General features: G+C 60.7%; 2 protein-coding genes and 1 long non-coding RNA gene across 4 annotated transcripts; 1 reads left to right on the top strand and 2 right to left on the bottom strand.

Moving 5' to 3' along the window:
• Positions 1-11,289: 11,289 nt before the first annotated feature.
• Positions 11,290-12,303, bottom strand: MAFA (MAF bZIP transcription factor A). The gene has a single exon (XM_012523127.2). The coding sequence runs from the start codon at positions 12,292-12,294 to the stop codon at positions 11,290-11,292; it is 1,005 nt and encodes a 334-aa protein (XP_012378581.2). The 5' UTR covers positions 12,295-12,303.
• Positions 12,304-16,652: 4,349 nt separating this feature from the next.
• ZC3H3 (zinc finger CCCH-type containing 3) lies at positions 16,653-93,824 on the bottom strand. The gene is made up of 12 exons (XM_058276116.2): positions 93,729-93,824; positions 91,377-92,664; positions 89,806-90,002; positions 59,927-60,080; positions 44,334-44,512; positions 39,267-39,309; positions 39,012-39,173; positions 38,862-38,931; positions 37,061-37,192; positions 18,858-19,042; positions 18,278-18,630; positions 16,653-17,028 (listed from the first exon to the last, which is right to left on the bottom strand). Exons 1-12 carry the CDS (start codon positions 93,814-93,816, stop codon positions 16,997-16,999), a joined length of 2,883 nt encoding a protein of 960 aa, XP_058132099.1. The 5' UTR covers positions 93,817-93,824; the 3' UTR covers positions 16,653-16,996.
• Positions 93,825-93,998: 174 nt separating this feature from the next.
• LOC111761035 (uncharacterized) lies at positions 93,999-101,379 on the top strand. Of its 2 annotated transcripts, XR_011645729.1 has the most exons (5): positions 94,018-94,085; positions 94,642-95,084; positions 96,930-97,176; positions 99,275-99,399; positions 99,532-101,379. It is a non-coding gene; the product is annotated as an uncharacterized lncRNA (long non-coding RNA). The 2 variants fall into 2 exon arrangements; XR_011645728.1 differs by having other exon boundaries at positions 93,999-95,084.
• Positions 101,380-109,334: the final 7,955 nt, after the last annotated feature.

Here is a 109,334-nt window from a genome sequence, read left to right on the forward strand (position 1 = left end):
AAAAGATTTATTATATTTTTTATTTATTTATCTCTCCTTCCTCCCCCCTGCCCCACCCCCATTGTCTGCTCTCTGTGTCCATTCACTGTGTGTTCTTTTTTCCACTTATGTTCTTGTCAGCGGCACTGGGAATCTGTGTCTCTTTTTGTTGCATCATCTTGCTGCGTCAGCTCTCTGGCAGGCTGCACTTCTTTTGCACAGGGCGGCTCTCCTTGAGGGCGCGCTCCTCGTGCATGGGGCTCCCCTACACGGGGGTCACCCCTGCATGGCACGGCACTCCGTGAACATATCAGCGCTCTGCATGGGCCAGCTCCACACGGGTCAGGAGGCCCTGGGTTTGAGCCCTGGACCTCCCACGTGGTAGGCGGACGCCTGATCAGTTGAGCCAAATCTGCTTCCCTATTGTTGAGTTTCATGATCTCTTTGTATAGCATGGAAATCAAACCCTTGTCAGATATGTGGTTTCCAAATATTTTCTCCCATCGAGAGGGCTGCCTTTCACCTTGTCCAAGTCCTTTCAAGCACAAGTGTTCATTTCGAGGCGGGCCCTTTGCCCATGTTTTCTTTCACTGCTCGTGCTTTTGTGTAAGGCTAAGAAACCTCCACCCACCACCAGGTCTTGAGCATGAGCCCCTGCCTTTCCTTCCAGGGGGTTTATGGTTCTAGCCTTTATATTTAGGTCTTTGATTCATTTTGAGTTAATCTTCGTATATGGTCTTTCTTTCCTTTGGCTGTGGATATCCAGTTCTCCCAGCACCATTTGTCAAAGAGACTATTTTTCTCCGTGGGGTGGACTTGGCAGCCTAGTCAAATATCAGCTGGGGGAAGCAGATGTGGCTCAAGCACCTGGGCACCTGCCTACCGTACGGGAGGCCCGGGTTTGGTTCCCGGGGCCTCCTGGAAAAAGAAGAGGTGCATACAACGAGCAGACAGCAAGTGCAAACAGCAGGCTGGGGGGAGAAATAAATAAAATAAATCTTTTAAAAAAGTGAGGGTCTGTTTCTGAACTCTCAATCCAATTCCACGGGTCTTTGTATCGGTCCCTGTGCCAGCTACCACTGTAGGTTTGTGAAAAAGTTTTAAAGTCAGGAGTTGAGAGTCTTCCAACTTTGTTCTTTTTAAAGTCGGTTTTGGGTCTTCAGGGCCCTTTCCCTTCCAAATAAATTTGATGATTGGCTTTTCCATTTCTGCAAAGAAGGCTGTTGGAATTTTGATTGGGATACAATGAATCTGTAAATCATTTTGGGTAGAATTAATATCTTGACAATATTTAGTCTTCCAATCCATAAACAGGGAATGTGCTTCCACTTATTTAGATCTTTGATTTCTTTTAGAAATGTTTTGTCGTTTTCCACGTGTGAGTCCTTTACATCCTTGGTTAAACTTATTCCTAGATATTTGATACTTGTAACCGCAGTTGTAAATGGGACTTTCTTTTAAAATTTCCTCCTCAGATGGTTCAGCACTAGCGTGTAGGAACACCACCAATTTTTGCCTGCTGATCTCCTACCCCGCCACTTTGCTGCCTTCATTTATTAGCACCAGTAACTAGATTTTTCAGGACTTTCTATCTATAGAATCATGTTGTCTACAAGGAGTGAAGATTATGGGGTCGGGGGCAGGAGATTTCTGAGTTTCCTTATAAGCTCCTCAGCACATTGGATTTTTAAAAATATGTGCATAGATCACTTTGAATCTGTGTTTCTTTTTGTTGCGTCATCTTGCCGTGTCAGCTCTCCGTGTGTGCGGCGCCATTCCTGGGCAGGCTGCACTTTGTCTTTTGCGCTGGGCGCCTCTCCTTGTGGGGCGCACTCCTTGCGCGTGGGGCTCCCCTACACAGGGGACACCCCTGCGTGGCATGGCACTCCCTGCGCGCATCAGCACTGCTCATGGGCCAGCTCCACACGGGTCAAGGAGGCCCGGGGTTTGAACCGCGGACCTCCCATGTGGTAGACGGACGCCCTAACCACTGGGCCAAGTCCGTTTCCCTGCATGTATCACTTTGAGAAAAAAAAAGTGGGCAGAGCTGATGCCACAGTGAACCTCCCAAGCATGTTAACAGATAAATGTCCCAGGGGCTTTGCAGGGGCCAAAAACCTCGTGCAGACCTGCCGTGGGGACCACCTGGCACTTGACTGATGAAACACCCCGAGTCCGGGCACAGGACATGGGAGGGGTGGTCAGCCCCTGCCGAGCCGCCCCTGTGTGTGCCCCGCCCTGGACTGGCGCAGAATCTGGTGGCAGCAGGTGGAACAGACTTCGCTCTTGGGGAGATGGCAGCCCACGGAGTGCAGAGGGGAGCCCTCTTAGCTCTGCTTGGAAGCAGTCAGGGAGGCTTCCTGGAGGCGGAGGCTGCAGCCCCGATCTGTAGGAAGTGGCACCCTCAAGGGGACAGGCAAGGGCAGGGCCAGAAGAGGGAGGGTCTTGGAGACTGGCCGAGCAACGTGGGCTTCTCCGGAGGGAAATGGGGAGCCAGGGAAGGATTTAGGGAGGAGCGGGTGACCTGCCACGAGGGCACACGCGTGACAGCTGTGTTTGGAAAGATGCTTCTGCAGTGCAGAGAATGGGCCCAGGAGAGACGGGCAGGGGCCGGGCAGGGGCGACCCACCTCGCTGTCCCTCCTCCTTTGTAAAATCTACCCATCACCCCCAGGCCAGCCCGCATCTTCCCGTCGTCCCGCGCTTCTCCCCTTCCACCCTTCTCCCCTCTGCCCATCTGGCCGGTTGAGTCACACCCCAGAAAACAGGGCCCCGGCCTCAGCCCTCGCTCAGCGGCCGCGGGCGCAGGCCTCGGGGGGCTTTTCTCGTGGAGCGCGGCTGGGACAGGAGGCCCCCCACCTGCAGCGCCGCGGCCTTGGGGAGCGGAGGCCTCTCAGCAAGAAGAGGGGCGCGGGGGCAGGGAGGGTCCGGAGGCCGAGGACCCCGAGAGGAAGGAGAGCGGGTGGGGGGGGAGGCCCGGCGGCTACGGGCAGGGAGGCTGAGGACACGCGGGGCGGCGCCGTCGCGGGACGCACGCCTGGCGGAGCCTCGTGGACGTGCCCTGTCCCAGCGCGAGAGCCGGGCCTTGGGAGTCGGCTCGTCCCCTCCCGGGTGTCCACAGCAGCCCCCTGCTGCCCCCGCCCCGCGCCGGCCCCCCCGCGGCTCCCGGGCTGCCTCGCGCCGGCCTGCGTGCGGGGAGGCGTCGCGGGCCGGCTGTGACCCCGGAGCGGAGGGCCGGCCGTGGGCCCGCTTGGGCGCTGGAGGCGGGGAGCTGCGGCCCCGCGCCCGAGGGCGTCTTGCGTGGCGCGAGCCGCAGGCCCCTCTCGCCTGCGCTGCTCCCCCGCCTGTCCTCCCAGCCGGGAGCCGGGTCACTCCTGACCACCCTGCCTCCTTCCTGGGTGCCGCCCCTGGAGGCTCAGCGGTCTCCCTGTAGGTGAGGCCACGTGGCTGCGTGGTCCTGCGACAGGGGTGGGCGGGGCGTGGACGGGGCGTGGATGGCATCCCAAGTCTTTCTTAAAAGACAGGGGCTCCCTCACTGCACTCTTCTTTACCCCTTCCTACAGCCTGGAATGCAGATGTGGTGGCTGGAGCTCGAGCAACCACCTTGGGCCATAAGACCTTGGGAATGGAGTCCAAGATAGAAGGATCCCGAATCCCAGAGGACACTGTGGAAGCCAAACCTTGACCGCTCTGGACCATCTGTTTCTGTACTTTTGCAAGACACAGATTAAATTTCCGTTTTGTTTGGGCCACTATGATTTTGGGTCTCTGTTACCCACCTTTCCAGAGTTTATTTCTCTGTGAGCTGCAGGGTCTTCAGGTCGAGGTATTGTTGATTCTCCAGGCAACTCAGGCCAGATGTTCCAGAGGCGGGAGAGAGCCGGGTGGAGACGCGACCTCATTGCCTCCTTCTCTGGGGGAGGGGGACAGGTGTGCGTGGCCTTTCACCCCACCGGCTCCGTCTGGGCTCGGGCAGCCTTGCCCGTGGCCAGGGGTTCAGCCTGCTCTGGAGTTTCCCGTAAAGGCCTTTCCAGATAACAATGATTAGAAATGTCTTCTCGGGATTTTCTTTCATGTTTGTGTAACGTGCTTTAAGTGTTATTCAGCGTGTGTGGCCGAGTTCCTGACAAAAAAGTGTGGATGGTGGAGTCGGCCCCATGCCTGGACTTCCCACGCTAATGCTCAGAGAAGGCGTTTCCCTTCTGTGCCACGAGCCACGCTCCCGGCACGTCCTCCCAGCACGGCCCTCGGTCTCCTGCCCAGGGCCCTGGCCGGTTTCTGGAGTCAGCGTAATCCAGCTCTGCAAACTTGGCACAAGAGCAGGGAGGCGGGAGAGGGGGCAGGGGTGGGGGGCAGGGTGGTCTGGGTTTGCAGGGCAGGGGCTGGGGGGAGGTGATGGGAGGAGGGGGGCTGGAGGGCCGTGAGCTGAGGGGCGGCTCTGTGCCCCCCCATGCCTCCTCCTTCCCTGCCCCCCCGGAGCCTTGGCACAGCCCCCCCGGTGATGACACTGCTCTCCCACCCCTCTGGCAAGCAAGCGCCACAAACTTGGCCAAGACGCCCGTCTGCTGATGTCCCTGTCCCTGGAAAGGGGACACCCATGCCCTCAAACCCTGCCCCAGTGGCCCTAGAGAGGCCAGCCCTGCTCGGCGCCCTCTCCTCCATACAAAGCCTCCTCTTCCGGGAAGCCTTCCCAGACTGACTATGGACTTGCTCGTTTATTCATCACAAGGACCCTGTGTGTGTTGGGGGGAAGGATGGTGGGTGTGAGTGTGGGGGGCTCACTGTCTCTTCTACAGAGGAAGCCACTGAGCCAGCTGGAGGGGGCGGAGCTGGGAACAGGGTCAGGCCTTGGTGCCCCGTCCACTGCCCTGGGGGCAGCTGGGGATGGTGACCGCCCAGCCAGCCAGGCTCTGCTGCGCACCCCGCGCCCCTCCCTCCCCCCGCGATGCCCCCACCCTGCATCCCTCCACCCCCCAGGCCCCTTCTCCTTCCCGGTTCTCCGTTCCCTCGGGGCTCCCCTCACCTCTGCCTCCGCCTTCCCTGGCCTGCCGGGGTCACTCCCAGCAGAGCTGAGCGCCGCGGGGTTTCGTCCACTTTGGTCACCGCTGCCACGGCAGCGAGCTGGGCCATGCAGCGCCACGCGCGTCTGGACGTGTCCCCTTCCACACCCTCTGCCCCTTGCGTCACACTCATGCCCCCAAATCCCCGCAGCAGGAGCGGGTGGGTCGGTGGGTGTAGCAACCCCCACTGTGCGCCCCCCGCCCGGCCACGCCCTGGCCCCCAGCCCCCCACTGCGCGCCCCCCGCCCGGCCACGCCCTGGCCCCCAGCCCCCCACTGCGCGCCCCCCGCCCGGCCACGCCCTGGCCCCCAGCCCCCCACTGCGCGCCCCCGCCCGGCCACGCCCTGGCCCCCAGCCCCCCACTGCGCGCCCCCGCCCGGCCATGCCCTGGCCCCCAGCCCCCCTCAGCAGTGTGGGGGCCCGGAGCACCCCACGAGCTCCCCTCCGCCGCGCCCTCCTTTCTTCTCTGCGTGACCCCACCCCAGGGCGTCCCAGCTGCCCGCAGAGGCCCTGGGCGGTGGGGGCGCCAGGCCAGGGGGGCAGAGAAGCCACCCGGAAGGGGTGGGGGGGGAGGGAGTGAGCGGAGCAGGGAGAGGAACGGCCGGCCAGGGGCAGCGGTGCAGGCTGAGGGTCCAGCCGCAGGAGCGGGCTCGAGGGCACCGGGGGCCACGGTGGCCGAAGGGGAGAGCCCAGGGGCTGGGGGGCCAGTGGCGGAGCCCTCCTGCCTCAGGCCTGGGGGTGTGGGTCCTCGGGCCCCGGCCCAGCGAGGGAGCAGGGTGGCGGTTGGGGGGACACTGGCCCCTCTTGCTGGTGGGAGCCCCACCCGGAGGCGGCTGCCGTCTGCAGGTGACCTTGGCAAAGTCCTTGGCCTCTCGGTGGCCCAGGGCCCTCTGTCAAGTGGGTCATTCCAGGCAGGCCATCAGGTCCCGTGGTCTGGCATCTGGCACGTTCTGGACACCCCACCATGACGGTCCCCAGAGACTCCTGGAGGACAGGGGAGGGGGGAGGCAGGACGGACAGCCGGGGGTCCCAGGGATGGGAGGAGGAGGGAGGAGAGGGAGAGGAGGGAGCGGGGCCCAGGCCAGGGTGACACAGACGAGGCAAGGCAGGGGCAGGGTGGGGAGGGGTGTGGCGTCCAGGGCAGGAGGCGGCTCCGGGCGGCTGGGCAGGGTGACAGGGAGCGCTGCTGCCTTCCCTGGGTGCCTGCACTGGGCGCTCAGACCCGCCCTCGTCACGCACCCGGGGACTGTCCCCCAGGCTTAGATGGGAAGACCCCACCTGGTGGCGCCCTCAGGTCCCCTCCCCGAGGGGCCCCAGCTGCGCCCCAGGACAGGTGGCAGCGTGGGCCGGCCCGGAGCCCCCGGGGCTGAGTGAGGGTCCACCTCCCCGCCCCCCAAGGCCCGTCAGACGCGCCGGAACCGCACCCGACCACCTCCCAGCCCAAAGGCCAGAGAGTGACACACCCAGAGAAGACCGCCGCCGCCTCTCTTGCTCTGCCCCCGCCCTCCCCGCAGCGCCCCTGCCGCCCGGGCCAGGCTCGAGGCCAGAGGCCGCCAGGGGGACGCGGGGGCAGCGGGAAAGGGGGCCCCGAGGAGTGCGGGATGCCGAGGCCCGCAGCCCCGCGCGCCCCCACCCGAATTAGGTGGGCACAGAGGCCACCGACAGCACGTTGCTGTCGCTGCTCCGCGGGCGCTGGGCCGGCGAGTGCACACGCGTGTGAAGGCGGGTTCGCGCGTGAAGGCAGGTGCGCACAAGAGTGGGGGCACATGGGTGTGTCAATGAGGGAACAACGTGCGCGGTGCACGTGGCGGGCAGGGGAGTGAGCCCGTGCGAACGAGGGCGCTCCGCTCCCCAAGTTAGCAGGCGCGCCCTCGGGCTCCCGGCGTGGGCCCCCCCCCCCCCCCCCCCCGGCGCCCACGCCCACCGCCCACCCCGCACCTTCTCCCCGGCCAGCCCACCCCGCACCCCCGGCTCCGCCTGCCGCGCTGCACGCACCCCGCGCCCGCCTCTGCAGCCCTGCCCCCTCTAATGCGAGGCGACCCCGGGCGCAGCCCGCGCCCCTCCTCCCCTCGCCCTCCTGGGGGCTCACCGCCCCAAACACCTGCCCGGGGTGGAGACCTGGGTCACCAGCCCGCACCCCGCCCGCACTCCCTGCACGGCCACCGCAGTGCAGTGCCTCCATCCCCGGGGCTGCTGCGGCGCTCACCCCCACATCCCACCGGTCCCACCCAGGGCTCCCCACCAAAGTGCAGCCCGACGCTGGCCCCTCCCCTCCCCTCCCCCCACGGTGGGGGCGTCACAGCCTGCCCGCCCCTCGCTGCTCCTGCACCACCAGCCCGGCTGGGGCCCCATCTGTGCCCACTGCCCCCCAGGCCTGTCCAGGGGGCCTGAAGCTGAGGCCCCACTGGCCACCCGGCCTGGGAGGGGCAGGTGGGCCGCCCTTCCCCGATGGGGGCTGGGGCGGTGCATGCGGGCGTCGCGGGAGGCGCGATGACAGCCCGGCCTGTCCCTCAGTGAGCAGCCCCCCAGATGCTGTGTGGCAAGGCGGGTTGGGGAGCAGGGAGGGGCTGCTGTCCTGGACACGTGGGGCCGCCACTGCGGCGAGGGGGGCTGTGTGAGCATGTGAGGATGAGTGTGAGCGTGTGAGCACCTGTGTGTGCAAGCACGCCTGTGCGTGCGGAGCCGGCCGGGTTGAGTGAGCATGTAAAGGGTGTGTGCGTGTGTCGAGTCTGAGCGTGTGCAGTGTGCACAAACTGCACGTGTGTGGTGTCCAGCGTGTGCAGGCTGAGTGTGTGTCAGTGGTGCCGTGTGCTGCCTGCGCATGCAGCCCAGTGGCCGTGGGGGCTGTGGCAGCCCTGTGCCCCGGGGCCTCCTGCTCACAGAACAGCCCCGGGCCCTTTGCTGTCCCTTCCCGCCCAGGGCCAGCTGGCCGGAGCCGGGGTGGGGCTCCCAGCAGCTGGGCCCCCCCACCTCGGCCAGAGAGGCCCCTGCCCCCGCTGACCGCGCACTCCAAACCCCACCCGGCTGGCGGTCTCCGGCTGGCGGTCTCCGGGGCGCTCAGCACAGGCCCCTCTGACCCGTCTCTGGCCTCCCTGTGTGGTCCCCACAGCGCTCCAGAGACTGGCGGCTCCTCAGCCCCCTGCCTGGCCCACGCCGTGCCCGGCACCCGGGGGCTGAACGGCCTTCGGGCAGGAGGGACGCTCCCACCAGCTGAGACAGGAGAAGGGGGCCAGAGTCACACCGTGCAGGCCCGAGGCTCCCGGGCAGCCACGTCCAAGGACCGTTCCTGGGCCACCTCCTCAGGGGGAAGCGTGGGACGGGGTGACCTGGAGAGAGGACGGAGGCCGGGGCTGCCTGCCTGATGGTGGGGGCTGGGGCAGCCATCGCGAGCCCCCTAGGGGAGGGGGCCCTCACGTCCCGGGGGCAACACCCCTCCTGGGCTGGCTCCAGGCCCGGGGTCCCAGGTGCAAGCCTCAGGCTCCCGCCACCAGGACGCACGGCCAGCCCTGCCCAGGCCAGCCTCTGTGGCCGCTGCACCAGGTCCCTCTCCGTCCCTGCGGTCCACGCAGCTCCAGGCCCGGGCCCACGGTGCCAACGCTGCCCTGAGTGACCACAGGCACACACGCGCGTGCACGCGATGACATGCGCGTGCACACGATGACATGCAGATACAAGCAGGTGCGCGCACAGGCACCCCCAGGCACCCCCGCACATTTGCACACCCCCCGGGTGTGTAAACACACACGGATACACACAGGCCGCTGCGCTGGTCACGGCAGGGCACCCGCCGCTCCCCCCTGCCCCCACCCGCCCAACTGGGCTGGGAGAACCGGCCCCGGGCAGGGTGGGGCTGTCCCCGAGGGGCCGTCAGAGGTCCCCAGCCAGTGCCCAAGAAGCAGCAGGGACCCGGCGACCCGGCTGCCATCTCGAGGGCGGCGCAGGCGGAACCAAGGAGGAGGCCGGGCGGCCCGCGTGGCTGCACCTCCGCGGCACTAGGGGGCCGGAGTGGCGCTGCGCAGGCGGCTGGGTGTGCAGTCGGCGTTATGCGCCCCAAACTGCCGCTCAGCCCCGACCTGGCTCGGCGCAGAACCGCCCCCCCCACCACCACGCCCGGCCCTCCGCGGCTGCTTCATTCATCTGCCCCTCGCGTCAAGGGGGAGATCGGCAGCGAAAGGAGAAGAGAAAAGGAAAAGAAAAAGCAAGTGTGGCCGCCCCGCTGCGACTGCCCGATGCTGCGGCCACCCAGGACCCCCGCCCCCTGTCCTGTCTGGCCTGGTGCTCGGGCACCAGAAGGGACCAGGGAAGGCCCAGCTCCCTGCCAGCCCCTCCCGGCCCAGCTCTGTTGGGGGGCTCGGCTGGGGGCGGTGAGCAAGCAGGGCCCTGCGGGCTCAGCCCTGAGCGCCCCGGAAGCCCCTGCTCCAGAGAGAGCGGCGCCCCAGTGCAGCCCCCTGCATCCCGTGCGCCCCGACCCCGGTTCCTCTCCTGTGTCCTCCAGCATCTTCGAGGAGATGGATCTGGGCTGGCTCTCCTCCCAAGGTGAGGGGGACAGGACAGGACCCAGCCACTGGATTTGGGGGCTTTGCTCACCCCCTCCCCGCTGCAGACCCCCATTCTTCCCGCTCCACAGCAAGAGAGGCACGGGACGAGCTCGAGGGTGGCCCCAGCTGTTCCTCGGGGGCTCTGCTCCGCAGGGCCGAGCGCACAGGGCACCCCCTTCCCATGGCCCCACCGGCCGGGCCAGGGCTCTCTCCAAGCCGGCAAACCGGGGGCCCTGGCCCGGCTCCCTCCTGTTGTTGGGGGGGGCGGGGGCAGGGGCTGGTCCACGCAATGTCCTGCCAGGGACCCCAGGCCGCTGGCAGTTTCCAGAGGGGCCCTCGGGCCGCTCTCGGACACGGAGGGGCAGAGGCCGGGCGGCGGGAGTGCGCAGGCAGGGGGCCGGCACCCGGGGCACCCCCGCCCATGGCCTCGGCAGGTCGCGGTCACCAGTGCTGCCAGCGTCCGAGCTGCGCGTCCCAGCCGGGGCGGCGGGGCTGGGCTGCCTGCGCGCCGCTCCCCGTCCCTCCTCCGCGCGAAAGGCTCGGGGCGCCCTGGCCAGGCGCGCCCTGGGCCTCCCTTTCCTCCTCCTCCTTAGGGAGAAACTGGCCAAGACGAAGCCCCGGACAAACCAGCCAGGCGCCAGCCGCTTTGGATCTAAACGGGTTTATTTTGTTTGCATTTTCCCATCTTAGTTTCGTAGCAAATTTTAAAAAAGAAAACTCCACCAAAGCCAACAACAACAAAACGTTTGCGGAGCGGGAGTGTCTCCCACGCGCCGGGTGGGCGCGTTCGGCGCGGGCAGCATGGGAGCCCCACAGAGCGGGGGCACCCCCAGGCACAGCACCAGGAGGGCCAGAGCACCCGGCTAGGCCAAAAGGAGAGCGAACTTGAAAGAAAGGAGGAAAGAGACAGACAGAACCCCCCAAACATAATGGAGCAGTTTAAATGAAAATGCAAAACCTCCGCCCCCACACCTGGCTCCGTGGAGCCTCCTCCTAGAAGTTCCTCTTTTTCCTGCTGGAATTACTGTGCATTATTTTGTCACTTTTTCCCTCTCGCTTGAAGGTTAAAGGTAGGTTTCCCCGGGACGCACAACTACGATCTGGTGCACAGAGAACTAGCAGCGCGGGTCCTGCTGCGCCCCCGCCCCCCAGCACGGCGGGGCCGCAGGGCGGGACCGGGAGCTGCTCCTCCAGGAGCGGCCGGGGGCAGGGTAGGGGCAGGCGGGCAGGCGAGGGGCCGGGCCCCTCCGAGCGAGCGACACATGCGGGGACAGGCGGAGCTCGGGGGAGACCCCGGGCGGGGGCAGGAGGGGACTTCCTCCCGGCTTTTCTGTTCTAGTCACAGAGCCCAGTAAGTAGAAACCGTGGAAAACCAGCGCGCACTGTAAAGGGGAGGGGCACACACGGGCAAGGCCGGGGCGCGAGCGCGGGCGGCGGCGGGCGGCGGGCGGCAGGCAGGGGCGCGCGGGCAGGGGCGGCGGCCCGGGCGGGCAGGGCGCGGCTGCAGGTCCTGGAAGTCGGCGCTCCCCGGGCGCGGCGGCATTGCGGCCCCGTCGCGCCGGCCACCCGGGCGGGGGCGCTTGGGCAGGAGCCTCCGGGGCGCCGCGGGGCGCGAGGGCGCAGCGGCGGGGCCGGGCCGGCCGGCGGCGGCCTGGCGTCCACGGCCCGGGCCGTGGGGTCCGAGTCGAGGCCCCGGGCGGCGGCGGCGGGCGCTCACAGGAAGAAGTCGGGCGCGCCCTTGGGCCCGGCCTGCGGCGGCGAGGCGGCGCGCGCGAAGCCGCCCGCGCCCCCGGGGCCGGCGCGGCCCGCCAGCTTCTCGTACTTCTCCTTGTACAGGTCCCGCTCCTTGGCCAGGCGGCCCAGCTCCAGCTTCAGCTGCTCCACCTGGCTCTGCAGCTGGCACTTCTCGCTCTCCAGGATGTGCCGCTGCTGCACCCGCTTGAAGCGGCACGACTGCGCGTAGCCGCGGTTCTTGAGCGTGCGCCGCTTCTGCTTCAGCCGGATCACCTCCTCCTTGCTGAAGCCGCGCAGCTGCCGGTTGAGCTCGCGCACCGACATGGACACCAGCTGGTCGTCGGAGAAGCGCTCCTCCAGCCGCACGTGGGGGCCCGCGCCGCCGTGGTGGTGGTGGTGGAGCGCGCCGTGGTGCGCGCCGTGGTGCGCCGCGTGGTGGTGGTGCGCGCCGTGCGGGGGGCCCGCGCCCACGTCGTCCGCGCCGCCGCCCGCGAAGCCGGGGCCCCGGAAGGCCTCGTAGGCCGCGGCGGCCGCCGGGGGGTGCGCGCCGTGGTGGCCGCTGCCGAGGAGCGCCTCCACCGCGTCCTCCGGCGTCAGGTGGAGCGCCTCGGGGTGGAGCGGGTGCTGGTAGCCGCCCATCCAGTACAGGTCCTCCAGCGCCGGCTTCCCCGGGGCGCCCCCGACGGCGCCGGGGCCCCCGCCTGGCGGCGCGGGGGGCCCCCCGGCCTGCGGCGCCCCTCCGCCCCCCGCGCCGCCGCCGGCGCCCGGGCTGGGCGCGCAGAAGCTGGGCGAGGAGGGCACGGAGGAGCAGGGCGTGCTGAGCGGCGTCGAGGACAGCGAGCCGGGCGGCGGGCGGTGGCACAGGCGCTCGGCCTCGGGCGGCTCCTTCTTCACCTCGAACTTCATCAGGTCGAAGTCGTTGACGTACTCGATGGCCAGCGGGCTGCTGGGCAGCTCGGCGCCCATCGCCAGCTCCGCGGCCATCGCCCGGGGCCCGGCCCCCGCGCCCCCGGCTGCGCCCCGACGGGCGGCGGGGGGCGAGCCCCGGGCCTCCCCCCGCTGGCCGCCCGCGGACGGCGGGCCCCGGCGGGCGCGGGGGGCGCGGGCCCGAGTTCGGCGCCGGCCAGCCCCGGCCCCGCGCCCCCTCCCGCGCGGCGCGCCCCGGCTCGGCCCCCGCCCGCCGCCTCCCCGCCCGCCGCCTCCCGCGCCGCCTCCCGCCGGCCCCGCCTCCCGCGACTGGCGGCCCCGCCGCGCGCGCCCCTTTATAGAGCCGGGCGCCCGGGCCCGCCTCTGCGCGGGGGACGCCGCCCCCGGGCCAATCGCAGCCCGGGCCCCGCCGCCCTCATTTGCCTATCCCCATGGCAACCCCGCAGCCCAGCTGTCAATCTCTTGCGCGAAGCGCGGTGGGGAAGGGGCGGGGAAGGGCCGGCCGCCGAGGAGGGGCAGGGCCCTCTGGTGGCCGCCGCGGGGGACTGCACGGGCCGGGGCCGGGCGCGGGGCGCGGGGCCGGCCCACGACGGGGCGGCGGGAGAGGCCCGGGAGAGGCCAGGACTCGTCGGTGCCTCCGCCCCGCGGCCGCCGGGCTCCCCCCGGGCTCCCCCCGGCCAGCGGGGAGGCTGCTCGCAGACCTTCTCGGTGCCCTCCCCGGGTGCCCACGCGCGGCCGGGTTCCGGGATGCGGTCAACGACGGGCCCCTGCGCCGGGGGCTCCACCGTCGGGCGGCCCGGGTCCAGCAGGATGTGCACACGGGCCCGGGGACAGGGGCGCAGTGGCTGCGGGGTCCCGAGCCGCAAGGGCCCAAGGGAGCTGGAGGGTGGGGGCGCGGGGCGCAGGCCGGGGAGCTGCCCAGGACGCCACGTGACCCTGCGGTCATCAGATGGTCACGGCCAGCAGCCTGAGGGCCCGGCTTGCAGCGGCCGCTGTCCGGCGACCAGGAGTGCTTTCTTTCGCCTTCTTCCGGGCCCCTGTCCTGCAGCCCTGCAGCTTGATGACCGCCAACTAAGCAATTAAATCTGCAGTGTGACCATCTGTGCCCAGGGAGAAAAGGTGGGAATGACCCGTGCGGGAAGGCCACCGCCGGGAAAGTGGGAAGTCACCGGGACGGGCGGAGCGCTGGCCGCGGGCGCTGGCCGTCCAGCACCTGCACGTTGCTCTGGCCACGGACGTCTGTTATTTCCTAAGAAAACCGTCCCACGTTTGGGCGGAACACCCACCCTCCACGCCCAGGCTGTGGGCGCCCGTGCCCTCCGCCGTGCCCCCCGTGCCCCTCCGCAGGCCGTCCCAGGGAGGGCAGGTGTCGCTGGCCGCCAGGCCCGGGCCCCACAGCAGCGGCGAGGCGCTGGGGCCGAGCCTCTGAGGCCCCGTCCGGCCGCGAAGGCAGAGGCTCTGCACCGTTCCCCACACCGCACCGGTGGACCCTGGGCCCAGCCTGGCTCCAGCGGAGCTGACCTCGCGCAGGCCTTCTGGGCCCGGGGCCGCAGCCCCACCCCTCCCGAGAGCCGGGACCCACATGCCGCCTTAGAGGCACAAACTGCCCCCCTGAACCGTCCCCTGACCCTGCCACCAGCCCGCTGTCCCCGCCGCCCTCCCACCCAGGCAGCCAGGCCCAGGGAAGCGGCAGCGCTTGCCCAGAGGCCACCCTCAGCAGCGCAGGGCCTGGGTGCTGACCACTGCCCCAGGGCCCGTGGGTGGGAGGCCCAGGCAGCGCCCACGTTGTGGCGGGACCCTGCGTGGGCTGTGGAAGGCCCAGGCCCTGGCACTGCCCCTTGGGACCAGGGGCTCCTCTGGGCACTGCACCCAGCGTGCCTTCCCAGGCATAGGGGGAAGGGCGTCGAGGAGAAAAGGAGCGAGCGCCCCGGCCCCACCTGGCCCCACCTGGCCCCAGCTCCAGCCGGCTTCGGGCCTGCCCCGGGTCCCACAGCCAGCCCGGGGTGTCGGGGAGCCTGGGTGGAGGCAGGAGGCTCCTGGGGCTGCAGCCGGGGGCCCACCAGGGGCCCCCACCCTGAGGGGCGCAGGACGGCGGGCGTGGCTGAGGGGGGCGGCCCGCGGGGAAGCCCCGAGCCCCCGCCCTCGCCTCCCGAGCCCTCCTTGTGCTCGGCCTCCCCCAAGCCGGGGGGTCGGGTCCCGAGTCTGTCCTGGGCCGGCAGAGGCAGCCCGCCCCCTCCCCCCCTCCCCCCACGCCCGCGGCCCCCACGGAGGGGCTGTGCCGGCACCTGTCACCCGTTCGCTCACTCCGCTGGGGGCTGCGGGGCGAGGGCGCTGAGGCAGACCAGCAGCCAGGCCGCGGGCGCAGCGGGCGGCGCAAGGGGGCGAGGCCGGGCGCGCCTCCCCGGGGCCACGGGGCAGGTGGTCACGTCCCCAGCGCCGTGGACCGGCCTCAGGGGCGCCTGGCCGTGGCTGCACGTTCCCGGCACCCGGGGGTCTGTCCTTGCTGGCGCAGGAGCCCCTCGCAGCGGGCTGGTTCCTCCAGGGCTCCGCCGCCTCTCTCGCCTCCAGGCCCGCGAGCCCCTCCCTGTCCCCCACGGCCCTGGGGGGTCCCGGCCAGGCTGGATGGGGGCTGGGTCCCGGGTCAGACGCCTGGGGGAACCCACTCCCTCCAGCTGGCCGCCGGGCCCCTCCCCCTCAGAAGCCCCGTGTCCCGGGCCAGGCTCAGTGCTGGCGCTGTGGGGGTCAGGGAATGACCTGGGGCAGGGGTCCAGACACCCGAGAGGAAACAGGCCCCCCCGCCAGCGTGGCCCTCCTGAGCCGCCCTACGGTGTCTGTGGGCCGAGACAGGCGCCTGCCCACCCCAGGGCGGGTCGTGCTGTGGGAAGGCGTTGTGGGCAGGGCCGGGGGGACTGAGGACGGGTGGCTTGGCTCACGGGGGTGCTCTGGGCAGGGACCCCGCTGCTGTGGGGGAGTCCCGGGCACGGCCTCACCTGGGGGCTCGGCTGGGGAGAACCCGCCCCCAAGCCCACTGGGTGGGATTCGCCTTCTGGGGTTGGGGTGACCGCTCTGGCTTCGGGGGAGGCGCCCAGGCCAGCAGGAGGGCCTCCAGGTGGTGAGCCAACACGTGCGCGCGACGCCCACCGTCCAGCGACACTCAAGGGGAGGGGCCCCCAAGCTGTGAACCAGGAGGCAGGTGCGGGCGGGTGGGGGGTGAGGGGTGAGGAGGGAGGGCGCAGGGGAGGGGGCCCTGGCGTAGCAGCCGAGGCCAGGGCGAGGCAGGTGCCCGGGGTCCGTGGCGCTGCGTGGGGTCGAGGGGTCGCGGGGGTCAAGGGGCCGCGCAGTCGTGCCGGCCTCTGCACCGCCCACCTGGCAGGGGCCCTTCGCCCAATGCAGGGCCGCCTCCCGGGAACCGGCCGCAGCAAGGCCGTGGAGGCTGCGTTCCCTGTCCTGTGAGGGGCGGGGGGCAGTCAAGCAGGTACAGATGCCCGGGCTCCACGGCCCCCTCAGCCCTGTGCCCGGGGTTCTCCTGGGTGGGCTCAGCTGAGCTCCAGCCCGTCCCGGGGGCGCCCAGCAGGCGGCAGGGCAGGACAGGGCGGCGGGAGGGCTCAGCCCATGGGGGACGGGGGACGTGTCCCCGGTCGCCCGCTCTGGCCAAGCCCACTGCTCGTGGGCCTGCGGGGCCAAGGCCGATGGCCCCAGGTGGAGGGGGCACAGGCCCACCAAGGCTGCAGGACCACTGAGCAGAGGGCAGGTGGGCAGGCTGCCCCCAGGGCCCAGGCAGAGGGGAGCAGGCCCCGGGCTCTGCCCGCGCCCCGACACCCCAGAGCACACAGGGTCGCAGGTGCGGGCGGGGATGGCAGCCGGGCCTGATGGGGTCAGCGAGTTTCCGGGTGTGGCTTGTGGCCTGAGTCCTCGGGGCGAGCCTTCACTTCCTGCCCCTGCGTGGCCAGCAGCGTGTCCACTCCCCTACGAGCACGGCAGCCTCCCGCCAACAGCCTCTGGGCACGAGGGAGGCGGCGGCCGTCACCGGCAGTGCTGCCCCTTCTCCTGGGGAACAGGCGGGGGGAAGGGAGCCATGGGCCCGGAAGCCACCGTGCCAGGAGGACAAGGGCCCTGGCAGAAGACCCGACTGGAGCCCGAGGTGCTGGCACTGAGTAGGGCAGGGCTGGGCTGGAGGCCCGAGAGCACAGGCACGCTGGGGCGCCTTGTTATGCGGCATTACCGGGGCACTAGCTAACTGACACAAGGTGGAGGCAGAGGCAGCCCAGGAGAGGGGGCTCCGGAAGTCGCGAGTTCCACCGCCCGCCCCTGGCCTTCCCAGAGGCACCCTTCGGCCTCGGGCCCCCAGGCCACCCCATGGCAGGCAGAGGCCCTGGGGCGTGGGAGCGCGTTTCCAGGCAGCGGCAGTCAGGAGATGAGACCAGACGCGGGCAGAGCCTTTATTGCTGAACACACGGTGCCCGCCCGGGGGCAGGGCCGGTGCCTCTCACTGGACCGGAGCCCTGGGGGCAGGCCTGGGGGGAGCCTGGCCCGGGACAGCCGGGACAGGGGGGCAGGGGCTTGTCCTGCTGAGGACCTGGGTCGGGGGGCCCAGCGGCAGGGAGGAGGGGAAGGCCCTGGCGCCCACCTGGCACGGGGGGCCGAGGGCCCAGTGGGCAGGGCGGGGACCCTCCTGGCCCCGCGGGGCAGAGCGGCGGGCAGTGCCTCCTTCCACTCCAGGGACGCGGTCCAAGGGGGTGTGGGCTGCTCCCCGCGGCCCTCACAGGCGAGGCTTGATGTGCAGAGGCTTCCCTGGCAGAGAGGAGCAAAGGTCGGAGGTCAGGCCCCGCTCAGGGGGCCAGGGGGCCACCCCCAGCAGCTCAGGGCCTGTAGCTCAGGCTGGGGCAGCCCCTGGGGCGAAGACCGCACCTGCCCACCGCTGTCCCTCCAGAAGCCCCACCCATGGGCGGGTGGGGGGGCGGCGGGCCCAGCCTCCCCTGGGAGCCGCCACAGCTGCAGGCGGAGCTATAAATACCCAGCGCAGCCGCGCGCACACGTGCACAGCACACTCACACCTGCGAACTAGGCGCCAGACGTGCGCGCAGTGGCGCTGAGCTGCAGCCCAGGGCGCCGGAGCGGCCGGCGGGCGGCGCGGGCTCTGACCCGGCGGGAGCAGCGGGCCCAGCTGCCGGCCTGAGGACGGGGGCGCCTGCGTGCCCCGCTGCCCTGACAGCCCCCGGGCTGTGCACGGGCCTCCTGCCGGACCACCCACCCTCCTTCCCCCAGCGCCCTGGGCCCCTCAGGACCCGCGTCCCCACCCCTCTGGCAGGTGCAGCCTGGGCAAGGCGTGAAGGAGGCCCTGGAGGGGCCCCGGGGTGGGAGGCCGGCAGGGCAGGCCTGGGCCCCGCACCTCGCCCGCCCTCCGGGGCCCCTAGCCCAGGGGCCTGCGGCCCGAGCCGGTTGCTGTGTCCCTGACCTCGCGGGCCCCACCGGAGAGGGCGCGGTGCCCCGGCCAAGCAGGCCTGCCGCTGGCTCTCGCCCCTGCAGCGAGGCCCCTCGCCTGCACCCACCCAAGCGCGCGTTTGAGCGTGCTCAGCGGAGCTGTTGGAGAAGGCTGTAGCCAGCATCTTCCATTAACGTTATGACCGTGAAATATGACAATAAAATGATAGCCGTATGGTCGCAAATTTGCAGCCCGCCGAGCTGCTTGGGGTTTATCGTCACTCAAACGCGCGGAGAGCTGTAAAATGTTTACAGAAAGGGTCGTTTGCAGCCATAAAATCCTCTTTTCTCTCCTAAACAAGGCTGAGTGGAGCCATTTGCCGAGCCCCGAATGTGCGTCGGGGGGGAGAACATCTGTTCTCTGCAGGAGCCCGCAGTGATCTTCTCGAACAAATTAACAAAAATGGGTGCTTTCTAATTAAAACAGTCCTCGGCGGGGGCGGGCGGCGCGGGCGAGGCCGTGGCTGCCTGTGGGCGCAGGTGTGCACACCTGCCCGCCCGGCCCGCGGCCCCTGCAGGCCCCGCCCGGAGCTCCCGTCTGGTGGGCCTGGGCTGCTACCTGAGTCCTTGGCGGGGGGGCTCCTGGGGGCGCGGGCGCGGGGCTGGCCGCGTGGGCTCGGCGAGGACTGCAGGGAGATGAAGGAGGGCAGCTTGGAGAGGCCGCTGCAGCCTGGCCCGGCCGCGGCCTCCTCCTCCGGGAGGGCCAGCTCCTCACGGTGCGAGGCGGCCACAGGGGGGGATGGGCAGGGGGAGGGGGAGGGGGAGGAGGGGCAGGAGGAGAGGGAGCGGGACGGGGCCGTGGACGACAGGGGGGAGGCGGAGGCCGAGGCCGAAGGGGCGCGGGCGGGGGAGGCGGGGGCGGCGGGGGAGCCAGGCGTCGGCCTGCTGGGGCGCTGGGTGGCCGAGGACTTCCTGCGGGGGAGGGAGCAGAGCGTGAGTCGCAGGCTGCGGGGGGCCGGGCGGGTCCTGGGGCCGCCCTGGACAGCAGGGCCCGCTCCAGCAGCCACGGCCCTTCCCGCCCACTCGGGGGCTCGCACACTCAGGGCGCCGCACGGGGGAGCCCACCCGCCCCCGCTGCCCGGGAGCAGCCCCTGGCCCTCTGCCCTGGGCTCGCCCTGCAGCTCCCCCGTCCCCGTCACCTGGGCCCGTGGCCGGTGGAGGCTCTGCTCCTGGGGGAGGAGTCGCTGGGCTCCGGGGCTGGTGGGGTGGCCACCCGCCGTGCTGGGCGCTTCTTGCTGCGGTGGAGCAGCTGGCACCGGGTGCCGCGGGGGCAGACGCCCCTGCGCGAGAAGTCAGGACACAGCAGCGTGTGCTTCTTCTTGCACTGTGGGGAGAGGACAAGGTTGGTGAGCGGGCAGCGCCCTCCTGCTCCCCCCAGGGGGTGGGTCTGACCTGGACCCCTGCCCCGCCCACCTCTAGGGTGCTCTCAAGGCCTGGCCCCCACAGGCCCCTTGCCCGTGCCCCCAGCAACCTGCAGAGCCTGTGGCTCCCCAAGGGTGCCAGGGCCTGGCTCTGCCCGCCGACGCTGCCGGCCCCCCAGCGCCCCCCACCACGCTCTGCCCACAGCGGCAGGTGGGGGAGTCCTGGTGCGGGTCGGCTGAGGCCAGCACAGCCCGGCGCTCCCCGTCCACGCCACCTGTCACTGGCTAATTATACCCGGGGGCACACCAGCCGGCCGGGGCTCCACGAAGAGCAGCCTGCAGCTCCGCGCCGTGGGGACACGGGGACACGGGGAGGGGACATGGGGAGAGGCCCGGGCAGGGGCCTGGCATGACCTCGCCCGATGCCCTTCAGGCTCCCAGGTGGCCTGCTCTCCCCCGCCGCCCCCTGCAGCTGGTCTGGGGTGGCCTTGGATGGCTGCCACACTCCTGGCCGAACTGCCCACCAAGTTAGAAGGAAGCCACAGGGCCAGGGGCCGGGGCATCAGCACGGCCTTGAAACCCCTTGCTCGCGGCCAGCAGCCTCTCCGGGGAGCCTCTCCTGAGCCGGGGGTCTCGCTCTGTCCCCGCACCCTCCTAGTCTGGAGAAGGCCTGGGTCCCATTCTCGCCCCCGTGCCTGGCCGCTGGCCGCAGCGCTGGGAGCCGGCCGCAGGGTCGTGACAGGCTGGGGCTGCGGCCGAGCACTGGGGGAGCACCCAGAGCACGCCCACCAGTGGCCGCCCACTCCTCCCCTCGTCCCTCTTGGGGTCTGTGAGCCCCTCCGCGCTGGCCGAGGCGGGGGCCTGAGAGCCCAGTGGTCCCCATGGGTGGGGCCTCCTGCTGGGGCCTGAGTGTGTAGGGCGCGCACACGAGCCACGGCGGGGGTGGCCCAGCACAGCCCTCAGGGCAGGCGGGCAGCAGTGGGCGCAGAAAGCCCGGCTTGGAGCTGCCCCCAATGGGAGCGCGAGGCCCCGGTGGCTGCTGCGCGTGCAGCTGGCCAGCACGGGGACGCAGGGCCGCCCTCGCCACTCCAGAGCCGCGCCGTGAGGAAAGGTGCGGCAGCGCGTCCTCCGTCGCGTGCTGCCGTTTCTCTCTGCTGGGTTAGATAAAGCACGTTACTGGACTCTTCCCCTGCTCCGTGGCTTTCCTCGGGACGCTCCTGGGCTGGTCGGCACCCGCCACCCTCCTCACCTGCGCTAGTCTGGACTTAGCTCTCCAAGGAACAAACCGCCCGTCTCGAACCACTCAAGAGCCAGGGGAAAGTCAAAAGACGGAAGGAAGTGTTCCAGGGGACACCGGACCAACAGAAACTTGGTTGGGCGAGTTAATATTACACAAAACAGACTTTAAGCAAAAAAGTAAATGGACTGTCACTTCCTAGTGATAAAAAGGTAAAGGACAATGCTTCCACACCTGTGCGCAATAACAACGTACCTTCAATATGTAAAGTAAAAACCGCAGAACCTCAAGGAGAAACAGACACATCGGTTGCCACGGTGGGAAATTTTAACCAGCGTCTTTCAATAATTGATGGATCAAGTTGGCCAAAAAGTCAGCAGGGGTGCCGCCTTCTTGAACACGTTAACGCTGTAAACCAGCGGAACCCAACAACGCTTAAATTGCCAAGCTGGGTTGCATGGGCACACGCAACCAACAGCTGCAGAACGTACATTCTTTCAAGCACATGCAGAACAGTTACTAAGATGGAGCCCTGCCAGACCTAGTGAGTCTCAATGAATTTCAAAGGAATGACGCTCATCTAGACCGTGTTCACTGATAAAAAACACAGACCACCCAAATCTCCAGAAACCCTCCGCATATTCGGAAATTAAGAAAGTCACTACTAAATAATTTGTGGGCCGAAGAAGTAATAGAAATTAAATATTGTTTAAAACCAAATAATAATGGCAAAATAACCTATTAAACTTGTGGAATGCAGCTAAAGCAGTAGTTGGAGGGAAACACATAGCTTTTAGTGCTTACATTGGGAAGGAGGACCTATCAAGAACACGGGGGTGGGGGGGAGAGAAGCAGAATGAAGCCAAAGAAAACAGAGGGAACAAAATAATAAAGAGAAATTTATGAAATGCCAAACGTGCAAAACAAACCAAGAGAGCCAAAAGTTGGTTCTTTGAAACTACTAGTAAATTTGACTAATAAGATTAAGAAATGGAACATAAAAACAACATTAGGGATGACAAAGGGGTCATAGTTGTAGATGCTGCAGATATCAAAATGATATTTAGTAATATCAGGGGATATCCTGAACAAACTTTGTCTATAAATTTGAAAACATGAAATTTAACATATTCTAGAAAAACTGACAAGAAGGAAAATAAAACTTGAGTGTTCACGTAAGGATAAAAGGAACATGAGTCAGTAATTGAAAAACAAGGAAAGGAGGAGTGGACGTAGCTCAGTGGCCGAGTGCCTGCTCCGCATGTAAGAGGTCCGGGTTTCAATCACCTGCACCACCTAAAGTAAATAAATGTTTAAAAATAAGGAAAGCTCCAGCCAAGAGGGTTTACGACATGCATGATCCAGCATTCCCAGAACTATCCAACAGAAGAGAAAAAGAGAACCCTGAAAGCAGGACGGCCTAGGGGCGCGTGAGGAAAGAACACGGAGGCGACGCTCACTTGCGGACAAGGAGGCCGGAAGCCGGGGCAGAGTGCAGACAGGCCCGGGGGTCGGACCGCGAGGCACCAGGAGCGCTGGGCGGGCCTTGCCCGCAGCCTCTGTGCAGAGCGCAGCACCTTCAGGCTGGAGGCAGCGGCTACAGCGTCAGCTCAACAGGCAGGGAAGGACGTTGACCAGCCCCACATCCAGGCCGGACGCACACCCCAGCCCAGCTCTTAGCGCCTGGGTGGAAGGCGCCGCCCAGAGCTTCAGGAACCTGCCAGCTGGCGTCACACACCCAGGCCCAGGCTGCAGCGTGGAAAAACGCCAAAGAAGGGAACTGCGTGGACGCAGATGACCCGTACGCGGAGAGAAGCAGCTAAACTCCCAGGGGATCACGGTCACCCTTCAACCCTCTCCCAGCCGCCCCAGCTCAAGCCCTCCCTCCAAGCCTGACCACCACGTGCCACGTGGGTGCTGGGCCTGCGCTCAGGGTCGGGACCCCGCGGCCTCCGACGGCTCTGGGTGCGGCTGCTCAGTACGCTGCGCGGTGCTGGAGTTGGCGGAAGCTGGGTGAAGGGCGTATGGGACTCTGCACTATTTTCACAGCTTTTCTGTGAATGTAAAATTTCTACAAATAAGCATCTTATTAGGAACAGTAAGGGAAGAGGCCCCAGTGCCGCACAGAGCAGCGAGCGAGCAGGAGCAGGAGCAGGAGCAGGAGCAGGCAGGAGCCCGCACGGCTGGAGGCCAGGGCAGGGGCACAGCAGAAAGAGGGGGCAGGGGCTGCGGTGGGCCAGGGAGAGGGGCAGGAGCTGTGAGTGGCAGAAGGAAGACAGCGGGGGGCTCCCCGGGGAACAGGCTGGCGGCGGATGGGGGGCAGGGAGGAGGCAGAGGGACGCCAGGCTCCTGCCCAGGCCAGTGGAGAGCTCCGCCCACCCGGGGACAGAAGCCAGGAGCACCGGGTGAGGACCCACCTCCAACCTGATGGGGCGGGGCTGAGTCAGCACCAGACACGCCGCGCGGAGCCCACCCGGGGCGGGGGAGGCCCGGCAGCGGCCCCGGAGGACGGGGGGAGGGTCCTGGCAGGCTTCCTGTGCTGGAGGAACAGGGCCAATGGGCAGGCGTGGGGAGCTGGGCACGGGGAGAGGGGCAGCCCCGGGGCCAGGAGGCGGGGGGCCCGCAGCAGGGAGGGGAGGCCAGGCGCAGGGCAGCAGGGCCGCGGAGGGGGCAGGGAGCCAGGGGTCAGGGCAGTCCACGGAGGGCGCAACCTGCGGGAGGGACGCTGACAGGGCATGACCCACGGAGAGGACGACCCACGGGAGGGACACATGGGGGCGGAGCCGACAGAGGGTGGCCCACGAGCTTGTGCTGGGCTGGGGTCCTCCGTCTCAGGATCTGGAGGAAGGGGCCTGTGACGGTGCAGGAGGGTGGGAAGGCCCCGCGCTGCACCCTGAGCACCGCCTGCTGGGAGAGCCCAGCTCAAGGGCCTGGCAGGGGCAGCACCGACCACGCCAGGCGCGTCTGGAAAGGGAGAAGACGGGACGCACCGAGCATGGGCCAGAGGGCGAGAGAGGGAGAACCAGAGGTCAGGCGGGGCGGCCGCCGAGCTGAGCGCGGGGTGGGGGGGACGCGCCCACCCGACCAGGGGACCACGGGAGGAGGGAGCGGGGAGGGCACAGCCGGCCTCCCGGCCCCGCCACAGGGGAAACGCGGAGGAAGGGCCCCGAGGCAAGCCAGGACGCTGCTGGCACCTGCACGCCAAGACATGGGAACCCTTGGCGCGACAGACCCATTCCTGGGGAAAAACAAGCCAAGATGGCATGAAAAAGAAACAGAAGCGACTCCTGTTCCCAGGGAGACGGGGCAGACGCACTTTCCCCCTTCCTCCTGCTAAGTGTAACAAAAACGCCCACCTGTCATGTCGAGCAAACAGAGCGGCAGAGCGGGCAGGGCCCTTGTGTGGCCCTCGGCCCGGCCTGAGCTGGAGGGCCTGACCACCTGACACGCCAAAGGCCACCGCCAAGAGGCGGCCCGGAGAGAGAGCACTTTCAGACGACGGCAGCCACGCCCACGCCCCAGCGGGGAGCCCGCGCGTGGCCCAGGCTGGGAGCGCCCGCGCTGAGCCGCTGCTCGAGGAGGCTGGGGGAAGGCGGGCTTTCCCCGCCGCCAGCACGCGGGCCCTGTGGGGCCACGGGGGCCTGGACCCCCGCCCCGAGGACACAGAAACTCCACGCGCAGGGGTCAGCAGGGCCGACGGGACCTGGGCGGGAGGCGTGGCAGAGGAGGCGGCTTCAGACAGCCCGAGGAGCACGGGGCTCGGCACGGCCAGGTTCCAGGTAAAACGCACTCGTTGACTCCGAGACTGCTCTCTCATGAACTGTAACAAACGCACAACAACGACACGTGGGGTTGAGAACAGGAGCCGTGAGGAAAAACGCATCAGGTGTAAGGTACGACCACACTAGGAACGTTTTGAAGGGGTTCTTTTGTAATCTGTAACAAATGTTCCCGACCACTGCCAGGCATGGTGGAGGGATGATGTAGAGGATGATGACGTGCGCATGGTTGTTCCGTAAACTCACAGCTTCTCTAATAAAAATACCGGGAAGCGGATGTGGCTCAACCAGTTGGGTGCCCCACCCGCCACGTGGGAGGTCCCAGGTTCAGGTCCCCCGTGCCTTCTAAATAAATGTTTAAGAAAAATACACATATGTCCTCAGGCCAGTGATGGGCACAAAACTTCCTATATATATATATACACACACACATATATATAAAATTAAAAACCACTTGTCCTACCAAGAACCAGGACAATCCCAAACAGAGGGAAAAAAGGCATTCAAGTCATGCCCACTTGGAGATGACAGAAAGGTGGGCACCTGCCTCCCACATGGGAGGTCCCATGTGCCTCCTAAACAAAAAGAAAGCAACGAGCAAGCAAATGAAAACACCAACTCAGGGGAGGCACTGGGCTCGGTGGTTCAGCACCAGCTTCCCACACACGAGGTCTCGGGTTCAATGCCCAGCCTCAGTATCGCAAAAAATACCCCAAACAAACAAACAGAACATTATAGGAAAGCTTGTTAAGGAAAGTAAAAGGATGAAGATTTATCATGCAAACTTTCATTAAAAGCAAGCAAGAATACTCTATGATTGCATTACTATGAACCAAACATATTGTGTAATATACTGTGTGATTAAAAAAAATTTTAGGTATCTAGAAAATTTTATTGAAAAATGTATGTTTTTTAATTCAAATACGTTTTCTTTTTAGTTTTTAAGTGTTTATATTCCCAATTATAAAATGTACAAAATAAAGTTAAAAAAATAAAGAAAAAGAAAGCAAGAGCAGGACTGGCCTTATTAGTGTCAGTTAAAGTAAACTTTGGGGAAACGGATGTGGCCCAACCAATCGGGCTCCCACCTACCATACAGGAGGTCCAGGGTTCGATGCCCAGGGCAAGCTGGCCCACGTGGAGTGCCAGCCTATGCTGGAATGCCACCCTGTGCCTCCCTGCATGGGAAAGCTGCCCAGCACAGAAAAGCCACCCCGCACAGGAGTGCCGGCCGATGCTGAGAGCTGGCACAGCAAGATGACGCAACAAGAGACACAGAGGAAAGAAAAAAAGAAGACACAGCAGAACAGGGAGCTGAGGTGGCACAAGAGAGTAATTGCCTCTCTCCCACTCCAGAAGGTCCCAGGATCGGTTCTCAGAGCTGCCTAATGAGAATACAAGCAGACACAGAAGAACACACAGCAGATGGACACAGAGAGCAGACAATGGGGGGAATGGGGTATATAAATAAATAATCTTAAAAAAAAAAAGAAGAAGAAAGCAAAAGGGTAAAATCTTCATGACCTCGGATTTGGCAACAGATCCTTAAGATTTTGACATAAAAAAACGTAAGCAACAAAAGAAAAAAAACAGATAAATTAGACGTCAAAATTTAAAAAAAACTTGTGTATTATAAGACATTTTCAAGAAATATTTGCAAATCATTTATTTGATAAGGGTTTTATATTCAGGATGTATAAAGACACTTACAACTCAACAAGAAAAAGACATAAAACCCAATTTAAATTCGGGACTTGGAATTGTCCTAAATGATATTACAGGGACAGATGCAGGACATTGGGTTATCCTGCTATAACCCACTGGATGGACTGGGGGAGAGTGTGAACTACAATGTAAACTGCTGTCCATGTGGTGCAGCAGTGCTCCAGAATGCATTCACCAAATGCAGTGAGAGTGCCACGGTGATGGGGGAGGTTGTTGGTGTGGGAGGAGAGGGGGTGGGGGGTGGGGTATATGGGAACCTCATATTTCTTAATGTAACATTTTTTGTGATCTATGTATCTTCAAAAAATACAATATATTAATTAATGATAAAATTCTAAAAAAAAACAATTAAAAAATGAGCAAAGGACTTGAATATACATTTCTCCAAATAACCAATAAGCACAAGAAAAGATGTTCAACATTACTGGACATTAAGGAAATGCAAATCAAAACCACAATGAGAAGCCACCTCATAACCAAAGGGATGGCTATAATTGAAATAGCAGGAAATAAGTGTGGGGAGGATGCTGAGAAACTGGAATCCTCATACATTGCTGGTGGGAAGGTAAACGGTGCAGCCACAGTGAAGTCTGGCAGTTCTACAAAAAGCTATGCATGCACTAGCACTTCTACTCCTGGGTACACACCCAAGAGAAATGGAAACATGTGCTCCAAAAGAATGTTACACATGAATGTTTACAGCAACAGTATTCCTAACAGCCAAAATGTAGAAACAACGGACATGTCCATTAACAAAGGAATGGACAAAGAAATAGCAGTCCCTACATATGAAAGGGTATTATGCAGCCATGAAAAGCCATGGAGTAGTGATACACACTGCAACTCGAATGAACCCTGGAAACATTATGCTGGGTAGATGGTCACTGGTAGGATTCCCGTTACACGAAACATCCAGAAGAGGTACATCTAGAGACAGAAAGCACACGGGGCAGGGCGAGGGAAGAATGGGGAGTGATTACTTAACGAGTACAGAATTTTTCTGGGGTAATGAAAATGTTTTGAAACTAGAGAGAGGTGGTCGTTGCATAACACTGTGACTACACAAAATGCCATTTAAAAAGGCTAATTGTATGTTAGCCTTTTCATGTTAGCTAATTGTATGTTATGTGTAGTTCACCTCAACAACAACAAAAGAAACCGACAGAACTGAAAGGAGAAATGGACAAGTCCACAATTACGGTTGGAGACTCCAACATGCCTCTCTCAATAATCGACAGAATAACTGGACAATCAGCGCAGATACAGAGGACCCACATGGTCCACCCAGCATCGACGGAGACCTCCCCAGCGAGGGCCCACGGAACACGCCCCCAAACAGACCACGAGCGGGGCCATCACACAAACCTCGAGAAACTCCAAAGGACAGAAACCATGCCGGCTGCTCCTCACCACGATGGACTCAAACTAGAAGCCAATAAAGAAAGATAACAGAAAACTCTCCAAACACTTGGAAACTAAACAACATACTTCTAAATAATCCATGGGTTAAAGAGCACATGCCATGGAAAAACAAAAACAAAAAACAGAACTGAATAAAAATGAAAACATACCATCGCAAATCTTGTGGGACACAGCTAACTAAATTCATGCATTGGAAAAGAGGAAAACTTTCTTGAATCAATAATCTAAGCTCTCACATTAAGAACCTAGGGGGAAAAAAAAAAGCAAACCCAAAGCAAGCAAGAAAGAAAACCAGTAAGAGCAGAAATCATGAAACTGAAAATAGAAAAATTATAGAAGACCAGTGAAACAAAGAGCTGGGTTCTTTGAAAAGATCAATAAAGTTGACAGACCTTTAGCAAGACTGACAAAGAAAAAAAAGAGAAAAGATACAAATTATCAATACTGAGAATAAAACGGGTCACTACAGACCATGCAAACATCAAAAAAATAATTAGGGAATACCTAGAACAATTTCACACACATGAATTTGACAAGTTAGATGAAACGGATAATTCCTTAAAAAACACAAACTAGTGGAACTTACCCAATATAAAATACATAATTTAAATAGCTCTGTAACTATTAAGGAAATTAAATTTGTAGTTAAGAACTCCCAAAAATAAATTTCCTGGCTCAAATGGTCTCACTGGAAAATACTACCAAATATTTAAAGTAGAATAACATCAATTCTACACAGTCTCTTACAGAAAATGCAAGAGGAGGGAATACTTCTCGATTAATTCTATGAAGTTAGTTATTACCCAGATAACAAAACCATATCATGTCAGTGCAAAAAACTTAAAAACAGCAACCAAAAAACCCTACACACCAGTGTCCCTCATGAATATGATGCAAAAAGCCTTGACAAAATATTAGCACGCAGGGTTCTGCGAGACATTTTTAAAAAGCTACGTCATGGCCAAGCGGGGTGCACTCCAAGGGGCAGGGCTTGTTCAGCATCAAATAATCAACCAGGCGAATCCACCACATTAACAAGCTAAAAAGGAAAAACACAGGATCAGGCAATGGGTACAGAAAAGGCACCCGACAAGTTGAATACACATTCATGGTAAATCCTGTCAGAAAAATAGAAATAGATGGGAACTTTGAGAAAGAGCACCTGCAAAAAACCACAGCTAACAATATACTTCATGGCGAAAGACTAAATACTTGGTCTGCCAAGAGGAGGAAAAAGGCAAGGATGCCTGCTCCTGATCTATGTGGTGTTGGGAGCTTCCACCGTGGAGGAAAGCAAGAGAAGGAACTAAAGGCACAGAGGTTGGAAAGAGGAAATAAAACTGCCCCGGTTTGCAGATGACGTGGTATTTTATGCAGAAAATCCCAAAGGATCTACCAAAAGAACTACCAGGACTAACAAGTAATTTCAAAAGGGTTGCAGGATACGAGAATAAACATAAAAAAATCAATTGTATTTCTATACACTAGCAATGAAAATGGGAGTTCCCAAATTACAGTATAATACTGTTGACAATAGTTAAATAAAAGTCAAGTACTAATAGTGTTGACAATAGTTAAATAAAAGTCAAGTACTGAGCTGTAAATCTAACAAAACCGTACAGGGCTCATATGCTGAAAATGACAAAATGCTGATGAAAGAAATCAAAGGAAATCTAATAACAAGAGACACATTGTGTTCATGGACCGGAAGCCTCAGCCTAGGAAGGATGTCACATCTCCCCAAATTGAGATACTGGTTTAACGCGATTCCTATCAAAACCCCAGCAAGGAGGAGTCCCGCTTCCAGGATGCCAGCATGAGGATTCCTGTGGCCCCCTCTCCAGAGAAATAAGCAGAGCTGGAGGAGCCTGTGAGAACCGGTCCCTGAAAGCACCTGGAGGCCGCACCACGCGAGCAGCACCTTTAGAAACACTCCAGGACTCAGGACAACGACCTGACAGCCCTGGAGCGGCTCGTGTCTGCTGCTAAAGTTTCCACTACAGACCCAAGGAAAAGAAGGTCCTCGTGCTTCTGTCTGTCTGGGTGTGGAAGCCAAGACTGAATGAGGGATACAGGAAATTCTAAAAACACGGGGAAGCGGAAATAATCTTTGCAACTCAGAAATACACTTAAAAACAGAAAAAGCCACAAAAACGACTCAGTCAGAACAGGCGCTATCCCCTCCATCCCGCCCCGGCTCAGCCTGGCGATTCTCCGAGGGGGTGGGGTAGGGTGGACTGTGGGGTCGCTTCCCCCGGCTGCAGTCCAGGGTTACCTGCTCTCGCCAGCATGGCTCATCCCGGCCTGCTCCGGGCTGAAGAGGCAGAGTTCCTGGTGAGTGTGGCTCGAGGTTGGGGCTGCCTGCCTGCACCCTGCCTCCACCATAGGCCACCAACCCACCGTCACCCAGAGAAGCGGCTCAGAGGGCCCAGGGCAGAGCCGTCCATAAAAACAGAGCTCTGCAGCGACAGGGGAAACGCAAACCAAAACCACTCTTCTTGCTCTCCTCTTCTCAGCTTCTTTAATAAACATAGAGTATATAAAGCAGTAATCATGCTAATGTATTATTGGGTTTATAATGCATATAGATATAATACGCATACCAAGAGCACCAAAAGGCAGAAGAAGGAATAGAGATATATGAGTAACAGTTCTAAATCTCACTAAAATTAAGACAATATAACTTTGAGGTAGATTCTGGTAACTTAAGATATATATGGTAAGCCACAGGGCATCCACTAAGAAAGTAACTTAAAAAAAAAGTAGAAAAAAAATCATTAAAGGGTTTAAAATGGTATACTAGGAAGTATTTACTCTTTGCAAAAGCAAGCAGTAAAGGAGGAATAGAGGAACAAAAAAAGACATGAGATGTAGAAAACAAGTAAAAAGGTAGATGTAAATCCAACTATATGACTATCATTAAACATGAACGGAACAAACAATACAACCAAAAACGAGAGGTGATTAGACTGTATTTAAAAAACAAAACACAACACCCAAAACAGTATACAACCATACGCTATACACAGAAGACATGCTTTAGATTTAAAGGTACAAATAGGTTGAAAAGTGAGAGGATGAAAAGATATGTCATGCAAACAATAACTCTAAGTAAATGGAGTAACTGTACAGATAGAAGACAAAAGAGACACTGTAACAAAAAACTATTGCTAGAGATAAAGAGGGACATTTTATAACGATAAAAGAATCACTCTGTGAAGAAATTACACCAATTTTAAACATGCATGCACTAACAGCAGAACTCCAAAACACATGAAGGAATTTTGCCTTGACAGAATTAAGGGAAGAAATAAACAATTCAACAATAATAGCTGGAGACTTCTATACCTCTCTTTCAATAAAAGAGTAAAATACTTAAAAAATAAAAGACTTGACCGAAATACACCAACTGGACCTAAAAGGCATCTGCAGAAGCCTCTGCCCACAGCAGCAGCTCACGCTTCTTTTCAAGGGCGCTGGGACATTCTGCAGGACAGACTGCCTCCACGCTAGGCCTCCAGGAACCACTGAAATCACGAGTGGAAGTGGAAGTGGGAAGCTGTAAGAACACTGGGAAATTCATGAATATGTGAATTTCTACTACTAAATAACTAATGGGTCAAAGAAAAATATCACAAGAAAATTAGCAAATACTATGAAGTGAATGAAAGATGAAACAACAAACCCAAAATATGAAATACAGTAAAAGGAGAGCTGAGAGGAAAAGGTATAGCTACAAACGCCTAAGTGAGGGAAACTGGTTCAATAGAAACACCAGTATCACTGCATTTTTGGTTTGTAACTCTACTTTTTACTTCCTACAGGACCTAAAAGGTAAAACGTAATGATAAATCAGTGGTTATGGACTTGAACATATAATTGTGATGAGAACAGCATACAGGCGGAGGAATGGAGGGGTATAGGAGCATGGTTTGTGTATACTACTGATGCTAAGTTGGTAGCAAAGCAAATGAGGGCGCGGACGTGGCTCGAGCGGCTGAGCTCCCGCCTCCCACACGCGAGGTCCCCGGTTTGGTTCCTAGTGCCTCCTGAAAAAAACAAAGGCAACAAGCGAAACAAAGGAAGGAGCCACTCAGGGGAGCCGATGTGGCTCAGCGGCTGTGTGCCGGCTTCCCACACACAAGCCCAGGCTCAATCCCCGGCCCCCGGGACCCCCACAAAAAAGAAGCAAATGAGATTGTTATAGACTTAGAGTGTTAACCACAAACCACAGAGAAAACAGCAGAGCGTATGCAAGCCCATACAGGCAGAAAGCGGAGTGCAGGCTGCGGGGGGCAGGAACGGGAGTTAATGCCCACGGGTGTGGCGTTTCTCTCTGGGGTACGGGGAAGTTATAACGGTGGCTAGCAGGGGCAGTGCCGCAGCACTGTGACTGTGATCAATCCCACTGGACGCTACGTTTGGAACTGGGAGGTTTATGTTCTAACATTTATATATATATATATGTTTCACAACTTAAAAAAAGGAGATAAAGAGAAACTAAAGAGACAATGACAATTAAATGCAATACATGATTCTGGACTGGATCTAAGAATAAAAGAGAAAAGGTTCAAAAGGCCATTACTGGAACATAAAAAAAACTAGAATATAAAGTGTAAGATTTTTATCGACGTTAAATTTCTTGAACTTGATAACTGCACTTAAGGTGATGACACAAGTGAACGTTGTTTGTAGGAAATGTACGTGGAAGTATCACGTGTATAAGAATTATGCTGTTGTATGTTCTCAAAGAGAGGAGCAAGAGTCAAGTATGTAGGCAGTGCCTAATTTGAAAGAAAAAAAAGAATTATGATGTGTGCAACCCGCTCTCAAACATTCAGAAGATAGACAGATGGAGGGAGGGAGGGAGGAAGGAACGGGGGAGGGAGGAGCAAAGGTTAACGGTGGGTCTGGGACCTGGGGGTAGGTGATGCTGGAGTTCTCTGTATGGGGTTTGTATTATTTTTTTGCAACTGTTCTGTAAGTTTGAAATTATTTCAAAATAAAAAGGGAAAAATCAACTGTATTTCTAAATTCTAGCAACAAACAGTCTGAAAATGAAATTAAGAAAATAATTCCATTCACAATAGTATTCAAAAGAATGAAATATTTAGGAATAAATTTAACAAAAGACGTATTGGTAGTTTGGAGCTGTATGCAGCCCAGAAAAATCACGTTCTTAATCTACTTCTCTGGGAGTAAGCCCACTGTAAGTAGGACTTTACTTTTTGGAAGTCCCGGGGATTAAACCTGGGACCTTGGACGTGTGAGGCAGATGCTCAACCACCGAACACACCTGCTCCGCCAGGTTCCTGAAGAGGTTGCTTCTCCTAAGCCGGTCCTCCTCAGTCAGGACGCGTCTTCACTCTGGCCCTGCAGTCCTTGGTGGGAGGAGTGAAATTCAGGCACAGAAAGAGGAAGCTACGGCAGGAGCAGCTCGGAGGACAAGGAGGGCCGGCCAGGCCCCACGGGCCGCGGGAGCCCAGGATCAAGGGTTGCTGCGGCCGCCGCAGAGCGCCAGGACAGCACCTGCACTTGGACTTTTTTAGCTTGAAAACTGTGAGCCAATAAATCCCCTTTGTTTAAGCAGGCCCACTGCATGGTGTTTGCTTGAGCAGCCAAAGTGCGAGATTTGTTCACTGAAAATTACAAAGTACAAATGAGAGAGGCTGAAGACGGACGCCCCGGCCTATTGGCCGGGCTGGGCTGGGGCTGAGGCCAGCTCTCCTCAAGTGGCCCTGGAGGGCCCACCCCATCCCTACGAAATCCCCAATCTGACCCGCCGATCCTAGTATTTATACAGAAATGCATAAGGCCTAGAAAGACTAAATAACTTCAGGAAGAAGAAAGCTGGAGAACTCACGACCTGACCAGTCCTGTTCAGGCAAGAAAACACGCTTTTAAGAAGTGTGGTAACGGGCTGTCACCGTGAGCACGCCGACGGAAGCACAGACGAGCGGCACGTGGAAGGTGGCGTGGACCAAGGGGCGCAGGGGGCACCCCAGGGTTGTGACCTGCAGTGAGGGGCTCACGGCCTCAGGCGCCCCACGGACCCCTCCCGAGTGCGCAGGCCGTGCGTGCGCAGGCCTTGCGGGGAGCCCTGCAGCCCGCGGGGTCCTGGCGGCAGAGCAGCCCAGGCCGGGCTCTTCCCGAATCGCAGGCACCAGGGCCGGGGCGGGGGCAGGAGGCCCTGGCTGGAGGAGGCGAGGGAGAGGGGCTCGGGCCGGGCCTGAGGACAAGGGTGGCCCCGAATGGGGCTTCTGGGGAGAGCACCGGGTGTCGTCCGTCCTATTTGTCTAGTTTCCCTCACATTCCAGACTTTCAAAATTAGATGCAACGCGCCGGGGCGGGGGGTGGGCAGGAAGGTGAGCGGTGCTGACTGAGGGGCGCAGAGTGGATGGGGCTCAGAGGGACCTGGGGGACACCTGCGCTGCTGGGGGGACCGGGAGCGGGGAGGCAAACATCTACGTGGAGCCGAGCTCCCCAGTGCGGCCGAGGCTGTGAGCCGGGGGCTGCCCTCCGGGTGCCAGTGAAGAGCCGCCCGCGCCGCCGCAGGGCACACGCCTGTGCAGGGGCGCCGGGTCTCGCCCCGCCCAGGAGGACAGAGCTCCAGCCGGCCCCGCCCTGCCCCACGGGCACAGACGCTGCGGGCAGCTCCTGGGAGCCCCCGCACCCCGCCTCCTGGGAGCCCTCCCGTGCGATGCCCTCCCCGAGTGGGGGCCGGACCTGGTGGCCCCCTGCCGAGGCCGCACAGGGCAGGCGCAGCGGGCGGTCCCTTCCGAGGCCGGGTGGTGGGCGCTGCTGCCGCCCTGCCCACTGGCTGAGCGCTCACCTGCGCTGAGGGAGGCCGGCCGCCCCAGGAGAGGCCCAGGTGGCAGGGAGCCGAGCGGAGGGCCGGGCCCCTGCGCTCCTGGCCCCAAGAGGGCACGCGGGGGCCGCTCTACGCTGAGCCTGGGTAGTTGGCTGCGCAGCAGCGGGCAGCCTGCAGGGCGGCTGCTGGGCCACTCGGCTCACGACGGCCGCCACGTGTCCCCGCTCCCCAGGGGCGCCGGCCGAGGCTAGGGGAGAGTGGAGGAGGTGGGGGCTCTGTCAGGGCCTTGCCCCGCTCAGGCGGGGAGCCCTTGGGCAGCCCCCAGCGCCCGCTGCGCCCCAGCCCTGTCCTTCCTAAGCGCTCGGCAAGGGGGTCTCCAGGGCCCAGGAGAGCTCGGAGGGGCACGGCAGGACAGCGTGGGCCGGCGTCGAGGGGGCCCCGGCGGGGGCCAGGAGGCCCGCCCGGCGGAGGCAGCAGCTGGAGCAGCCTCGGCCGCCCCGGAGGGGAGGGGCGGGGAGCTGAGATTTCCCGGGGCCTGAATTATTCACAAGGAGAGGGGGCGCGCCTCCTTAACGAGCCGCGGCTTTATGAAGGGAGGTTAACAATTTCACTTGATTCAGTGGAATATTATAAACTCTCTGGGGCCCGTTTCAGGGCTTCGACTTGGGCGCAAGGTGACGACTCAGCGCTTTTTACATTATTTAGAGAATACGATTAACCCTCCAAGGCCCAGGCGGCTGCTCCTCTGCCCAGTTCAATCCGGGCTGCTCAGCGCTTTCCGCCTGTAATTACGAGGCGCCTGGCACGGGGCGGTGGGCGCGGCCTGGCATGCACGGGGGGCAGCGCTCCCGCCCGCGATCCGTGGCCTCACGAGAGCGCTCGTGTTTCCATTACACGGGAACGTTTTAGAGTAACTGCCTGTGGCCCGAGGGGCCTTGCGCCCCCACCAGAGGCTCCGTGGCCCCTCAGGCCCCGTCCTCCCCCCTCCCCGGGCTGGTGGTGGAGCGCCAGGCCACGCTGCGGCCCTGTCTGGAGCCGTCTGCTGGGGCTCCGGGACCTGTGGCCGCTACCTGTCCCCGGGGAGCACATCCTGCAGCAGGCCTGAGGACACGTGGCTCTGGGCAGGGGCCAGGGATGTGGCTGTGGAGACGAGCGCGGGCTGCTCGCTGGCCAGGACGGGCAGCCCCGAGGCAGGAGCCAGGAGCCAGGAGCCGGCCGCGGCTCTCCCATGCAGCAGGCTGCCGACAGGCGGCGGCTGCAGGAAGGGGCTCGGGTCGCAGGCACGCAGCGCGCCTGGCAGCGGCCCCGGCACAGCCCCTTGCCCCTGCAGGACCCGCCCCGGCCCCGGCACAGCCCCTTGCCCCTGCAGGACCCGCCCCGGCCCCGGCACAGCCCCTTGCCCCTGCAGGACCCGCCCCGGCCCCGGCACAGCCCCTTGCCCCTGCAGGACCCGCCCCGGCCCCGGCACAGCCCCTTGCCCCTGCAGGACCCGCCCCCGCCCCGGCACAGCCCCTTGCCCCTGCAGGACCCGCCCCGGCCCCGGCACAGCCCCTTGCCCCTGCAGGACCCGCCCCGGCCCCCACACAGCCCCTTGCCCCTGCAGGACCCGCCCCGGCCCCGGCGACAGCCCCTTGCCCCTACAGGACCCGCCCCCCGCCCCAGCACAGCCCCTTGCCCCTGCAGGACCCGCCCCCCGCCCCAGCACAGCCCCTTGCCCCTACAGGACCCGCCCCCCGCCCCAGCACAGCCCCTTGCCCCTGCAGGACCCGCCCCCGCCCCAGCACAGCCCCTTGCCCCTGCAGGACCCGCCCCGGCCCCGGCACAGCCCCTTGCCCCTGCAGGACCCGCCCCGACCCCCGCACAGCCCCTTGCCCCTACAGGACCCGCCCCCCGCCCCAGCACAGCCCCTTGCCCCTGCAGGACCCGCCCCGGCCCCGCACAGCCCCATGCCCCTGCAGGACCCGCCCCGGCACAGCCCCTTGCCCCTGCAGGACCCACCCCCGCCCCGGGGACAGCCCCTCGCCCCTGCAGGACCCGCCCCGGCCCCCACACAGCCCCTTGCCCCTGCAGGACCCGCCCCGGCACAGCCCCTTGCCCCTGCAGGACCCACCCCCGCCCCGGGGACAGCCCCTTGCCCCTGCAGGACCCGCCCTGGCCCCCACACAGCCCCTTGCCCCTGCAGGACCCGCCCCGGCCCCGGCACAGCCCCTTGCCCCTGCAGGACCCGCCCCGGCCCCCACACAGCCCCTTGCCCCTGCAGGACCCGCCCCGGCCCCGGCGACAGCCCCTTGCCCCTACAGGACCCGCCCCCCGCCCCGGCACAGCCCCTTGCCCCTGCAGGACCCGCCCCCGCCCCAGCACAGCCCCTTGCCCCTGCAGGACCCGCCCCGGCCCCACACAGCCCCTTGCCCCTGCAGGACCCGCCCCGGCACAGCCCCTTGCCCCTGCAGGACCCACCCCCGCCCCGGGGACAGCCCCTCGCCCCTGCAGGACCCGCCCCGGCCCCAGCGACAGCCCCTTGCCCCTGCAGGACCCGCCCCGGCCCGGGGGACAGCCCCTCGCCCCTGCAGGACCCGCCCCGGCCCCGGGGAAGCCTGCTGGCACCTAGCCCTGCGCCCAGCCCCTCAGGCTCCCCGGCAGGCCTGGTCTGCGTCCACCCACGCCGCACCCACTCCCAGGCCCGGAGCCCTGGCCTTGCCCCTGGGCCACCCCAGCTCCTCCCCCCCACCCCCACACGGGCTGCGGGCTGCGGGAGGCCCCGCGGGGTGCCCTGCCACTCAGGCTCGCCCCGCGCCCTCCGGGGTCAGCGCCCGCCTGCCTCGCCCCACCGCGCGGCCTTTTCCGCTCGGTCTCCCCTCTCAGATGGGTGTGGCGGGGTGAGTCCTGGGCTCCCGGGCGCTCGGCTGCGCGACGACGCGGGGCTGGCGACCCCACGGAGAGCCTCGGGGCGGACGCGGGACGCGCAGGGCGGGCGCTGGACGCGGGCTGATCCGGCGCTGCTCCTCACCTTGGCGCCCAGCGGGCAGTAGCCCTTGAGGAAGTCGCTGCAGACCTCAGCCTTGCGGGACACGTAGACGTGGCTGTAGGGGCACTCGCTGTTGCTGCACGTCCCCTTCAGGAAGTAGGAGCACACGGGCATCTGCGGGACACGGGAAGTGAGGCCGCGCCCCACAGGCCTCCCCAAAGCGCGGGCTGCGCCCCAGCCAGGAGGGGCCATGGCGAGACCCCAGCCGCCTGGCGCCAGGGCCCCACGTGGACCCCGCCACGGCCCTGCCCCACGGACACGCGGATGCCAGCGCCTGCAGGCCGAGGACAGGCCCTGCCCCCTGCCCCCGGGGGGTGGCCGCAGGTGGAGCTGGGCCGCAAGCTGCGCGGGTGGCCCCGTCCCCACCTGCCAGGCCCACCCAGTGTCCAGGCGGGGGGCCTGGGTGAGGGGACGTCCTCGGGTCCCGGCAGCCCTGTGGGCACCAGGGATGGGCCTGGGCCAGAAGGGCAGTGCCAGATTCAGGCTGGAGGCCGAGGCGGGCAGGGTCGGCCGGCCAGCAGAGCCCGGGGCTGGCAGGGTGGGGCCTGGGAAGGGGCTGGGGGCAGGCGGGAGAGCGAGGAGATGGCCCAGTCCTCCCGGAGAGGGGGACTCCCGCCTGCCCCCCCAGCCCACCCACCGCGCCGCCCTCTGCAGCCGCTCCCCTCCGCCTGCCCCGCACGGGCCGGCCGGCCCTCGTCCTGCAGCCCGCTGGCACGAGCCCACCTGAGGGGACCCGCACCGCGCCACCCCTGGCTGAGGACGCGGGCCCCGAGGCCGCTCTTCCGGGGAGGGGGGGTGGGCTAAGGGGGCAGGAGCAAAGGGCGAGTGCGGGCAGGGTGGGCTCTTAATTGTCTTCTAACTGCAGCCGTGGAGGGGAGAGGGGAGCGGGCGCTCGCTCGGGGCTGGCGTGGAGCCGCTGTAGACGATTCCCTTAATGCGCTTTTTGATATAGAGCCCAAATTAGTCTAATAAAAAGGATAATAAAGGCAACTCTCACACCAAACGGAACTCCTCCCGGCTGTCAGATCGGGGCCATTACCGAGAGGAAGCTGCGTTCTCGTTTCAATTAACCTTGTTTGCCCCCCACCACGTCCACACAAATAACAACAGCATTAGCGCAGGGGCCGGGGCGGGCGCCGCGTCAGACAGCGCCGCGCTGGCTCCGGAGCCAGGGCTAATGAACCCGAAACTCGACGTGAATTTCCAAATTGCTCACAACAGAGTTCTGAAGCTCTATTAGGGAGAAAAATGCTGATTCTTCCCGAGTTCCTCAAGAGGAAAAGCTGTTGTAGCAGCACGCCCGAGCCTGCGCCATCCTGCGCTGACCCCACAACCCTCGCAGCCCTCAGCACAGCGGCCCCCGCCCCTGGCCCCAACCTGTCCCAGGTGCTCTCAGGGCCAGCCAACGGGGGGCCGGGACGGTGGGCAGGGGCTCCTGGCCCAGGCGCTCCCCGGAGCACAGCTGTCTCCCCTGCCCCTGCCGGTGGTGACCCAACCTCCAGGCTCTGCAGCCTCCCTGGCCGGTGGCCGGCCCCCGGCTTGCCAGGCGGCTCTCGGGACATCCCGCCCTGTCTCAGGCAGCTCTGAGGTCCAGGGAGGCCGTGGGGTCCGCCCTAGGCCCAAGTGGGGTGAGGAGGGGAGTGGACCGGCCAGGAGACCCCACGCTGGCCGGTGAGAGGCGGCGGAAGCCGGCGCGGGGAGGGCGCGGGCGCTTGGCTCCTCCTCTCCGGGGTCAGCGGCCTGCGCGTCCCAAGCCAGCTGAGGCCCTGCCGCCCGCACTGACCTTGTCCTTGGAGACGTGGTGGGAAAAGGGGCAGGTCCCGTCTGTCTTCTTGCACGTGCCCCGGAGGAACCTGAGGGAGGAGGCAGAGAGGGCGGTGGAGGCGGGCGGGGGCCGGGACCCACCCCCCTGGAGCGGGCGCCCGCGCAGCACCTGGTGCACACGGCCACCTTCTCGGGGTCGTGGATGTAGGGGCAGCGCTCGCCGCGGCTGCACCGGCCGAAGCGGTTGTAGTACATGCAGTACTCCTCGCGCCGGCGCTCCTTCTTCTGCTTGGCCTGGCGCACGATGGCCAGGCTGCGCTGCACCGCCCGGCTGTGGGGAGAGGGGCTCACAGCCAGCCCCGACTCAGCGCCCAGGCCCCCACGCCCACCCAGCTGCATCCCCTCCCAGCCCCAAGCAACACACCTGGCCAGGGAGCGGCTGCCGCTGCTGGCTGGGTCCAACCGGCCTGTGGGGAGAGGCCAGGGGAGCCCAGGTGAGTCCAGGGAGCCCAGGTGAGCCCAGGGGAGTCCAGGGGGAGCCCAGGTAAGTCCAGGGGAGCCCAGGGGAGGCCAGGTAAGTCCAGGGGAGCCCAGGGGGAGCCAAGGGGAGCCCAGGTGAGCACAGGTAAGTCCAGGGGAGCCCAGGCCCACCCCTATCCCCCACCAGCTGCCCGCTTCCACCTGGCTGGGCCCTGGGCTCTGGCCACCCCCCGCCCCACTTGGCTGAAGCTCTCAAAGGCCCCCTCCTCGGGGACGCAGCCCTGGCAGGTGGAAGGCGGCCCGAGGGGCGGGGTCGCCCGCCTACCCCTGCAGCGTCACGCGGCAGCCCTGGGGCTCGGCTGCCAGGCAAGGGGTCCCAGCCATGCTGGGTGAGGGGCGTCCTGCACCCCAGGCCCCGGCCCCACAGCTAGCTGGCCTCTCTCGTCAGTCCTGCCAGCCCGGGACTGGGCAGAGTGGACCTCGGGCCTGGAGTCAGGGCGTTTTCATTACGCTTTTCAGGAGTGGAAAACAAAACGCAGGACGGGGTGTGGTGGCAACCCGGGAGCCTGCCTGCCCCGCGCCCTGAGATCCTGCCCGGTGCGTGAGGGCCGGCGCCACAGCAGGCGTGGTGGGCCTGGAGGCAGCTCTCCTGCACAACTGTCTGCGCAGGCCTCCATGCCTGGCCTGCTCTTCAGGGCACAGGGCAGGGCCAGAGAGAGCCTGCCCGGGACGGTCCTCAGATGCACTCCCGGCCCCGCGCCCAGCTGGTGTTGTCCAGGGCACCTGCTGACACGCGCGCAGAGGCGTGGGAGGCGGCCGCGGGACGGCTCCGGGCTGGGCCTGCGTCTCTGCCCAGGGGGCCACTGCGCAGGCCCAGTCTGGGGCCTGTCTGCTGCCGGGCCCCGCGCCCCTCGCACTCCGGTCCCTGGGCCGGCTCCGGCTTGTGCCCTCCCGAGCGCCAGCCCAGGCTGGACGACCCTGTCAGGACCTGGCTGCCCGTCCAGGCCCGAGCGCGGCGCCTCCTTCCCTCCCCGCCAGCTCCAGACCCCGCACGTGCAGCAGCCCTGCTGCTCCCGCCAACAGCGTGGGGACGCGCCCACCCCCGTAGCCCCTGAGTGCGGGGCCTGGGGCTTCTCTGAGCCCTTGAGCCTCCGTCTCCGCGTTGGAACAGCGGCTGCAGGGCTGAGGGGGAGGGGAGCCCGGGGCGGGCGGGGCCGGCGGCTGGGTGGGCGGGGACGGCTGCTGCCGGGGGCGCATGCTCCCCTGCCCCGCGCCTGCGGGGGTGGCCAGTGGCCGAGCCCTGAGGCCTGTCCTGAGCGCGGCTCCCAGGCAGTCCCCAGGCTGTGGGGACACCAAGGCACCGTGTGCCTGTGGCCGGCGACCCCGCCGGCATCCCGTGGGACCCACCGCCACTTCCCACCACCCGAGTGCGCGGCTCAGCGGGGGCTGACAGGAGGCACAGCGCGCCGCAGTGTGAAGCGCGCACGTGCGGCGGCACCCGCGAGGTGCTAAGAGGCTCACGGAGGAGCCCGGCAGCCTCGAGAGCAGAAGGCGCCGGCGCTTCCGAGCCGCGCTTCCCGGGAACTGCCGGAAATAGACGCCGCCTCGCCCCAGCCCCAGCCCCAGCCCCAGCCCCCGAGCTCACCGCCTGCCACTAGGCAGGGGAGGGGGCTGCCAGGAGGGCTGTGGGGAGGGGCCGGCCCGACAGGCGGGCCTGGGGGCCGTGTCCGGGTGGTCCCTGACCCCGCTGTCAGCAAGGCCGCCTTGCTTCAAGCCCCCAGCCCGGCCAGAGATAGAGAGAGGGCTGTGCCCTTGGGGAAGGGCCCAAGAGCACGGGGCTGGGCAGGCAGGAGGAGCCTGGTGGGGCGGAGCGGGGGTCTCAGGAGCACAGGGACCAAGCCCGAGGCCTCAGTGGCCCCAGCAGACCGAGGCACCTATACCCAACTCGCCCTGGGTGAGGCTGCAGTCGAGGCAGGGGACGTCGGCTGCCTCCCTTGGACCTGAGGCGCTGGGGACTTGGGGCAGGCCTGGACAAGGGGGGGGCTCTGCCCGGAGCAGCCCCCAGCAGGCGGGGGAAGGCAGCCCCCGCAAGGAGTCGGCACTTTCTTGCCGAAGTCAGAGTTTTGCTGACGCCAAAAGGGAAAATTTATTTCTTTAATTACTCTTGGTGTACGTGGAAGCCCTGGTCAGCAGGCCGGGAGCAGCCGCCTCCCCTCGGCCCTTGGCCCTGGGCGGGAAGCGGCAGTGCCTGCAGCCAGGCCGCCCCAGGGCCTGAGGGCTGCCGGCTGGACCCCGGGCATCAGAAGGTCCCCCAGGCTCCCCGCTGCTCCCCGAGGGGGGAGGGCTGAGCCCCAGGGTGGCCCAGGGCGGGTCAGCAGGGCGGGGAGGGGGCTGCAGGCAGGGGCCGGGGAGGGCTGGGTGGAGGAAGAGGCTCCGGGCTCTGGCTGGGGCCAGGGAGCAGCGGAGGACAGGACGACGGGACAGGCTACACCTGCAGTGACCTCCCGCCTCGCGGCACCGAGCCCGGGCTGCGGCAGGACCCTGCGGCGAGCAGGGCGGGGAGGGAGGGAGCGGTGCCCCCCCGTGAGGAGCGTGGCCCCTCTGGCCTGACCCCTGTGTTCAGACGGGAAGGGTGTGTGGCAGAGGGGATGTGGCGGCAGTGGCCGTGCCTGGTGGGCTCGGACCCCGCCCCGACAACCAGGGCCAGGGCAAACAGGAAGAGCGAGGAGGGAAGGAGATGGCCAGGAGGGGCCGCCTCTAGCAGCGGCCGCTGCCATCTGACAGGAGTGCCTGCTCAGCACCCGTGGGCCCCCCTAGAACCTTCGCCCCCTCCTCACCCCAGCCGTGCCACCCCCGACTCCGGCCGTGCTGTGGGGCACAGGCTGCAGAGGGGGTGCATATGGGGGTTGCTCTCCGGTGCTGGAGCCCACGTCCTGGCACGTGCGTGAGCCCGGCCAGCCTGCTGGAGGCTGAGAGCCCAGCTGACCCCAAGCCAAACACCAGGAGGTAGACAGGCAGCAGCTGTCGAGCCCTGACCACCCAGCAGCACCCCAGACAGGCCCCGCACCCCTAGAGAGCGAATCTCGGATGTCTGGAGCCACTAAGCTTTGGATGCTTTGTTACACAGCAGGAGCTGACTGATGGCACTCAGGAGGGGGGGAGGGTGTTTGGGGATGGATGCTCTGACGATGGAGCTGAGCCGAGCTCCTGGGGGGGACCCCTCCACCCTGCCCCGCTGAGGCCCAGAGAGGCAGCCCGTCTGGTCTGTCCCTGGCCCTGGGGACCGCGAGTGCATGCAGGGCGGGCGTGGGGAGCCAGGGCCTGGGGAGCCTGGCCCTCCTGGGAGCCCCCCAGCTTGCTGTCAGGGTCCCACCCTGCTGGCCTCAGGGCGGACTGGGGACAGCGTGGTCAGCACAGCTGCCCGCGTCGGCGCACCCGGCCCAGGACCTGCACGTGCCAGTGCTGCCTGACCCCGCGGGGCTAAGGAGGAGGTGGTCCCTCACACGGACTCCGACTCTCGCACCCAGAGCAGTGGGCGGGCAGCGCTCCTCTCTCCTGGGCAGCAGCTCCCTCACGGCGCCCCGAGGCCAACTGGCATCCCTGCCGTGGGGACAGCGGCCTTGGGGTCCCGAGGAGCAGGGCTGGGGGAAGAGGAGAGCTGTGCAGGGGGCCTCACGGGCCCGCCCTGGCAGCCCAGCTGCGGGGGCTGTGCACGAGGGGCCTCGGGCAGCACCGCCCCTGGGATGTGGGCGAGGAGCAAGGCGCCCAAAAGCCGGCCTCTGGGCTGCCAGGAGCCAAGTGAGCTGCACAGCCCCAGGGCCAAGGCCACAAGGGCCAAGGGTCAGCGCCCCGAAGGCCCTGCCACGAGCAGCGGGAGTGCACGTCCCTGACTGGGCAGAGGGCTGCCAGGGGTACGGGGGTGCTGGGGGTATTGGAGTGTGGGGGGAGCGGGGATGCAGGGGGTGCAGGGGTTGCTGCGGGTGCTGGGGTGCTGGAGGGTGCAGAGGCGCTGGGGGTAGAGAGTGCAGGGGTTGCTGCGGGTGCTGGAGGGTACAGGTACTGGGGGTGCAGGGGAGGTAGGGGTACTGGGGGAGGGGGGGAGGGGGGTACTGGGGTGCCGGGGGTACTGGAGGGTGCAGGGGGGTGGGGGGGCAGGGGGAGCGGGAATGCAGGGGTTGCTGCAGGTGCTGGGGTGCTGGGGTGCTGGAGGGTGCAGGATGCTGGGGGTGCAGGGGAGGTAGGGGTATTGGGGGAGGGGGAGGGGGTACTGGAGGGTGCTGGGGTGCCGGGGGTACTGGAGGGTGCAGGATGCTGGGGGTGCAGGGGAGGTAGGGGTACTGGGGGAGGGGGAGGGGGTACTGGGGTGCTGGGGGTACTGGAGGGTGCAGGGGGGTGGGGGGGCAGGGGGAGCGGGGATGCAGGGGTTGCTGCAGGTGCTGGGGTGCTGGGGTGCTGGAGGGTGCAGGTGCTGGGGGTGCAGGGGAGGTGGGGATGCTGGGGTACGGGGTGCTGGGGGTGCTGGTGGAAGGGGCGTGCTGTGCCCTGCCTGCCTGGACAAGAGGGGCGGGGGCAGCGGGAGCCCTGCGGCCCAGCTCGCCTCTCGGAATCTGGCGTTTCCGTTTTGGGTGAACACAAGAGCGGTGAAATCAGCCAGACGCTGGAAGGCTCTCAGTTAATCCGAGCAGCAGCCAAGCCCAGAGCATTTCCTCCTCCTGCGCTCCCGCCTGCGTGTGCAGTGGCAGAGCCGCCTCCAGCGCAGGTGGCGAGGCATTACCAACGGATTCCGGATTCCAGAGCCCCAGGGGCTCTCAGCCCGGCCTCGCTCACTGCACCCGGCTCTTCCCCGGTGTTCCAAGGAAACGTGCGCACACGGCCCCGGGCCATCGGGCCGGCACAGCCCTGCAGTCCCGGGCGACCCCCGGCCGCGCTCAGGAGCAGACGTCGTGACCGCCCCGCGCCGGGGCGCCTGTCAGCTGTGGGGCCCTCGCGCCTGGCCAGCCCCCGTGCCCACCTGTGCGGGGGGGCGCCCTGCTGGCCCCGTCGCTGGAGGTCCTGGAGAGCTTGTTGGCCGACACCCGGTAGAGGACCCCTCCGATGCAGCGGTAGCCGCGGCTCCGCCACTGCGGGGGCCCGGGCTGGGCTCTCGCGGCGCTGCTGGTGGCCGGGCGCGGGCGGTTCAGCACCAGGGACCTGTGGAGGGCGACAGAGAGCTCTGGGCGGCGGCTAGGGCCGCGGCAGGGCGCGTGCCCCTGCCCACCGCGATGCCCGCACACGCCGGCCTGGGTGTGGCGGTGCCCCGCCGGGAGCCTGGGGCGGCGTGGGCGGCGCTTGGGTGGGGGCTGCCTCCTCAGCCGGGGCAGCTCCTGTGCCAGGAAGCCCGAGTGTGCGGCTGCGGCCCTTGCCCTCCGCCCGAGCAGGAACTTCTCAGTCGGACACCTCACGGCCACCTTCCCAGGCCACGGGAGGCCCCACCAGCTGACTGGGTCTGGGGACAGGTGGGAAACAGGAGGGGACAGGCGGGGGCAGGAGGGGACAGGTGGTGGGCAGGCAGGGATAGGAGGAGATGGGGGGGCCAGCCCCTGGCCCTGTCCACGGGTGCACGGCGGAGGGAGGGGCTAGGGTGCCCGGGGCTGGGTTCCCTGCCTGCTTGGGAGGCCGGAAGCACTGCGCTGCCCGCTGCCAGGACGCTGGCCACACCACTGCCACCCAAGAGGAGGGTTCTGAGTGTGAGGGGAGGCAGACGTGGTCCCGAGGCGCCGGACGGGGGCCAGTAGGGAGACGGGGCACTCAGCCCGGCAGCCTGTGGGGGCAAGCCCCCAGACACGCGTGGCGCACGTGGGGCAGGAGAAGTAGGCAGGTCCTTGCAGGTCAGCGGGAGCTGGACGCTTCCAGGAAAGCAAGCGCTCCAGGCAGGGTGGGCCCCAACGGGACACCCCTCCCCAGCCCCCGGCCCCTTGGTCTGGGGCTGCTCCCAGGACGGACCCCCTGCACTTGCCCGCCTGTCCGTCCCTGCGGGCCACCTCCTGCCACCGGCCCGTTAGCTCCCGCGCCTCAGTGCCGTCCTGTCCTGCCAAGGATGCGTGTGAGTGTGCCCTGGACGCTAATGTGGGCACCTCGCCGGGCAGTGCAGCAGCAGGTCCTCGATGGCAGCTCTGGGCAGTGCCCTGGGCCTGTGCACACCTGGCGCCACTGTGGGCCTCTGCTCGGAGCGGGCCACGGGACGGCGACACGCGCTGCGGGGCCTGCCCCTGCCTGCGGCCAGGAGGGTGCGGGGGCTGGGGGCAGGGGCAGCTTTCGGTCGCCCCGGTGTCGCAGTGCATCAGTAAACTGCTGGCCTCGTGGACAGCAGCACCCGAGGGCGAGGGCGAAGCCAGCGAGGGGCAGGGCCAAGGGCCGCGGCGCCCCCCGCGGGAGCCCCGATTCCCTTCCGCGGCCAGAGCCTCGACCTGAAGGGGCCCCCGGCCGGCCGCTGGCCCACGCCACCGGGAGATTTCATTAGCGCTGGAAAATGGGAAGGTATTAAGCGGGAATAACGAAGGCCGGGGCGGGCAGAGCGCGCGGACCGGTTCCTCGCTCGCCTTTGTAATGGGAGGCATGAACTTCCCCTCAAATCCATTTCTAATCCATTTGAAATACTACAGCAAATTATCTCTCCCTCAGCCCGAAAGCGGCCAGCCAATTTACTCCGAATAGAAGTGACAATGCGCCAGGATTTATCGCCCTCACCTTGACTACATGGGGCGAGGCTGGTCCCCCCCGGGGGGCAGGAGGACGGGCAGGGGGCACAGCACTTCAGGCGGAAGGAGGACGGCGAGAGGCAGACACCGCGGGGACGGCGAGGCCACCTGGCCGTGCCCACCACCCCATGCGCCCGGAGCACACGCGCGTGTAAGGCCAGGCCAGGGTTGCACACTCGGGGGCACAGGGGCGAGTGGACTGGCCCGTGAGCACAGTCCACACACAGCACAGCGTGACGGGAACTGCAGCCCCAGACCCTGGCAGCTCAACCGGCCCCGCCCGCGGGCCCCTGCACCCCGGGCTGTGCTGGGGCCACAGGCGCAGGCCACCCACACCCTGTGCGGCAGGCATGAGGCGAGGGGCCCACGCCCCCAGGCCCATCATGCAGCCCCCTCCAGGTCTACCCCGCAGCCCACAGCTGCCCCAGCCGCCAGCCCCTGCCCATCAGGGTCACTGCTCGGGGGGCTCGAGACGCCAAACCCTGTGCCCGTGCCTCGTGGACCCGAGGGCAGCGCTGGGCCGGCAGAGGCAGACGGCTCAGGAGCAGGGCCCGGTCCCCGGCCGGCGCCCACCCAGGCCCCCAGCCCCCACCTGACCCCCCAGGCCCCGGCCCCCTGCCCGCGCCCACCCCAGGCCCCCAGGCCCCCCCTGCCCCCCCAGGCCCGCTCTTCCTGAGCTGACTGACCCGCTGCCCGGACAAGGCCCTTCCTAGACAGCGGCACGTGCAGAAGGAAGCACAGCGGGTTCCCCGCCCGCCGTCCGCCTCCCGCCTCCCGTCTCCCGCCTCCCGTCTCCCACCTCCCGCCCGACACCCCGGAGCTGAGCACCCACCCCTTCCCTTCCCTTCGCAGCCAGCCTCCAGGAGGGTCTGTGAGACCCCTGGCGCAGCCCTGGCCCCCTTCTGGCACCACCGGCGGGAGGCAACCGTCAGCCCCGGCAGGCCGGGCGGGGGAGGCACCCTCCGTGGCCCCGCTCCGGAGGTGGGTGGGGTCCGCCTGCCGGGGGCCCCCATCCTGGACGGCACGCGCTCCCCGGCCGGGGCCCCGGAGCAGGCGAGCCGGTCCCTGCAGGACACGGCAGGCGGGAGGGGCCGGGTCAGCACTCGGCCAGACACCAGCCGGCGCGGGGCCTGGGATGGGGGTCCTGGGGGACGCGGCGTCCCCAGCGCAGCCCACGCCCTCCCCTGCCGTCCCCGCACCCCCTGGCTGGGCTCGGAACGCCATCCGCACCGGCTGCGCCCACAGCAAGGCCTGCGCCGGCCCGCCCGTCTCCTCGTGCCGCCCCCCTCGGGGTCCTTCACAGCTCCCCTCCCCCTTCAGGCTTGGCCTGCGGCCCCGTGAGCTCCGCTTCCCCTGGGCCCTCCCCACTCCCTCCTCTGGACCCCGCAGGCTCCTGGTGCCCCACGTGGGCTGGACCCCGGCCCTGGCCGCCCGCTCAGCCCCCGCTGGTTCGCCAGTGCAGGCTGGACAGGGCCCCAGGCTTCGAGCCATGGGGCGCCCCGTGGACGCCGCTGCTGGGGCGGTGGGAGGCCGGGCTGGCTCAGGATGGCGCTCCGGGGGCGGTGACAGGCGGGCAGGGGCCTCGGAAGGGAGTGGGCCACAGGCTGGGCGGGCGCCGGTGCGGGCAGAGGCCGAGGGCGGAGGCCGCGGGACAGACGTGGGGCCCCTCGGCTGCGGCAGCCCGGGCAGGCGTGCAGGGGGCCGGAGCAGGGAAAACGCCGGGCGCAGCGTTTTTCCAGAAATGGAGCAGCGTTCCGCGCAGCTCCGAGCCCCGCCAGGAGTGCGGACTCAGCAGAAGAGGGGCGCCCGAGGGGCGCGCGGCGCGGCGAATCCCCAAGTAGGTCAGGCCGCGCAGCGTGACGGCCGTAAACTGCTTAAGCGGGGCTTTCGGCGCACACGCTGACGGGGGCGCCGGCTCAGCGCGAGGGCGCGTGTCCGCACGCGTGTGCAGGCCCGCCCTGGCTGCCCCCCGCCACCCCGGAGGCTTCCCAGGGCCACCCCGCCCTGCCGCAGGGGCGCTGAGCACCCGCCGACCGCACCCCTGGAGGCCCTGCTTGCCCCGGGGACCAGTGGCCGCAGACTGCCGGGCCCGGCCGACACAACCGTCGGGCGACGGGCGGCTACAGGTCGCCTGGTGCTGTCCCCGTGCAGCGTGCCTTGGCCGGCTGCGCCGTGCCCCCAGCGGCCCCCAGCGGCGAGAGGCTGGGGGCATGGGGCGCTGGGCCGACCTGCGGGGGTCTGAGACAGCCCCCTCGGCCCTCAGGGCCCCGCCTCCCCCTCCCTGCAGGCCCCACCCAGCCCCCGCCCCCAGGGCCTCGTGCAGACCAGGGCGGGGTGAGGCCCCGTGCAGAGTGCCCCGCGCCTCCTGGGGGGTTACCGCGGCAGGCGGGGAGAGGAGCGGCATGGCGGGTGTCCTGCCCCATCTCACGGGCACCCCACACCTTCTCTGCGCACCTGGCACCCTCCTGGCCAGCAGGCCCCCTGCCGGGGCCGCGGGGTCACCTCTGAGGACCTCCCCGCGGGCGCCTGGGCCCCTCTCTTGCCGTCTCCTGGGCGCTGAATGAACACGATTCTGAGGCGCCCGCCCGGCGCGAGCTGGTGGGGACACAGCGCTGCTCCGTCCCGGGTTGCGGCTGTCTCCGGGCTCCCACCTCCTCCACTGCATTCCTGCTGATGGGCGCGTCACGAGCGTCCCCTTGAGGGGAAAGCAGAGGTCTCGTGAGGCGAGCTGGCAACAGCCCCTTCAGCTGCAGCCACGGGGGACCAGGTGTTGGCGGCAGATCACAGTGCTTCCGGGGCGCCGAGGCCGTGCTCGGGGTCGGGGTTCCAGCCTGTCGGGCAGGGGGCTGCCACCCCTGAGTGCGCGGCCCGTGGCCTCCTGCGTGGCAGTGCGGGGAGCAGCAGCCTCTCCCGCTGCCCAGGCCCTGTGGGCACCGCGGCCCCTTGGGGAGGTGGCTCGGCCCGGGCAGGCCAAGCGTGGGCCAGCGGGCGGCTGGCTGGGGACGCACCCAGGATGCCAGCAGCTCCGGGCCCCAGCAAGACGAGCTGGAGAACTCGGGAGGCGGACGTCGACACCGCACCATGGAGCAGACCCGGAGGGCGGACGTGCGCAGCCAGCGGGTGCTCCAGGCATTCCTGGAGCCAGAGAGGGCGGCCTCTCCACGGGCGGCAGTGCTGGGGGCTGGGGGCCGTCAGGAGGGCTGAGAACTTGACCTGACGTGACCAGGTTTCTCCTGGAAGGAATTCGGAACAACCAGAAAGACAGGCCACGAGCCACAACAGGTGTCCAGAGCCACGAGCGCGTCCCTGCACTCCATGGCGCGGGGAGAAGGCTCTCCAGGTGGAGCCCAGGAACCTCGGCCCTCCTTCAGGAAGGCTCGAGGGAGGCTTCAGCGCAGGAGCCAGGACCGTCCCTTCAGGAAAGTGTAGGACCTCGGAATACCGGCTATTTCTCAAGGACACCGAGCATGACCAGACTGATGAACTAGGTATTGTGGAGAAGCATGCCCCGGGCCACGGCAGAGGAGAGCATCCACAATAAACAAAGAGCCCCAGCAAGTCAAGAAGAGAGGCAACCCAACACAAAAACGCGTGGAGACTTGAAACAGCACCTCCCAGGAGGGCACAGCTGGGGCGTGCCGGGGGACGCCTTCGGGATCTACTGATCTACAGACAAGCTGGGATCTACTAAGCTCCTAAATCCACATCCAGCTCTACGTGCAGCCGACCAAGGTGAGAAGGAACCCCAGCGCCCATGGACAGTGAGGTGGAGACGCCCGTACCAGACCATCGCGGCAATGAACAAGGGGGCGCTCCAGCCCCACGGCGACAGGGGCGGCGCTGGGCGCACAGGGCATGACGTTCAAGACCAGGTCTAGGGGACCTGCACTGACCTCTGGGGCGGGGCCGTGGGCAAGGGAGCCTCCGGGCCGTGGGGGACGGGAGCTGCCGTTCCAGGCGCCGTGGTTAGGCAGGACGGGAGCCCTCGGACCCGAGAGCGAGACGTGCGCGTCACCCTAAGTCCTGTCTCGGAATAAAACGAGACAAACCAGGAACCCCGGGAAGTTCTGAACATCAGGGGAAGCTGCGCAGGGCCCAGCCAGGTCCCGGAGCACGTGCGCATGGTACCGGCGGCGTTTTTGAAGGACAGGATGGCTCCGTGTTGGATGACCGGCTCTGAGACCCCCAGCTGACCGTCAAGCCAAGTTCACTGGAGTCTTGTCTCCCACCGTGGCCCCAAATGCAGGATGGGGTCGAGCTTTCCTCGTAAGACGTGGAGCCACGGTACTAGAAGAAGGCAACTTTATACGGCTAAGAGCGGACCGACGAGCAAAGCCTCTGCTGGAAACCGCTGCGTCAGAGCTGGACGTGGAGGAGCACACAAACGACGGCGGGGGCAGCGCGAGTCCCTGGGACCCAGCCAGGGCGCCTGGCGCTGCGGGAGACCAGCAAGGGACAGACAGGGGCGGAGGCCCTTGGCCAGCCGGGGCTGGGGCCAAGGGGGCACGGAGGGGCACAGGGGGCTGCGGGGGAGCGCGCAGGGGGAATGGAGGGGTGCAGGGGGCCGCAGGGGAGCACGCAGAGGCACGGAGGGGTGTGGGGGGCCGTGGGGAGGCACGGAAGGGCGCAGGGGGCTGTGGAGGGGTGCAGGGATCGCGGGGGAGCATGCAGGGGGTGCACGGAGGGGCGTGGGGGGCCACGGGGGGGCATGGAGGGGCGCGGGGGGCCATGGGGGGCACGGAGGGCTGCAGGGGAACACACGGGGGGACACAGAAGGGTGTGGGGGGGCCAGTAGGGGGGCACAGTAGGTCGTGGGAGGCCATGGGGGGACACAGAGGGGCGCGAGGGGGCATGGAGGGTTGCAGAGCCCGCCCTTGCTGAGCCTCCGGGCTCCCTGGGTCAAGGGCCGGCGGCCGGGCTGGACCAACAGCTGCCACGAGCCCAGCCCTGCCTCACCCTCGCAGGAAGGCTGCCCAGTGAGTGCACCACTCCCGGGGCCAGGCGGGCTGGGGGCACCTGGGGGGCCGCAGCCGCAGGGAGGAGCTCCCGGGGCAGAGTCGCCTGCCCACGGGCCACTCAGGGCGGCCTGAGCCACGGGGCTGCGCTGGGCAGGGCTCCCCCTGCCCAGGGAGAGGGTGCCGACCACAGGACGGGGCACGGCAGTGCCTGGCCGGCCCCCAGCCCGCTGACCCTGGGCGGGGCAGCCTGCCCCAGCCCGGCAGCGCAGCAGCGGGCAGCACCGGCCGTAATTGATGCTCCCCGCCTGTACTTTATGGCTTTCTTAATTCGGCTCCTGCTACTATTAATGTAGTTAATGCTGAGATTATATCTATTTTCTGGCGTCGGCCCGTGATTTATCCCGGCCGCTGTTCCGGTGTCGGCTCCCATGCCGTTAAATCAAGTGCCCTGCCAATTAAGTGCTGACTGGGGAAGTGGACGCAGCTCAACGGACACCGGCCGCAAATTAAAGCGGGGAGTGGGCGCGGCCGGCCGGGGAAGCTTGCTGACTTCGAGGAAAGCCAGCAGAAGCAGGCAGGGCAGCCCTCCGCGCACGGGCGGCCAGGGGTCCCGGTGGCACCCCTGGCCCTCCCACAGGGACCGTTGGTGAGAGCGAGGTGGGAAGGGGGAGGGCTGCGAGGTGGACGCGGGGGCGCCCCAGGGAGGGGGCTGGGCAGCGCCCGCCATGGGACGGGGGAGGAGCGACGCCCACCAACCCGCCTGCCAGGTCGGCCCCTGCGGCTGCCGGGAGCCCGGGCCAAGCGCTATCCCAGACGGCCCCGCGGCGAGCAGGACTCTTCAGCCGGCTTGTCGGGCGGCTGTCCCGGCCCCCGAACCTCGTTCCCAGGACGGGCCAGGTCGTGGGTGGGCGCCCACCCGCAGGGCCCGCGCCGCCCCAGCCTCACCCCCAGAGAAGCTCCCCGCGGGCTCGCGCGGCAGCTCCGGCTCCAGGCCCACCGCCCCGACAGGCCAGGTCCTTCCCCCAGCCCCTCGGGCTCACCCCTGGGGTGGCTGCGGCACCTGACGGGGTCCATGCGCGCCCACCCCTCAGGCCTCGACGCGCAGGGCCGCGGAGCCTGGGGGCCAGGCCCTCGTGTGGGAGGCGGCTCTCCGTGTCCCCGAAGGCGGCTGGATGCCCACCCCAGGGAAGAGTCGCCATCCGCCCTCGAGGCCCCGCGCGGGGTCAGAGCTCCACGGGCTGCGTTCGGCCTGGGGGCAGCGGGGGCGCTGCCTGGGGGGCCTGCCGAGGGTCCCGGAACCGCAGCCTGCCCCTGCCTCCGTAAGCCTGCTGGCAGGGGACGGCGTGGGCGCAGGGGCCGCAGGGCCGCGGCGAGGCTCCAGGCAGGCGGGCACTCCTGCGCAGCAGCACTTGCAGGCATGGGCCCCGGGGCTGCCCACCACAGCCACCCCCTAGAGAGAACGAGTGGGCCCCTGAGGGACACGGACACCCCAGGGGAGAGCGGGGGGCGGAGGCAGGGACAAGTGGCACCCCGAGACTCAGCCGGAGGGCCGGGAGGGTGCAGCTAGGAGGTCCCACGAGGACGGTGGCAGGTGCCCTCTGTCCTGCGCAGGGGAGGGCAGCTCCAGCGGGCGCCGCGCACCGTCTCCTCCGGGCTCCCCTCGGGGACGCCCTGCCCTAGAGGGGCCCCAAGCTGCACCGCTGCACCCCTGCCTCCCCAGCTGCATGCCCTGGGGGCCTCCTGGCTGCCCCCACCTCACCACGCCACCCTGGCGGCACCGTGGCAGGGAGGCAGCCTCAGCCCCTGCCGCTGCCGTGGGCGTCCACCCAGCGCTCCCGGCTGTCACGAGGGGCGGCGGCGGGGCCATCCGCCCAGCGCTCTCGGCCCAGACCCCAGGCCTCTTCTTCCAGCGGGGGCCACACCCGGGCCCTCCCCACGCCCGCCCCGGCCCTGCAGCCGGGCCACCCGCTCTTGCCCTTAAGGGCCGCACCTGCCTGCCGTCCACGGGCGCACGGGGCAGGCCTGAGCGGGCGCGCGGCGCAGGGCAGAAGCCCCGGGCCAGCCCCCGCCCGCCGAGGCCTGCACCGGGGCGTGCCGGGGGCGCCAGCCCCAGCCGGGAGGACCTGCGGCGGCGTGAGGGGCTGCGTGCCAGAAGGCCCGCCCGCTGGAGTGGGCAGGTAAACAAGGACGCCGGCGCTGTCGGGCGGCTTCCAAACTGAGAGCTGCAGCCGCGCAGTCGGCCCCGCCAGCAGCTTCTGCGGCACCTTCCACGCAAAAACCTATCTCAGCCCATTTATTAGAATGATGAAGGCAAAGGGATCTAAAAATTGCACTCCTTCCTTAATGAGCAGCCAAAGGGATCGGTAAGCATAATTTCAGAGACCAGTAATATTTTATATAATCGCCGAGTGGTTCAAATTGAAAACCCCCAGCTGAATCAATATTTACTGCATTGAAACGAAATGAATAGTAATAAGTCACTAGCTCCCTGTCCTGTTTCATAAAATAAAAGATTATAAAAATGAGCAGAGGCGCGGGGAGGCCGTCACGTTAACTTTCACAGCACTTGGGGAGCCGTAACCGCCTGTTCTCATGAAGTAAAATTCTAAGCAACCTGCTGGAGAAGGCTGCCTCGGCGCCATGCCCGGGCTCGAGCGGGCCAGGCTGGGCCCCCCGCTGCGGCCCCAGGAGAGGACGCTCTGGGCAGGGGGTCCACATGGAGGCCCCCCTGCCCAGCCCAGCCATCCCACCGCTGATTTCCTACGACTGCAGGGAGCCCCCACGGGCCGGGAGCGCAAGCCAGGAGCCGGCAGCGGGGTGAGGGGAGGGAAGGCCGTCCTCTGACGGGCCCCGGGCGGGCAAGGGGCAGGCAGGCGGGTGACCCGGGATGGGGAGGGGCACTGGCCAGGGCTCCAGGCAGTGAAGGGTGCCCCAGGGAGGAGCGGGGGCTCGCAGCGGGCAAAGGGCCTGTGGGGGAGGGGCGGGCTCCAGGACATATTCCCTCAGGCTCAAGGAGGGTCCGCCCCCTGGCAGGTGCCAGAGGCGCCCCCCGCTCGGGCTGCCCACGGAGGCCTGGCAAGGCAGGCTTCCCTGTGCGGGCGCTGGCAGGGGGCCGCGGTGTCGGGGGCCGTGCTGCTGGCGGGGGGCCATTCATGGAGGGGACCGTACTGCTGGCGGGGGTCCGCGTCACTGGCCGGCCAGAGCCCAGAGCGAGCAGCAGCGCGGGGGCCGGGGGCCGCCGTGGGAGAAGGCGCTCCTGCCCGGCCCGACACCCGCGTGAAAGCCAGCGGGGGGCGGGGCCGGCCTGGGGTGGCCTCTCCCGGAGCAGCCAGACCCCAGGCCACCGAGCTGTCCCGCCCACTGCTGCAGGACGGATGCACGCCCACAGCCCTAGGCGTCTCCCGCCGCAGGCTCTGCCGCGCTGGCTGCCGGGGGCTCTGAGGCATGGCCTGTCCTGGTGGCCCCAGCACTGTCCCAGCAGGGACCACCCAGGTGGCCTCAGCAGACGCGGGCAGGGCCGGCTGCGGGAAGAGCGAGGCGGCTGGGAGGGGGCGCCGGTGTGCACAGGGATGCCCGGCCCGAGCTCCCCCAAGCCCACACCCGGGGCAAGGGGGGGCCCCCGAAGCAGAGGCCGTCCGGGGCGCTGGCGATGAGGCCCCCGCCGAGAGCCGCCCCGTGGAGAGGCTCCACCCCCAGCGCGCCGCCTGAGGCTGACTGCGGGCGGCGGTCCACGGGCTAAAGCGGCCTCCTGCTTATTTAGCACTTTCACGTCAACTGAATTCGGGAAGAGGAAAAGGTGGCAGGAGGCGTAAGCGCCCGAGTCACAGCTCAGCTTCAAGCAGATTAATGAACTCGCTGGAGCCGGGGGCACGCCGACCATGAGGCTCAGCGCAGCTGGAAGCGGAGCCCTCGCTGGCGAGCGCCGCCCGGAGGCCCCAGCCTGCACACCCCAGAACCCGGGCCCCAGGCTCACGCTCCAGGCGCCCCCCGGCCTGCACTGGTCCCAGTCGGGCGCACATGGCCGCGCCCTCAGCCCGAGTGCCCACGCCACGTGCAGGCTGGCCTGGCTGCCCCTGCAGGTGCGAGCCCGTCCTCCTGGGCCACTGCTGCCCGCTGCCGCCCAGGGCCTGCCCTGCCGCGGCCTCATGTCACCACGGTCCGTCCCCTGGCCCCTCCCCGCCCCACGCCCCCTGGGCCCAGGCCCTCTGGCCCCACCCCGGCTTCTCTGCAGGGCAGGGGTGTGTGCCTGGGCCCTCCCCACCCTCAGCCCCCTGCCTCCACAGGAGGCCCCGTGGACATGGACGCACGCGGCGGGCCTGGCCTCTGCAGCCCCCGTCTCCTGGGGACGGATGGATGGAGGAGCAGGGGGGAGGGCCTGCAGAGCATGCTGAGGGCCGGGGCAAGGCGCTGGCACATCGAGCCCCGCTCCTGTGCTGAGGATCGGGAGGGGATCCGCCCCAGCTCCTCCGCCCGTGAGCCCGGCGCTGGCGGCAGGCCTGCTGCCCGCTCTCTACCCCGCCACCAGGGCCCGGCTGCCCCCGAGAGCCCAGGAGAGGACAGGCCCGCAGGCTGCCGTGTCAGCGCCCGCCAGCCCTGCTCCATCCTTGCCTCCTCCAGCCCGGTCTGGGAAAGGCTCGTGAGGGCACAGAAGCCACCTGGGCCTTCCCGGACCCTCCTGGTTGCCGGCACAGTCCCTGGCTCGAAGCAGGAAGCGGCAGCCCGAGGTCACCCAGCCAGCGTGCCAGCAACCCGTGCCCCAGCAGCCAGGAGCCCCCGCTGGTCCTGCCCACCCTCAGCCCCAGCGCCGCAGCCTGCCCCTGCCTCCCTGCAGCTCTGCATCCCCAGGCACAGGGCCACGCGGCGTGGGAGGGGCCAGGCCAGTGCCACGCTGCCCACGCCGCCCTGCCCCACGGGGCCCCGGCACGACTGGCCGTCTTCCCGCAACCTGCCCGGGAGGACTGAGGCCTGCAGCCGAGCAGGACGACGACCGAGGCACCACAGCTGCCACCGGGGCTGGGGGCAGGCAGGTGAGGCAGGATGTCGCCACCAGCCACCGAGCCAGGCCCCATGGCCCTGCCAGAAGGACCGGCCAGCCGAGGCTGCTGCCCAGGCCCTCCGGGAGCCCTCCTCCACGCCCCCCGACAGGGAGCACCCCCGCCTGACGGGCAGAGGACAGGACCGGGGGCGCGGGGCAGGGAGGAGGGGCCTGGACCCACAGCCCGCGCGGCCGAGATGCGAGCCAGGCCACGGAGGCGGACCACGCCCCGGCCACGGCGACTGCCAGCACCGCGGGTTGGCTTAACCAACGGGAATTGACTGGCTCACGGTTGAGGGGCCGGGAGAAGCCCAAGTCGAGGCGTGCTGGGGGCCTGGTCCTGGCTCCTGGCGTGGGGCGGGACGCGGAAGGGGGGCATCTGCCGGGCCTTTGGGCCCCGGGCGGGGGGTGGGGCAGGAGGGGAGGGCAGTCTTGCCGCCCATCTGGGGCTCCCGGCGAGGGGAGGCCTCTCCCGCCTCCCCTGCTGCTCCGCGCTCCGTGGAGTGCAGCCCCCGCCACTCCCTCAGGCTCCGGCAGTGGTGCTAAGGTGGTCGCCGCGCGCCCCCCGCAGAAGGCCCCGCTGGGAGGGGCTCGCCTGCGGCCCGCCGGGTAAGAGCCCGCTTTCCTGGGGTGCGCACAGCTTCCGACCACTGCAGTCCCCCCTCTGGACTCCAAAAAGGCGCGTTCTCTTCACACGCCAAACGCGTTCACTCATCACAGAAGCCCAGGTCCTCACGTCTCGGGAACAGCAGTGAGTACCGCGTCCCGTCAGCCCTGGAGAGGGTCTGTCCTGGCACAGCACCCCCCCGGCTGTGGGCCTGTGGACCTGGAGAACAAGGTACTGCTTCCGACAGACAACAGAGGGACAAGTGCAGGATGAACGCTCCCATTCCCGTAGGGAGAAACTGGAAGGAAAACGGGTCCTGGTTTCCAACAATTCCGAAACCCGGCAGGGCACACCCCTCGACTGCGGGGAACGGGCGTTACCCCGGCAGCCGCCGCCCTGGGGCCTGATGGAGTGGCAGCCGCGCCCCTGCCAGGGCCTGCCCAGGCCAAGCTCCCCGCTGCGGTGAAGGCCCCACCCTCTGAGAACCCGCGGTGGCGGCCAGCCTCTCCGCAACCCCGCAGGCTCCTGGGAAGGCTGGGGGCCCCTCTTCCTGAACAGGGGGCAGCAGCCTCGCAGGCTCCGGGGCAGGCCCTCCCTTCCCCCCAGGTGCGGGCTCGCTCTCAGGCTCGAGGAGACGTCTTCAGCCCAGGCCTCGGCTTCCAGGGGTCTCACTGGGAAGTGACTTCTCCATCACCTTGTCCCTTCTCTGCCCCTGTAAGTCCGAGCTGGCACTGGTTCCGTTCACACGAGCCATGCAGAAAGCTGGTCGGTTTCTCATGCAGTACATGGGGTCCACGTCAAGGGACACAGGACTTCCCACAGGCCTCCTGGAGAGCGGCACTTCCACCCTGACTCGCACCAAAACCAGCGGCTGGCATCGTGCTCCACTGAGCCCCACGCGGGGCACTCTGCTCTGGGGATCCGTTTTCCAGAAGCTTGGCATTTTCTAAACCATCAATTTCTGGTTTCTTTGTGCCCGTTTCAGTTCTCAGCTTTATCCCTTTCCTCTCGCTTTTTACCATAAGCTGCAAGGAGAAGCCAGGCTGTACTTTCACTTAACTTGGAAACCTCTTCAGCTAAATATCCTAATTCATCATTTTCAAGTTCTGCCTTCCATCCAACATCAGGACTCAATTTCCCCGGTCCTCTGCTGCTTTAAATCGAGGGTCATCTTTCCTCCAGTTTCCAGTACCATGTTCGTTCCTTCCTTCCGGGGCCTCATTGGAAATACCTGTAGCACCCGCATTTCCACCAACAGCCTCTTCCCAACAACCCGGGCCTTTTCTATCTCAACCCCCCAGCCTCTGCCCACCCCCAGTTTCAAACCGTGCCCACATTTTTGGAATTTGCAACCACAGCAGCACCCCACTCTCCAGGTTCCAAAGTCAATTTCAGTTTCCTGGCTGCTCAGGCAAACGCCACACAGTGAATCAGGTTAAACGGTGGGAATGTACGCGCTCGCTGTTTGAGGCTGGAAAGGTCCGATCAGGCATCCTCAGGGCGTGCTTATGGGGCCCCTCCTGGCCTCCCCTCTCCTCGGGCTCTGGGGCTTCGGCTCTGGCTGCTCGTGTGGGGCCTCGTCTCTCCCTGTCTGATTTCCCAGCTGACAAAGGCCTCGGGCCGCAGGGTTAGGCCCGTCTGACTGCAGTGGGTGCGCCGTGGCCGCGGCAGCCTCCTCAGTGGGTCCCGCTCACGGTGGGCTCACGCCCGCAGGCGAGGGTTCAGGTGAAGCACCTGTTTTTCCTGGGGTGCACCCAGCTTCAGCCCACGCCTGGGAGGAGGGTACCTGCACTGTCCCGCCCACGCCGTGCCCGCGGTCCAGGCAGGGGCGCTGCCTGCGGTGGCTCCTGGGGGACCAGGGCTGCTCCTCCAGCAAGGGGCAGGCGCCGCCGTCGCGGCCGAGTGGCAGGTGGGGCCAGTGCACGGCCCACCAGCCTGACGACCTGGCTGCGCAGGCCCCGACGACACGGGGGGCCAGCAGCGCCGCCCACACGGCAGCCCTAGCCCGGCGCCCTTGGCCCGCCGGTGCTCGCCGAGGAAACCCCTCCGGCCTGCACGCCAGGAGCGGGAGGTGGGAGTGGAGGATCGATAAATCTGAGCCTCGTTCACGATGATCTGGGGCTCTTATTAAGTAAATTAATTTAAGTTAATTTAACTCGATCATGACACGCGACCACCATGATTTAGTGAGGGGGAAATTGCATTAGGAAAGGCCATGCTCGCTTGATAGAAGAACGGAAGAAAATTAGATCCACTTAGCAACGTGAATTAATATGGAAATAGCAGGTGTAAATTTAACCTTATCGAGAGAGTGAAAATTATCTTCATAAATTTGTAGAAATAGTCCCCAAGTTGCTTATAAATCTATTTAAAACAAAAATATTACAAAAAGTATGATAAAATTAATTTAAAATACACTTCCAACTATGGTCTCCAGAAAGGCTGGCTGCAGGGCGTGGTTGGGGGCGGCCCGGGCGAGGGAGGAGGCAGCCCAGCCCCCAGCCCGGCCCTGCTGCCCACCAGCCGGGGGCCAGACATCTGGGCAGCCGGTCTGCAGCAGCAGGGCCGGGGGCCAGGGCCAGGCAGCCACTGTCCAGCCAGCAGGGACCCGGGCTGGCTGCGCCTGGGGGGAAGCTGCTCCCTGTCCAGGCCCAGGGACAGCGGCAGCCACGTACCTGCTGACCAGGGCGCGCGACACCTGGTCCCCAGTGGGCCGCCTGCTCCCCTGCCCCTCAGGCCATCGCCCACTCCCCGCCCTGCATGGACGGCCTCCCTGGGCACAGGCTGCCACCCCTGACCCGCCAGGGAGGAAGCTGATGGCAGAGGCCTGGGACCTCAACCATGAGCGGGCCCGCCGTGCGGCACCCCAACTTCCACCCCTGCCCCAGGCCGGGGTACTGTGGGGGGGCGCTGGCGTCTCCCCGGATGGAGCTGCCGCCCCCGGCGGGGAAGAGCCTGCGCCTCACAGCCAGTGGACCGCCTCGCATGGAGGCCACGGGCTTCCGGAAGGGTCTGCTCTGGGTCCGGGTCTTGGTGTTAGTTTGTCCCCTGGGAGTGCCTGAACAGCTGGCACCTGTGGCCAGCAAGAAGTGGCCTCGCGCCCCAGGACCCAGGCCGTGCAGCAGGCACTCCCGGGGCGAGCGTGGCTCCCGTCCGCTGAGGGGACGGCCGTGCACACGGGGCAGCGTGTGAGCAGGAAACGTCCCGCGAGCAGGGGAAGCCGCCGCCCATGGCTGGCCCTGCCCCCTCCCACCCCCGGGCTCCTACCTGGACAGCGTGAGGCCCCGGGTCCGCCAGGAGGGCAGAGGCAGGGGAAAGGGGGCGCCGCTGAGCGGGGAGGCCGGGGTCTTCTTGACCAGGCGGTAGCGGGTCTGGATCACCTTGCTGGCGGGCGGGGTCCGCAGAGGGTGCAGGCTGGGCGCTGCCGAGAGAACAGAGCACAGGCGCAGGTCAGGGCCCACCCACAGCCCAGAGCCCCGGGCCCCACAGGCCCCAAGCTCCCCCACTCCAGCCCCCGCACGGCAGCTCTGCGCACCGGCCTGCTGGAGGCAGGAGGGGCTGGGACACTCAGCCCAGCAACCCAGGACCCCCGACCTGGGCCGGGCCCTGGTTCAGCGCTCCTCGGGTGGGCCCTGGGCCCTTTCACCCGGGAGGGGCGGCTGGCCCGTCCTCTGCAGAAGGCCGGCCGCTGGCAAGCCAACTGTCCCTCCTCGTAGCGCTGCACAGGGCGAGCACGGCCTCCTCTTGCCGGGTGCCCGGGTCACAGATCTGCTTTGCCCGGCAATCTCCCTGAAGCTTGGGGGAACTCTCCAATTCAGGGAACACATATAATTGCCAGCCTCCCATAACATAATCTACACCTCCAACCGCCCGCACAATTAACGCTAAAATTAATGCTAACACGCCGGAAGGAGGCTTGTGAGCTGGCCAGGCTGCCGCCCTGGAGGAGAGGGCCCGCTGCCCCGAGCCACGCTGGCTTCTCTGAGGGGCCTGGTCCACCTGCCCGAGGCCAAGCCGAGGACGGGGACAGCGTCCGGGCCCTTGGTCCTGGGAGGGCTCTGCTTGGCGGTGGGCAGCCAGAGACCCAGGGGGCCACCGGCCCTCAGGGCGGGAGGTGGCCGCCAGGGGAACTGCCCGCCAGAACCGTGAGCATGAGCGCGGGCCGGGGCCCTGGACGAGTGGTGGAGGGAGGCTGCCGGCCGGAGAGCCACGACCCGAGGGCGCCCGCCCAGCACCCACCGCCTCCCCTCACCCCCAGACCAAGGGCCCCGCCCCGGCCGGCCTTGAGTGCCTGACTGCAGCTCTGGGGTGGAGATCGTGGCTGGGTCTCCTGCCCAGGGCCCTCCCTGCAGCAGCACCTCTGCCCCGGGCTGGGCCTGACTCCTAAAACCCACCCATGTGCACCTGCTCACGCGTGGAGGTCCAGGAGAGCCCCCCAGTGTCGGATGGGCCCATGTCCCCCCACCAGGCAGCCAGCGGAACCCCCAGAACGGCCAGAAGCCCCGGGCAGGAGGACGCGCAGGCGCGGAGCACCTGGGGGCTCCAGCACAGGTCGTGTCTCAGCGCTGGTGGGCAGCCCTGGCCCCAGACACCGCGGCGTCCCCGCTCGCCGGCCTGAGCCTCCACGGAAGCAGTTCAGGTGACCGACAGCCGGGGAGCCCAGCACGCCCGGGGCCTGGGGCTCAGGAAGGACCAGGCAGGTCCCTGCAGCCCCCCACCCCGCCCCATGCGCAGGGGCCGCCTGCCCCATGAGCTCCGGCAGGCGCGTGCCGGTCGAGGGGGCCGGGGCGGCCTGCAGGGGAGCCAGTGGAAACCAGCCCTCCATGTCCAAGCCCGAGCGCCGGACGTCAGAGCTCAAGGCGATCGATGACCCCAGGTCCCCCGCCAGCTCCCCACGGGCAGCGCTCGGTCCTGTGGGCAGAGGCCGCCCGGCCCCCTGCCCCTCCCACCTGCCCAGGTGCAAGGCCCAGGCCTGGGCTAAGGCCCCTCCGGGAGGGCTTGGGGCCTCCTGGGTGCCCTGCCACCCCAGCGTCCTTCGTCCTGAGCACCGCAGGGCCCAGACCTGCCCAGCTCCGAGCCCCTCGCCTGGATGACGTCCCCTCGGCCAGAATCGCTTTGTCCCCAAACCCTGTGGGTCCAAAGTCCACCCTCTGGGGGCTGGTGTGACGCCACCTCCTCCAGGAAGCCCTCAGGCCCTGCTCTGGGCCTGCCATTCTTCCTGTGTACTGACGGGTACTAAGGGCACCGCGCAGGAAGCCGCGGCTTCGGCTTCGTCAGCGTGCAGTGTTTCGCTTCCTGCTGCGGTCACGCTCAGGAAACAAAGCTGAAGGCTACGAGGCAGGCTCCCGGCAGCATGGCACCGGCCGCCACCCTCTTCCCATGCTGAGGACCCTGTGGGAGGGCACCCCGAGAGGCCTGCCCAGGCACACAGCCAGCGGGGCCTGCGCGGCGCCACCCGCACCTGACACGGGGGAGGACTGGCAGGACCTCCGCTTCAGAGGGCCCTGCCTGACCGTGACCCACCACGCGTCCAGGCGCTCGAGCCCCGGGGGCTGGGGGACGGGAAGGGGCGCCCTCACGGAGGCGCCAGGCTGGGCCGGGGGCGCTCTGCGGAGGTCACCAAGGCTGCCGAGGGCCGTGCCGCAGCCTCTAGCTCGGCACTCCCCTCCCCGATGCACTCCCCGCGGCACGTCCCGCTCCCATCAGCCCTCGGTGCCTTTATTGCAGGCTGCGCCCGGCGCCCTTATCAGGCCCACACACAGCCGCTCGCAGCGGCCGAGGTCAGCTCTAATGACTAATCGATCTCATTAGCTCTCCTAATTAAAAACTTTACTGCCGCAGCGGAAGGCGAGCCGCGGAAAACTGCTGGCGCCGTACTTGGGGATACGAGCCCATCCGTCAGGCCGGCCGCCGCGCCCCGCCTGCCCTCTGCGCCCCCGGCGCACGCTCGGCAGCCACAGGGGCCGGTGGAGAGGGAGGCCCAGGAACGAGGCCGGCGGGCACAGTGCTCCCTGGCACCTTCCCGGAGCACCGAGCAAGAAGGTGCCCGGCTCCGGGGCTGCCCCCGCCTTCCCGCAAGGCCCGGGGAGCCTGGGGGGACCTCTGGGGACCCGAGGACCCAGGGGGCGGCCGTCCCAGTGGTGGCAGCGCAGTGGCTGGCCCAGGGCCGGCTCAGGAGGCGCGGCTGCACACAGGAAGGGCAGGCAGCCGCAGCGCTTCACCCGAGGACCATGGTGGCCGCCGCGGCGACCCCAGCCCCCTCGCGGCCTCCCGCTGCCTCTGGCCTTGTTTACCGCGGAGTTGAGGGAAGTCTAAAATCTGACGGCCCTCCGTCACAGGAGCAGCACGAGTCGCTAACTCCGCTGCGCCAGGCTTGAGCCGCTGCCCTGCACAGGGTCCCAGGCCACCTGCTGGGGCCAAGCAGGCCGCCAGGGCCGCCAGGAGCTGGTGGGCTCCAGCAGGAGGCAGGGCCCTGTGGCCAGCACAGGCCAGACGGGCCCACCCACCCAAGGCGACGACCACGGCTTCCCACCCCGGCCCGAGCTTCACCCGGCGAAAGGCAGACACACGAGGGCGCCGAGCACTCGGCCGCAGAGGAGAACGGGCACATGCCCGCGCGGGGCACTGCCGGGCACACGCCGCGATGCCGCAGGCCTCCTGCTGAGCCTCCACAGGCTGCACGCAGCGAGCCGGAGGCCGGGAACCAGGGACCCGGGCAGGGGCGGCCGGGGCGCCACGGGGGGGCGGGGGACGGGGTGGCCGCCCCGCCCGGCCTCCTGCGGCCTCCAGTGCAGGGCGCCGGGCCAGCAGGCCTGCGGGGGGCGGGGCCCCTCCGCCTGGGGCGACGGGCCTGAGCGCTGGCTGCCCAGCGCCGCCTGCTTCGCCTCCAGGCTGCCCGCCCTTCGCTGGCTAAAGGCAGCGCGGGGGCCACGGCGACGTCTGCTGCGGCGTCCTCAGCTGCCGCTCCCCTCGTGTCTAGGAGGCGGGCAGGTCCCACCCACCATCACCCGTGCCACCTGCCCGGGGACTCCCCCTGCCCCACCCCGAGGCGCTTGCCCACGGCTCTGGTCAGCTCGAAGTGCCGCCAGCTGGAAGGGGCTCCGCGCGTCCCGGCTCAGCACCTGCCCCCGGGAGGCCCTGGCCCCAGGCTCTGCCCCGAAACCCCATGGTGCCCCACGGCGGAGGGTGGTGGGCTGGGCCGCCGGCGCCCGGGCTGGCCCTCCCCTCCCTCGGCCACCCACAAGCCTGCGCCACACGCTCCCTGGGGGGCTGCCAGGCAGCCTTGGGCTGCCCTGGGCCCTGCCTTGGAGCCCCTTCCTCCAGGCGCCAGCCACCGAGGCCCACCGCCCTCCCTGGGGAGGGAGGGCGTCTCCAGCCTGCAGTGCTGGCACCAAGGCAGGGTCCCAAGGTCAGCCTGAGGGCACGGGCGCACCCCGGGGGGCTCGGGTGATCCCCACGACACCCCATCCTGCAGCGCTGCACCCAGCCCTGCCCCACGGGCCCCGTGACCCTGCGCCCCTCGCGTCCACTGGACACACGACCAAGGCGGAGCCACAGGCCATGCGCCCACCTGGCCGCACACCGCCAGGGCGTGCCCCCCTCGGCAACCGCTCCCTGCCCCGGGCGCCCGGCGCGCTCTCCTCTGGCCCCGCATGGCCCCTTCCAGGCTCTGCCCCCAGAAGCCTGCCGGAGCTCCGGCCCCACGCCCGCTCCCCAACGTCCAGCCCCAAATCCACCTGGCCACTGACGCCGCACCAGCCGCTGGGCCCGTCCTGGCCCCGTGGGGGCAGCGCAAGCGAGTGTACACATAGGAAGCCCGCAGGCAGGCAAGTGCACACGAGCACACACGAAGCCCTAGGGCTGGGACGGGGACCCCCACGCGGGGCAGCCCGGGGCCGAGGGAGGGCCGACAGCTCAGGGTCCTGTTCGGCCAGGACCACCAGGCTGGGCTGGCGAAGGGGCCGCAGGGATGGGCGGAAGGGACGGGGCACTCTGCGCCAGGCGGCAGTGGCCTGAGGAGCTGCGCCTCTCGGCCGCTGGGAGAGGCCGCTGCCCACCCCAGCAGGAAGCTGCCCAGACTGCGACGGCAGGCCCGGGGCGGCGGCGCTGCTGGAGGCTCGGGGACGGGGGCACGGCGGGCACATGGCACATGCACACGCAGGCTACACGCACACCCACGCCCCCCCAGGGCCCCACCGGCTGGGCCCAAGCAGCAGGCGCAGCTGCGCGGCCGCCCCCCACCAGGAGCTGGGGCACAGTGCCCGGCCGCCGGTCAGCGGTCAGCGCAAGCCCTGGCCACAGGGAGCCCAGGCGAGGGAGGCGCAGCCTAGCCACCGGCACTGCCCTCCCGCCCTCTCGTGGGCACAAGGAGGGGAGGCCCCGCCGCTCCCAGGAAGCCCGCTCATCCCTGGCCCGCCTCCCAGAGGGCGCGTGCTCTTGGGGCGCAGTCGGACCCCCAGACACGGACACTCTCACACCCCCCGAAGCACAAGACAGGGCCGGGCCAGGCTGGACTGGGCTGGAGCCTGGGCGCTGAGGAGGCCCGCTCCCCGTCAAGGCCTGGCCTGGCGTCCAGGGTGGGCGTGTGCCCGCGGGCGGGGCGGGGAGCCCGGCCAGCCAGGAGCGGCCCCCGCCTGAGCACCAGGCCTGCCTGCACGGGGCAGGGAGCAAGCGGGGGCCTCACCTGCCCGCCAGCTCCGCTCGGGGGCCTCCACCGCGGCTTCCCGTCGGCCCGGCTGCGCCTGCCGCAGCCACAAAACGGCAACCGGGCCCAGCCGGGGCTCCTGCCCTTCCAGAAGAGGCAGGGGTGCGGGCAGCCAGCCCCCAGCGCGCCGGCCAGGCCGCCGCCCACCCGCCCCACACGGAAGCCCCTGCCCGCCGCCCGGGCCACATGGGGTGTCTCCACAGACACCAAGCAGGGACGAGCGGCGCGTGCGCCCGCGCCCAGCACCCCGACCCGCCCGGCAGCCCGCCCTCGCACCTGCCCGCACTGCCAGCGCCTGAGGGGCAGGCCTGGGCTGCTTCTGCCTGGCTCTGCGCCGCGGGGGAATGCGTCGTGGCAAGGGCTGGCCCTCGCCCACACGAGGCTGCGAGTGCACCCTGGGGCTGGTCGTCCCGGGTGAGACACGGACAGAGCTGGGGCACAGGCGCTGCCAGGAGCCCCCGCGAGCTTCAGGTGGGCGGCTGGAGGCCACAGGGCCCGTGGTCAGTCCACTAAATCGCGCCACGCCTCCTGTGGCTGCTCAGCACTGCACACGGAGCACCCGCCTGCAGCTGGGCACAGCCCCCTCCCCTCACTGCCCAGCCCTCTGCAGACCCCGTGAGCACCCCAGCTCCAGGCCCGGGAGGCCTGCCGCCCCCAAAGCCCTCGGGGACATGGTGGAGCGGCCTCAGGGCACAGACGGCTGTGGGGACGGCCCTCCTCGCTCCCGTCAGGCAAGCACGGGGGGCACGCACACGCATGCGCAAGCACAGGCACATGTGCACACAGGTGCACACCTGCGGGTACACAATACACATGCGTGCATGTACACACGTGCAGATACACACAAGTACACACGTGTGCACCTGCAGGCACACGCGCACACGTGCGCGCGCGCACACACACACACACACACACACGACAGCGGGAGGACCGAGCCCTGGAGGGGGCTGCTGGGCGCCCAGCCTTGCCTTGCGCCGAGCAGCGGCTGCACCCGATGCCAACCACTGACCCACCACAGGTGCGGGCATGGCAGCGGCAGCAGGAACCCGTGGACGACAAGGCATACCTAAGCACCTCACAGCAAAACCGTGGAAACCCAGAGAGAGAAACACGGGACCAGAAGAGAGCGTGGGGGGGCAAGACGTGCTGGCCTCGGAGCGGGCCCTGGCCGCGGACCTCACAGCGGCAGCGCACGGCGGCCGGGGGGGCGCGTCAAGGGCCGCGGGAGCTGAGACCGTCCTGGAGCGCCTTACCCAGCCTGGGCAGCGGGTTTAAAAAAGCGGAAATAAAGACATTTCCAGACAAACAAAACTTTAATGAAACTAGATAAATTAACCAGACTTGCGATACTAAAGCTCACATTAAGAGCCGCTCTTCAGGCAGAGGTGACGTGGGTAAATCTACTAACGCTGACTTACCAAGAAACGATGATGACTGCGACATTTAAAGCCGAGGCACTGAGGAGTCGGGAGGCGCTAGCATGGAGGACAGGAGAGGGCGAGTCAGAGCCAAGAATTCCAAGCTTCTCCTACCACCCAGGAAGCGGCAAGACTAGAACTTATAAGTACCATGAATGATATGTCAAAAATATCCATGATAACCTCAAGGGAAAGCATCTAAAGAAGAATAAAAGAAGGCAAAACTAACAAGCTAACAGAGGACAAAGTGAGTTTAAAAACTAACCCAGGAACTTCCAGAAAGATGACAGTTTAGAGACAACCAGGACTCACTTCTCTCCCAGAAAAAGACTAGAGGGCAGGCAGAAATGGGCAGGAAAAGCCAGGCTTCAGGGTTTAGGACAGCGGGGAGGGCTGGACACACCTCCCAAGAGAGGACAGGGGATCAACAGAAAGCTTCGGGGAAAAGCTGTGGAGGTATTTCCCCCCTGGGAAAAGGGAGGGGGCTGCCAGCGGCGGTGGGAGAACTGCCCCTGAGAAAGTCTGAATTACAGGCTCTCGGCCTCCAGCAGGATCCTCTGTCACCTCGATCCAGTCCCTGCTGCAGCGAACACACCCAACCAGGCAATGGACTGAGGGCTGCCGGAGGCGCCGTCTGCTGGCGGACCCAGGAAGTGCGCGTGAGAAAATTAAGAACAGATGAGGAGGCGTTTTCCGGCCTTGACAGCCTCCTCCCACCGCCCTAGGAAGCAGGTCTGTTGCCCATTTCAGGGTCCAGGGCCCCGTTCTGAGCACCCGACAGGAACAAGCCTAATGACCCAGGTCGAACCAAGAATCCAAGAGCAGCAGTTACACAGCCTCCTGCCACTAAACCCTGTGAAAGAGAAAGAAATTGAGCATCTGAGTAAATCCATCATCATAACCAGATGCCTAGACAGCAGCAAAAAATTATGAGCCATACTATGAAAATTGAAGCTGTGGCCCAAGCAAAGGAATATATCAAAGCCCATGAGACACAGGATTTCAGACAACTAATCAACAAGAGTCATACAAGTTTACAAAATCAAACTGAGTTGAAAGAGGTGGCTAAAGAGCTAAAGGACATCAAGAAGACTCTGAGTGCAAAGAACTTGACAACCTGAACAAGAGTAACAGAGCTCATGGGAATGAACGACAGTGACACCAAAAACACAAATGAGGCATAAAACAGCAGACTCTAAATGATAAAAGAAAAGAATAAGTAATAAAGAAGACAGAACAGCTGAAATTGAAGAGAGAGAAGAGGAAGAGAAAAAAATGAAAAAAACTGAGCAGAGCTCAGGGAGCTAAATGACAGTACGAAACCAAACACACACATGTCGTGGGAGTTCCAGAAGGAGAAGAGAAGGGAAAAGGGGCACGAAGAGATTCTGAGGAAACAAAGGCTGAAGATTTCCCAACTCTCACGAAAGAAATGAACCTCCATGTCTAAGGAGCACATCGCACCCCAATCAGAATAAATGTGAGCAGACCTACTCCAAGACACACACTACTCAGAATGTCAACGTCAAAGATGAAGAGAAAATCCTTAGAGCAGCAAGGGAGAAGAAAACCAGCGCGTACAAGGGACGTGCAGGAAGACATAGCGCAGATTTCTCATCAGAAATCATGGAGGCGAGAAGACAGTGGTATGATAGTTAGGAGACTGAAAGAGGAAAACTGCCAGCCAAGAATTCTTTATCCAGCAAAACTGTCCTGCAAATATGAAGGTGAGTCTAAAATACTCGCAAACAAACACAAACTAAGACAGTTCACAAAAAAGCATCCACCTTTGCAGGAAATATTAAAGGAAATCTTAGAGCAAAAAAGGAAGACAGGAACGAGGGGCTTGGAGGAGAATACAGAAGGATAACTAAAAGACCAAAAAGACAGATGAAAATATGATATGACAGATAATAAAGTGGTGGAAGTAAATAACGCAATTATAGCAATATCATTGAATGTGAATGGATTAAACTCCCAATCAAAAGATACAGGTTGAGAGAATGGATAAGAAAACATGAGCCATCCATATGGTGTCTACAAGAAACTCGCCTTAGACCCAGGGATACAAGCCAGCTGAAAATGAAAGGTGGGAAAAAGATACTACGTGCAAATAGTAACCAGAAAAGAGCAGGGGTAGCTGTACTAATATCAGACAAAACAGACTTTAAACGCAAAAAAGTGATGAGATACAAAAGACCATAAAATATGAAAAAAAGGAACAATTCACTAGGAAGAAGTAATAGTCATTAATATATATGCACCTAAAAAGGTGCCCAAAATACATGAGGCAAACTTTGCCAAAACTGAGGGGAGGGGAGCAGGTGTAGCTTGGTGGTTGAGCACCTGCTTCACACGTACAAGGCTCCAGGTTTAATCCCCAAGACCTCCCCCCCCCCAAAAAAAAACTGAAGCGAGAAATAAACATCTCTGCAATAATAGTTGGAGACTTCAACACACCACTCACATCATTAGATAGAGCAACTAGACAGAAGATCAACAAGGAAACAGAAATTGAACAATATGATAAACAAGCTAGACCTACAGACATATCCAGAACGCTGCATCCCAAATCAGTGGGTTATACATACTTCTCAAGTGCTCACTGATCTTTCTCCAGGATAGATCGCATGCTGGGTCACAAAACTGGTTTCAATAAATATAAGAAGACTGAAATTACACAAACCACCTTCTCAGATCATAATGGAATGAAGCTGAATGTTAATAATAAACAGCAAAGGGGAAATTTCGCAGATGTGTGGATGTTAAACAACATACACCTAAAGAATCAGTGGGTCAAAGAAGAAACTGGAAGAAAAGTTAGTAACTATCTGGAGACAAATGAAAACGAGAACACAACTTATCAAAACTTATGGGATACAGTGAAGCCAGTGTTGAAAGGGAAATTTACACCTTTAAATTCCTATATTTAAAAAAATAATAAGAGTTAAAATGAAAGATATAACAGAACCAAAGAAACTAGAAAAAGAACAGCAAACCACTACCAAATTAAGGAGAAGGAAAGAGATAATAAAGAGCAGAGCAGAAATAAACGAAAGTGAGAACAAAAACACAATAGAGAAAATCAACGAAAACAAAACCTGATTCTTTGAGAGGATCAATACAACTGACAAACCCCTAGCTACACTAACAAAGATAAAAAGAGAGAAGATGCAAATAAATACAATCAGAAATGAAAGAGGGGAAGTTATGACTGACCTCACAGAAATAAAAAGGATCATAAGAGGATATTGTGAAAAACTGTATGCCAACAAACTAGAAAACCTAGATTAAATGGACAAATTCCTAGAAATGCATAAACAACCTACACTGATGCAACAAGAAATATAAGAACTTACGGGAAGCAGACTTGGCCCAGTGGTTAGGGCGTCCGTCTACCACATGGGAGGTCCGTGGTTCAAGCCCCAGGCCTCCTTGACCCTGTGGAGCTGGCCCATGCTCAGTGCTGATGCGCGCAAGGAGTGCCGTGCCACGCAGGGGTGTCCCCGCGTAGGGGAGCCCCACGCACAAAGAGTGCGCCCCGTAAGGAGAGCCGCCCAGCATGAAAGAAAGTGCAGCCTGCCCAGGAATGGCGCCTCCCACATGGAGAGCTGACACAGCAAGATGACGCAACAAAAAGAAACACAGATTCCCGTGCCGCTGATAAGGATAGAAGCGGTCACAGAAGAACACACAGAAACAGAAAGCAGACAACAGGGGCCGGGGGTGGGGAGGAAGAGGAGAAAAAAAAAAGAACTTATAAAACCAATATTACATTTAAAGAGATTGAATCATTCATCAAAAATTTCTCAACAAAGGCAAGCCCAGGACAAGATGGCTTCACAGGTGAATTCTACCCAAGCAATTTGAGAAGCATTAACACCAATCCTATCTAAACTCTTCCAAAATTGAAGAGGAGGGAAAATTAGCCCACACATTTTATGAAGCCAGCATTACCCTAATACCAAAGCCAAATAAAGACACTACAAGAAAGTTACAGCCCATCTTTCTATTGAACACAGATGCAAAAATTCTCAATGAAATACTCGCAAATAGAACCCAGCAGCAAATCGAGTGACTTCCATATCACGACCAAGTGGGGTTTATTCCTGGTATGCAAGGCTGGTTCAACATAAGAAAACCAATCCACATAATGTAACACATTAACAAAATGAAGGAAAAGAAACACAAGATCATCTCAATTGACATGAAAAGGCATGTAACAAAATCCAGCATCCTTTCTTGATAAAAAACACTTCGAAAGATAGAAATAGAAGGAAAATTCCCCGCTATGATAAAAGCCATATATGAAAAACCCACAGAAAACACCATACTCAAAGGGGAAAGGTTGAACACTTCCCTCTAAGGTTGGGAACAAGACAAGGACGCCCACTGTCACCACTGTTATTCAACATTGTACTAGAAGTTCTAGCTAGGGCAATTAGACAAGAGAAAAAATTAAAGGCATCCATATAGGAAAAGAGGAAGTAAAACTCTCGCTATTTGCAGATGGCATGATCCTATACTTAGAAAATTCTGAAATACCTAAGACAAAACTACTTGAGCTCATAAATGAGTTCACCAAAGTGTAGACTACAAGATCAACATGCAAAAATCAGTTTTTGTACATTAGTAATTAACAATCTGAGGAGAAAATCAAGGGGGAAAATCCTGTTTACAATAGTAACAAACAGACTCAAATATCTAGGAATCAATTTAACCAAAAAAGTATAGGACCTACATCAAGAAAACTAGAAAACAGTACTAAAAGAAATCAATGAAGACCTAAAGAAATGGAAAGACATTCCATGTTCACGGACTGGAAGACTAAAGATTGTGAAGATGTCAATCATACTCAAACTGATTTATAGATTCAGTGCAATACCAATCAAAATTCCAACAGCCTAATTTACAGAAATAGAAAAGGCAATTGCCAAATTCATTTGGAAGGGAAAGTACACCCAAATAGCCAAAAGCATTCTCAAAAAGAACAGTGACATGGGACGAATTTCACTGCCTGACCCTGAAACATATTACAAAGCTACTGTGGTCAAAACAGCAAGGTACTGGCATAAAGATAGACACATTGATCAGTGAACAGAATTCAGAGTCCAGAAGTAAACCCTCACCTCTAGGGCCAACTGGTCTTTGACAAATCTCCCAAGTCCATGTTACTGGAAAGATAGTCTTTTCAACAAATGGTGCTGGGAGAACTGGATATCTATAAACAAAAAAATGAAAGAGGACCCTTTCTCACTCCCTATACAAGAATCAACTCAAAATGGATCAAAGACATAAATGTAAAAGCCAGGACCATAAAACTACAAGAACAAAATGTAGGGAAACATCTCAAAGACCTTGTAGTAGTGGTGGTTTCTTGGACCTTACACCCAAAGCATGAGCAACTAAAGAAAACATAGATAAATGGAACCTCCTCAAAATTAAACATTTTTGCACATCACAGGACTTTGCCAAAAGGGTGAAATGGCAGCTGACTCAATGGGAGAAAATATTTGGAAATCGCATATCTAATAAGGGTTTAACATCCATGCTATATAAAGAGATGCTACAACGCAACATTAAAAAGACAAATGACCTGATTAAAAAATGGGTCAAAGACTTAAAATAGACATCTGTCCCAAGAATTACAAACGGCAAAAATAACACATGAAAAAATTTTTCATTTTGGAAATGAAAAACTAGTGATTGGGAAATGCTAGTCAAAGCTACAGTGAGATATTGTTGTATCAGATACCTATTAGAATGGCCACTATTAGAATGGCCACTATTAAAAAGACAGAAAACTACAAGTGTTGGAAAGGATAGAGAGAGAGTTTGCTTGTGCACTGTTGGTGGGGATGCAGAACGGCACAGCCACTGTGGAGGCTGTTTGGCAGTTCCTAAGGGAGTTGAACATAGACTTGTCATGTGACCTGGCAACACCACTGCGGGGTGTATACCCAGAAGAACTGAGAACAGGGACACAGACATCTGCACACAGATGTTCACAGCAGCATCATTCATGAATGCCAGAAGATGGGAACAACCCAAGTGTCCATCAACCAAAGAACGGTTAAACAAACTGAGGTATAGATACACAACAGAGTATTATGCAGCTGTTAAGGAGAAATTAAGTCGTGAAGCATATGACAGCATGGATGAGCTGGAGGACATTATGTTGAGTGAAGCAAGCCAGACACAAAAGGACAAATACTGTATGGTTGTGCTACTATGAACTAAAATATATTGTATAAACTCATGGAGTTAATAACTAGAATACAGGTCCCCAGAAAATAGAATGAGTTTAGGGAATGGAAAGAGGGAAATCTGTGTAGAATTGGTAAAAAATTTGTTTGTAAACCTTTGGAAATGAATGGAAATGGGAAAAGCACATCATAGTGTTTGTAACTAGCAGAGCTAATACAGGGGTATGACAGTGGTAAAGGGAAAGTCTACGGTCATGTATATTACTATAATAGAAAGAAAGCTAAAAAATGTACCATGGGACTACACAGCATAGCAAAATCTTATGTGAAACATGAGTAGGGGTAATACTGCACTCATGCAACTGTTCTTCTCTGAAATACACAAATGAACATTACTGTTATGTTAATACCAGACAAAAACACAACCAAAACAAAATATGGACAGTAATGTATAGTAATATATTAATGACCTTCCATTAAAAGTGGAAAACAAGGGGGAGATATAGTAAGTGAAAGAAACTAAACAAAAGATACTATATATTGCTGGACTCTATCTACACAAAATATAAAATACAAATAAATTTGAAAGACAGAAACAGAATAGCGACTATGTACTGCAGGGGAAGCATAGAGAGATCAAGAGATGATGATTAAGGGGTAGAGCTTTTCTTGTTTGTTTTATGCTTATTATTATTATAAATATTATCAGGATAATGAAAATGCTCTAATAATGATTGAAGTGACAAATGTACAACTATGTGATTATACCAAATACCATTATTGAACACTTTGAATGGATTGTATGCTTTATTAATATGTGTCAATAAAATTTATTAAAGTCTTAAAAAAAAAAAAAAAGCAACCCAGGTGTCCATCCACAGATGAATGGATAAACAAAATGTGATATGGAATATTATTCAGCTGTGAGAAGGAATGAAGTTTTGACCCAGGCGACAACATGGATGACCCTCGAGGACCTTATGCTGAGTGAAATAAGGCAGACACAAAAAGGACAACTATTGCACAACCTCACTGACAGGAACGAAATCTAGTGAGCAGACTCTTGGGGGTAGAGTCTGGAAGTTAGGTTACCAGGAGCTAGAGGGGAGCAGAGATTGGTGAGCCGATGCTTACTCTGCGCAGACTTTATAATTAGTCCGATTGTAACGGCTTAGAAAGGACAGAAGTGGCGATGGTGCAGCGGTGTGGGTGTAGTACCAGTGCTGGACTGAGTGTGAACGAGGCTGAGAGCAGAAGGCTAGAAGGAAGGCTAGAGGATAAAACAGGCAACTGTGTAACCCAGTGGATGCCAGGGTGGCCGAGGAGTGAAGTTAATAACACAAACGTTAAGACTGTCCTTCAGGATCTGTAACAACGGTACGTCTCTAGTACAGGGTGCGAAGGTGGGTGGCACACGGGAAGATGCACCTAAAGCACACTGCCATGGGATATGAATGTGTTCGTGCTGGCATAGGCATGTTTTCTCGATAGAGCCCATGCAGCAGCTAACAAAACACTAAATTTCTGTGCTGGGAAGCCCTGCTACTTTCTCAAAGTGACAAAAATCTCTGGAATATATAAGCGATAACTAAAGAAAGAAAATAAACCTATATGCCAAACCCTCAATCTTTCTTTTAAAATTTATTCTAAAGAAACATTAGATTATATAAATGTTATACAAAAAATATAGGGGAGGAGCAGATGTGGCTCAAGCAGTTGGGCGCCCACCTACCACACGGGACGTCCCATGGGAGGTTCGGTTCCCAGCGCCTCCTAAAGAGGATGAGCAAGACAGTGAGCTGACGTGATGGGCTGGCACGGCGAGCTTACACAACAAGATGACGCAACAAGATAGCACACGGAGGAAACACAGTGAGAGAAACAACAAGCAGGCAGCAGAGGTGGCTCAAGCAGCTGGGCACCTCCCTCCCATGGGGGAGATCCTGGGCTTGGTCCTGGTGCCTCCTAAAAAGAAGATGAGCACACAACGAACAGACACAGAGAGCAGGCAGCGAGCACAGACAACAAGGAGGGAGAGAAATAAATAAATACTTAATATATCTATGTAAAACCTACTGACATAATTTAAAGAAAATTTAGAAAAATAGGGGGTTCCCATATGCCCCACTCCCTCCCCCCCCCACACTTCCCCACGTTAACAGCATCCTTCATTAGTGTGGTACATTTGTCACAACTGATGTCACAACATATTGAAGGACTACCACTAACCATGGATTATAGTTTACATTATCGTTCACACTCTGTGCTGCACAATTTTCTAAGTTATTACAAAATATAAAGTGGCCTGTATCCGTCATTGCAAGGTCATGCAGGGCAGTTCCAATGTCCCAAGAATGTCCCCATATTACACCTATTTTTCCCTCTCCCTCCCCTCAGAATCTCTGGTGGTTGCTGCCTCCATCCACATCGATGTAAAAGTTCTTCCATTGCTAGAATACCAATAAGTCTATAGTAGAATAACAGTACGTCTACTTTAGTCCACTGTTCATTCCCCAATCCTGAGGATTTGGGGATAGGGATGCCACTCTGCCTCTAATTGAGAGGGGGCTTGGATCCCATGGGGCAAATGGATGGTACTCTCTTGCTTGCAGTTGAGACACTCTCTGTTCCTTGGGATGATCACTGTCCATCATCATTTCCTTTTAGTTGCCCTGGGTAAGTCCAATGAACTAAAAAGTAGGTGTTGTAACTCTGCTGAGATTCAGGGCCCAACTAGCACAAGAATAGACCAAAGATTTAAGTCTCTAGGAAATACACCTATCAAGTATGGTACTAACTGTAGGTTCAATGAGAAGGGGCTGAAGAACCATGTGTACGGAAACCACAAATGAGTCCAACTCTGTTACGCTGGGGAGCATAAGTTCCAAGGTAAGGCCCACTGGCAGAGCACCAAACTCCTGAGCTGTCTGCCCTGCCTATAGTGTTTGGATGTCTCTAGAGCCTTCAGGAGCCCTGCTACTTGAGGCAATATTTACTGTGGCAGTCAATGAGATCCTGCTGAGATGTGAAATAGTGTAACGTCTTTGAAATCTCTTAGATATAAGAACTCACTTGTATTTACCATTTCCCCCTATGGCCAATGTCTTTTCCAGGTGCACTGCTAGTTGGCACATGGTACTAATCCCTCAGAGTCAGGGAGGCTCATCCCTAGAAGTCATGTCCCATACCGGGGAGAAAGTAGTGTGTTTAGATGGTGAGTTTGGCTTAGAGAGAGGCCACATTTGAGCAGCAAGCAGGCCCTCAGGAGGTTAACTCTCAGGAAACATAATAGTAGGCTAAGTTTCAATTTCAAAATAAAAGGTCCATAAATACAATCATCAATATCAAGGAGCCAAGCCCTCAATCTTAATGCCTGTACTCAGGAACCTTATTCCTGTAAAAATGAAACACAGCCAAATTATAATTAGTGTCTAAGAATTACCTCCTGGAAATTAACTTGTTTTCAAATGTGGCCTCTCTCTAAGCCAAAAACTCTGCATATAAACTCACTACCTTCTCTCTGACATGGGACATGACTCCCAGGGATAAGCCTCCCTGGCAATGAGGGATTACAACCAAGCGCCAACCTGTGATGCATTCAGAAAAAGACCCTGACCACAAGGGGGGGGGGTAATTTAATATAAGAGTTTTCATGGCTAAGAGATTTCAAGTGAGTCGGGAGGTCATTCCAGAGGTTACGATTATGCAAGTCTCAGGTAGATTTCATCAACTGCCACAGTAAACAAAGCCTCAAACAAGAGTGCTCCCAAGGGCTCTAGAGACATCTGAACACCAGAGGCAAGGCATATGGCCCCAAGAAATCAACACCCTTCACTGAGCCCTATTTAACCAGCTATGAAAATCCATTTCCCCAATATGTTGTATTTATTTATAATTCCCCTCTAATCATGATTTCTCTTCTTTCATTAGAAACTAAAATTTTCAATGTACCTGTTAAATGTATCTTTCAGAGACTTAAATTTTTAGATTGTTGATATACCAGGTGGGCCCTGAATCCCAGGAGAGTTGCAGCCAACTCCTACTCTCCAGTTCTTTGGGCTTGCCCTGGACAACTAACAAAACGATGATGGTGGACAAATCCCTTCCCAAAAAACAAGGAGTATCTACAACTGCAAGCAAAACAATTCCTTTCATCTGTCCCATAGTATCTAAGTCCCTTCTCAGCCTAAAGTAGCCAAAGTGGACATCACCCCAAATCCCTCAAGACTGAGGAATGAACAATCCTAAGGGGGGAGGGTAACCACAGACCAAAATAGATTCACTATTATCATAGACATTATCTTCTATTAATGGACGAACTTGTATCACTGATATAAAGACAGTGGTTGCCAGAGGTCTGGTGCGAGGGATGAATGGGTGGACCACAGGGCATAACTGAGGCAGTGAGATTCTCCTCTGTGATGGTGCAGTGACAGATTCATGTCATGCAGCATTTGTCAGGGCGGATGGAAGTGTACAGCACAAAGTGCAAACCACAACGTAAACACCAGGGAAGCGGATGTGGCTCAAGTGATAAGGGCTCTGCCTACCATTTGGGAGGACCGGGGTTTCATCCCTGGGGCCTCCTAGTGAAAAAGAAAAAGAGAAAGCATGTCTGCGCCATGAGCCAGTGTCTGCGTGGCAAGCTGGGTGCCCACACGGTGAGCCAAGTACACGGTAAGCTGAGTGCCCACGCGGTGAGCCACGTGCCCACTTAGCGAGCTGATTGCCCACATGGCAAGCCAAGTTCCTGCGTGGTAAGCCGAGTGCCCAGGCGAGTGCCCACGTGATGAGCCACTGCCCACACGGTGAGCCAAGTGCCCACGTGAGTACCCACGTGGCGAGCCAGTGCCTGCGCAAGTGAGTCCCGCAGCAAGATGATGATGCAATAAAAGAGAGACGAAGGGGACAGTCAAGGTGAAGCGCAGCAGAGACCAGGGACTGAGGTGGCGCAATTGAGGGAACCTCTCTCCACATGAGGGGTCTCCAGGATTGAATCCCAGTGAATCCCAGAGAAGAAAGACGAGAAGAGAAGACAAAAAAAGAGAAACAGACACAGAAGATCACACAGGGAATGCACACAGCAAAAACAGCAAAAACAGCAAAAACAGCAGGGAGGGGGAGGGGAGGGGGAGGGGAAGGAAAAAAGTAAACTCTAGACTTATGGCAATGGAATGATTCAATATTGTCTCGTCACCTGTAACAAATGTACCACGCTAACTTAAGATGTCAATACTAGGGGAAACTGTGTGTGTGGGTGGGGTGGGGTTATGTGGGATTTCCCTACACTTTCAGTGAATTTTTCTGTAAATTACAATCTAAAACTTCTCTAAAAATAAAGTTTAAAAAAATGCTGAATCCAAAAGAGAAAAAAAAGGAGGAAAAAGAAACAGCAGAGGGACAAACAGAAAGCACAAAGGAAGTTTCAACCCAAATATATCAATAGTTACATTAAATGTAAACAGACTAAGCGTTCCAAATAAAAATGAATCTCAAACTAGATGAAGAGTCAAATGGGGAAGCGGATGTAGGTCAGGCGACTGGGCGCCCACCTACCACATGGGAGGTTGCTGGTTCAGATCCTGGTGCCTCCTAAAGAGGACAGCCAGTTGGCATGAAGGTCAGGCCAGGTACAGCAACCTGACGTAACAAGAGACACAAGAAGAAAAAACATAATGAGAGACACAAAAAAGCAGGGAGCAGAGGTTCCAGTGCCTTCTAAAGAAGACAGCAAGCTGATACAACAAGTGGGCACAGTGAGCTGATGCAAAAAGATGACACAAGAGATGCAGGGAGGAAGAACATAATGAGAGACAAAACAAAGCAGGGTGCAGAGGTGGCTCAAGCAATTAAGCACCTCCCTCCCACATCAGAGGTCCTGGGTTCAGCTTCTGGTGCCTCTTATGGAAACAAGGAAGACGAGACACAGCAAGTGAAAAACAACAAGAAAGTGAAGAGAGATGAATAAATAAAATAAATCTTTAAAAAAAGTCAACTGAAAGTTGGACCATAAAAAATGTCTAGGGGAGTGAGTAGTTGAGCACCTGCCTCCCACGAGAGGTCCCAGGTTCAGTTCCTGGTGCCTCCTTAAAAAAACCCACAAAAACAAGCATCAAGCAAAACAAATGAAAAAACCAACTCAGGGAAGCCGGTGTGACTGAGTGGTTGAGCGCCAACTCCCCATCTACACAGTGGAATTAAGCTAGAAATCAGTAATTTAAAAATAACTAAAAAATTCCCACATCTGGAAATTAAGTGTACTTCTAAGTAACCCATGAGTCAAGGAAAAAGATTACAATGAAGATGGGAAAATATTTTGAGGTGAACTAAAAGGAAAAATTAACCTATGAAAGGCAGGCAACATTAGGCTCCAAGAAACACTCGCGCCTTCAGCTGTGCACTTCTGGAAGGAAGACGAGACACCAGTGACGGAACCACCCGGGCTGGGAGCTCTTCTGACCTTCCAGTGGACCGGCCTGAAGAGAAGCCGCCCTCCCACCTGCTGGCCTCTCGCCCTCCAGCCACCTCTCTCCCCACCTGCTCCCCCTTCGTACCCTGCCTTGGGGTCCAAGGTTAAGAACCGACACACCTGGTAAATCCTCGCACCCAGAGAGATCGGCACGGGGGGGCAGAGTGACTTTGCAAGTCCCCTCCCTGCCGCCCCCAGCCACGGCTGCCCCTGCTCTCTGGGCGCTACCCCAGCCTGAACAGCAGCCTGCGCAAAGGGGGCGGCACAGCCGTGTGGGCTGCAAAGCGGCAGGGCCGGGGAGGGACGGGCACAGCAGCGCAAGGCACGTGCGGACACCAATCCCTCACCTCCGCCAGCAGCTGTTTGTTCTATTTAATATACACTTTGTATTAGAGAACTTGTGAGCTCACAATCATGCATAACGTGCAGAACTCCCACACGTCACCCCGCCACCAAGCCCTTGCACTGTTGTGGAACATGTTAGCGATTATGAAAGACCATCAGGAGATGATTACTGCTCACTGTGGACCCCGGTGCATGCTTGGTGTGTGTTTTCCGTACAGTCCCACTAGCAACACCACGTGTAGTGGTTTGATATTACTTATGAATTCCAAAAACAAGGTATTTGATTATGTTTGTAAACTTGTCTGTTCCTCTGGGCATGATCCCCTTTGGTTGTGTTAGATTCAGCGGAGATGCGTTCGATTAAATTATGTTAAGATTAGGGCTCTGGTTCAACCATGTCATTAGGGCAACTTGATTTGAGTCCTCACCCCTTAGTGGGCTACAGAAACAGATGCTCAGTCAAGGAGACACACAGAAGTAGACACACAGAAGATACAGAGGCAGAGACGCTCTGCAGACACGGCAGAGGCCGGGAGGAGCGCTGAGCCACTCGCCTGAGAGCTTACGGCTGACATTGTGAAGGGACAGAGCCGCTGAGCCGGGAAGAAACGAGCCCCAGAGAGAATGCTGAGCCCTGTGCCAGCCACAGCTGAGGTGGGAAGAAGCGGCCCCACGAGCCGGAAGAGGAAGAGGAAGCTGAGCCCTCGCAGACGCGCCCGCCATCTCGCTCCAGCACGCAGCCACAGGGTTTGGTGAGGAAGTGACCTTGAGGTGGACTCTGTAGGGCCTCGTGACTGTCAGCTTCTACCCCAACTGAACACCCTTTATAAAAGCCAACAGAGTCCCGGCACTCTGCATCAGCGCCCGTTTGGCTGACTGGCACGCTAATGCACATCAGTGCCGTACATGTTACAGCTCACGAGAGAACACGCTCACGTCTGTGCTGGTAAGCAGTCCCTCTTGCCCCACACGGTTCATGTTACACAGGCCCATGCCTTACACAATCTTTACAAAGCGTGTACTCACTGGCGCTCACTTTCATCACAAGTTGTCGTCATCACCCCAGTAAACTTTTGAGCATTTTTCTTAGTCCAAAAAAAAAATTCCCGTATCCTCTAATTACTGACCCTAGCATTGATATAGTACCTTCTTTGACATTAAGGCAAAAATATTGCCATATTGCTGTCACTACAGTCTATAAGTTACATAAACTGCATTTTCCCACACTTCACTGTACTCCTACCACCCTGTAACAGTGACACATTTGTTCCAGCTCACAGAAGACCACTCCTGTATCTGTACTGTTAACCACAATCCACCCGCCTCCAGGCTCGCTGCTACGCAGTCCCTAGATTCTCTCTTCCAGTTGACATTTACATCCCTAGACTACCCTTTTCAGCTACAGTCCCATTTATAAACCAGCCGTGTCAGTTATTCTCACACTACAATGTGTTACCATCTACTCTATCCATTTCCACACTTTTATAGTCAAACTAATTAAAAATTCTACACACATTAAGCGCTAGTACCCCTTCTCGTCCCTCCTCCTACCTCCCAGAACCTAAGTCTAGGTTTTAACTCCCTGTGTTTATTCTTTGTATTTCGTTCATATTAGTGAGACCATATAATAATTGTCCTTCTGTGTCTGGCTTATTTCACTTAGCATAACGTCCTCAAGTTCATCCATGTTATCATATGTAGCAGTTTGATATTATTGATAAATTCCAAGAAGAAATACTGGCTTATGTTTGTAGTCTGCTCTGCACCTGGGCATGACTATGATTAGGCCCCACCAATGGGGGGACTCACAGGTAAACCACGGCAAAGACAGAGCTGAGGGCTTTTGGTGTTGGAGTTCTGATGCTGGAGTTTGATGCTGAAGACTTAGGCTGGAGCCCGGGGAAGTCAGCTCACAGAGGAAAGAGAAGCCAGCCCCAGGAAGAGAGGAACCCTGAGCCCAGAGAGAAGCAAGACCCGGGAACGTAGGAGCCCGGGAAGCCTGAGCCCTGCAGACGTCGGCAGCCATCGTGCTCCAAGTAGACTCTGGTGAGGGAAGTCACTTATGCTCTATGGCCTGGTGTCTGTAAGCTCCTGCCCCAAATAAACACCCTTTATAAAAACCAACCGGTTTCTAGTATCTTGCGTCAGCACCCTTTGGCTGACTAACACAGCATGTGTGTCCCAATTCCATTTCTTCTTACAGCAGCATAACATTCCTTCATGTGTATATGCCACATTTTCTTTATCTGTTCATCAGTTGATGGACATTTTGGTTGTTTTCATCTTTTGGCAATTGAATAACACTGTTAGGAACATCGATGTGTAAACGTCTTTTTGCATCTCTGTTTTCAGTTCTTCTGGATATATTCCCAGTAGAGGGATTGCCGGCTCGTACGGCAGTTCTATACTTAGCTTCCCAAGGAACCGCCAAGCCGTCCTGCACAGTGGCTGCCCCACTCTACCCCCACCAGCAGTGAGCGAGTGTGCCCGTTTCTCCACATCCTCTCCAGCTCTTGTAGTTTTCTGTTTTGCTTTTTAAAATAATAGCCATTCTTTGAGGTGTGACATAGCTCATTGTAGTTTTGATTTTCATTTCCCTAATAGCTAGTGACACTGAACATTTTTTCATGTGCTTTTTTGCCATTTGTATTTCCTCTTTAGGGAAATGTCTATGTAAGTCTTTTGCCCATTTTTTCAGTGGAATGCTTGCCCTTTTATTGTTGAGTTGAACGATCTCTTTGTATAGCATGGAAATCAAATCCTTATCAAATGTGTGGTTTCACAGTATTTTCTCCCACTCAGTGGGCTGCGTTTCACCTTTACGACGAAGTCCTTTGAAGCCCGAAAGCACCAGCCACTATTTTTCAAAGAGACCAAGGCTGAGAGGAACACTCTAAAGGAGAAAAACAAGGCTCCCAGTTTTGTGGTCAAGAGATGCCCCCTCGGGGGACCCCAGCTGCTGCCCACCTTGTTCTCATCACCTCCACGGGCACAGCAGGCTGGGCAGGGGGACAGGGCGGGGACTGGCCGGCCACATCCAGGCCCAGAGCCACACTGCTGGTCACCACGGGCCGGGGGCCCCGCGCCGAGGGGAGGGCACTCCCTGCGCCCCTCAGTGAACGAAGGCAGCCCCGTCTCCGGCCTTTCCACCCACAGACTCACAAACCCACACACACGCGCACCCACATGCACCATGTACGCGCACACGCGCACACAGGCACCCACATGCACCATGTGCACCCACAGGCACACGCGCTCATGCACATACATGCACACGTGCACCCACGCACACGCGCACACATGTGCACCCACACATACATACTCATGCACACGCGCACACGCATGCACACACGCGTGCCCACAGCCTCACCCTGCCCCCCCATGGGCCGGCCAACCTCAGGCTGAGATGGGCTGTGCCCCAGGAGCAGGGGACAGGAGAGCAGGACTGTGCGCAACAGTCCCCCGATGCCTCCACGGGTTCTGCGAGGCCCTGGGTGGCCGTGCACGCCGAGTCCTGGCACTCTGCCCCGGAGCCAGCAGTGGGCTGCTGAAGGAACCCCGGGCCAAGCCCTGTCCAGTCCGAGCCCTGCGTCCCAGGGTGTCTGCCAGAGTCTGCGACTGCCAGAGCCTGCAACAGCCGGAGTGGCCACCAGGAAAGGAGGAGACCTGCCACCCCGGGGACACCGCCACCCTGGGGACACCGCCACCCCGGGGACACCGCCACCCCGGGGACACTGCCATCCTGGGGACACCGGGTGGAGACGGCCACAGAAGGGACTCTCCCTGGAAAGCCCCGGCACAGGTGCGCTGTTCTCCCGGGACGCCCCTTCCTCAGCGCTGATGCTGGAAAGGAAGGCGGTGCGCAGTCTGAGGGCAGCAGCGGTCAGGGCTCTGGGTATCTCGAGCCACGGCTGGCCCTGACCTGCCGCCTGGTGCCCAACACGTGGCTCCTGCTCCTCCCCCACCAGAGGATCTTCCGGCCGGACCCGCACCTGCCCATCCCCCCTGACAGCCCCCCCGCCGCAGGGCTGGGGGACACCAGGGAGACGACGACAGGACACAGAAGGCACGGCGGGTCCTGGGCCCACGGCGCTCCCAGACACCAGCGGAGTGCAGGGAGGTGGGGCGGGGCCCCAGCGCTGCCGCCGGCCCCCAGCCCTCTCGGGGCCATGAGTGCCCAGCACCGGGCGGGCTCCCACGGGACATGAGGTGCAGGGGGTGCTCCGGCGGCCCCCGCGAGGCAGCGAGGACCATGGGAGGCGTGCGAGCAGCGAGGACACGCGACAGGGGGCGAGGAGGGGCCGCAGGAGGCCAACAGGGAGCGGCCAGGCGGGTGGCAGCGAGCGCCATGGGCGCAGCCGCTGACGGGGCCGGGGCCGGGGCACGCGAGGGCCAGGCAGCGCGGAGGCCTGGGGGCCAGGCTCGCTCCCTCCGGGAGGCGCTGCCCGGCACGCGGCTGCTGGGCACGCTCGGCGCTCACCAGCTGCTCCGGTGCCAGGGGCCAGGCAGGCTGGCCCGCCCAGGCCGGGTCCCACAGGCCTCCGCAGGCTGCCTGGGGCACGGGCCCCAAGGAGGGACACGGCCCAGTGCCCGGCTTGCGCTCGGCTGCAGCCGCGCATTCTCCTGGGCCTCGTTTCCTACAGGCTGAGCTGCGTCGTGCCAGCGCGGTGCCCGGGCAGCAGCTGCTCAATGAAACCCACTGGCGCTCCCTGCCCTCCCGCAAGCCCCAAGGCCGGGACGAGCTGGGGGCCGGGGTCAGGGCCAGCGCGGGAAGGGTGGGCCCAGGAGAGGCCCACCGCACGCGCCCACCACGCTACCAGGTGCAGCCCCCCACCTGCAGGGAGCGCCACCCCACCCGGACCTCCACTGGCCCTGGCAGCCCCTCTCTGCCCCACAGCCGGGCGCGACCCCCCCAAGAAGTAGCCGGCATTCCAGGGAGCCTTGGTGATGCCGCTGCCGCGCCGCAGCTTCCAGGGAAATGAGCGCGCTGCTGCGCCAGCTCCAGGCGGCAGGGGCAGGGCGGCTGAGCACTGCCCCCAACGGCCTTGGACAGGCAGGCTCAAGGAGGGGCTCTCCAGCCAGCCCGGTGTGGCAGACCAGGGAGCGAGGACACGGGGTGCAGGCACCTCTGGCCAGAGCGCCTGCCCAGCCAGGGGACCCAGGCCACATGTGGGTGTCGTCCCCCCAGCCCACCACAGCCGTGCCCACATGCTCGCCTCGCAGAGCTGCCCAGCAGCCCCAGAAGAAGCTGCCCCGGCGTGGACACTGACGCACAGAAGCCCCGGGGCCACCCAGCAGGACCAGGCAGGCCTGGAGTCCAGCTCAGAGGCACGAGGCTTCTGGCACCGCAGAGGAAGGGCGAGCGCTGGGCACAGGAGTGGGCTCCTGGGACAGCTACACGGCCCACGCCGGCCCTTGCTCAGCGCGCACAGGCGGGACCCGGCGCGGCAAGCCCTCCTGGGCAGCCCCGGGAACCTGGGCCCGCCCTCCCATGGAGGGCCGTCAGGGCCGCTCCTCACACTGAGGTCCACTGCGCACCCTGCGCCTCAGGGGCCTGCCTGCCCCGGGACCACAGGCGAGCACAGCCACGGTGCTGCCTCTGGCTTCTCAGGGCCAGCCTGGGGCAGCGGGGGTGTGGCTCACAGGGTGGGGCTGCTGCCCGGGGCAGGGCGTGGGGGCCCCAGGGAGGGTGCTGACTCCCACCGCTATCTGGGGGGCCCCAACCCAGAACCCCCCAGAACCCGCCTGGTGAGCCCTCGGGGCGAGGGCCCGTGATGGGAGCCGCTGCTGCTCGCTGCCCTCCCTGCCCGCGAGCCGGCTCAGAGGCCTGCCGCCCTGCACGGCGCAGCCCTGGGTGGCGGCCCCCCAGCCCCAGGGCCCCCACCCCAGCCCGGGCACCCAGCTCCACGAGGGCTGCGGGGAGTGGCTCTCCGCTGGCTTCCCTGGCGGGAGGCAGGTGCGTCGAGGTGTAGGAATGCCCCGACTTGCTGCCACCAACAGGCCCCAGGTCTGCGGCCCGGCAGGCGCGGGGGCCGGGCGAGCCTGCCAGGTGCACGCAGCTGGCGGCTCTTGGCAGCCCATGGCGGCCCGCAGCCGGGCAGGAGGAGCCGGGCCTCGACCAGCGGCGCCCTGGTACGACGTCGACGCCACGCTAGGGACTGCGTGGGTTAAACCAGCCCGGGCGTCTTCTTCCGTGCCTGTGCCCGAGCGGGGTCTCGGAGCCCACCCTGGTGCAGCCCTCAGCACGTGCTGCTGTGGCTCCCGGGACCCGCCATGCCCCTTCTTAGGGTGTCCCAAACCCCTAGCCCCAGAGCGGGCAGGAGGTGGACGGTGAGAGGCGTGGTCAGGGCCACTGCGCTAGGATCCTGCACAGAGCACCCCAGGGGCGCCGCTAACCCCAGCCACAGTCGGGAGCCTGTGCGGGCCGGGATGGGGGGCAGGGAAGGGGGGAGCCGGGGCAGCGGGGAGGGGGCGGCGAATCTTCCTAACCCTGCAATTCCCCGGCCGGCGGCCACGCTGCTGCTGAACGGTGCAGTTTTGAATTCAATTAAAGCGATTATCTGCTGTGCCAAATAAATTGTGTACAGCATATATCCCGCGGCATGTTACACCTTTGGGCTCATTATTCCCTAACTGTTTCCTCCTGTTTATGCGCTTTCAAATTAAATTGCTGATAATATGCGCCAAAATAAAAAACGAGCGCACCTTGTCCGAAGAAAATTGATTCCCCCTTTTCTTGAACCTGGCGATTGCCCGGTTTTATATACTCTGTTTCTGGCGATCATTAGTAATTCAATTTCCTTTTTATTAGCCCCCTTATCTGCTGAGCAATATAGTGGCAGAGCTGACCTCTTTCGCACGGGTAAATGTTTAAAATCTTTTCCCTGATTAATTTTGCCAGTTAAGGAAAGGAGGAGAAATGGCCCGGCTCTTAGCCATCGCAATGAATAAAGCTTAATGTTGATTGTGATGGAATTTCTAACGCCAGGGAAATTGATTGAACGCGGCAATTACGCCGCAATAGTAACTCAAGGGAAATGGGATCGCCTTCTCCTGGCCATAGCCTTTTGGTTATTTAAAACAATCCAATTTGCAAGGATAATTATGTATTAGTGTTTTATCTGCCACTTGAAATGAACAGGGGGGTGCGGGAACTGGCCCAGCATTAGCAGGTTATTGCTGCAAATTACTTGATATCTGCTTTCTTTCACATAAAGGGGAAATTAGGCAATCAGTTACCAGAAAGAGGGGAGCAGCTGGATGCGAGGGGCAGGCGCGCCCTCTGCCGGCGGCGGGCAGCACGCGGGGCTCAGGGCCCTCCGCAAGCCCCGCCCCCGCCCCGCCCCTCGGCCCCCGCCCCTCCGGGCACCTGCCACCCGCCGCCCGCCGCAGGCTGGCGCTGCCTCTGGCGAAGCCCCCGCTGGAGGCGGCAGAGCAGAGGCCACAAGGCAGCCAGACCAGGGGCGGCCTCCGGGCTCGCGCCGTCGGCGGGGCTCCCTGGAAGGACTCCGCAGGAGCCAGCCCGGGCGGGCCTCCCCCACTCTCCACCCCCCCCGCCCCCCCCCCCAGGCTCCCCGCCGGCCCCTCCCACGCAGCCGAGCGGAGGCTCCCGGGACCTACCCCCCGCCTGGCCTGGCCCCGCCGCTCCCCGCAGACGCCCCGCCGCCGCCTCCCTCCCCCTCCCGCCCCGGCACCGGCTTTCGGTTCCCGTGGCTTTCAGTTCCTGTGGCCGCAGGCTCAGTCCTGCCTCCTGCCGGCTCGTGCACAGCCCTCCCCTCCCGTCTGGACGTCACCTCCTCAGGGCAGCCCACCCTGACTGCCCGGTGCATGCCGCCCCTATCCCCAGCTCTACCCCTCACTGTCCCGCCCAGGGCATGTCCTGCCTCCTGAAGCCCCTTGCCCATCTGGTGACGATGCCCCACGCAACTGTCTCCACCACTAGGAGAGCCCCGCAGCCGCGCGCTCTTCCTCCAGGCACCCCGGGGAGGGGGGCCCCGCGGGGCCCTCTCCTCCAGTCACCTCCCCCGCCCCGCACGGTACCAGCGGGCCTCGGGACCGCCCCGCCGGCAGGAGGCAGGAGGCAACCGCCCGCTCGTCCAGGCCTCGAGGGAACAGCAAGGCCGGGCCTGGCACCCCCGAGCAGCGCACCCCAGCAGCGCGCCCCGCAGGCCTGGGTCCGCACTTGCCCCAGCGCCTCCTGCCCCGCGCCACCTCCCCGTGGACGCCCCTGCAGCCTCGGTGCCTGGCCTTCCTGCTCCCGGTGCCTGGGGGCCCGCCCCCGCCCAGAGGCCCCTCTTCCCTCGCCGCCCCGCGGGCACACAGCCGCTGCACCGCTCTGCCCCTGCCCGCTGCCTCCGGGTAAGCCCTGTGTCGGGGGTGCACACCCGCCCCCAGGACGGACTGGCCAGCAACGAGGTCGAGGCCAGCGGGCCTGTGCTGGCGGCGACACCCAGGTGCCCGGGCTCCCTGGGGCTCCTGCCCCCCCAGCCAGCCCCCTGCACCCCTGCGTCGCCCACAGGGTAAAGGGAAGACCCCCCCAGGAGCCTGGGCGCGGGGGTCCCACCAGGCCAGGCAGCGTGCCGCAGACCCCAGGGACACCGCCGGCCCTTCCCGCGCCCCCAGCTCGGGGCCTCGCCTGGCGCAGCTTCAGCCAGAACCGCCTCACACCAAGTCCCCGTCCTCCAGGCCCCGCTGGACCCCCGCCACCCCCACTGCCCCAGCGCGCTGGGGACACTCCCCAGGGCCCTCCCCCGCCGCCTCGCTCCTGGAGCGCGGTCCCGCGCGGATCCCAGGCCCAGGCGAGGCCCGGCTCGGGAAGAAGGACCGGGCGAAGGCACGCACCGACGCCGCTGCCCGCACACGCCCGCCGCGGGCCACGCCCTGTCCCTGCGCTGCCGGGCCCTGGGGCAGCTTCACCAGCAGCCTCTCCGCCTTGTCCAGCCTGCCCCACTGGCCGTGACTGCTCTGGGACCAAGGGCCACCAACAAGGGGCTACGCCCCCCGGGCAGTCCCAATGCCAAACATGCTGCCCAGGCTGCCTGCCCTGCCTGCACGGGCACCGCCCCTGCCCCCTCCCACTGTCCTGAGAGGCCGAGACCCACTCCTGCCCTCATCACCCCACTCCAGCCCCAGAATCTCCCGCCGGCCGACAGGCCCAGGGTGTCCTCGACCTGCACCGCAGTCAGCCGCCGGGCCCTGGCCCTTCCCAAGCCCCCCACTTCCTGCACACCACAGGCAGCCCTCAGCTGAGCCCTGGCTGCCCCTGGGATGGCCAAGCCCCCGGTCCCGTGGCATGGGGACCCCCCAGCTCCTCCCAAATGCCCCAACTGCCGCCCCCTGGCGTCCGCTTCAGAAACCCCCACCCCAGCCCCCCGCCTGCTCCGTAGCCTCCCCAGCTCCCCAGCATGTGGCCCCAAGCACCAGCCAGCCGCCCAGAGGCCTCCTCCCAGCTGCGCTGCTCACAGCGCCAGGGCCTGGGCTGGCATCGCCGTGGCCACCGCCTCGCTGACCACCCAGCGCGGGCGGCTGCTCTCCTCGTGGGGTCCCGCCCGCCGCACCCCGGGACGAGGCCTGCCTGGCCGCCACAGGGAGGGCCACAGCACGGCTCAGTGCTCCAAAGCGGCTCGGCAGGCTAGCCACGAAGAGGGCCACTGGGGGCCCGGGGCGGGAGGCGGGCCCCGAGACCAGGCCGGGAGCCCTGCGCAGCCCAGCGACAACCGCCACACTCCGATCCCCAGGGCGACTCCTCTCGCACGTTCCCGCCTCCACCCTGAGGGCCCCTAGGAGGCCCCGCGGCCAGGGCTGCGCCCAGGGCTGTGCTACCAAGGCCGCCACACCACAGCAGCCCACGCCCGCGGAGGTGGGAGGGCGCAGCAACCTGGCGTCTCCCCTCCCCGGCCAGACTGGGCCCGGCCCCCGCCGGCGTGGTGGAAGGCCGCACAGCCCTTCATGGCGGCAGGGCCAGTCCGGGGCGGCCCCTCCCGGCCCCTCGCGCCGGCGCTCACCTTCCTTGGCGGGGAGGAGGGCCCGGGCCGGCGGCAGGCGGCACAGCCGGTGCCGGGTGACCTGCACCAGCCCCCTGCCTGGTGTCTTCTTCAGGACCGGGCTGCTCTTGCCCCGGAGCGTCTGTCTCCGCCGGAGGCCGAAGTGGCCCTTAACGGGGGTGGCAGCCGAAGGGCTGGTCCTCTTATCCCCAGGAAGGCTACGAGACAAAGAGCAGGAAGTTGCAGCCAGCTCCCCCGGCTCTGCGCAGGCCCCTGAGGCCAGGGTCCTGCCCAGGGGGCACCTCAGGGCGCCACGCCCCATGGGTGTCCCAGCTCCAGCCCCCAGCCTTCCGCTCGGCCAGGCACAGCGCTGGCCTCCTGTCGCCCGCACTCCCCCCCCCTCACCCCGTCTGGTCTCGTTTAAGCGGGCTCAGCTCCCCAAGCAGGAAGAGCCCAGGCAGGGCGGGCTGCACGCTCCCCGGGGCACAGGGGCGTGGCCAGGGACCCTGCTGCCCGCTGGCCCACACGTGTCTTCACCCCACCGCCGGGAGCCAGGGGCTGCGGGAGGGGTGGAGGCAACAGCCCCAGGAGGGGAGCTGCCGTGCAGCCCACCGGCCACCTCCAGGCCCGGCAGCCCGGGACCCCCGCCCCTCTGTAAGGGGCACCCCGCACACACCCCGGAAACGGAGGAAGGCACCGAGCTGACTGAAGGCAAAGCCCCCGTCCACAAGCGTGGGGCGCGGGGAGTGGGGAGCAGTTGCACCTGCTGGGGAAAGCAGGCCCAGAGGACAAGCTGACAGAACAACGGGCGAGGTCAGACGGCATGAAGAGCTCCCGAGGGCAGTCCCAGGGGCTCCTCCTGGACAGCGATGGCCGCCGGGGCTGACAGCAGAGGAAGGCTCTCTGCCTCTCTCAGCCGAACACGAAGGGGCAGCCCCCTGAGGCCACCGATCTGCTCCCTTGGGGACAAAAACCACCCACAGCCTCTGCAGGCTGCCCAGGGCAGCTCAGAGCCCACAGGCCCCGAGCCAGGAAGCCGGGGAGGCTGTGCGCCAGCCGGGCCACCACCACCCCAACCACCCCCAGCAGGCCCCGGCCTGGGCCTGGGGGTCCGCCAACGAGGGCAAGGCCTCTGCGCCCAAGCCCCTGGACCAGCGGGAGGGCCGGGGAGCCCAGGCCCCTCCTGGGCAGGCCCACTCCTCCAGCCCAGTCCCCAGCCCCCGACACTGCCTGCGGCTGCCCAGGCCAGGGGCAAACCCGGGGAAACAGAACCCCGTTTCCCTGGCAGGCACCGTGAGCTCTGGGCAGTACCACGTCGTCCACTTTCGCTAGCCCTGTGGACCTAGAGCGGGAAGAGGGGTGCGTGTGCCAGCACTGTGGGGGCTGCTGAGTCACCCCCACCCCAGTCCCCACCATCTGGGCCTCAACCTCCCTCTTCGGAGGTCAACAGTAACTCCCGCTCGCCCGCTCACACACACGGGCAGGCGCTCGGCTGGCCGCTCTTCCCCGTGACCTCCTCACACTCAGGAAGGGGCACGGGCTCCACGGGGCGGCCCCACGTCCCGAGACGCGCCCTGGGGGCAGGCACCTACCTGGCACTCCCCCGCCTCCGGACAATCTGGGTGCGGCTCTTCACCTTGTAGGTCGAGAGCGGGGCCTCCCCGAAGACGGGCGTCAGGCCGCTGGGTCCCACGGCCGGCGTGTCCTCCGGGGGGGCCCTGGACACGGTGGCGAGCGGGGCCGCCTGGTCCTTGCTGCCGGCCTCCGACCGCCAGTGGAAGGAGGAAGAGGTGGAGGCGGACGGGCTGGAGGCCTTCCACTTGTACTTGCTGGGAGCCATCCCTGGCTTGGCCCCTGCGGCGGCCTTCCTGGGCCTGGCGTCGGGCTCAGCTCTCAGCTGTGGCCGCCCCGCTCTTTCTGCTGCGCCCCCCGGGGCCCTGCCCACGCTCTCCGCGGCCACTCTGGGGCTGAGGGCCCTCCGAGCGGCCCGGGGGCTCTTGGCCGAGGCGGCCACCCACTTGTAGTTGTTCTTCCGGAACTTGTTGATTCGACAGGACACAAGCAGGGAGGCCTCCCGGGCCTGCCTGGGGCCAGAGGTCGGTCTGGCTGGGCCTCCCACCAGGTCAGCGGGAGCCGGCTGCTCTGGGCGGCCGGCGCTGGCTCTGCCATCCCCAGTGAGCTGAGCGGCACAGCTGCCTGCGGAGTGGGCGCCCGCCTTGCGGCCCGCAGCCGCCCCGCCACGCGCCTTGACCGTGATGGCACTTTCACTGACCGTCCGCCGGGGCTCGGGGGGGCTGCCGCTCACAGCACTCGCGGACTTCGCCGCCCGTGGCCGGCCGGGCTCCTTCTGGCAGACCACGAGAGGATCCCCCTCGCTGGCGCTTTCCTTGGCTCTTCCTGGCCTGGAGGGTTGCGGCTTCCCACCAGGGGGGTCGCCCTCGCCCTCCTGGGGCCTGTGGTCGCCCCATGGAGCATCCTCCGGCTCCCCCCCAGAGCCCCGTGGGGCCCCAGCGACGGCCCCAGAGCCCGGCTTGGACGGTGGCTTAATCTTGACGACCATGTTCTGATCTGGGCTGAGCTGGACCTGCCGCTCGAGGACATACTGCCGGGGGTCGGGGCCTGGGCTGTCCCCGGGCCCCAGGGGAGGCTGTGTGGCCTGGTCGCTGGGCGGGCCTGCAGGTCCCGGAGGCCGGTTCACCAGGGAGTACTTCTTCCGCCACGCAGGCCCGTGGTGTGGGGAGAAACCCCTGCGGCTTGGCCGAGGGTAGCGAGCACTGAAGGACCGGCTGCTGGTGAAGGCGGGCGGCTGCCACCGTGAAGCGGCTGAGGGGCACGGGGCACGGGCAGTGCCATGAAGGTTTTTGTAGTCATCGATCAGACCTGAGAAAGCAGTCACGAGGCTCCATTAATCCAAGGGTTTGGGGGAAACAAACGAGCCCAGCTACCCAACAGGGGCATCAGCTGGCAAGCCCCCCACCCCCGGCCACCATCTCCCCCCAGATCCCAGGGCCTGGGAGCTGCCCCCAGCCCCTCCGCCCCTGGGCTGGTGGCTTCCATGGGCCTCTCTCCCATCAGTGCCTCTTCAGTCCTACTATCCCACAAAGCACCCCTGTGCTCTGACACCCTGTCAATCTGTCATGTTCACAGATCTGAGGAGAAACATTGCTCAATGTGAAGACATCGGCGAGGCCCTGTGCCGCCATACCTCAACAAGAACAGGATGGCTGAGCCTCAGAGGCCCTCCGCCTTGCCCGCTGATAGAAAGGAGGCCCCCTGGGGACAGGGCAGCGTCGTCACCTCTGCTGCCCTGCACACAGCACGAGGGTAACAAAACCAGCACGGCTAGGCACTCAGCCCTTGACAACAGAGAAAGCGAGCGAGCAGCGGGCCATTCTCGCTTGCAGACCTGACCGTATGGGAACGTAACGCGGGAGAACGGCGCAACCCCGAGGGCTTTCCACATAACGCCCCTGACAGCTGTCCCGGGGAGAGACGCAGGTGTGGGCACACGCTCTGCTGCCTCCTGGGAAGGAACGTCAGGACGAGGCCTCAGGTGAGGCCAAGCACACACAGGGCCCACGCCCACTGCCGGACATGGGGTGCAAGGGCGGGCGCCCGTGGACGCGACCGCTCGTGGGAGTGGGGTGGGGCCGCCGCCCCCGCGGCCGGTTACTAAGCGACGCGCCGCCCTCCCGGCCACAGCTCCCGAAGGGCCGGCTCGATTCGTTGGACCAAGCGCGGGCAGGGGACTGACCCAGGCTGGCCCGCACGCCCCTCTGGGTCCCCTGTCCCCGGCCCGGCACTACCTACCCCGCCCCGACCGACCGCGCTGAGCTCCGGGGACGACGGCCGGAGAGCGACCCCGCTTCGGGCAGGAGAGCGGGTCCCGGTGAGGTGAGGGGGCACGAAGAGGCCGCGGGACCGCCGCCCCCGGCCCGACCTACCCTGCAGGAGGCGGATCTGCCGCCGCAATTGCTCCTTTTCCTCCATCTCTGGACACCGCGACGCCCAGCCAGGCCCCCGCGACGTCATCGCTCCGCGACCGTTTCCCTCCGGGCGGGGGCGGGGCCGGGCAGCCCGAGGCCGGGGCCTGCGTTCTGCCGCGCGGCCGCCAGGGGCGCTCTGTCTCCCTGGCAACGCCCGCCCACGCCCCGAGACGCACGGGGAGGCGGAGAGGCGCATGCGCAGAGCGACAAGGGGCGCAGGTGGCGTCACCACCGAGCGCCGGAGAGCCGGCGCCTGTCCCGGATGCTGGTCGTGGGCACCGGCAGGTCCCCACCGGGAAGGGCAGCTGGAGCCAGGTTCGCTGAAACAAGTTCACGTTCCTTGGGGGTCTTGGGCGAGGGGCTGGGTCCTGAACGCCGCCCCGGAGTTCCGTCTCTGCAGTCCCCGGGTAGAGTCACACCGTGGCCTCGGCAGGCGAGACGTGGTGCGAACGGGGCCGAAGGGAGGGCACGGGGGCCTCGCTCAGCCCTGAAAGCCGGGCCTCGCAGGCAGAGGGGCTGGCCGCCTGGTTGGAGTCCAGCTAGCTCAAGCGAAGGATGAGGGAAGTTTCTAACTTGCCTAAACGTCAGTGTTCTCTAAGTGGTGCTGTGCTGAAAATAGACTTAAAAAGGGGGTCCAGAGCACGTTTATTAAGCTAAAATTGCATTAATGCAGTAGCAGCACCAAAAGAGGTTTCTGCTCAAAGGGGTAAGCTAGGAGAGCAGCTTAATGTGGCTCCTTGAGACAAAGGGAAGGTGTGGGGAATGGGGAGGTGTGAGAGAGACACGAGTCGTGATGGGTACGTGAGGTGCGTGGGCTGGGGCGTGTGGACTGTCCGAGCAGGGTGTCCTTGAGGCCCAATTTGTTGAATAGTAAGCAGGATGTTGGCGTAAGATTGTGGCCATCTGGTGAAGATCAGCGGAGTTTGCAGGTGCCTGCCCGATTTCTGTTTCAGTTCCTCCTTCTGGGCAGGGGCAGGGGGTCTCCGTCAGCACTGCAAAGGATCACTGGTATGTCAGCCCGGTTCACTTGACCTCACTTTCTTCTTTGTAACTCCCTGGATTAAATGGAAACTCAAGCTAATCGAGATGTTAGAAAACCGTTTATCATTACAATTCACATTCACCTCCTTTTGGTCAAGGAAGTCCTTTTCATGGATGTAGGGTGACCAAATACCTGAAAGTAACTTGTTTCTTTCCCTGTTGCTAGGATACGAAGGAATGACTTATATGTAAATTAGAAGGTAGTGGGATGCAACCCTCTCTTTCTGCCAAATTCCACTTTTGGTGGTCAAGAACAGCCTGTGAAGCAATGAGGTATGACAATTAGCTTCAACCAGTTGGCCAGACCTGCGCAGAAGCAGCCCCATGCTGTCCTCTCTTCACATTGCTTAATTAACATAGTAAAATTCCCATGCAGGGGTGGAATTAGCTGCCTTTTTTTCATCATGCAAAATATGTGCAAGCATGATCTCCTGAACATACAAATCACAGTTTTATAACTAGCTATACGTGTTCATCCGTATGCATAAAAGCGAATGCCTAATCAAAGCAAAGACTAAGTATAACTTAGGTATTTAAGCAAGAGTAAAACCACAGTGCAGGGAGTCAGGTCTGAGTCGCTTTAGACTGATCTTGTCTCCTGTCAGCAGACATAATAAATGTAAGTTCTGCCTAACTCTTGTGTTTAGGTTTCTTTTTTCCCCTCTGGTTATCCCCAGAGGCCTAGCTTCGGGGCTTAAAAAATTGGTGACTCAGTCGGGACTAAAATAAATAAATAAAAATGGTAACCAGAGAAAGCTTCCGAGGTGGACCGTGGACAGCCTTGTCTGCACCAGGGCATCCATGACTGCAGCGGGCGCTCGGGAGTCTTCCAAGAGCTCGGAGGTTGCCCAGGGTGGAATCCCTTCCCAGCCACCGATGGAGTCAGCCAGGACAGAGAACCGGCTCTTCTCCTTCCCTTGGTGGATGGGTTCTTTCCTTTATTTATCACTTCTGTTTGCTTTTTTCTTCTGCCTGACCACTAGTTAGCATTTGGTTTCAAGTTTGCCGTTTTTCTTCGGTTTTTGCTAACAACAAGTTAGCATTTGGTTTACCTTCACTAAAGTAGCAAAGGTTTGGTTATAGTGGGAGAGGCTAATGGGTTGTAAGTTTGAGTCCCACTCCCTCTCTCCCTTAAAGGGCAAGCCCGGTGCCTTTTGTGCCTTTGACTTGGCTGTTCTCTCTTTCTCCCTCTCTCTCTCTTTCTGTCACCATGGGAAACCAGGCGTCGGTACCTAAGTGCTCACTACTAGGATGCATCCTGAAAAATTGGTCTAAATTTGGGGGATCTGGGCTACAGAAGCACAAATTAATTATTTTTTGGATATGAAGCTTAACCTACGTATATATTAAATGACAGAGAAATTTGGCCAAAAATATGGGTTTTTTAATTTTAACACTATATTGCAATTGAACTTGTTTTGTAAATAGCAAGGAAAATGGGCAAAAAGTCCCATATGGTCAAATCTTCTTTGAGTTGTGGAAAGATAAAGAAACTAAAAAGTTGTGAGTTAATGTTGTGTGAGTTCCCTTCAGCCCCAAAGATATTAAAAACAGTAAAAATCAAAGATATGAAATGATGGAAAGCTTGGAAACAACCATACCAAAAGAATAAAAATTATAAGTCAAATTAGTGAACTTTATGTTTCTGTTGTTATATCTTAACTCTTTTGTGATTGTTCAGTGTATATTTTCATACCCCCAGATGGTAATATTAATAGATAAAAATTCTTAAAAGAGCTCTATTCAAATGGCCGAAAAAAATGAAATAAGCATTTATATTACTATAAAAAGCAGAGAATCTGTTTTATCAAAATAGCTTTTTGTACTTTAATCTTATCATGTCCTAAAACTCCAAAAACAATTAATGGTCTTTTTGGAGTTGTTGAGGGTTTAGCTTAAATATGTATGTGTTAATCAGAAAAGGTTGTACAGGGGAAGGGGGACCCCCAGCAAGCTGCTTTTTTAAAAAGTAAAGAGAGTACTAGCACAGACTCAAGCAGTAAAGGTGGGGTGGACCCTAACTGACCCTGTGAATTGGATGTAGCCGGCACCAATATTAACTTTGGGTGGGGTTTGTGGCAAAGGCAACATTCTAAGCAAATACCCCTTGGGTTTCAGTCACAGTTGTGGATGGGGGCCAAATTATGATGTAACCCCTTGGAAAGCAACTGTACAACACACCATACCCGGTTGCAAGTAGAGGGCTGAACCCGGTAGTGTCTGGTCACTCTGAAAACTACCATCCCTATCGTGGGGTGAACTGCAAGTACTAGAAACAAGACAGGATCCATGGACTATCCTGGGCTGACCTCTGTGGAGGAGAGATCTGTGGAAAGACACCTGAGACAGCAGCCAGCGATGACAGGTAACTATCACGTCTCTGCCACTCCTCTAACACCCCTCTCAGGAATGTAGAGGCAGATACCCTCACAAAGATCTGAAAGCATGCCCTTGAAACCCAAAAGGCAGCCAAGTTAACTCCTCAGGAAAAAGCAAACATGGCTAGCAGACCCTGTGGCAGCAGTCCAGCCACCTTTTACTCACCAGCAGCTTGTGGACATCACCCATGAGTGTCCATCGTGCTCACTCCAACAACTGCAACGATTACCTCACTGGATGGAACGTAGTGGCCAAGCACAGTCCCAGTGGCACAATGCAAGTCGGTCCCCTCTGCAAGGCGTGCTTTCACTGCCACGGACACTGCCACGGAACTCTTGTAACCAACAAGCCGCCATTCGCTACCAAAACCAGAAAGGGCCCTCTACGGGTGCTAGCCCAAATTAACAGTCACCAAGAAACTCCGTTTACTTGGAGTCAGCTCACGCTGTCTTAGGCTGTGAATCAGAATATTGTTTAAACTTATAACCACACTGGTGCAGGTCTTATAGAAAGAACGAATAGACTTTCGAAGGAGCAAATAAAAAGCGTTAAGGGATCTTTGCAACAATCCAACTAAGAAACTTTCCAACCTTAACCTGTTTAAATTCAGCACCTCAGGTTACAGGCCCTGCTCCAATCAAAATGCCATTAGCAAGAATGAGGCAAACATTGAGAATACAAATTAAAGGACCAGTTGCCCTACAGCCCAAAGGGCAAGTAATAATAACCTGTTGTTGCCTGTGCCTCACACCATACAAGGTGGGAAAATGAGGTCCCGTGGCCTTGGTGCTGGCCTGTGCAGCCTCGCTGGTTGGGAATCTTAAACCCATAGGGAATAGGAGTCACCCAAAATGTCATAAAACCACAAGAAAATGGAAGTATCTTTTGTAAACACCTTTTCAGGATGAGTAGAAGCTTTGCTCTGCCTCACAGAGCAGCATTCCAGTTACTAAGCTCCTCCTCCAGAAAATCATCCCGAGGTTTAGACTGCCCCAAACTCAGATAATGAACCTGCTTTTATTTCAGCTGTGATGCAAGGTGTCAACCAAAGTATCAGAATTAAATGGAAACTGCATGTAGCCTAGAGACCTGAGTCATCAGGAAAAGTGGAAAAAATGAACTATACTTTTAAAAAACCTTGAATAAAAATTGTCAAGAAACACAGTTAAAATGGACAGAAACCCTTACCCTTGCTCTCCTTTAGGTCCGGGTGACCCCTAAGAAGAGCACGTGGGCTAAGTCCTTTCGCGCTTACGTGCAGAAGGCCCTTTCTAAGCAACCCGAGGGAGAAACCCAATTCCCCAGTTACCTCCGAGGGAGCCCTCCACAAGTGGGCCTCGCAGTGAGAGCTGCTCACCACCATGCACACTGCAAAATGCGCCTGAAACACCCAGCTACCCAGCCCCACCCCCCCTTCTCAGGCGGGGGCCAGGTTATTTTAAAAGTTTGGAAAACAGGGAAACGGACTTTGGCCCAGTGGTTAGGGCGTCCGTCTACCACATGGGAGGTCCGCGGTTCAAGCCCCGGGCCTCCTTGACCCGTGTGGAGCTGGCCCATGCGCAGTGCTGATGCGCGCAAGGAGTGCCCTGCCACGCAGGGGTGTCCCCCGCGTAGGGGAGCCCCATGCGCAAGGAGTGCACCCGTAAGGAGAGCCGCCCAGCGCGAAGGAGGGAGCAGCCTGCCGAGGAATGGCACCGCCCACACTTCCCGTGCCGCTGATGACAACAGAAACAGACAAAGAAACAAGACGCAGCAAAAAGACACAGAAAACAGACAACCGGGGGAGGGGAGGGGAATTAAATAAGTAGGAAAACAAACACCCTGAAAATCAGCTTAAACCTAAATGGGAGAAGCCTTACACAGTGTGATTAGCCTCTCATTCTTCTCTTACTTTACAGAAAATCAAATCCTGGGTCCATAATGCCAGAGCAAAACCTCACTACCTACCAGCTAGATCTGGCAGGTAAAGGAACCAGAAACCACACCTGAAGTAAAATATGAAGTGGGGCCAGTCAGAGTCCTGTGTCTCCTATTCAGAAAGAAAAAAACTTCTCCAGATACTAATTCTGTTCTTTCTCTTACAGGACCTACCAATAACTAGCCCTGAGGGAAGATACTAATCATCCCTCACACTGTTTTGCAAATCACCCAAAACCTCTACGGTAGAACCAAGGGTCCGTACTGTGTAAATCTGCACAATCTATATCAGGTAACGCCTGGGCCAGCTGTTCTGTGGGTGCTTAAAATTCAGCAGGCTTTTGTGAAAACAAACCCCAAATCATGTAACACCACAAATAATCAAAGAAAGCAATCCAGTTAATCCCTTTATTTACCGTCTTAGGGATCGCAGCATCCACTGAAACCACAGCCGCACCCTTATACTTGGTCACCAATCTCTCCAGAGAAGTGAGAGCGTTGAAGAACTAAACAGCCAATAACCTCATAACACGGGGAAACAAGTTCTCCTTCTGGAACCCATCCAGCTTTACCAAGTGGCGGCTCCCCTTTGTTAATTATTATCTTAATTCTTTTGGCAGTTGCACCCATATTCATATCATGCATGCAATGCTTTATTTAAAAGCAATCGCAGGGAAGCAGACTTGGCCCAGTGGAAAGGGCGTCCGTTTACCACATGGGAGGTCTGCGGTTCAAACCCCGGGCCTCCTTGACCCGTGTGGAGCTGGCCCATGCGCAGCGCTGATGTGCACAAGGAGTGCCGTGCTGCGCAGGGGTGTCCCCTGCGTAGGGGAGCCCCACGCACAAGGAGTGCGCCCCATAAGGAGAGCTGCCCAGCACGAAAGAAAGTGCAGCCTCCCCAGGAATGGCACCACACACACGGAGAGCTGACACAGCAAGATGACTCAACAAAAAGAGATTCCTGATGTGGCTGATAAGGATAGAAGCAGTCACAGAAGAACACACAGCGAATTAGGGGGGAGGGGGAGAGAAATAAATGTTTAAAAAAATAAAAGCAATCATAAACTCTAATGTTTCCTCCTCAGACCACCTTCTTAGTATAGTTTCCTAAGAGATCAACGCCCACAGTGTCAGCAGGAAGTAAGTTACAAAATATCTGAGCTTTGGTCCTTTCCCCTGCGATAAAAATATTGCCAAAATCTAGAAGGAAGGAATTGACCAAAATCTAGAAGGAAGGATGACCAAATCCTGAAAGTAACTGTTTCTCTTCCTGTTGCTAGGATACAAAGGAAAGGATTATATGTAAATTAGAAGGTAATGAGATGCACCCCTTTCTCGGTGCCAAATTCTGCTTTTGGTGGTCAAGAACATTCTGGTGAAGCAATAAAATATGAAAACTGGCTTCGACTGGTTGGCAGGACCTGCACAGAAGATCCCCTGCTGTCCGCACCTCAACTTGCTTAATCAACATAATAAAGCCCCCACCCAGGGTGGAGTGGTCCGCCCCTTTCTTGATCATGCAATGTACGTGCAAGCGTGACTTCCTGAACATACTAGTCATACAATTACATAACCAGCTATGTGTGTTCATCCATATGCATAAAAGCTAATGCATAATCAAAGCAAATGCTAAGTAGTAACCGAAATTTAAGCAAGAGTGAAACTGCAGCGCAGGGTGTCGGGTCTGAGTCACTTTAGACTGACCTTGGCTCTGACCTCTGCAGACGTAATAAATGTGAATTTGCCTAACGCTTGTGTTGAAGTTGTCTTCATGCCGCCTCTGGTTATCCATAAAGGCCCTGCCTTGTGTAAGAAACAAAGATTATTTAGTTTTCACATAAAGGAAGAAAATATTGATTAATGCAACCTGGCAGCCTACTGCCTCAGTCTCCCACTCCCGGGTTAAACAGCAACAAAGGAAACCAGCTTAAGCCAGTCCTATAAGCAAAAAAAAAGATGCCCAAGAAAGAGCTAAGTCAATACCAATTCAGCACGAAATTCCATTCCTTATTTGGCAAAGGGGAGCAGGTAAAAACTAAAATGGTTGGAATGTGATGGGGGAAGCGGTTAATCACAAACTTTTGTGCGGGAAAGTTAGATCTTGGACAGGCTGTAACTTCTGAAGTAACCAGTCTGTGGAGAAACAGGAAGGGCTTGCGAGCTAGGCTTAAGGGTATAAATTGTGTCCTTCTTTGTTTGGGGCTCCAGCCATGTTTTCTGGTTGTGCTCCCCTTCTTGCAAGATTGAGAATAAATTCTTTTCTTCTCCACAATTGGGTGAGCCTTATTTTCTTCCAGAAGGAGATTTCTTTCTAACAGCTTGAGGCCTAACACTGCTGCAATTGGGGGAAGAAAGAGTGGAAGGGCTGGGGGAGAAAATGCAAGGTCTTATGTGCTGCAGTGCACCCGTTCCACAGCTCTTTGGGTCTTCCCGCCACCTCTTCCACAAAAGGCTCTGCGCGTGGAACAGGATTCATAAACGGTGGTGCTGTGATGTCAGGCCTCCGCTGCCACACAAACCGGTGACAGGGCCCTGGGCCCGGAACTGCCACCTGGAGGCGGCTCTTCTGGGCGTCTCCAGCCAATGACTCCAGTTCTCAAAGTCAGAGAAGGACATTCCGGGGGAGACCAGGGCTGCGGGGGCGGGCGCCAGCTGCACCCAGCGGTCCCACTGGTGCTGGGGGGTGGCCGCGCCGGGGGCCCGGACAAGAGGGCGCTAGACGAAGCTTGTGCGTCTGGAGAGGAGCCTCAGGGCGCAGGTCGAGGGCTCGGCAGGCCCGGGAGGGGGTCTCTGGGGAGTAAAACAACAGCGGGGCGTCTCCCGGGCCCGGGACGTGCTGAGGGGGGTGCAGGCTCCCCCCACAGCTGACCCTCCCAGGAGCAGCCGTGGAGCCCGCTGTGTGTCCCTAGGCCCTGCCTGCCCCGCTCTCAGGGGCCGCCCTCTTGGCGGGTCTCTGTGCCCTGGGCACACGGTGGCACCGCCAGCCCGGGAGAGCAGGAGGGGGCTCCCGCCCACGGCCTGGTGCACGGGCCCCGGCACGAGGAGGGGGCGCCCGGCTGGAGCAGCGGCCCCTGTGGGGTAGGGAGCCCGGCCAGCCCCGGCTGGCAGAGCTGCGGAGCCGTGGGCAGCCGCGAGCCCCCTCCACCCGGAGCCCGGCCAGGGGGTCGGGCACCTGCACTGGTTCAGGCCGCAGCACCCGGCCGTGCCCGTCACTCAGGGGAGAGCCGCCTGGGCGGCAGCTGGGCCGGGTCTAGATGCACGCGGCCACCCGCCAGCCCCTTAAGGGTGAGCTGTTCTGGGCCCCTGCCCCTGCTGGAAGGCGCCGAGCACGGGCGGAGCGTGGGGTCCCCAATCCTCCTGATGGGAGCCAGGCTGGGGTGTTTAGTGGGGACGCCTCGTGCCCCCGCCCGGTGCCCGCAAGGCCCCTCCACGGCCACAGGGCGGCCTCTCCAGCACTTGGGAGCTGGTGCCCTCGCTCCAGGTCAGGCAGGTGCTGAGATTCCAGGGAGCTGTCAGGGCGCAGAGCGCAAAGCCTCTCCACTTACAGCCAGAGCCCAGGACATGTGCCCTTGCAGGAGCTGGCCCTCGTTTCCTTCAATAAAGCTGTTTCTAGAGATCATTAACCACAACCTACAGCAGAAATTTTGTTTTATTTTACTTTTACACCTTTACCAAGTGTGATGGTTAGGGTATTGTGTCAACTTGGCCAGGTAATTGTGCCCAGTTGTTGGGTCAAGCAAGCACTGGGTTGACTGTAGTAAAAGGGCATTTATGGACTTTAGTCACCATTGACTTTATGGCAGTGGTAAATCACGGAGAGCTGGTTATAATTACAGCAATCAGGGAGATTGCCATCAGCAATGAGTGACGCTTAACCCAATCAGTTGAATGCCTTAAAAAGGGGAAGTGATTCTAGCACAGAGAGAATTTCCCAGCTCGTCTTTGGACAGCCAGCGTCTCCCAGAGCTCGTCAAGAACCTTCACTGGACTTTCATCGGAGCCCCTGGTTGCACCTGCCTGCGGAGCCTGGACTTGTGCATCCCCACAGCTGCGTGAGAGACTCTTATAAAATCGCATACTATTGACAGATATCTCTTGTTGATGGTTTCCCTAGAGAACCCAAATACGGCAAGGTTATAATAATCAACAGGTATTTTACTTTAGCAGTACAGAAAAAAACCTTTTTCTAATTATATCATGAAATCCTAACGTTTTCACTGGGATCCAGATTTTCTTCCACCTACCCCCACCCTAATATGCAGCTTGAGGGGGAGCCTGGCAGGCTTCTCTGTTTTAAGTTACTTTTTGTCATCAATATCAATGCAGATTTCTGCTTAATAATGGCTTCCTGGAATCAGCCATTTACATGAAATCCTTCAGTTTAGAAAGTGCTTTTACAGACTTCCCCCAAACATCCATAACTACATAGACTAGTTTATCTTAAGACAAATTTCACCCTCAACAGAAAAAAATTTACTTTCCCAACTCTTTATATTTATTCAGGTCTTATCCTACTTATTCCTGCCTTCATGAAAACCAGTCATTTTATCTTAGGATAAAAACACATTCCCTTAAAGAAGCTTATTAAAATTTAGTCCGTGTTGACTATGAATTCACCTCCACAAACCTTTCACTTCTTTCTATTTATTTCCCCCTCTTCCCCTCTTCCTGCACTGCTGTTTTTGCTGTCTGTGTTGTCTTCTCATTTTCTCTCCTCTAGGATTCGACAGGATTCGATCCTGGAGCCCTCTAATGGGGAGAGAGTTTTCCTGTCAATTGCGCCACCTCAGTTCCTGGTCTCTGCTGTGCTTCACCTTGACTCTCCCTTTGTCTCTCTTTTGATGTGTCATCATCTTGCTGCGTGACTCACTGGCGCAGGGCACTGGCTCACCATGAGGGCATCTGCGCAGGCACTGGCTTGCCACGCAGGCACGCTTTCTCTCCTTTTTTTCACCAGGAGGCCCCAGGGATTGAACCCAAGTCCTCCCATATGGTGGGCAGAAGCTCGATCACTTGAGCCACACTTGCTTCCCACTTCTTTCTATAGTCATTTAAGACTTGTCTTATATCCCTCATTCTGTTTTGTGAAAACTAGTCATTTCACTGTAGGACAGAACTACATTCTCTTCTTTATCTTAATTCCATTAAACACAAAATTACAATTTTCATTATCTTAGAGATCTAATATAGTGCTAATTTATATTAGTATCTGTATAAACCTATGGAGGTTATACTCAAATTGAATAAAATGGAAATAATAGTAGCTTATGCAAGAAAGATTTTTCCTTTTACTTCATAGGAGACTAAAACCTCTTTGTCAGAGCATTCTTAAGATTGTAAACAACCTCAAAAGCACACTGAGGGGAGGGCGCCCACTTCCCACATGGGAGGCCCGGGCTCTCTTCCTGGTGCCTCCTAAAGAAGACAAACAAGGAGCAGACATCAAGCAAAAGCAAGCAGACAACGGGGGGGAAAAAGAGCAGAAGTGGAAAAGAAAACAACAGCAACAGGGGGGGAGGGGGAGCATACTGCCTATCAGTCTCTGAAATATATTATAATTAGTTTAAATAATAATTTAGAAAAAATTTTCCATACCTTTCAAGAACTTTATTTACTGAAATTTGGCAATTGGATTATTAATTACTCTCATCCCAAAGCTGTTAGAAGGCTTAAATTGGGATATACAGGACAAACTTGCAAACCAAGGCTTATTCTGTAACAGTCCCTCTGTCCCTCATTCTTTTTTTTTTTTTAATTTAAAGAAATACAGTTTATTTGGGGACAAAGTCCCCTATGACTGTAGACTTTTTTTTTTTGTCTTTTTTTTTTAACGTTACATTAAAAAAATATGAGGTCCCCATATACCCCCCACCCCCCTCACCCCACTCCTCGTCCCATAACAACCACCTCCTCCATCATCATGAGACATTCATTGCATTTGGTGAATACATCTCTGAGCACTGCTGCACCTCATGGTCAATGGTCCATACCATAGCCCACTCTCTTCCACAGTCCACCCAGTGGGCCATGGGAGGACATACAATGTCTGGTACCTGTCCCTGCAGCACCACCCAGGACAACTCCCAAGTCCCGAAAACGCCCCCACATCACATCTCTTCCTCCCACTCCCTACCCCCAGTAGCCACCATGGCCACTTGCTCCATACCAATGCCACATTTTCTTCAATTACTAATCACAATAGTTTGTGAATAGAATATCAGTAAGTCCACTCTAATCCACACTCTATTCCTCCATCCTGTGGACCTTAGAATGGTTGTGTCCACTCCACATCTACGTCAAGAGGGGGCTTAGATTCCACATGGATGCTGGATACAATTCTCCTGCTGTCAGTTGTAGGCACTCTTGGCTCCCTGGTGTGGTGGTTGACCTTCTTCACCTCCATGTTAGCTGAGTGGGGTAAGTCCAATAAACCAGAGTGTTGGGAGTTGCAAGTCTGTTGAGGCTCAGGGCCTGGCCCAGGGATTCAGGTCCCCTGAGCATACACCAAACCCCAGTAAAAGTAACAGGAGAGGCTTGTGAACAAAGATCACATCTGAGTCCAGCTCCATCACACAGAAACACAAACTCCAAAGAAGGGCCAACTAACATGGCACTGAACTCCATCTGCCATGACCATAGAACCTGTGGGTCTCTGTAGCACTCAGAAGAACCAGTACCTGAGGTAGTATCTACTTTATCTGTTTCTGTGTGGCTCATTCTTATCTCCAGGTGGAGCAGACAGAGTTCTAAGCTCAATTTACACTTCCCTATCTTGTCACCCCTAGCCCATCCCCCACAGCTTTTTCAAAGAGAAGGGGGGCAGTGTAGGTCAAGGAGCCTAGGAAAAACCTTTTTTCCTTTTTCCAATAGTTTTATTTTATTTTTTATTTTTTTCTTTGTTGTTTTTTATTCTCCAATAGTTTTTTTTTAATTTTAGATTTTAATTTCTCCCCTCCCCCCCATTATTTTTCACTCACTGTCTGCTCTCTGTGTCCATTCGCTGTGTGTTCTTCTATGTCTTCTTGTCTCCTCTTTAGGCAGCACATGGAACCGATCCCAGGACCTTCTGGAGCGGGAGAGAGGTGCTCAATCTCTTGTACCACCTCAGCTCCCAGGTCTCCTATGTCTCTTATTGTCTCTCCTGTTTCTCTTTTTGTTGCATCATCTTGCTGTGCCAGCTCTCTGCTTGGGCCAGCTCACCTGCACCAAGAGGCCCTGGGAATCAAAACTTGGACCACCTATATGGTAGGTGGGAGCCCAATCGCTCGAGCCACATCCACTTCCCTCCAATATTTTTTCTATTCAGATTTCTATATGACCTTTCCATCCTGCTTGGCTTTTCTGATTTGGGCCTCTAGGATTACTCATTTACAAATATGTACATGTCATTGAACAAACAGGCCCAAATAAAGAGGTAAACAAGCAGAAAAATATAGACTTCCCTAATTTGACCTGTAATTCTCACTCTTTTGCCTGGTTTGTCTCCAGGGTTTCCATTTCTCCATGCCTGTGGCTTTCACAGCTTTTAAGATTTCCTCTGGGATCAGTGTCGCCCCTAACGCACAAGCTTGTTCTTTGAACCGCTTTTATATAAAAATTGGAAAAAAGTTTTCTGGGCATTGTTTGGTTAACAGGTCTTTAGCAAGGGATGTGTATTCGGAGGCCAAGCCTCCCACGTTTGGTTTCAGTCCTGTAGGAAGGCTCCCTCCCCGGCCCTTTCATCCAGGTCTCCCTGCTGTCCTCGGACTTCTAATCCCTTAGGAAGGCCTCCCACCCCTGGAGGCTGAGCTCAGGCTCTGACACTTTTGTTCTAACTCTGCTGTGATTGACCTTAGCAGTGCCCTTTGCCCTTTGAAGCACAAGTTTTTCTCACTTTGACCTTTAAGTCAAGGGACTTTTTTCTACAGAACCATACTCCAGTTATTTTTCTCTTTCTTAATAACTAGTTATTTTATTTTAGGACAATTTTTTTCCCCCTTAACAAAAACATTCTATATACCTTACATATTTAACTTACTAAAATGATTTTGGCAATTTTCTTTTAACATTTTACAGCACACAATAACCATCAAAATCAAACTTGTCAGAAAAATGACTTAATTTAGTTAAATGTGAACATAATTTTTATCATTTTAAATATTTAGTAGGTATAGCAGTTTGATATTGATGAATTCCAAAAAGAAATATTGTATTATGTTTGTAAACTCATCTTCTCCTCTGGCCATATTAGATTATTTTGGATTCATAGGTTTACTTGATTAAGTAATTATGTAAACCTCTTGTGCCAGTAGTGCACAAGATAAAAGATAAAAGGCATGGCAAAGGACAGAGTCAGGCATTTCTAATGTTGGAGTTTTGATGCTGGAGTTTGATGCTGAAGTCTTAAGCTGCAGCCCCAGGAAGTCAGCTCACAGAGGAAACAGAAGCCTGCCCCAGGAAGAGAGGAACCCTGAACTCAGAAGGAAGCAAGACCCTGGAAGGGAGGAACCCAGGAAGCCTGAGCCCTCACAGACATCGGCAGCCATCTTGCTCCAACACGTGGAAATAGACTTTGGTGAGGGAAGTAACTTATGCTTTATGGCCTGGTATCTGTAAGCCCCTACCCCAAATAAACACCCTTTATAAAAACCAACCTATTTCTGGTATTTTGCTTCAGCACCACTTTGGCTGACTAATGCCATAGGTGTAACAGTTTATTTGACCAGTAAATCTGTATAATTTTAGGGAGAATGTACTTAAGTTAAAACACAATTGTCAGAAATATTGCTTTTTTCAGTTTAGTATTTTATCAGTATTTCAGTTTAAAAAAAACATGGGACATTTACAAGAACACATTTCTGAAACAACTCTCTGAAGGTCAGTTAGGGGCGCTGGTTGCTATCAGGGCTAAGCCATGGTTTAATTGCATGCTTACAAAAGCAGCCAGCATTTATTTTTCCTTTTTATAAAGTTATTCAGTGTAAAAGTTACTAAACTTTAACAGCACCAATTTTATTAACGTGGCTGTCCAGGTTTAATTAGAACTAACATGGAAAACAGAACAGAACATTAATGTTAAGGTGTTGGGTTTTTTTACCATTATTCCTTGTTTTTTCTAAATAATATAGCAAAACTATACAAATGAAACTATGAAAACTCATTTTCTACTAGAAGATTTGTTGAAATGCTTAAAACACTTAGTCAGTGTACTTTATTTTTCTCATTCCCCCCCTTGTTGTTTGCACTCCCGTCTGCTCTCTGTCCATTCATTGTGTGTTCTTCCACATCTGCCTGCCTTTTCTTCTTGTCTTCTCTTTAGGAGGCACTGGGAACTGATCCTGTGTCCTCCAATGTGGGAGAGAGGCGCTCAACCATTTGAGCCACCTCAGCTCCCTGATCTGCTGTGTCTCTCACTGTCTCTCCTCTGTGTCTCCCTTTGTTGCATCATCTTGCCATGCCAGCTCTCCATGGAGTGGGCCAGCTCACCTTCGCCAGGAGGCCCTGGGAATTGAACCTGGGACCTCCTGTATGGTAGGCAGGAGCCCAATTGCTTGAGCCACATTTAAACAAGGATTAATGGCATATTTAATGTATACAATTAAATTTTATTTTTATTTTTATTTTTTTAAATATTTATTTTATTTATTCTCTCATCTTCCCCTTTTCCTTCCCATCCCCCCCCCCACCAGTTATCTGTTCTCTGTATCCTTTTGCTGCGTGTTCTTCTTTTTGTCCACTTCTGTTGTCAGCGGCATGGGAATCTGTGTTTCTTTTTGTTGCATCATCTTGCTGCGTCAGCTCTCTGTGTGTGCGGTGCCATTCCTGGGCAGCTCCCTTACGGGGCTCACTCTTTGCGCGTGGGGCTCCCCTACGCGGGGGACACCCTGCGTGGCACGGCACTCCTTGCGCACATTAGCACTGCGCATGGGCCAGCTCCACACGGGTCAAGGAGGCCCGGGGTTTGAACCACGGACCTCACACGTGGTAGACGGATGCCCTAACCACTGGGCCAAGTCTGCTTCCCTACAATTAAATTTTATAGGAATTTTGAAACTCAGGAAGGTATTTTGTCTTTACAGTTTTGTTAAATCCTTTGTGATTAGGTATATATACAAATTTATTTTATACAAAGCTTGGAAAAAAGTTTTCCCTTAAAAGAAATACTTTTATTTATGAGGACATGAATAAGCATTTAAAATATTTAGTTTAGATTATATTCTATTTTTATTATAAGATTCTCAGATTATA

The sequence above is a fragment of the Dasypus novemcinctus genome, chromosome 14 (genome assembly GCF_030445035.2).
Source record: "Dasypus novemcinctus isolate mDasNov1 chromosome 14, mDasNov1.1.hap2, whole genome shotgun sequence".
In the NCBI taxonomy this organism is placed as follows: domain Eukaryota; kingdom Metazoa; phylum Chordata; class Mammalia; order Cingulata; family Dasypodidae; genus Dasypus; species Dasypus novemcinctus.

Coding starts and splice junctions, on each gene's coding strand:
- MAFA (XM_012523127.2), bottom strand. CDS start 12,294: ATGGCCGCGGAGCTGGCGATGGGCGCCGAGCTGCCCAGCAGCCCGCTG.
- ZC3H3 (XM_058276116.2), bottom strand. CDS start 93,816: ATGACGTCGCGGGGGCCTGGCTGGGCGTCGCGGTGTCCAGAGATGGAG. Junction 92,665..93,728: donor GCAGATCCGCCTCCTGCAGG/GTAGGTCGGGCC, acceptor CTGCTTTCTCAG/GTCTGATCGATGACTACAAA. Junction 19,043..37,060: donor ACTGCCCGCTGGGCGCCAAG/GTGAGGAGCAGC, acceptor CTCTCCCCACAG/TGCAAGAAGAAGCACACGCT.